Below are 107,823 nucleotides of genomic sequence, written 5' to 3' on the forward strand. Positions count from 1 at the left end.
GACTGCGAGCTGCAGCGCAGGCTCCATGCCCAAACCGAGGCACCTGCCTGCTTCGAAACTGGAGCAGAAACCTCTGCCTTGGCAGGTCTGAGGTTTGAAGTGATTGATATTGCGGATGCCTTGAATCTTTTGCCCAGGTTTCTCAAAGCACACAGATATTTTCTTCAGCCAAAATATATTTTGATTTATACCTCGTATCATAGTTTTTTCCACAGCTGAATTTCCAGGAAGGAGTTTCTCATCTGGAGCAGAGGCAGGATCAGACCATCACTTGGCTCTTTTTGCCACCAAACATGTGACGCCCCAGTATAACAGCCTCTGGCACCTCAGGTTCAAGGCCGATTTTCTCAGGTGTACAAACACAGCCCTGCGCGGTTCCTTTGAACAAGGCTCGTGGCCAGATGCCGCCGTGCGGCTTCCTGGACGCAGTGTTTGCTTTGCTGACTGCTGCCAAAGCGTGCCCTCCTTGGCAGGGAGGAGGCGGGCTGGTTTTTGGCAGCAGGGTTCCTGCAGATCGCAGGTCCTCGGGTATGAATGGCTTCACAGTTAGAAGGCGATGTTATTTTGGGGCTAGCACTGAAAGGATTAATAGAAAATTTCAGCTTGACACGGAAAGCTTGAAAGAAGACAAAAATAGGCTCTTGCCTCTGCTGAGTCATCTCCTGATTTAAAACATGGACCGGGGTGTGTTTAAAGGCTGCTCTGAGACCTGCTGCCTTCCCCGCAGCATCTAGCTCTGGCCAGGGGAAGAGAGCCAAGGCCGTGTTACCAAACCCTCTGAATGGACCATCGCTGGCTTTTATTTACCGATGTCAATGCCCTCTGCTCGCCAAGACACTGCGAGTCAGCAGGGCTGCCTTAAGGACCGACTCTGACAATGAACGTGAAATAACCTCAATGAAAACGAAACCAGCAGCGACCCGTGGTTGCGAGCAGCCTCGCATGAGTGCCCCGCAGCCCAAACAAGCTCCGGCACAGCTCAGCAGCCTTGAGAAACCGTCCTAATAAAAACAAGTTCCACATCTTGTGTCTCTGAAGGTGCAGCTCAGCTGATTATGCTCTGATTTCTGGAGAAACCCTGCACAGGGCACAGGGTAACTCTCGCATGTCAGCGGCTGTAGCCAAGCTGATGACTGCACAGCACAGCTCTGACTCAGAGCCTGCCACAGGAATCGCAGCACATGCAGACTGACCAAAGACCACAGCAATCAGCCCTTCCCTCTGTGCTTCTCAGGGAAGTCAAAGACATCTGAGAAACCTGGCAAGTCCAAGCACACTTGTTGGAGGTGCTAATGGTTCTGTCTCCATTGCGCAAGGACTGATTAACCCCTGAGTGTGCCCATGAGGGACAGGGCACCCCAGCGCCAAGGTCCCAGACACAGCTCGATTCCCCCCTGCTCTGCAAGAAACAAGAAATATCACATATGGCGAATGCAGGGATACAGAAATACCCAGAACTTGGCAGCTCTGCTTAAGAAACTGCATTTGCCTCCTCTTTTTTTGAGTAGCATTGAGCTTTGCTCTGAAAACATCAGACTTCGCATAAAGAAACTCCTCTCTCTGGCTCCTCTCCTGTATGCCGATGTTCCTGTGATGCCCCTTGGGCAAGAGGGGGGAAATGGCAATCCGGCTGCCACGTGAAGGAAAAAGAAAAGCAGCTACGAAAGGACAGACAAGCCAACGTGTGTGGATGTTAGCTGAGACCCGAGCCCCTGCAACGTCCTGCTGCCACCACAGCCCTCAGCCACCCCAGCAAGGCCAGGCTGGGGCAGCACCGGTGTGTACTGGGGCTCTTCTCAGGTGACATCAGGCAGGCACTTTAGCTATGCAGTTTCTCCTTCTTTAGATCTCCTCCAGCGTAACACACACCAGCTGCCTGCAGCGGTCAGAGGGAAGGTCCCGCTGGGAAGATCCCGCTGGGAAGATCCCGCTCCCCACCACGATGACGCTGGCTCGGCCCCGGGCGGTCTGTGGGGTTCGTGTGTGCACAGCGTGCCTTTTGACATCAACGATTGCACAACCCTGCCCGTGCAAACGGCTGTGCGCTGTTACGGGGTGATGTTCGCTAGGAGGGCGTGGTGCAGTGCCGCGGGTCCCCGGGGAGGACGGGGGATCTCCAGTCTCGGACATTTGCAGCCACAGCTGACCCAGCTGACCCATCACTTCTGTGCGTGCCCGGCAGCGCCTGCTGACAGCCCGTGCGGGGCTCAGCGCCTTGCTGGGCCACAGCAGCAACGCAAAGCGACAAAAAACAAATGACAACAGCTGAGTTTTAACTCGGTCCCTCTGTATTTAAAGCACAGGCAGGCCGCAGAGGCACAGCAGCCCCTCACCATGTTTATTTTGTGTGGTTCAACGCACAGAAAGTTGGTTGCTTTGGCTCTTTCACCAGGCGCCTGCTCGCCTTTTCTCCTGCTTGGGTGTGGGGGACACGGGGCCAGGCTGAGCAGCCCCAGAGCGGGCCCCAAGGCAGAGGCCGCCACGGCAGGCCCACAGCGGCCTCAGACCCCAGGCCTGACTCCAGCGCAAGAGGGGAAACACAGGCTCCATTCTACAGATGACGTCATCACTTGACATCACCGCGTGACGTCACACACATGGGAGGCCGGGAGGGGGGTGTTGGGGTGCGGGTGAGGGGGGCGGAGGGAGGCCTCGTCCACCCCAACGCCTCGCCCGCCGCGATGCATGCCGGGATGGCAGCCCCGCGCAGTGCGCAGGCGCAGGGCCGTACCACGGCGGGCGGCGGGGGGGGTGTGTGCCGGCGCGGGGAGGCCCACACAAAGACGGCGCGGGGGGGAGCGGTGCGCATGCGCTGTGTGTGTCTCGCCGGCAGGCAGGCGGGTCCCGGCCGGGCGGAGGCCGCGGCGGAGCCGGGGGCTCGCGTAGATGTGCAGCCCGGGGCGGGCGCCGCCTGGGCCGGCCCCGGCGGGGGACCTGCCGCCCGAGTGGGAGACGGACGACGAACGCATGGCATTCCTTTTCTCGGCCTTCAAGCAGAGCCGCGAGGTGAACAGCACCGAGTGGGACAGCAAGATGGCCTTCTGGGTCGGGCTGGTGCTGGCCCGCGGCCGCCGCCGCGGTGCCGTGCGGACCTGCCTGCGGGACCTGCAGCACAGCTTCGAGCGGCGCGGCAGCCTCCCGCTCGGCCTCGGCACCGTCCTCCGGGAGCTCCTCAGGTACCGCTGGCGGCGGGCGGGGGGGCCTGGGCCTGGCAGCCCTCCCGCTGCGGGGGCTGGAGGGCAGGGAAGGCCGCAGGGGGATCTCTGTGAGGGCAGGGCCCAGCCAGCAGGGAGGGGAGGCCTGAGGAGGGGGGGTGGCAGAAGGAGGGGGTGTGAGGCAGCTTTGCGCCGTGGATGCGAGGAAGGAGAACTCCGGGTGGTGGAAGATGCCCGCTGTGTGCATGGCAGAGAGAGCGCTGCAGGGTGCTGGATAAATGGAGGGGGGCATGAGGGAAGGCTTGGTGCTGTTCTGGGAGGAGTGGTGGTGGTGCTGCGAGTGGGAGAGCAGGAGGGGGTTTTGTTGCTGTGCTGGGGCCTGCAAAGGAGAGGAGAGCATAGAGGGATCCAAGGGAATATGGGGTTGTGTTGTGTGGGGGGAATTTGGGAGCCATGTGCGAGGTAAAGCATGGACAGGGAGTCAGAGGAGCTCGTCTTGGGGCTCGTAGGACGGCAGTGTGCCATGGGGAGCGCAGGGGATCCCTGGGGAATACTGTGCTGGGAGAGCTCCTGTGTAGGGGGAGCTTTGGGTTAAATTGTGTTGTTCCTGGAAACGGTTGTTGTGATGACCCAGCTGTGAATGGTATGTGATAGTCCACGGGCATGTGGTGACCTGATGTGCTGGTGTTTGCAACCAGGTGTTCTGTGTTGTGAAACTAGAGTCTGGGACTGATCAACTGAGAAGATTCAAGAACAGCAGGAGCTAGCTGAGTCTGGGTCTGGAACATAACAAAATCTCTAGATCTGAGGAAAGTTAGGTTTGCAATTTAATGTGCAAGTGAAGCATCCTGAAATGTTCAGCTGGCTTCTCTGAAAACTGACCCTCCCTGTTGGTTTACTTGTTAGATATCTCATCGGTTTCAAGTCAGAAACCTGGGAGAAACTTGCAAAACAAACTGGAAATACAGTAAACAAAAGACCCCTGTGTCCAGAGGAAGCCCGGAGGAGTGGAGACCTCTGTGCACTTTCATACCCAGTAGTAACATGTCAAACTTTAGCTAGAAACTGGTGTTAGAAAATGCCACTACGCCTGTGGCTGTACAAAGCGTAGAGCAACGTTTCCATTAATAATTCTCCATGCTGGCCCTCTTGCTTGCTGCCAGTGGAAGGGTTTAGGACTGACTGTATTCAGTTCTGCATGCGTGTCTTTTCTCTAGACGTGGCAAGCTGCAGAGGGAGTCAGACTTCATGGCCAGTGTAGACAGCAGCTGGATCTCCTGGGGTGTGGGGGTCTTCATCCTGAAGCCCCTGAAGTGGACTCTCTCCAGTGTGCTGGGTGACAGTAAAATACCTGAGGAAGAGGAAGTTCTGATTTATGTGGAGCTGCTTCAGGTGAGTGTTGTTGAGGACTTTCTCAAGATTATGCATCTCCAAAAAAATTATGAGTCATTTTTTGTGCTAGCAAGGAAAGATCAGGATGGAATAGACCTTCATTTGTACTCCCTAGGTGTTTAAAAATCTGTAGAGAGATGGATGGAATAACTTGGGGATAAGAAATAGTTTATATCTACAGATGTTCCTTGAAACTAATGTAATGACTTTCACTGACTTCCAAGAAATGGAGGGGCAGGCTTGTTTCCTTGTCTAGGAAGGCAAATAGTATGCTGTGAGACTGCTGCAAATCTCAGGTTTGAGTTCATGCGAGTGTAGTACACGAGAGAAACTTGCAGATTGAGTGCCATCTGTTGTAGGGAGGAACGGGTGACGTAGAAGCCGCTGGCTGTCAGTGCAGTGTATCGTCAAGCTGAACTCGCTTGTGCGTTATTAAGGGCTGGTTTCACTTCAGAGCGTGTGCTTTCAGCGTGCCTTTTCGGACGTGATTAGAACTGCCCCTGGATCCTGTCAAAGACCCTTTTCTTCGGCACATTGTTAGTGGTAGACCTGTGGGTTGCATTGTGAATTCACGTAACTCGTTGTTGCTCGGTCTGACTTGGCCGGAGCAGTGCTGACAGTCGAGACCTTGGGTCCCTCTCTGTGTTAATCAGTGACTATTAAAATTAGCACCAAGACTTGGATGCAAGTGGCATCTAAATGACTGAGACTAGCAGAAATGCAAGAGCTCTGTAGATGTGTTCCTTTATTTGTAGTTACTCTGATAGCAGACGGTGTCTTCCCTCTGCAGTGGGTATTCCACAGCCCTTTCAGAGTGTGTGAACACAAAAGAGAAACCTTTTAAAAGCATGCCTGGAAAACCACAGGCCTTGATGTGGAATCGGTGGTGGATGGAAAGAGTTGTTTCTGTAGTCTTAAGCAGACCATAACTCTCACTTGAAATGGGGAAAGCTTTTCTTTTTCCTCTGCCTGCATACAAATGATGAGTACAGTGACAGTGTGGATTAAAGAAAAGGTTTTATTGATCTAAACATGGGGTGGGGGGCGGACTTCAAGAAGTGCAGAGGAGGCCAGCTTGCTGCCTGTGTGGTTCATATATTGTTCCATGGCATTTGCACAGGGAATGTGGATACTGTAGTTTTGGTTCTGCTAGAAAACTGGACTGTTTTTCATTCCATTAACGGTGATATTTTTAAAGCATTGTAATGGCTTTTGAATGTTTGTGTACAACTCATTCTGAAAGTCTATCTGGCCCAAAACATGATGTGTCTAACTTTTCACCCTCAGTGTGTGGGAGGAAGCAGGTGTGGACTAGGCAGTTGTTGTGAGAGAAGTAAGAGTCCTGTGTAAACTAATGGACAGCTCTTGTCGCTTCCTTTCAGGAGAAGGCAGAGGAAGTTTATCGCCTTTATCAGAACTCTGCGCTTTCTTCTCACCCTGTTGTTGCCCTCTCAGAGCTGCGTTCCCTCTGTGCCAGTGTTTGTCCAGATGAAAGGACGTTCTACTTGTTGCTGCTCCAGCTGCAAAAGGAAAAAAGGGTCACGATCCTGGAACAGAATGGAGAGAAGGTACAGGGTAAAGGTGACTGCTTTTGGGTGGTATAATCCCTGTCTTGCATTTCATCTGGCTGGAAAAAAATACTTTATTGGGTAAATATAGGTGTTTTTTGATTGGAAAAGTCAATTCTGTGTACTCCAACATCGTAGGCTGGCTATAGATGAGACTAAATCCTCATTCTTCCGTGCCACTGCACTGTACAGTTCAGTACTGAAGTACTTGGAAGCGTGGCATTGCCATACACTGCTCAGAGCACCAGGGCAGCTTTACTTACATCTTCAGGGTGTTCCATTAAGGCTTTCTGCTTTCACACTGATGTCACCTGATCCTGTCCAGTTTAATATTAGATGATATGGTGACTGGGATGTCCTCATCACTCTGTTACAAGGCTTAAACTGGGGGTGTAAAAGCATCTTTTCCTTCCATCAGAGTGAAAGTATTTCTAGTGCAGGCACAGATTCTGGAGACAAGTGGCTCGAGCACGTGGTTCTCTTTCTTTAGATAGTGAAGTTTGCCCGAGGTCTTCATGCCAAAGTCTCCCCAATGAATGATGTGGACATCGGAGTGTACCAGTTGATGCAAAGTGAACAGCTGCTGTCACAGAAGGTGGAGTCCCTTTCCCAGGAAGCAGAGAAGTAATTTGGGGAAGGGTGGTGGGAAGAACGTCCGTGTGCTGTAGAACTTTGTATTCCTGAGCCATAGTTAGAACGAAGCTGCTTTCTGAAAGTGCAAGTCATTCTTTCCTGTTCAGTAAACATGATAGCCACAGTCATGTGGTAGGGCAGGTTTTCCAGTCTTTGTTCCCTATCCCCATGAAAACAACATGCAGTGAGTGGATGTCAAAAGTTTTTGCAAAGATTTGGAGTGCATTCAAGGACTACTGAGAAGCAACAATGGCTTGAGGGTGGTTGTATCCAAAATGCATTGTTACTCGGTCACCTCTGGATCAGAGCAAGGTAGTGAGGGTGGTTGCTGATTTGTAACATAACTACTGCTTGCAAAGGAATAAGCTTCTCTTCCTTGTTGCATCTGTACAGATGTAAAGAGGATGCCCGGAGTGCCTGTAAAGCTGGGAAAAAGCAATTGGTAAGTACTGTTCTACTTGAGAGGAACTAGAAGTGTCTTGGAGCTGACCCCTAACTGCAGATAATGACCAGGGTTAGACATTGTGTGCTTAATCTTCGTTGTGTTGAAGTGGTGTTTCTGAGGCCAAAGGTCTCCTTGAGGTAAAGGTAAGAGTATATTTGTCCGTAGTGATGTGGTGAAGAGAAATGGAAATATCTAGCTCTTAATATCTAGCTCTGTGCCTTGCTGCACAGGGATTGCTGTTTTTTTTTTTTCACACTTCCTTTGGGTGCTGCCTGGTTTGTGATCCAAATCTGTGTATCTAATGTCTCCAGGCGCTGAGATGTCTGAAATCCAAACGAAGGACGGAAAGGCGCATTGAAGAGCTTCATTCCAAGCTGGATGCAGTGCAGGGGATCTTGGATCGTATATACGCCTCCCAGACTGATCAGATGGTAACGTGTTTTGTCTTGTGCTTCTCACTTTAGCCCCACTCTTCTCACTTGTGCTGCTTTACCTCGTCAGAGTTCGTGTCTGAGGGGTGTAAGCTGGTTGGTGAGACTTTATTCTCTGCTCTGATGTTGGGGTATTGCTCTTAATAAACCTGCTTTTGGCTCTGTTTTCTTCTTGTGTGCTGTATTTCTCTGAGGATCCTGCTTGGATAACAGGTCTTGAGAGAAGCTGACACTGCCTGTTGTTCATTCTTAGCATTGTGCATCTTTTTCCCTTTTTTAAGGTATTTAATGCCTATCAGGCTGGTGTGGGAGCTCTGAAGCTGTCTATGAAGGATGTTACTGTGGAGAAGGCAGAGAACCTGGTGGATCAGATACAAGAGGTACTGAAATAAGAGCACATCTAAATAAACAAGCAAGTGGTGTGTAGATGTACACAGCAAGCTGGGTACATATCTTCTGCACTTCAGTAAGGGAAAGGAGGCGAGTTTATTCTGAATGAATTGAAATGAAGAGAGCAATCTGTCTGCATAAGCTGGTGTAAGAAACAGAAAAGGATTACTTTTTTAGCAACTTCAGCTCCATGTACTTAAATAGTGACTTCAACTACTGAGCTGAGGAGCTATCTGTAAAATTTCATAGCTGAGATGTATTAGTCTTTAGCTTCCTTATTGTGTTAGCCTAAGCTGCAATATAAGCTCGTTACTTATGTGAAAAAGCCAAAATCAGGGGGATTTTTTTTTTAACTATGAAATTATGTTTCAGGTTTGATCCTCAAACATGCTACTTGGTCTTGTAGCAGTTTATTTAATAATCTTCCATGTTACTACTTTCACTAGTGAAAAAACAGTCATGTTGGAAGTCTCTTTTGCACTAATACTTGCTGCCTTTAAATCAATGTTTGGCTTTTTTTTGTTCTTTCTACTATTGACATAGGTGGCTACAGTAAGACATAAGATTAGTTTATATTCTATATCAAATGCTGTGTGTTCTTCCTCAGCTTTGTGATACTCAAGATGAAGTAGCCCAGACTCTGGCTGGAGTGGGGATCAATGGTCTAGGTACGTTTTGGGGTTTTCATGCTTTGCTTATTTTCTCTTGCCACTGCTGGCCCTTTGTGCTGCCATCTCTTCCCTGCTCCATCCCTGCATTTGTCTAGTCCTCCTTCCTGGGAGGATAAGCACTTGCTGAAATACCAAGGCTGTTACTACTGGTGCCTTGAGAGAGAATGAGGGCTGACAAGGAGTCCTCTTCTCCGACAGTGGGTTGCAGGGGAATCATCATTTGTGCATCTCCAAATCCTTGCAGCCCGGTGCTGGTGGATTCCAGTTCAGAGTTGTGTAATGTTGATTTAAATCTATTTTTAGAGTGGCCGCCGCTTTGTTTTTTAAGTGATTATCTTTTTCCTCTGGCCTGTGTGTTGCTGCAGCTTGTTTGTCTTGGCTGAAATGTTTTATTGCCCTTAGAGGCCTCAGCACAAAGGCTTCTAAAGGAATAGCTTCTCCCTGAGATCAGGACTGAATTTTCACCTTTAGAAGAAGCACAGGGAGTTCATTATTATATGAGTAATGATGGATGGGAGTAATAATACCTCTTTTAAACTTGGACTTCAGCTTGGAACTGAATGTTTTCTTTAATCAGCAGAGATGGACACTGAGGAACTTGAGAAGGAGCTGGACAGTCTCCTCCAGGACTCAACTAAGGAGCCTGTAGATCTGCCTCCTGTTCCCCAGAAGATGCTGAATCCACCCATTTCTGATGCTGAGCTTGAAGCTGAATTGGAAAAGCTCTCTGTTTCTGATGGAGGTATGGATGTCAGCAATTTGTGTTAGCTAGCTGCTGTTAGGATCTATGACAGCCTTGCAAAAAGAAAGATGTCCAGCAGAACTGAAGTCTGAGCCAGAATCTTTCCCACTTCCAGTTACAGGGTTCAAAGCCAGCTCTCCTGGTATCCCTGCCAGGTGCTCAGTGGCATTGACTTTCACTGCCTGACTCAGTCTTGAGAGAACTGCCCTCTTTGCTAGAAATTCTGCCTGGACTTTTTGCCATGTGGTGTAGGGAAAGTTGAAGGCCCTATGAGGGAGCTAGTGTTTGGACTAATTATTTTTTGTCACCGTTTAATAAAGCCTGTACAAAGCCAGGCAGTGGTTTTTGTACATTCTGTGAACAGTGATAAAGTAGACCAGCATTTTCATGCCTGTTGCTGCCAAGCACACAGCATCTTCTCTGTCCTAGAATGCTTACTATGTCTTATGTGTTACAGGTATGATGTCTGCTTAAACTAGTACTAAACTAGTCTTTATTTAGTAACAGTGAGCAACCAGAGCTCACATGGGCTTGAACTGCGTGCTGGGCTTTCCCTAGACCTGTCTTGGACAGGGGTAAATAGACTTTAATTTTCCTTTCAGGAATCTGTTAATGAACAATTACACAGTACTGTCCATATAGTTTTCTTCCTATTTGGGCAGCTGATATTCTCAAGTTTCAGAGCAGAAGAATGCTCAGCATCCCATATCAAACATGAAGCATGGATTTCCAAGAGAATGCAGTTGAATATTGAAGCACTGAGGTGCTCTGAAATTGTATTTGTTAGTTATGGACGTGGTTGATCTAGTCCCTCTTACTGATGAAAACTGATCTCTTTCTGTTGCAATTTTCTTTGTAGATTTGGCACAAAAGACTCCCTCTGCTTCCTCTGAACCCCAAACAGCTCTGGGACTGAATCTCTAAAGACCCAACAGTACCCTGTTGCTGCAGTTTGAGAAGTTGTCTTAAGGTTCCTTAACTAATGACTAGAACTTCTGGGGAGAGGGGTAACGCTCCCTTGTTCTTCATGGATATCACTTTGCTCAGCAACAGGATCTCCTGCCATGACAATCCACTCTGGAACTGGCCCCAGCTGGTGTTTGTCATCTCTGTGCCAACATCTGCACTGGTCTCAATTTGACTTGTGATCCCAAGTCACTCTGCGACATCCAGTCTTCCCTTCTGGGAGTGCAATTCACTATTCTGCCCAGTGAAGATAAACTCTTCTATGTCCATAACAGTGCTCATTTATTTTTTTTTTTCTTTGCTGTAGCTGATGGTGAGAACCTGAGTTGCAGCAGTCTTGCAGTTGCTCAACATTTGGCTGTTTGTGTGGTTGTTTAAAACACTTGGCACATAAGTACTGTCCTTGACATAAGTTACCTGCAACAAGCTTAAACACCTGTTGATAGTTCTACCCCTCCCTGTCTGTATTTTGCACGGTCGTGGACAGCTAGACACTGTAACTGTTAAACTGTAGGAGATGATGTTGCTCTAGGGGGCAGCAATTGCAAGCACAAGACAAAAATAATTCCTCTTTCCATAATGACACTAAGGCCTTAAAAGGGAGACCTGCAAAAGATTTTAAATGAAGGAGTTTGTTAGGCTGCCTGTTGTGATGAAGGCTTGCAGTCACTATAATACAATTTTCTGCTTGCTCTTACTTGAAATTTGAGCTGTTTACTATTTTTGTATCTTCCCTGTTTGCAAAACTTCTCGGGAGCTGCAGTATGATCTGTTGTGAGCTCTTAAATTGAGTGATTTGGGGTGGGAGGAGAAGGAATGCGTCGCTTTCTTAGAGGACGGTTTCATGTAACAGCCTCGACTTTGCCTTCAGTCTTCATGTTGCAATTCCACAAGATGATGGGTTACCAGAAAGCCCCAAAACAAAACCCTGTAAATGTTTCTAATGGGGAAAAAAAAAAAAGAAAAAGCACAGCAACTGAAGATGTTCTTTAGAGGCTGTCTTTACCCATCAGCAGTGAAATCGTCATCTTTTGCAGGTCCCTTTTTTATTATGCGTATGCATGTGGAAGAGCAGAAAGCCTGATACCTAATAGGAATAAATGAATTCTTTCAGGAGGGGAATTTGCTATTAACTGGGCTTTCTGCACACAGAGCCTGTGCATGGCAGGGGAGCGACTACCTACGTGTTAATGTATAACCAGTCCTCTTCTCTCTGCACCTCTCCCTGACTCGGAATGTATTCCCATCACCATTCATTTCTACCCTGCCTCCTGTACCAAGCTCATAGCTGGAGCCACGTGGATGGCAGCTTGGGTGAGCGGTAAACTAGGGCTGGAGCTCCCGTGGCCTGTTAATTATTGACAACCCAGCTTTAGCCCCAGAGGACAGGGGAAGAAATTACAGTGTCACCAGGGTGCTGCATTGGCTCTGCCTTCTTTGTCGCTTTGTTCAGGAGGGTGAACTGCCAGAGAAGGTGTGCTGTAGCCAGCTAGCAGTTTACCCAGGCTGCACACGGAATTATGTGAAATGACTTGAAGCTCTGTATTCCTTTCCTTTGTAAGTAAACGGGAGGAAAACCACTGTGTTTTCTGCCTACGTGTAATAAAGGGGAGGGGAGGAACCAGAGTCCCTTGTGGTGCCTCCTTTTCTTTTCTCTGTGCCACAGATCACTGCCATATTAGTGCTGTTCCAGCTCTGCTTCTGCATCTATAAAACTTGTCTGCTGAAAGTAAATAGGCAGATTCCTGGGCTGCTTTGTCAAAAAACAAATGGAAAAACTGCTGTCCCAGACACTGCTTTCCCTGAGTCTTTTCTCTGTGTTTCAAAAACCGCAACAGTTACTCTGTTTAACTTTAAAAAGTTGTCTGTTTGTACCAAGCAGCCTGTGCTGGTTTTTGGGTTGTACAGCCTTAATTTTATGAGTATCCTTTTGGAAAGGCTTGCTTCTTTTTCTTCGCTTCACCATGTCTTATCTCTCCATTTCTTTATCATTGTGCATCTCACCAATGTGCAATTTCAAGGCTCACCCAGAACACAGCCCTTTGCCTAAGCCCCCTTGCTGTGGCCACGGAAGAAACTGCTGTGCCAGGAGGTCAGTTCTGCTGATTGACCCCTTGGTTTTGTACTAAACAATACATAAGCCTTATTCTGGGACAGGTTTTTGTCCAGCTCCTTGTTCCGATTGTAATTAAGCAGTGCAGCCGAGGAGACTGGAGTGTTTTTCCTCTGTCTAAAGACAATGAGTCTGAGTAACCTGCTGTATAAATGACTCAAATTACTCCTACTTCCCTCTGATATGAAGATGCCTGAAGTAAGCTTTGAATTTGCAGGCAGTCAAGCCTGTTTCCTCTGGCAAAGGATTTGCTTTGGCCTGGCATGCTGGTCCCTGGAGAGCTACTGTGGTTTTCCGCAGGGACGGGCAGGGAGGAGGAAGTTTCTTGTTCCTCTGCTTATCTTCTGCTGTCTACAGTGCAGCTCTGGGAAGGCTCAGGTCTTGCCAACCCCAGCATCACTAGATCTTTTTTTAAAGGATCTGATTACCCCTTGTTTCTCTCCTGCTATCAGAACTTGTATCTTCTCTGGAAGTGCAAAGTGATTCCCGCAGGAATAAACACTCTCCTGAGTGCATCTGACAGACAGCCATTCTGGAAGAGGCATTTAAGAGTTAAACCCAAGCAGCTGCTGCTTTATTTGAAGTGGCTTGTAATTTTCTCCCTTTGATGCAAAGTGGGGAATGTAATCAAGATGGCTGAATAGAGAATTTTAAGTATATTTTGGTGAGACAGCAGGGAAGGGAAATAGAGGGCAGCTTCTTGCTGGGTGAGGAAATTAAATATAAAAACCTAGAGCTGAATTGCCACCAAACTGGAGTCTTATCATATTTGAGTGCTGTTTAAAATAGTACTTAATGTGATTCTCAGGAAAAAATAGCAGCTGCTTATGTGAGGAAATGTAGCAACTGTTTAGTGATACAATGTAGCAGAACAGTTTTCTCAGTAGAGAAGACTGCATCCAGCAGGCAGGAGGAGTTAATCTGTGAACACGAGTGACTGTGTTTTGTTTCAGTAACTGTATTTTGTTTGCCTATGACAGCAGAGTTAATGGTCCTGTCTTCATTAGGTGTATTCTGAGATGCACAGAAGCTGGGTTATGTATTGGATCCCTTTGCACCCCGTTTTCCCCCTGCTAACCCAGCGTTGAATGTCTGCTTCAGTACAAGCAGCGTGCAGGGGCGAGATCCTTTCTTAGATGTTTTTAAGCTCGTAAGGAGGAGGAAGGCTTCCGTGTATCTCGAGGAATGATTTCCTGGAATGCCTTCTGGCTTAGCATGTGCGACCTAAGTGTACCGTGAGCTCCCACCCCGAGCCTCTGTGTGACTTAATGCTGTGTGACAGATCACCTGCCATCGCTGCTCTCTTGAAGAGCAGTGAAAGCATCCTGTTGTTTGAGTCTTGCAACTCAGATCTCGAAAATCTTTGTGCCCAGTATAGGGAATATAAGAAAAAATGCCCTTTAGGGCACAGAGGACAGTGCATCTGCATGCAGCCTTGTGTGAGTTAGTGCATTGCCAGGGTCCTGTGGTGTGTGGGCAATTAGGTGGCCCTCCTTTGATGAGGTTCTGGTAAGGAGGAAGGCAGCTGGCCTGACACCACAGACCCGAGGGGGAGTGCTGAGCCATGAGCCGGCTGTTGGTGCCATCTAGCCGCTCTTCCTGGCATTGGCACTTGGCAGGAGCAGGCTGCAGACGGTGGAACTAATGAGGCTTAATTAAACAAAGCCTTCAGAAGTAAATGCTGTGACATGCTGGCAACAAGTTTCTTTAACCTGTCACAAAGCAGAGCGTGCCGTTTGCTTTAGGAGTAAGCTTCTTGGTGCTGTAACTTCAAGAGAATAATTGCACTCTTGTTTCAAAGTTGTTCTTGGGCAGTTCCTGCTCTGTCTGGGTTTATGCAAAGCCTGGGTCAAATTAATTAAAATCTCAGCGCCGCTGAGCTGACTCTGTACAGATTGGCTGCTGCTTTCTTCAGAAGTGGTGTGTGTGACAGGCAAAGGCAGAGGTCATGGTGATACACTACAGCAACTATCAGTGTAATGAGTGAATTAATGCTGAACTGCCTGGTGGTTTTTTCAGTTTGCTTTGGAAAGCTTTTGCTGCTCTTTCCCACCTTGGCCGGTTCACCAGCAAGGCTTCTCTCAAAAGCAGGTCCCCATTGAAGCAGCCGTTACGGAGCTGGCTCTCAAGGAAACTGGCCTCCTGAAGGATTTTTCTGACATTTCTTTGATCAGAGGAGCCCTTTACAGGGTGGCTTTAGTTACCAAGTGATGGATGAGATCTTCTTCCTTCCAAGGCTAAACCGTGCCTTAGTAGGTGAAACCTGGTTCGTAATTCTGTGGTGCTTTTCCCCTCAACGTAAGAGGGGAGAGTCTTGCAGAGCTGTTTGCTTGTCAGTCCAGAGTGAGAGCTTTATGAGGTAGGAAGAGGAATAGTTTTAGGGGGGATACCCCTGCTCATTCCTCCACAGCTGCCCCCAGTTCTGTAGGACCACGATGCTTGTGGTTGCTGCCGTTCAGTCCCAGCAGACTGCCAGGCTGTCTGGCTCTGCAGAGCCCTTGTGCTTTCAGAGGAAGGGGTGGTAGGGGTAGCAAGGAGATCTTCTGGGGTGACCACTGTGGGCTGACAGGGCTAGTACTGTGCTGGAAAGACATCTTGATTTTTCTGGTTAATGTTTTCAGTTGCTGAGGTGATAGCTAATGTGGAGCTACTTAGGAATTAAATTTAAAGAAAGAATGATGAACTTGAAAGAGAAGCTACTTTATATCACTTTACTGAAAATACCCATGTTTATTCAGGATAAAAAAATTTATCAAAGTGATATTCAGCATCATCTTTGGTCCTACATGTAACCTGTACTGAAAGAAACACTGAAAACTCTGCTTTGTCTGATACTTCCAGAAAGAAAAAGCTTTTAGATTTGCATGGGGGGGTGATGTGTTTTTTCTTTTTTTTTTTTTCCTGTTGACTTGAAGGAGTTTTGTAGTAGAAAGTAAATGCCAGTTTTGCACCACTTGCAGCTGGGCAGCTCGGGGCAGGGGGGAGTAACTGGTTTGGGGTCATATATCTGAGCTGTGACTCTGCCTGTGCAGCGAATTTAGGCGTCTTTTTTTTTTTCCTGAGATCAAGCACACCAAATTTCCATCCTGATTTGCATTGAAGACCCTCAAATCCCACTTGAATGTTTGTTATTTTACCCCTTCAATCCTATCACTTAATTCCCAAGCAACTTACCCTGTCAGCTGCGGACTCCCAATGCCATGTTCTTCTTAGCTCACAGATGACCGACCTGGTAGGTAGGGGACCTTAGCGTGAAATCCGGAGACAATTAGCAACAGAGGGAAGAGCAGACAGCAGAGCAGCCTCTTTTATGAGCAGAGAAGGTCCGTCTGCAAGAGCAGAGAGAGCTCAGATTCCCTCTTGCGTCCGGCAGCAAGTCCCAGCCTGGCCAGTGCAGAAGGGATTGACTGGGATTCTGTAGCAGGCACCAGATCACCAACGGATGAGGAGCTGCTGAGAGGAGAGGGAGGAAGGCTTGCAGCAAAGCGCTACCAGCTTGCTCAAGTGCTGGAGGTGAGTGGTGGCTCTCTGTGAGCAGCAGGCTGCAAAGGAAGAGAAGTGGGATGGGAGGCAAGAGGGGAAAAACCAAAGGCCACGCTGTCAGCAGGAGATTTGGAAAGGAGTGAGAGCTTCGGGCGCTTTTCCTTGTGCCGGGTCGTCTGGCTGGGCGTGAGAGCTGGGAGGATTGGAGTTGGTGCTTCTGAGATGTCAGCGGAGCAGTAAAAAGGGGTTTTGGATGCTGGTGGGACTTGAACAGCTGTGAAACCTCTGAAGAGACTGGAATAAAGGGGAACCCATGGATGGTTTTCACTCCTCCGCAGAAGGGGATGGGCAGGATGTGATCAACGACACCAGCAGCAGGAAGAGCTGGGCAGAGGAAGGCAACTCCGAGTTGTCCTTCCGTGTGGTGGCAGCTGCCTTACTCTTCCTTCTCATCCTCTCCACACTCCTGGGCAACACCCTGGTGTGTGTGGCTGTGGTCAAGTTCAGACACTTGCGTTCTAAGGTCACCAATTTCTTTGTTATCTCCTTGGCAGTCTCGGACCTCTTTGTGGCTGTCCTGGTGATGCCCTGGAAGGCTGCCACCGAGGTGGCGGGGTTCTGGCCCTTTGGGGCTTTCTGTGATGTTTGGGTGGCTTTTGATATCATGTGTTCCACAGCCTCTATCCTCAATTTGTGCATCATCAGCGTGGACCGTTACTGGGCCATTTCCAACCCCTTCCGCTATGAGAGGAAGATGACGCAGCATGTGGCTTTCATCATGATTGGAGTGGCTTGGCTACTATCTGTCTTGATTTCCTTCATCCCTGTGCAGCTGAAGTGGCACAAGGATCGTGAGCTCCTTGGCCAACAGAAGCCAGGTTTTAACGTCACAGAGGAGGAGGAGAACTGTGATTCCAGCCTCAACAGGACTTACGCCATCTCATCTTCTCTCATTAGCTTCTACATCCCTGTTACCATCATGATTGTGACGTACACCCGCATCTTCCGCATTGCCCAGCGGCAGATCTGCAGGATCTCCTCCCTGGAGAGGGCGGTGGAACATGCCCAAAACTGCAACAGCAGCGACTGCCCTCATGAGGCCTCCCTGAAGAACTCCTTCAAGAAGGAGACCAAGGTCCTCAAGACCCTCTCCATCATCATGGGCGTCTTTGTCTTCTGCTGGCTGCCCTTCTTTGTGCTCAACTGCATGGTGCCCTTCTGTAATCTTGACCTACGTGAGCCAGGAGAGCTACCTTGCGTCAGCGAGACTGTCTTCAACATCTTTGTCTGGTTCGGGTGGGCCAACTCTGCCCTCAATCCCCTCATCTACGCCTTCAATGCAGACTTCCGGAGAGCTTTTGCAACCATCTTGGGCTGTGGCTGCCTTTGCCTCAGCAGTGCAGTGGAGACGGTGAACTTCAGCAACGAACTGGTCTCCTACCACCATGACACCACGTATCAGAAGGAAGTTGTGACCCTCAGCTACCCCCAGCTTCTCCCCCACGCTGCTCTGCAGGTGGAAAACAGCGAGGTGTCCTTTGACAAGGCTTCTCAGGTCTCCGAGCCCTCTCACACCGCCTGCCCTGCGGCTGCCTTGCCTGCGGCGATGCAAGTGGAGTGCGAAATGGCTGTCTCGCTGGAGAAGATCACACCTTTCACCAGCAACGCGTTCGATTGAGGCGGGGTTGGGGACAGGGTGGTGGGATGGTCTCGGAGAGATGGAAGCAGGGACACTACTGCAGTTGCCTGTTTTATGAGGAGTTTGAGGATAACATGGATATTGTACTCTCCGTCTGGGCAGGAGTTTGCATTAAGCAGCGTGGAATAGCCAGAGTGATTTTTCCAGATGGCTCAAGGGGTTCAGATACGTGTTTTTTGTAACTCACCACTTCAGATCCAGCCCAGGTGGGCAGTAGAGATCTGTGGTGCTGCTCTCTCTAGTTGACCCATGGGAAAATGCTTTCTCAGCATTTGCCTGGTGGGCTGTGCAGGAAGGAGGTGATGGCCTCGCTAGGAGAACTCTTGGGTTCACCTCTGACTGTTGCTCAGGCAAGTTATCCTGCGAGCCTGGACAGGTACACAGCCACCTCTCCTGGAGCCCCAAGGCTGTTCTTAGTAGCAGCTTGTCTGGAGCGTGTTGCAGGGAAGGATTTGGCTTGCTAAAGGTCTGCTCTGGCCTGTGGAACAAGAGCCAGCCTCCCTAAGATGGGACATCTGAAGGCAGACTAGGATGAACACAAACTGTTTTAGCCCCAGGATGCTGGACCGTTCGCTTGGAGCCTTTGGGAATGAGTTTGTCTGAGCCCTTCAGACTCTGAGGGTTGGGGAGAAAATCAGATGTTAAAGCAAGAACATTGTTGGTTTGGTTTCTGTGCCTCCACCACATCTCCCTCCTCCTTTTCCTAGACTGTTTCTTCCCCTTTTTGCTTTGTTCTCCCTCTAATTCCCTTCCTCCCGCATTTCATTAAGGATCCTTCTGCACTGCCTCCCTTGCTGTCTCATTTAAATAATAATGGCTTCTTAAGCAGCATTTCTCCCTCACCTGGACTCTAATCAGCCTCTCCTGTGCGCATGGGAGCTTGTGTCTGGTTAGCTGGGGGTAGAAACAGCAAGTGAACAGCCCCCAGCATCTCACTGCCGGCTGTGACATGAGTGACTTGAGCGAGGTGTTTCCGTGCCTGGTTAAACACCGCTGCAGCGAGCGGCACATCCATGTCGCCTCGAATCGGAGACATCTTTAGCTCTCTGGCGCAGCAGAAGAGCCTCTCCCCCTCCCCAGCAAACGTTAACAAAGAGAAAAATCAAAGTGATAATTACAGAGTAACGGTAATTATTAAATAGAGCCCAATTATAGTCAAGTTACAGCATAATCAGCGTGGGAGGGGAGCAGAGCTCACCGTATCTCTGAGGCTGATGCTTGGAAGCACTGATAAGACTCAACTTCATTTATAACCATCTCCCTGTGCAGCAGTGGTGGCTATCTGTCAAACCTGAGACAGTCTTGGGGCTGTTGGGCTCTGGGAGGACAGTACAGCCTAACCTAGAGAAGCAGCAGTTGTTCTGAGGTGAGGACGATCATCTGGTGTGTTTCTAGGAGGCCCAACACGACTGACTTCATTTGAAGGTTGCTGCAATATATATAACGATTTCCCACGCTAAAAGCAGGGTGTTGTAGCACGTGTGGCTGTGCTTTACTTTGGGACTCCTGGCTCGGTGGCAAGAGGGAGTGAGGACACCCAGCTCTTTTCAGCGCAGAACTGTCCTGGCCTCCCTGGGTTTGAAGAGTTTACTGATAACTCATCTTGTGGTGAAGTTCTGGGGCTTCATCCACGACTGTTTGTAAAGAGGTTGGAGAAGAGCAAGTAGCTCAATGTGTCACTGATATCTACGATAAGTTGCAGGGTGAATCTGCAGAAGACAGACAGTGGAGAGGGTGATGTGATCCTTTCTTTTGTGCAGTCATTGTGTTTAACTTGTGCTGGGGAAAACTGTGTAGACCCCAGCCCCAAAGCGCTGGGGCTCTCCAGGCTGTGAGGATGACTTATTCCATGCAATCACGAAATCCCCTGTGTGGGGCAGGGGATGGATGTTGCCCCTGAAGTGATTTTTTTCTTTTTTTTAGATTTAGAAGGAATGGATTTAATAAAGGAGGAGATAGGAGAGAGGAATGGGATGTGGCTCGTGTAGGTCGCTGTTGTGCCTGACTTTGCTTTCAAATTGGAAACATCAGCTGCTCCTCTCCTCAGGCCCAGGCCAGGGCTGGTCTCCAAGGAAAGCAGCTCCAGACAGGGGTGAAGGCTGGAGGAGGGTCTCTGGGTGCTTGGAGGAGCCTGGCAGTAGCTCTTGTGAAATCACAGGCCTGGCTTTCTCAATCTATATGGTAATTTCGAGCAATCAGTCAGCTAAGGGGACAGAGGCAGGAGAGATTAACCCTGCCTTTTCTGCTCCTGCAAGAGAAATAAGGAGGGTCATTAGTTACCTTTGAGCATATCGCTAATGAACAGTGCAGTTCGTTTTCATCAGCCTTGCTCCCACGCTGGTGATTTCTCATCTGGGAGCAGCTCAGGCCCACGTTGTGACCGTCTCTGCTCGTGCTGAGGAGCAACCGCGACGCTGGCACCGAGCTGGGGACAGATGACACCCTGCGAAAGCAGTCGGTCAATGTGATGCTGCCCTTGTTGTTTTGTGTGACGTTTTCAATTCTTGAGACCCTCACTCTGCCAGAAACTGTCACCTGGAGCAAAGTGCCCCCCAGGATTTCTTCATTAACTCATTAAGTGAGGAATGTGAAACTAGGGGCATACCTAGAAGTGCCAGCACCTATAAGTCTCATTGGCTTCACCTGGAGCTCCTGCAACAGGCTCAAAGCTCCAGTTACTCAGCCCAAAACTGGGGCTCTCAGCATCAGAGGCCACTTCTGACTGCTTTGTGCCACGGTCTCCCCGAGAGAGAAGACAAGATGGCTAAAACCTCGGGGACTTGTGGCTGAAGGAACCTGTGTGGTTATGGAAAAGCCTTGGTGTTTATTTCTAGCTGGTTTTAGGAAAAGAGTAGGATTATAGGAAAACTGAGCTAAGGAAAATGAGCAAGGAGAAGATGGTCCCAGCTTTAAAGCTCTTCTAGGTGGTACCTGCTCCCGTGAGCTCCCACCTCCACGGCCCGGGGTGAGTTTAGCACCAACGCGGGGGAAGATTTGGGCACGATTTGGTGTCTCGAGGCCACGCTGTGGGTGGACGCGGGACCAGACCCGGCGTCGGCGACCCGCACCCCTGCCCTGGTCCTGCCCGGGTGCCCGGGGAGCCGCCCCCGCTCCCCCCGCGCCGGTGCGGGGCTGGGGCGGTGCTGCCCGGCGGGAGGAGCCGGGGCCGGGCGCAGGCGCCGCACCGGGAACCGCCGCTCGCCGGGGCCTGGCGGTGAGGGCGGCCGGGGGAGGCCCGGGGGGGTGGGTAACGGGGTGCTGGGGGTGAGAGGAGATGGGGAATGGGGTGGGAGAAGCAGCGTGTGGTGCTGGGGGGGCAGAGGGAAAAGGGGGGGCAGCAGGGCACGTGGCGCTGGGGGTGTGCGGGGAGGGGGGCAACGGGGTGTGGAGGGGTCACACGGGGTGCGGGGGGTGCAGGGGAGGGAGTAGGGTGCACAGGGTGCTGGGGGTGCATAAGGAGGGGGGTAACGGTGCAAAAAGCAGTGCAGGGCGCTGGGGGTGCACAGGGGAGGGGGTAACGGGGTGCAGAGGGGTTTTGAGGGGTGCAAGGGGTCACACGGGGTGCTGGGGGTGCATAGGAAAGGGGGTAATGGTGCAAAAAGCAGTGCAGGGTGCTGGGGGTGCACAGGGGAGGAAGTAACAGGGTGCAGAGGGGTTTTGAGGGGTGCAAGGGGTCACACGGGGTGCTGGGGGTGCCCAGGGAAGGGGATAACGGGGTGCGCAGAGCAGCATGTGGTGCTGGGGCTGCACAGGGGAGTCAAGGGGTGCCCAGGGAAAGGCGTGGGGTGCAGCAGGGCGCCCAGAGCAGCGCATGGTGCTGAAGAGGGCACAGGCTGCCCAGGGGCCTTGGCTCAGGGCTGCAGGTGGGTGGGTCAGGTTTGCGGGGGGTGCCAGGCACCCCCAGGGGCTGGGGAGCTTGTGTCTGGCTCTCCATGTGGCCCCGTCCCTCCGCAGGCCTCCTGTGCGCTGCCACCCTGGCGCTGCGCTGCATGGACGGCGTTTTCCTGTCGCCCAACGAGGATGAGTTCGTGGGCAGGATCACGGAGGAGCTGGAGCACTTCATGCTGCAGGGGCAGCACCACAGGTGGGTGCCCTGCCAGGGCAGCGAGCAGCCGGGTGCGGAGGGGGCTTGGCACGGGGTGACCCACTCCCCGCTGGTGCCTGCAGTCCCTGGGTGCTGGCATATGCTGGCACGTTGTGACTCTTGCCTCTGTTTTGCATCGGTTCTCTGGGGTGAAAACACGGCCTGGGTTTGAGTGGCAGCGTTTGGAGCCTGGCTGCGAGGTCTGGCTCGCTGCAGAGCTCCAGCCTGGCTCGGAGCGTCCCCGTGGGCCAGGGGTCAGCGTGGTGTGTCTGCCGTGCGCCCTTCTCCGTTCGCACTCCTTCAAGCAGAGGTGTTTGTGACGCTGGTGGCTTTTGCACCGGCCCCAGCCTGGCCTAGCTCACTAGTCAGCCCGGCGAGTTATAATGAATAGTTTCGTAATCAAACTGTTTCATTTCCCCTCTCTGCTGAGGCTTCCTGCACGCTGGATCCTCCTCCACGGCGGCAGACTCTGTCGCCTTGGATTGCTGCACCATTTTTCTTTGGCCAGGCTGGATTTAAGTGGACCTAGTCCCTGATCCAGTGACCTTTGAAGCCCTTGAGGTGGCTAGAAAGAGAGAGTCAGACAGGAGCAGGGGTGGGTTTGCTTAGTTCAGCTTCCTGCCAGCCTGTAACGACCTTAAATATTTGTTTCATTGTTTTTTAAAAAACGTTTGGCAGAGAAAGTACCCACGCAATTGTAAAAGGCTCAGGAACAAAACCGGAATTGTAAAAATGCCGTGAAAGCGAATGTGGGGTTTATTCATCCGTTCCTATTCTTTTAGCTGCCGTTTTCTGGAGCGCGCTCGGACTGGGAGGAAGGGGACCAGCAGCAGCTTCTGCTGGTGCTTTCCAGCCATTCCCAGCGCGGATACAGGCAGGAATGAGAGTCCCAGCCAACAGCCCGGGGACCCGGCAGTCCCAGCCGCCCTGTGCTACGTGCAAAGTGAGCGTGTCTGACCAGGCATCTAGGATGGAGAAGAGGTTTTGGCTCTTTAATACCAGAAACCCTGCTTGGCTTTTGGGCTTGGATTTAAACCCTACACTGGGAATGACCCGGGGAAGAGAGGTTAATCAGTTCTTGCTATGTCCCCGTCCTTTTCCTTCCTGCAAGTCGCTGATGCCCCCGACCCCTCTCTTTCCAGAGTGCTCCTGTTCCCCCCTCTGTCCAGTCGCCTCCGGTACCTGATCCATCGGACCGTGGACAACGTGGATTTGCTGAGCAGCTTTTCTGTGGGAGAAGGATGGAGAAGGAGGACGGTCATCTGTCACTCGGCCGTAAGGTACGGTGTGGTACATGTGACAGTGGTTCCTTTTCTATGGCCGTAGGGCTTTTGTTTAAGCTTATGAGCGTGAAGTTTGCACGGTGCTTCTTTTGCAAACGTCACGTTACGTGGGTTCCTCTGCTCCCCACTCACGCCTTGCCGTTCTCTTGGTCCCAGGCTGCCCAGCGAGACTAGTGACCAAAAACCCAGCAGCAACCCCCCGAGACCACAGCGACCTCCGCAGCCGTGGGGCCGGGGCGGCCGAGGCGGCAGGCTGCGGCACGGCGGGGAGCTGCACGGTGACAACTCTCGGGCCAGCGTGGGGTCTGGCAGGATAAAAAGGCCACCCTGGAAGAAACCAGATAAAGCCCTGTATGTCCCCAAGGCGATGCGCAAGAAGGCAGAATGGGGGGAGCAGGAGAGCCCGGTGGCGGCTGGCACCGAGTCAGGGGGAGATGTGGCACGAGGAGGAAAGATCTGCCCTAAAGCTTCAGTTGGGGATGCCCAGGAGGAGCTGGGGAAGTCTGAAGGCAGCCCCAGTGATGTCTCCTTGGCCCTTGGCAAACAACAGGAGCCTGGCGAAGAGCATGTTTCAGGAAACCATAACGGAGACCCAAAGGATGGATGTTCTCCGTGCTGTATGGAGGTCCTGTTGTTACAGAATAGCAATGATTTCTCTGGGCAGCAAAGTCAGGAGAAAGACTGTTCAGATTCCCTTTCTTCTGTACACAATGAAAACCCAACTGAAGAAGAGCAAGATCAGAGCTGCGACAACACTGTTATACCAGAAGGTAGCAAAATCCTGCGCCAACTGCAAGCTGAAGACCAAGACAGCCGGGATGTTGGTGTCGTGGAGTGCAGCAAAAGCTCCTCCCTATCAGAAAGTCACAGCAATAACTGCTGCCCGGACCCGGCTGCGGCGGAGCCGAGGGCGACGACGCTGGTGCTGAAAAACCAAGATAAGAGCTGTATCGCTGCCAAGAGCCTGGAGAGCAGCGGAAACGTGGCACTGCCTGAAGAACAGGGCAAGGACTTTGTGAGAGGCAAGAGTTCCTCCAGACTGGAAGGCCAAGACCAAGAGTGCCCCAGCGTTGCCCAAGTGGAAAGTAACCAGAACCCCCCAGAAGCCCAAAACAAGCCTCTGGCCGCACCTGAGCCGGTCCATGGTGCCAACCCATCGGCTCCTGAGGGCCAGGACGAGCGCTGGGTGGATGCTGCCGTGCAGAACCGCAGGGAGAAGGTGCCCGTGGCAGAAGAGGGGGACAAGGAGCGTGCGGGCTTGGCCGACGTGCTGTGGCGTGAGCTGCGTTTGCCTGCGGGTGACAAGGAGAGCGCAGCCGTCTGCAGGCAGAGCGGCCTCGAGGACGACTGCACCGCAGAGCTCTTCGCAGAGGTAGTGTTTTGCCGTGGGTATCGCTGTGGGGAGCGACTTTGGGGAGAGGAGGGTGGCTCAGGAGTCGGCCGGAGGGGAAGGCATTAGTCTGTGGGAGGAGAGTCCCTGTGCCGGGCGGCTGCTGGACCTGTTGGCAGGTGTGTGGCTGCAGAAGTGGTTTGTGGGGACCGAGGTGGGGCCCTGGGGCATCGCTCTGAGGTGAAACCTTGTCTGTTTTTTTTAAAATTATTATTATTTTTTATATTCTCAGATTGTGGGTTATTTAACCGTGAAGGACATAAGCATTGAGAAGATCAGCTGTGATTATTCCAGCTACGGAGATGCACAGCTCAGCGAGGGGGATTTTGGCCACGTAACTGAAATCTATGACTTCTCCCCATCGCTGAAAACAGAGGACCTGGTAGAAGTGTTCTCAGATTTCCAGTGAGTACCTCTGAGAGCCTGAGCACGTCAGGGGCGAGAAGGGAGCAGTATTCAGACTTAAATTAAAAAGCATGATTTACATTTTAAATAAGCTACTGTCTATTGTGTGTGTTGCCTCTAATGTATTTTTTCCACTTGCTGTGAGAGTGAAACTGAGCTGAAAATTGATGGATCTAATCTGAGCAGTTGATTGTATTTGTATTTCCTGTGCTGCAGGAAAATCTTTGAACTCCTGCTCCCAAACTCACATTTCCCACTGATGCTTGATCAGATTTTCACATTGGTCTCTTCCCCCTAAGCTTTGTAAAACACTTTTATAAATCACTTGCTTTTTCTTATTGATGTCTGAGCAATCGGTGTTTGTAAAGCCCTATGGAAATGACAATATTTTTGTGTTACAAAACAATCCCTGAAATTGACGTTAATTTTGGCCAAGGGTTTCTTCAGAGAGTCCTTGGGGGCAGCTGATGGAATTGTACATCGTGGCCTTGAAAGGGGCATGGCTCATGTTCTTCTGGTCCTTCCTGTCCTCCTCTTTCCCCTCATGTAAAATGGGTATAAAGCCTTGAAAAGCAGCAGCAGCCTCCATGAAACCACTAATTACTCTTGATAACTCAAGGTGGCAGATGGGGTTTATTGTGGGTTTTTTTCTTTCTTATTAATGAATATTATTCTATTGTCTTTTCATTTTAGTGAGAGTGGTTTCAAAATCCAGTGGGTGGACGATACGCACGCCCTGGGAATCTTCTCCAGCCCGTCTACAGGTAGAGTGACTCGATTTGTGGCTGTGAGTGAGGCACCTGCAGAGCTGCTGGGGTTCCTCTGCTCGTGCACAGTGACCCTGTGCTTTGCTTGCGCTCGGGCTGAGCCGTTGCCAAAGGTAGTGATGGTTCAGCACATCTTTCTTCCTGCGTGCTTCAGACTTGAAAGGCTTTTAAGGCTTGAGAAGGTGGAATTACTGTGGTGGTGTGTGGAAACTCTGCAAGAACAGCAGGTTTTTAATTGGCTTGGGTAATAACCAGGCACCTTCTGGCTACTGAGCGCCTCACGCTGCATTTCTAGAAATTAATCTTCAGGTTTTTGTTTTTTTCTGTTGTAACTAGACAAAATTCCTGCACGGGTACAATAACCTCCCGGGGCCCTTACGCGTGCGATGGCACGTGGGTCACACCAAGCCTCCTGGCAAGCTGACCTTCTCGGGGACAAACACCCCAAGCGCAGGTCAGAGCCATCCCAAGAGAAGTTTCCATCCAGCAGCACATCTAGTCCAAAAGTTTATACTTTTTTCATGGGGTTTAGTCTAATAATGACAGAGTTGTCTTTTAAAAACATGTCTATGTTTTCTTGGGACTCTCTTTCTGTGTGAGAAACATGTGATGTGAGCCTGAGGTGACCAGAATGAGCTCACCTCTTCTAGAGATAACGCACCAGCTGCTGAAGCTCAAATTATTCAGTGTTATTATACCAGGTACTGATTTTTATGATTAAAGCCACCAAAATTCAGCCTGCTCATTTCAGCAATCTTTGTTCTTTGAAGCATCTCAAGCCCTGGGGCGCCGTTACCCTTCTTTAAAGATCCGACCCTTGATCCATGCAACAAAGCAGTCCAAGACCAAGGCACTTCAGCGACCAAGTAAGACAATCTCTTTTAAAATTATTATTAGTCTCATTTCTTGCTTTACCAGCCTTCTATATCCAGTGTGCTCATGCTGACAAGTTAAATGGGGAAATATATATTAAGGACCAGTATTTCTTTTTTGTTTTTTATAGCTTTATTGGCATTGCAGGACAGCGAGCTGATTGTAGAGCCTGCAGATGCTTTTTTTGGTTTTTAAGTGTTTTCAGCCAACCTGTATCACAGTTGTGTTAAAACTTACTGCATCAGTAATGCTGGGTTCTGCCTGTTTGCAGCAGGCAGGAGCAGTTCACCCAGTAGTAGGTTATATCCTACTTAGAGGAAGATACCTACAGCTGTTACCTGTGCTCAAGTTCTCAGTCCCACTTTCTCCCTTCTAGGTGAGGACTGAATAAAAAAAATGATCAAATCCTGTTGCTTTTTGTTACCCTCCAGCTCAGTGGTTTGCTGAAGTTCAGGCTTAGTGCTCCTTGTGTGAATTTCTTTGCTTGTGTAAAGGTGTAAGAGAACAGTTGTGTTGTGCAGGAGCCAGGTAGGGCTGGAGCAGTGACCCCAGAGCCCAGCAAAGGCCCTGCCCCTGCGCTGGAAGGTTCTCTGAGCAGTTCCAGACAATAGATGAGACAAAACCGAGAGCACTTGCATTGTGTGGTTGGTGTAATTTTATTCAGCATCAGGTGAAGGAAAAAATTGTTAAGCTTAGCCATTAACATTGTTTTATTTATTTTATTGCCTTTTAGAAAATCATATTGTAATCAGTTATACTTGCCACAGTAAAGAGATGCCATGAATCTTGTAGCAGTAGAGACTTTGTGGAACGTACAACTACGCTGTTATTTCTACAGTGCCTTGCAGTTGAAACCAATCTCAGTATTAATGCTTTAAAGGGACACTGTCACAGAAGTTCCTGAGTTTTAAAGACTGCTGGATTTAAATTAAATGTCAAAGAATTGGATTTGGTTTTGCATTCTCCCCTTCATCTGTTTTCAGAAGAAGAATCATCTGATTCTTGTTCCTGTAGCCTCGCAGCACACTTCTGAATCAGGTTATAAACTCCTTCTGGGGAACATTATATATAACTCTTTTAGACTGAGTACAAAGTAGCAATTTTTTGTCCAAGTACAAATTTGGATCTTATTTAGCTGACAGTGTCTCTTTTTCTTTTGAGCTTTGTCAAGAAAGAGTGGCAGGTTTTTTTTCCAAGCTGTGGCTGCTTTGAGTCTGCCCCTTTTTCTTTAAGCTGCTGCTGGGCTGCCTTTATTCATAAAACTCCTGAAAAAGCAAGCAAAGCCCCTTGCTAACTGGATAATAAATTTGCAAACAGTTGCTGAGAAGTGATTAGGTAATTGCCAAATCCAGACTACTGTGGACTTGGTAAACTTTTGGTGTATTCATTTCTTGTAAGATAAAATTGTAGCAAGCCAGGTGTCTACCAGAAAAGGGAGGTTACTGGCCAAAGGGCTTTCCCAAAGCATCTGATATTTAGCTATTTTTTTTAAAATGAGTATTTTTTTTCCTTACTGCTTTCTGAGGGTGTAGACTGCTCATTTTGACTAGTGTAACTTGAGATCAAACTTTCCTGTGCACAGATAAATTGGTTGGACTGTGTGTGCCTTCATTTTGTTCTCGGGGGTGTGACTTGCTGAATTTTGCCAGGATGCTGTTCCTGAAAGCAAATGGGAAACAATTCTCTCTACCTCTGCTGAAGAGGCCTGGAGTGTAATCACAGCCAAATAGCTTTTGAACTGTCAGTGAAAAATCTTAAGTACAAATCTGGAGGCACATCTTTCCAAAAGAAAAGGCAATTTACTGGATAGAGATAGAATGATTTGCTCATGCTCCTGGGCTCATTCTGTAAAGGAACTAAGAAAATAGAAAAAAACAGCCCTTCTCTGCTGGTCCTGTGGTTTAGCTACAAGACTGTTCTTGAACAAGCACTAACTTATGGATTTTCACCCATTTTTAACCTAGAGCTCCTCCACCTTGCAAAAGAAAGACCCCAGACCGACACTGCAGTGGCGAAGAGGCTGGTGACCCGGGCCTTGGGGTTGAAGCACAAGCAGCAGGGAGGCTCAGGCACTGAAGTGCTCCTGCCAGAAGGCTTGGACCAGGAGGAATAAACCATCTCAGATGAAAAAAGATGTATAGATGAGTATGGCTGTGATATTAAACTGCATGCAGAACAGCGAGTTGCCACAGGGATGTTTCTCTTATTGATTAGCACCATCTTTTCATTCTAAAGTTGGGAAGGGTGAAAGTTTACTCTTAATGAGATGTTGGGCTCAGGAGCCAAGCCCTGCAAGGTTTGCTGCTCTTCATTACAGAGAGCATCTTGCCCTACTCTGTTTCAAAGCATCTGTTACTGGGGCACTTGCAGAAAGTAAGGCTGCTTACAGAGAAGCCTGCTCTATGAATTAAAAAAATGCATTAGAGTAAAGGAATTGTATCTTCTTGGCCAAAATTCAGCTGTAAGCAAGAGCAGAGCATCTGCAGGCATCAAAAAATCTGTTTAATATTTACTTTGTTGTAATGTTATTGTTAAAATATCCCACAAAACTGACAAGCATTGAATGCGAGTGAGTTTCAGGGTTTTCCCTTATTTACACAGAGTTTAAAGAGCCTGAGGTGCTTTGTTGCACTGTTAGCAAGGAAAGTCGGCACCCACTGATTCAGAAAAGAAAACCAAAACTTGCCCATTCTGATGCTGCGAGAAGATGTTGTGGCAGCAGCAATAGAGCATCCAGCACATCTCAGACTCTGCTTTTGCTACACAGTCCAGCACCTTGAGAACAAAATGGAGTTTTCCAGCTTACAGTAGGCTAAACCCCTTTGCTCGATGCCACCATCTGGGCCACTGGATAAACGACAGAAATACACTGACAGGCATTAGCCAAAGACTTCTGCATTCTTTAAGCCTCACAACACCCCTGTGAGGTAGGTTATGGAGAGCACAAGTTAGATGCAGCCAGTTTCAATCCCCCTGTGGATTGAAATGATCAGCTCTAAGTGTTCGGTTAACTTTAGCTGCTTGTAGAAGTCTTCTGTACAAACACAGAGGGAGAAAAAACTTCAGTACCAGGAACTGGGAACAAGGCCCTAAACTTTCATGGAGTAGAAATACACAAATGGCATATAAACGTTTTTCTGGGTAAAACATTTTTATTCAAGTAGCTGTGTCTGAGAATCTGTAGCAATGTGTGTCCTCAAACAAACAGAGGAACACACTTAGCACCATTATGAATTTACCAAGTGTAAAAATCCTTTTAAAGACAACTTACACGGGTGGGTCTGTGACAGCACGGGTCCAGATCCCTGATGATGAAAGCCACGAAGTTACCTCTGTAAGGTACAGTGATGATACAATGCCTTAACTAATTCTTTAAAGAAAAGACAGAGTGAATATCCAGCTTAAAAGGTGATATTTGGATGTACATAGAATCTGTTGGGTGTAGAGCTTACTGTGGAATGGAAAGTCACAGTCCAGCGGACTCATCATCAGGAGATCTGCAAAGTCTTCTCGCTGTTACAAGGGAGGTGAAGCTTCGTGGAGCCCTGATGCACTTGTACAAATCAGTTCTGCATTAGCTGCTCCACTTAAGAGATCGTGTTGGGAGTTGATTGTTGAATAAAAGTTTCACTGCAGTGTTAAATTATGCTTGATACTGTTCTGCTGAAGAAAAGCAGCTCCATTTTTTTTTCCTGTATTTCTTTGCTAAAATGGAGTAATGCCATGGCAGTGCTGAGGAGTAGCTGTGTTCAAGAAGCAGTGTCACAAGTGGAGGCGTTTGCATCAATGGTGCATTCAAGCTTGAGTCAAAGAGCTTAAAGATACCAAGATTAATGCCTTGAAGAAAATGAATGGTAAAGACATATTTAGGTTGTTGGTACCCAAAGGCAAATTGTGCTTGCTGCAGCCTGGACCTACGTCTGTGAGTAAAGATGGTGCTGCAGAGTGGAGGGAGAAATCTTTCTGGAGAGGGTTGGAATGGTGAAGATACGGAGCCAAGTAGAGTTTAAAAGCCTGCTCCTAACTACCTCGGTAGTTACAAGGTGGTCTGAGCACCTAAACTGGGAAGGAAGGCATCTTTAGAAAATAATTTACCTCGCTAATTTAGAGTTTGATTGTTTGCTTGATTTTCTTTGTTGTGCAGTGGTTAGGGAAATCACCGAAGCAGGAAACCTCGCTTCTTTAAATAGTGGGGTGGGAGGCGACGCCGGTCTATCGGGTGGACACCTTGTTATTTGTGAGTCCGCTGAAGTGATCGAACTTCTGTTCCGTCTCCTCGCTGAAAGAGCCACCTGGGGAGAGCACAGAGAGAGCACAGGGTTGAGCAGGAGGTAGCACAGGCAGGCTGCAACACAAGGCAGAGAACATTCTGGGGGGTTGTGTCATCTGCAAAAGATGCTGTGAAAATGAAGGGCTCAAAGCGAGTACTAGAAGAGCAAAGACTTTCCTGGGCTAATCAATTTAAGCATTAATTAAATCTTGCCATACCTGGAACAGCCCAGGAGTACTGGATCTAGTCTTTTATGTCTTTGGAAGACTGGACTACAAACTACCCTCCATTTCACTGCTAACTGGTGGTGCTTAAAAAAATTAAATGGTGACTAGCAGGACCTGTGAGGTCTCCTCCTTGAGGCTGATGGTGAGTGGGTTCTGTTTACCCCTCTTAAGTAGGACCATGCCCTTACTTTTTGCTAGTTGAGAGACAATGAAAGCCAAATACATTTATTTTTAAATAGAAATCTTTTCAAGCTCAGCTGGAGAGCCCATCCACCACTTAAGTGCCTGTTCATCCAAATGAAGTGGGTCTGGCTTTTCTGAACTAGGTCACAATCTGAAGCATGACACACAGGATAAGTATTTTCTTAAAAAACCCAACAAATTAATGAGAAAAATCAGCGGTTACATGGATTTTTTTTCGGGAAAAACACTCCTTGGAGAACTTCAGCCAGCTCTGGAAACTGTCTTCACCGCTGGTTTTATTTGGAGGTTGGCAGGCTATTGCTGTTAAATTATTTTCTGTGTTAAAAACAGTCTATTTTATAAGCCTCCAACTTAATTCCATTTTAAAATGGTCTTGACAATTGACTGTTAATGCAAATTTAAACTAGTTTGGCTTTGATATTTCTAAGATCAAAAAAAATTCCAAATTATAATGTTGCACATGTATTCAAGAAAATGCAGAGTTTTCCCTCACATTCAAGGGACAGCAGAGCATTTTCATTTCTGGCTTGAGCAGAGGGCTCTTCTCCACTGCTCTGCTTCCCACATCACTGTTTTGTTTACTTTTTCAAGAAAAGAGAAGCTTTGGGGTCTGAAGAGGTCAGTCCCAGGTGGGTAATAATTTGGGTCTGGGAAGAAGGTGTAGTTGTTTGCCTGGACCTACTCAGGCACTCTAAACAAGTTCTCAGATTCCACCAGAGCTTTCCTTATGCCTGATAGTCTTGGGAGGGAAAAATGCTCATTTCCTTGTAGAGGAGATAGAGCAGGAACATCTGTTATCCCTGTTCTACCAAGCCTGAGGGGTTTCTTTTGGTTTTGGATCTTGTGCTGTGCTTGCTGCTCCAGTAATAACGCAGCACTGAGTAACGAACTGTCCCACCCTCATCTTTGCAACCTGTAGCAGCTTGGTCCTGTAACAGCGACACTTTGGGGTCTGCCTTTGACCAGTCTATGGCAAATCGCACCAGTGTGCAGCCTGGGCTCAGCACCTCACCTCTCCAAAGTTACAAACAGCACGTGAGCACGTTGCAGCAGAAGCAGAGCAGGGTCCTAGTGAGGTCAGTGATGCTGTCATTAAACTGTCCCCTGCAGGAGTCACTCACCTATGTGGCAGTTGTACATCCAGATGCGCTGCCCATCGTACCGGCTCCTGCATTTCATCACGTTATTTGAATAGTCAGATTCAGCAACTTCATAGTTTGGGTTGATGACAACCTGGGGAGTGATGGAGAGACACAGCATGAAGTTATTTAAAGGTGGACTGGATATGACACTTACTGAGACAGAATCAGCTTTTTCATTACACAGTAATGCTTTTTTTTTTTAAACAGAAAAAGTCTAACTTAATTTGCAAGCAGCCAGAAACTACTTGATTAAAGCCAGATCAAGGTCACACCTTCCCCTGTGCACCCAGATGTAACCTCAAACACCTCTAGAGTTCACACAATAGCAGTGCAGACGAAAATAACTCCTCTTCCCTTCGCTCCTCTCCAGTTTGTGGCTGTTTTTAGACCCAAAGAATTCCCCCCACTCCACCCACTTGCACAAAACAGACTGTAGGCACAGTCTGAACTCCCCATGCAAACACCACAAGAACAGCACTACTTAAGACTGTCCTCTCAGCTGTGGTTAGTGGTCCTCATTTTTCACTTGGGGAAGTATGTGATCTGGTAACACTTCGTTGTCCTGTTAGATAATTATTTATCTTTCAGGTATACTGGGAATATCATTTCTTTGTAGCAGATGTACACGTAAACCAGTTAGTTCCATTCCTGACAGCCCTAATGGATGAGATCAAAGCAACAGCAGTGTCTCAAACCCTCTTTTTCTCCTGTACCTGGAAGAGGTAATCTCCTGGTGGGACATCAGTAATATCGATCCACTGGCAGTCGATGTCGTGCCGGTACACGTCCCAGCATCCAACTGTGATCCCTTGCTCACCAAAATTGGCACATTCGTACTGTTTTTGCACATCTAAATGAGAAGAGTTACAGGCACAAAGCGTTAGGTTCACAGCAAGTCAGGCTGGGAGCGTCCCACCCTCGGACACATCAGAGGAAGGGCTGGTTGTTCTCCAACTCCCACAGACAACGATAAGCTACAGGCACAGGATTTTGGAGGAGATTTAATACAACAGTGTCTTGCTCAATGGCTTGTAATACACACACTGCTCAGCTGCACGGGAGGAGCTGCCACCTTCCACACCCCAGCACCTAGAGGCACATTCTGGAATTTCTCACTTTACAGGAATCAGAAAATGCACACGTAGGTTTTCAGAGCGAGGATGTAAGGAGCTGAGGGGCCTTTGGGGCTTCTCTTGTACCTGTATCGTGCACTCTTGTACATACATAACCTCAGGACTGGTTTCTGGCTCCTGCCAGGCCACATTCTAGCCCTGCTCAGGACTTTGACAGCATCTTTGAAGCCAGTATGGGGACAGCAATAAATTCCCAGCACAAAGGGCTCTGGGCAACATACCTGTTTCACATTCAGTGTCTTCCAGACAGAAGCTGGCTTTGTGTCCTTCAGCCACCTTGGTTCCATTGAGGTTCAGTAGATCATAGTGGGTAAAAACCTCCATGCTGTGGTAGTGCCTGCAAGGCACAGACAGGGAGAATTATCTCTAGGGAAAACAGACACCCCTTTAATTACCAGGTCTAAAGGGCTGCACAGTCTGCCCCAGCAGGGATGGGCCAGTGGCTAGGGCATGACAACTTGGATGGGAGCAGCCCAGACTCAACTCTTCGTGCTGTTGCATCCCTTGGGCCAGGCATTTCACCTCCCAGCCCCATCCCCACGGGGGTAAATACATGACAAGTGAAGTGCTATGGACCAAGCAGTGCTACAGGAGAAACCACAGCCAGGAAACATTCCCCTGGGCATAATCCTACGTGGCACTGTCACCCATGCTGCCTTCATGCTGGCTCCTGGCCCAGACACTTGTTTATGTATCAAGTGCTAAAGCTGTTCCAGGGGAGGGCCTTGCCCCAGCCTTTGTAGGATCACACTGTTTTATAATGGCAAGGAAGGGGGAACAAGAAATATTTCACCTGCTCCCTAACACCAGGCTGCAAACGGGGCTGGATGCACCCAGACCAGCCACCTGGCTATTGCTATTTATTTATTTTTTAAGAAGCAAAATGTAAATTTATTGGCAGAAAACTAACAACAGATGGAACCAGCTTCTCTCAGCACTCGCTCCACTCAGATCTAAACAACCCGACAGCTGGGTTCACACATTATACATTTCATAATTTGAAACAGGGAAGTGTTAGTGTCAACTCACCGGGGCTGGGCTGCTATGGGGACGCTCCAGCACTGCTGGGTGCAGCAACAGTTGGGAGAGAGCACCCCATCTGTGCTGTAGACCCCTAACTAGGAAAGTCAGACCACAGCAGGGTCTGGGTGATGTTGAACTCAGCAACGATGACCTTTCCTATGCCACACACTGCTGCTTTGGCAAAAAATTAAGCGTGTGCTTCAGTCCAGTTGAAGTCCACGGGACTTGTAGGGCAGGAAGCAGATGGAAATACCTGATTAAAACACAGCCGTGTGCTCCACGTGGTCAGGGCTGGGCGTGTAAATGCGATCACACTGATGCAACACATTGGATTTGATCCCAGCCTTGGCATCGGGAGCAAACCCACAGCACGAGCACGATGTGGGGAACAGGAGAGCAACTGTGGGTGCTGAGAGCGGAGGGGTCCTTAGATCACTGCGTGTCTACCCCAACTCTAGGTACACTGCGCTGAGACACAGCAGAGCCCATCTGCATAGCCCGACTCTGCACAGACAGGCCCTAATTCAAAAGCCATTGCTTAAGAGTTTAAAAAAAAAAGTGCAGAAATCCCCTCCTTTCTGGCTGTAAAAATAATCATGTCTTAAAAACTTCCAACCACCATTATTGCAGCATCACTGCACACGTATTTACAGATAAAGGAGGAGAAAGGAAGGAAGGAAGGGAGGAAATTTTTCCTCTAGAGAGGGTTTCTTCTTGCCACCTCCTGCCTTTCCCCTAACCAAAAAAAAAAAAGAAACTGCCACCTGCCAGAAGTTAATCACTTTTCACTCCCTGCTACAGGTCTTTCCCATTTTTGTTCGACTTCCACATCCAAAGCCAACTAAACAGAAGCTCCCAGTGAGGGAGTGAGGCAGCGAGGAAAGGAGAAGCATTCTGCAGCGGCTGAGCTGTTGACTTGAGGCTGTCTAATTTGGCTGCCTCTGATAAAAGTTTGAGGTTCTCAAGTCTGACTCAGTTTCTGAACTATGTCTGAATCATTCAGAGAGGTGTTTACATTCTGGTGTTTACAGACTGGAAAGATTGAAGAGGAATTGAGTTCATCCTCCTCCGTATAAACAGAATCCAGTTTAAAGCACACAGATGGCTCTTGGCCTCGTCCTGATCCTTTCCCAGTCTCACCTCACTTACGCAGACCCTCCCCAAAGAGCTCCAAGCACCCTTTTTAACCAGCCTGCGACGTGCTCAGAGCCTTGTGGTACCCACGTGCTCCCCCAGCCCCTTCCCAACCAGGCCAGAAAGGCAGACACGCTGCCCTGGGCTGGGTTTCCTCCTCCCCTAAGCACACCATCGCCTATTTACCTTCGTTTCTGTGCTGCTGAGGTTTTAGCTCTGCTTGTGCCTCCGACTGCAAACATCACAAACCAACCTGTCTGCAGGGGAAGCGGCCAACGTTCGCCCCACACCACGATCTGAAGCTTCAGGCTGCAGCGTTGCGACACTAACGCGGTGCTACCTACACGTCTCACCTCGCTCACACTGTAACACACTGTTAGATTGGAGAATTTACTGCTCTAATGTTTTCACAAAGCAGAAGTCTTACGACAGTGGCAAGACCAGAGCTGTGCACGGTGAGTTACTTAACACCCTTTTACCCCCAAATCAACCTTGTAACAAGCCATCATTTCAGAAGCAAAGCATCTGGATGGCTTGGTTCCAGCTCCCTTTCCTCCCCCTGGTTTGCTCTGGCTGAAGCTGTCAGCTTCCCCCTGAAAAATGATGCTTTTATAGGGGTGAATTTACTGTTTGTCAAAAATAAGCACAAAACAATCTCGCAGCTGTACGCAGTTTCAGTGGAGTCGAGGTGCATTGAAAAAAAATGCAGAATTACAGCGTGTTCTTGAGTCCTTTCCCAGGGGAGGGAAGTAGCTCAGATGGCTGCACCTTTCTACGTCCAGTGGGTACAAAGGCACACTTCTGTCTGCTCACACACATACTCCCATGGATATACTGCCCTGGCACATACAGCTCTCCCAACGAGAGCTCCCCATCTGTCTTGTTCACATTACAGAATCACAGAATCAATGAGGTTGGAAGAGCCCTCTGGGCTCATCGAGTCCAACCATTGCCCTGACACCACCATGGCAACTAGACCAGGGCACTAAGTGCCATGTCCAGGCTTTCCTTAAACCCCTCCAGAGATGGTGACTCCACCACCTCCCTGGGCAGCCCCTTCCAATGGCTAATGACCCTTGCTGAGAAGAAATGCTTCCTAATGTCCAACCTGAACCTCCCCTGGCCAAGCTTGAGGCTGTGTCCTCTTGTCCTATCGCTGGTTGCCTGGGAGAAGAGGCCGACTCCCACCCCACTACAACCTCCCTTCAGGTAGTTGTAGACTGCACTAAGGTCACCTCTGAGCCTCCTCTTCTCCAGGCTAAACAGAAGCTGGTTTCCCTGCTGTCAGAGGATGATGGCTGCCCTAACGCACGTCACAGCTCTGCAGCCGTGGCTCTGTTTCAGCCCTGTGCTCCCATAGCAAAACAGCCCCCCCTGGGCAGCAGGAAGGGATGGATGGAGGCACCGACCGTCTTCGCGGCACTCACCGGTGACAGTCGTGCCAGACCCAGGCGTGGCGGCCGTTCTTGGGGCGGAAGTCGGACTGCCCGTTGTTGTGGATCTGGGAGGAGAAGCGCAGCAGGCGCCGGTACCCAGAGGTGAGGGAGGTGTTGACGGCCGAGCTGGCCAGGCAGTTCTCCTCGAGCGCACACTGCAGCATGAACATGGGGCGGTCCTCCAGGTAGGCCGTCTGCTGCACCAGGTCGGCGTTGAGCACCAGGTCAGGGGCAGCTGGCAGGCAGGCAGGAAGGTTTGAAATTAACTGAGGGCTACTAAAAAAACCCCACAAGCGTTTGCCAGAGATGGAGGCCAGCCCCTTCCTTGCACTGTGTTTCTCAGCAGTAATTTGCTGAGTTTTGACACATCCCACTGGCCACACCATTTCTCCTGCACATCTCAGGGCAAACACTTATGCCAAAATGAAATAAAACCCGAGTTACTCACTCTCCGAGCAGGACACACCAGCACCAAAACGACCACCTCCTCTGGGACAGGAGACATCGGCTCCGTCGTGACGACAGTGGGACAGGGACATCTCTGTCCCCGAACACTTGACACCGCTCATGACTACGTTGTCAGCACTAACATCTCCATGCCAGTACCAGGTTTCCTGGGCAGAAGAGGAGAAAAAGGCATTTCACACACTCCTCAGTGTTTAGGGGACTGCTGGGGGAGTGTTCACCCCCGTGTAACATGCGTTCTCCCTCCAGGGAAGAGCAATGCAAGAGCCAACAGTACCAAGGAGACAGATGGTGCCAAAGGATGCTGGAGCAGAGGAGAAGAATAAGTCGGGGAATGAGCCCAAGTCTGTTTAAGCAGAAGGCTGGTCAGCCTGGCTTTTAATCCCAGTCCCATGTTCCCTGCCCTGAACATCTGACCAGTGTTAATCAAATCTCTCTCCTTGTTTCTAAGCTGGTTTAAATCTTTACTTGTTTTTAATCCAGCTGTAAACTCACTTTTCCACCCTGCTCTGCCCATCCAGCTGATTAAATCATCCTTGGGCTGTTTTAAGTCATCTAGGCTGTGCCTTTGGGAGAGATGCCCGGCAATTAAACCACATCTGTCTTGTGACATCGTGCACTTGGGAGGGCCACAAGTAAAGGCAGAGCGCCTGCTTGCACAAGGAGGGGAGGCAGAATTAACAGCCATGCTGGAAGTGCCAGTGGAAACAAGGCATTTGAGGAGTACCAGGACTAATGGGGTCTGCTCACCCTGGGTCTGCATCGCTTGGTTCTCAGGGGGGATTCACAGATGTTCAGACCCTGCTCACTACTCATCTTCATCACCCAGTTTTACAAAACTTGTGGGAGTGACAGAAAATCAACTCACAACATAACACCACTCAGAAAAGCAAGTGCACTAAACTCTGATGAAGCTGCAACTGCAAAGCTTGGAGAAGGGGAGGGAAGAAAGAAGAAAAACACAACAAAAAACCCCCAGATCTGTTAGTGTCAAAACCAGGAGCACGTTTCCAGGAAAAGAAAACCCATCTGTACCAGTGCTTCCATTGCAACAGGCTGTTTGCTAACCCTGTTAGCAACCCTCTGCACACACACACACAGGGCTGCCCTGTTCTACACAGTGTAGCTTTATGCTCAGGTAGCTGGTGCAGCCGGGATACGCATAAGGGCCTTTTCTGTCCTAAATACCAGAAGTCTCAGCTAAAGGAAAAAAATGTCTTGTTTCTTGCTGGACTCTCTGGGCTATGTCAACAGAGCCAGGCAGCTGGAAAGGCCAGCGTTCAAGGGACGTGGCTATCCTCAGCTCTTGCACCCTGCTTGGCAGCTACGCAAGCAAATCAGCTGGAGGAATCAGCTTGCACAGGGGGATTGCTACAACAGCAGTGCAGGCAGCTCCAACCTTCTCTTAGGCATCCGACTCCAGCATGTCCCTTGGGGACCTGCAGATCCCCTCCCTTGCCATGGATAACAGTTAAATTGGTTGGAATCCACCTGCCCATGAGCCCAGCGTGTCCTCCTGGACCCGAGCTTGGTCACTCCTTAAAGACAAACTCATTGCAGGACTGTGCTCTCCAGGCAGAGTTTTAATTGTCCGCTTCTGCCTACTACTTACACCTGATGCCATTCATCCATGTGGGAACTGGGTGGGAAGCTGTTGCCCTTCCTCTTTCCAGCTCTTATGGTTGCTGCTTGCTTTCCTCCAGCCAGCACAGCAGGCTGCCATTCACTGTGCCAAAGAGCTTCGCTGGGAAAGAACACTTTATTCCTTTGTGGTTATATCCCAGGCTTGTTAGTCGGTAGCTTTTATCCCTTTATTAAGTGCCATTCTTAATCATGTGCAAGCAGGGAGGGTTTAGGGCATTTGTCATTAGAGGAGTAAGAAATACAAACAGCTTGGGGAGCTAGCATACAGCTCCGCTGCACAGGAGTGTACACACTGCACTCAGAAGTAACTACAGGAGCAAAATCAAATTGTTTTCAAGTGATTTGACACCAGGTTAAACTTGGCTTCCACACTTCAGTCAGCCTGAGGAGTCCAACTCCCCACTGACTCGGGGAGGGACAAGAAACTGCATGTAACCACCAGGCCAGCCAGGGCTGAGGCAGTCAGGCTGCCCAGGAAATCTGAGCCCTGAGCAGTATGAAAACAGCAGCTTTGCCCAGAGCTGCAAGAGCTCCTTCTGCTCTGAATTTCCCCCAATGGCTGTTGTGCGTCGAGGTTTAACTTTCAGGGTCTCTCCAGCTAATGCTTTGAAGCTGAACGCTGTGGTTTGTCCTTTTTTTAACAAGCCTTCCTCCTCCCCCAGTAGCCTTTACCCAACCACACGCATGCCACCACATCTGAAACACATGCCCGGGAGGGCCCAAGGGCTCACCTGGAAGGCATGGCTGGCAAAGCCCAGGCCCAGCTGCCGACATACCACCATGGCCTCCACGGTGCTCCAGTTCTCGCTGCAGACAGTGCCCCACTTCAGAGTGCCGTTGCGCTCCGCCAGCACCTCCACCCGGCCCTCGTAGGGGTTGCGGCCACCGCTCAGACGCAGCTACAGGGCATAAAAACTTGCGTGTCAATAAACGTCATAGCAAACTTTATAGGGAAGATGCAACAGTTGGGCAAGCAACACTCAGGGGCTTTTCAAGGCTTGTGGTTAGTGAGCCCAGAAACCTCAGCTCAGCTGCCAGCAGGCCGGTCAATGCAGTTGGGTTCCTCTCCCACCACGGACAGGAGGCAGTCCAGTCAAGCCCAGCAGCTGAAAGCAGCCTGTACCAGCTGCAAGAGAGTAACATTCCCTACGAAAGCTTCCCCCCTCCACTCCCCGAGGAATCTGTGCCTGCTTTCTGCAGTTTTAAGCCCCACGTGGCAAAGGTGACAGCAGTACCTACGCCAGCAGCTACCCAAGTACCAGTGTCATGAGACCCAAGCAAGACCCCATCACAACAGGGACATGCACCAGCTTTACAGGGCCACTGGCCTGCACAGGTTGCAGCTGAAGTGGCACTTCACTCATTTATAAGCTCCATTATACTGGGAGGAGCTCAAAGCTCAGTACAAAAAAGGGAGCATCATCATCTTTATTTGCCCTCCTGTCTAGTACAATGCAGACACTAAAATCTAAATTGAATAGGCACAGCTTAGGTGAAATTATTCCTGCCCAGACTCACTGCACTGCATAGCAAGGGAGGGCAGACGATGCTCCAGGATGAAAACACCTTGCCTCACTCACTCGCATCCAGATCTCACTTGGCTTCTCACCTGATTCTGGAAACCCATCGCTGGAACGTTGCATCTCACAGCAGCATCTTCTTCATGGTTACAGCCCTGCGACTCGGTGTTGAACTTGCAGTCCGTGACTGACTTTTCAAAGCCCGTGCAGTCGATTTCGTTCAGATGAATTGGACCCATGCCTTGGGGAAAAGTAGTAAAGAGAGTCCTTACTTTCTGCCCATGCTGCTGTGTGGTGAAGAAATATCCAATAACAGTTTATTAATACGCTGCAGAGATCACACTGGCCTCTAGCACACTCACAACACTAATGCTGAAAAAATTCCAGTGATTTCTTGTAAAAACAAAACAAAAAGCTGCAAGATTATTATTAATAATTTTACTGGTAAATTCTTTCCAGTAGTCTCTGGGACTCAAACATGCAAGAACCACAGAAAAAGCTAAGTTTCCGCTGTTACATAATTTACAATCTTCAGCTGGAAGAATTTGCAAATTATGACCTTTTGGCCAGGTCTGTATGCTGGAGTCTGCTCCCAATCAAGCCCTGACATTTAAATGGGACATAGACACATTTTCTGGAACAACAAAACATAACACCACAGGGATGTGCAAGAACACTGATGGAAACAAGAGGGCGAACATCATTTCGTGCTGCAGAGAATGGTCTCAAGGTGTTGGGAGCCAAGTTGAATAATTTGGTTCCTCCCTGGACAAGTGGCAGCAATTGTCCTTTCTACCGAAGGGACACAGCAAAGGAGACAGACACATAAGAGAAGGCAACAATCCTGCCTGGAGAGCTTTCTAGTCCCGTTTCCAAACTGAGCCCAAACCTGACTAGAAAGAAGTTTTGCAGGGGGGATGAATCGGAGGTTCCAGCAGATGATCTTCATCACAGAAGAACAACTGGAGTCTTTCTTGGAGTCCATACAATCCACGAGTAATTACCAATGGAAACACACCAGATAGTTTTGACAGGAGATCCTTGCAAGTAGCAGATGCAGAACCTCTGGTCTCCAGCAGTTTCTAGGAAGCTTTCAGAGAGGGGAGACTGGGAATAAAAGACACTCCTGACCTTTGCAATCAACGTGCTCTCTCCAGACTTGGCATGATGAAAACGCTGGCGGACGCTGTGCTGTGACCCACAGTGGCTTGCTTCACTGCAGCCCTTGGCCGGGCACTCGTGGCTGAGCCGCAGGTGCACCCGTTTCTGATCAGCAGCCAGGAGCAGCATGATGATGGTGGTGATGCAAGGCAAAAGCCACAGAAGAAGTTTCCAAGAAAGCAGCATCCACCCACCGATACCCTTCACCAGCTGGAAGAGGTTGACCAACACCAGATGTAGGTGGTCAGACTGGAGCTCCCCGTGTCGGTATGCAGAGCGCAGAGGGGTAGGCTGCCGGAGGCCAGGCTGGCCCAGCTGGGTAATGGAGGTAGAAGAGCAACTGTTTTCTGACCATTTCTGACAGTGACTGTTGCTTCTTCATTCCTGCAACACTATTCTTGTCACAGCACAAGTGATGAGGGCTCCGCAGAGCCAGAGCTGTACCTGTCTCAAAGCATTCAGATCAGTAGAGAACAGACCATGGAAATGACATCCTGGCTGCTGGCTCCGTTTCTTCATCTGCACCCAGAGGTGACACAAATTGCCCAAAGTTAGACAGCAGCAGAACTGCCAACTGGGCTCTCACCAACAGTCTCACCACGAACCCACCGGAAAGGAAAATTCTACCCAACTTCAAGCCTGCTCTTTTTAGTTCAAAGCAAAGGGCTGACTCTGGAAGGCAGGAAAATGTAATTGATTTATTAATGGTAGGTGGGATCCTTTTGCTTAAAAGCCTCTTCCCACTGCCATCTGGAGCCTTTCTAACTCTGTGTGGCAGCCAGCACACCTGTGACTCAGAGACCTAACCACAGGTGACAGTCTAATGATCTGTCTGGTGAACCCCTCACCTCCTCAGACTTCTGCTGAGACACTGGGAAAACAGAAAAAAAGCAGCTTTCTAGCATATTTCCACAATTGTGTGGTGGAATGAGTCAGGATGCACCCTGGAGCCACCTTCTGACAATAGCAGTAAGGACAACAAAGGCAGAGATGTAAACATTTGGGTGCAATCTCATCCACAGAATTAATTTGGCTCTGGCCACCTTTTGCACCTTCAGCCAGCCCTGTACCCACCCATCCCACAAGATCTATCTGACGTGGGAGCAGACTCCTAGCTGAGGCCACTGGAGAATGTTCATCTAGCCTTTTTTGCTTCTCTCTTATTAAAATCCTGTTTGTGGTCTCCATCTGGAAATGGTGACACTGCCCTAGTCATTTTGTAAGCCACTGAACGGTTCGAGTAGGAGGAATGCCTTGATGCTGACCAGAATTGGAGGGTGATGCACCAAGAATGCAGGATGGATCCAGGCTGACATTCTCCACTGAAAGAGCCCGACAAAGTCATACCAATGAAATGACAAAGCAAGAGGGCAGGGCCACCGCGCTGATCCATGTAACCCTGGCACATTTGCTCTTCTCAGGGAAATTCTTTTATGGCACATGGGAGCAGCAAGTGCTGCTGTCCTGGGCATTGAAATGTAGCCAGAATGCATTGCTGTATGTGCTGAAATATGGTGATAAAAATTGTATGTCACAGAATCAATGAGGTTGGAAGAGACCTCTGGGATCATCGAGTCCAACCATTGCCCTGACACCATCATGATGTCCTCCCATGCCATTCCCTTTCACAGAAGAACAGGATTAGGACTGTACATCCAACATATACGTGTCACCTACTGCTTGAGGTTTTTGCTATGTTCTGTCTCCAAGGACAGTGGACAACACATTCAGGAGATCTGTGCTCAGTATCTTCCTTTCAACGCTCTTGTGTGAATAAAGGTAAATTATTTAATCTGGGTGTCAGTGGCCAATTTATAAAAGGGGGGATTAATCATCCTCTCTATACCCTGAACTCTTCATGGTAAGCACATCTCCCACAGGTCCCTTTATCTCAACTGGGACTTCTAGACAGCGCACACTGATTTAACGTGTAGTCCGTCTTTATGTGTTTTACCCTGTGAAATTAAATCTCCAACACAGCAATGATGAGACTGGTCCTTCAAATTACTCTTTGAACACACAAATTCACCAAGATGCAGCTGTAACAAAGCAAAGTGTCAACACACACATGGACACGGAGCTTAACAGCTGTGAGACTCCCCTGTGCAACGGGAGTGTGGAGGTGAGTTTGGGCCAAAAGAGCTCCTTTTCCTACCACAACGTGATGGGCCGGCTGCTGAAAGGAGTTACCGAGCACTTGCCATCCCAGAGGACAGTTTCGACAGGGTGCACTGATTGATGGCCAGTATTTAACATCAACAGAAAAAGAAAACGTGTGGGAATCGGTAGCCGCTGCTAAGAGTTTCCAGACCGCGTCTGCGGGAGACGGCAGGGAACAGCGTGTTCTCCTCCCTTACGTGGCAGCTGCTTCCCCTCCCCGTGATGGTTATGCTGTTTCCTAGATGCAGCTAAACACATCAGCAGCTCCTGCATCCCACCACAAGATTTTTTTGGCAAATCCAATAGACAGGTCACTTTTTAAAGCTTTCCAGATAGTGGACACCACCACTGCGCTTTAAATGTGTTGTTACTTTCCCCTCCCCTTCTCCAGGCCATGCTGGGCTGAAGAAATTTCACTAAATTTCATTTAGTCTCACAATAAAGAGTTTGGTTTGGTGTAATTTTCTTTAGGGTTTACACTATGGGCGCAAGGCATGTGAATCAGAAGGTGGTTTGAGAGGGTGTATGTTAGGCTTTGAGTTGCTGTTTACCACATTTTGGGATTTAAACCAACTCCCAAATACAGGAAATCCAAACCCAAACCTGGCTCTGAACTGTTCAAATGCCCTTCTATTTATAATGGGCTAAATTAATATTCTGGTCTTAAATTGGAAAGAGTTTGAAGTCTAGATCCAGGACCCATTTTTGCCAGGAACCTTCTAGTAATGCATTACACCACGATGTGGATCTAGAGAACTTCAAAGAGAATTTGAGAGCAGCGGATGTGATAACGAAGAAGTAATTACTAGAACAGCTGTCTGAGGGAAAGGTTAAACTCATCATCACTAGACTTCTTTCAAGGAATCTCAAGATTTTTCTAAGTTCAGCCTCAAGCTCCTGGGCTCAAGAGACTTATAAAGGGTAGGGAATAAATTCCTGGTCCCCAAAACAAACATCCCAGTAAAAATACGGTCTGCCCTGAATCATGAAAGGGTTCTCGGAGGTGGACAAGGCACAAATGGTCCCCGGAGCTCTCACTGCTTTTACCTTGCCCGAGCCTTGCGCCTGTTATTGCTTCCTTGGCGCTCCCAAAGCCCAGCTCTCGGCACACCACGCTCGCCGACACCAGGTTCCAGTTATCATCGCAAACTGTTCCCCACTCCCCGTTTTTCAGCACTTCGACTCGTCCTTCGCCGGTGTTGGCTCCCCCTTTCAGCCTCACCAGGGGCTGCTGGAAGACACAGACAAAAGTGGTGTTACTGCTGGCCTAGGAGTGAAGCATCCTTTCTTTACAGCTCTTATTTACAGCATGGGGCTGCAGGTGAGTTGTGGCCCAAAAAGTATTACCCTGAGGCACCTTAAAACAACCACCACATAATACAACAGGCTAAAAGTGCTGGATGAAAGATCTTTATCTGCTAAGACTTATGGTATGCATAGACATGTGGTTTTCACATCCCTATATGTGGGCAGAGAATAAAAAGAAACATCTTAGTCCTCTGCAGTTTTAGTGAATCACAGAATCACAGAATCAACCAGGTTGGAAGAGACCTCAGGGATCACCAAGTCCAACCGTTGCCCTGACACCACCCTGTCAACTAGATCATGGCACTAAGTGCCATGTCCAGGCTTTTCTTAAACACCTCCAGAGATGGTGACTCCACCACCTCCCTGGGCAGCCCATTCCAATGTCTAAGTGCTTGGATTTAGGAGCCTTTTTCACACAAGCAGCTCTGCAGCAGAAGAGTCCTGCTGCACACAGGAGTGGCTGGACATCAAACAACCCAGTTCTCATACCATATCTCTTAGGAATTGCACCGAGCCAGCTAGAGCATGGCTCTCATCCACTTGCTGTCCATGGTTCAGCCATTAGATGGATTCAGTTGCTGTGCACATCTCCAGAGAGGGGGCCTGGGTTAACCAAGGAGACCAGCGTGGAACTCAACCCTACCTGTCCACTGCAGTTACAACTAGTGGAAGAAATGACCTGGCTGATTGCAGTCGGAAATACACATCTGAGTGGCAGGTCTGGTTCGATTAATTTCTATTCTTATATTTCTATTAGCCACTGACTATACACCACTTACATCTTCCCCCAGCACCAAGCAGAGAGACCCACCAGCTGCTGCACCCAAGAGATGTGTTGTTGCGGTGGGAGCTGTCTTCAGTACAGGAACACCATGTGATTTGTGCAAAGTTCAAGAGCAAAAAAAAAGAAAACCTTAACTTTTAAAACTGGAAGCATATACAGTTCTCCAGGCTGGGGTCACATGAAGGACATCCAAAGCCTACACAAAGGCTTAAGGAATTACTTAGCAGTGCGCATGGCTCAGAAGATTAGTAATGATTTACAAGACCTTTCACCTTCGAGGCCTAGATCCTGCAGGCTCTTGTACAGAGAAGTGCCTGGACTCCAGGCAAGCAAAGCACAGACAGGACTGCACTAGTCCCCCTCCAGCAGTGTCTGGAGGTGTTGCCTGGGGTCTTCTCAGGTGCCAAGAGAAAGCCCACTCCTAAAACCACAGCGGTGTAGGGCTGGGGGGTGCAGGCTACAGCCAAGGGCTATGGGCCAGATCCACAGCACCTAAAGCACCTGGCAAAAAAACCCCTCTAACCTCCAGACCCTGAGAGCACCCCTGTATCCTAAGGCTGCACATACCTTACAGCTGGAAAATTTCCCTTAGCATCAACCTAAACCACGTTTGCTGCAAGTTAGGCTCATCTTTCACATTCAGTTGCCCCACTGACACCGAGAACAACTGACTCCAGGGTCATTTTGTAACAGCCTTTTGCATATCTTAGAATTTTTACACTACGCTCAGCCCTCTCCTTGCTAGACTAAACACACGCAGCTTTTTCAGCCTTTCCTGTAGGCCATGTTTTCCCAGTCTCTCAGGGCATTTCTTTGCAGAAGACATGGGTTACAGCTTGCCAGCTTCTTTCCCTTGTACCTCTACGGGAGGGACAACCCAGCAGCATTTAAGTGACTGTGAAACAGCAAAGCCCAGCAGCAGCAGGGCGTGCATTCAATTGGCTCCAACAGCTCAAACAGAAACGTGACAAATGTATTTTCTTACTACTTGCTCACAGCCTCGCCAGCTGCAGCAGCAGCAAGCCAGTCTCCCACCCTTCTGAGCCTGCAGACAGAGGCAAGGTACTTGTGAGGACAGAAACGCAGCTGGGCTTGTAGCAAGAAAGGAACACAAAGAGGGGACATCTGCATGACAGGTTGGTTTGTGGTTACAGGTTACATGTTTGGGCCCTAGAGCTGATAACTGATGGTGAACAGCTACACCCCGAGGCTTTCCCTACTCCTACTTGACAGGTTGCAGTCATTCCTTGCTCACCTCCTGCCTGAAGGCTTTTCGGAAGCCACTGTGGCTGCTGGGGGCAAAGGCACGCCCGGGGACACAGCTGACTACTGCAGGCATCCCGTTCTCACACGTCGCGTTCTTCTCTGCGTCCACACTGAGGTGCTTGCCCAGTTTGCAGCCGGAGATATGAGCCTCATTCCCACTGCAGTCCATGGAGTAAGCCCAGTAATGCTGCTTCCTTCTGCTGGCAAACATCCTTAAAGGAATAAAAGGGAATAGGAAAATAAAAGTTAGGAATCCATAAAAACTGCACTGATGTAGCTACATTTGGGGAAAAAAAAAGCGCCTTGAAATAAAATGAGGATTGACCAGCATTATTTGAAGGCTGATCCATTCACACACACAATGACTCTCTGTTAAGGTGTCACCTGGGAGTAAATAGGTCATCTGCTTAAGCTGAAGATCAGAGAATGAATCAACAGTGCAGCTAGAGCAACAATTATGCACTCGAAGGAGAGACACGTAATAGAGATCCCTACATTATGGAGGGGTGAGAGACCAGTTAATTCAAAAGGCAGCGTACAAACGGGGCCTGTGCAAACACTGCTGGTGAGCTTGGACTGAACAGGCCCCCAAAAGACCTCTCCTGTAAACGAGCTGTTGTCTTTGCTGGCCATCACCTATCGGCTGTGAGAAGATGGCAGACTGGGGAAAAGCCAGGGCTCTCCAGCTTCCCTCAAAGCTGCAGTGTTAACAACTGTGAGCCTGAAAGCAATTTCCGAGAGCAAGAGCAATTCCCTTGATGACACGTTCACAGCAGAGGAGATTGGCAGCAGTTTCTGCTTCTTGCTCCCAAACTGTAGCGCTTGCCTGGAGCTGCTCCAGGGACTCCTAAGGGGGAAGGGGCGTGTGTGATAAACGAGAAAAGAAAGTAATCCAACTTCATGCTCACTGCATTGTAAGGCTGTCAGACAACTGTATCAGAGCTAAAATAGTCAATGAAACAGAAATATGGGTCAGATCGTTACCAAAAGAGAAATATTAGAAGTTAAAAAGAAGTCAAGGCACAGAGGAGCCAACGCCCTGCTGTGATCTTGACGTGGCTTTGCTAGATCCTGTGCTGCTCCTTATTCCAGGACTAGCTGCCACGCAGCCCCGGTGCTCCAAGGACTGGCTGTGATAAATGGCACAGCAAGGCAGGTGGAACTTGCTGGGAGCACCAATTCTGATTAACTGTAGCACGTCCCTGCAGGACAGAGAGCCTGAACAGGATCTGGGAAAGGAACAAAGAGCCTTTTATAGGTTGTTGGTTTGAAACTAAACTGGACAGGTCAAAGTTTTCTCAGCCGACGCCCTTTGGTGGTCCCATGTGGGCTAATTTGCACAGTCTCGGATGCTTGAGAGGACTATCTTCTCCCCCTCCGCTTGCTAAGCTTTGCTGACAAGCTCAGCAGTTGTCTAGGCTTGTGTGGCTCGTGGTCACTGACTACTCCTTTTTGGAACCAAATTTCTCTGGGTTGAGGTTTGGGGCCAGGAGATAGAGATGCAATTGCATCACGTGATGGGGAATAAACACTCTGCTGGAAAGGACGGAGGATGGGGTAGGGCTGAGGTCTATCCCCTGGGGCAGGAACAAGCCAACATGCCTGTCCTGTGGGTGAAACACCGGCTGTCAAACTCCAAGTCTGTCAAACCAGAGCTGTCAGGGACCCTGCATCAACAGAAAACGAATGGGAAATAGGAAGGGGAGTAAAAATTTAAGAAATAAAAAAGTAAAACCAGGGAGGATGCAGGCAGAAAGTGCCATCAATTAAACTATGCAGGATACTACACGTCTACCAGAAAGCCTCTGCCCTTGGACTGCTAGAGCTCAGCACCAAGGTCCCACTCGAGCAGTAACTGCTCTCTTGGACTGCAGAGTGACGGGGCAGATTCAGGCATACGTTACACACTGGAAAGCATCTGGAGGCGCCTGCGTTCAGTGACACCACTCTATCCTCTCCTAGCAGGAGCCAGCTCTGCTCCACCACTCTTCCAGTCTCTGTGCTCGGTATGGAAGGCAGGACCTGAAGGAGTATTTTCACTGAGGGCCCTCCGCAGACATGTGCACCACAAACTCCAAAGCAGACAAGAAACACAGCCTGTCTTAGAGAAGTAATTACGGGGATGCCTTATAATAGCAAACAATGACCTCATCCTGGAAATTCATGAGGCATTAACATCTGGTTGCTATTAGCAGCCTTTAGTAGGCTGGGGAGAAAGAGCCAGAGAAAGCCCCACCTCAATTCCGCAGACCAAATATATAGAAAAAAGCAGCAAAATACAGATGATCTTTCCAGATAGAAACTCAGGGCATTCTTGTTATTTACTTTTTAACATTGAAAGCGTGCAACCCACCTCTCACTGCCCTCGGTATAAGCCAAAAGCAATGCTGCTCAGATCAGAGGTGCGAGTGAACAGTCATGCTGTGAGATTTTAGCCAATTCTAGGTCAAGTTGAAGCCCAGACCACTTTGGTCAGGAGAGATGGACCTTCACCACATAAGCTTTAAACAAAGACACAGGTTAAGCCCAAGGGCTGTGGGAAGTGGCTGAGGGTTTAGCTAAAGGAACCTTGCTATGTAAGAATGCATCTGAGAGGACTCGGGGAGCAGAAAACAAGTAATTACACACATACATGTCAGGAAAATTCACCCATAACACACTGAACAGAACTGAACTCCTCTTCAGGGGTGTGAGCATAAAGTTTCTACCCTTGAGAAAGTCTTCAGGCATTTACAGAAGTCAATAAGTTAGCTGTCTTCAGCCTCAGGGAGGCAGAAGAGAAGCCAGACCTGCCACCTTCTGCCAAAGCCCTTAATACCCTGGCTTTGCTAGGGAGAACCCAAACCATGAGGATATCTACTACAAGCATAGAAGTGATTAACTGCCCTACACATGTGATCAGATTTATAATGCTATGAGCAGACTGGTTAAACTGGGAGATGCTGTTTGGACTGACATTGAACAAAGTATCCTGGAACTGCTGAGCTCCTCCATCCAATTCTTTGATAAATCACAAAGCTGTAAGGCCTCAAGAAGGCATCAGGTCTATCTCTCTGCCTTAGGTATCTCCAGTCACAAACTTCTACACTTCCCATCAGCAAAATGCGTTTAATTCTATTCTGCTTTCTCAACCAGAGCAGGAGTTGGGAGGAGGAGTTAACAAGTGGTGCCTATATAAAATCACTTTGAAGAATGAACAAGAACATGGAAACAACATTGAGATTTGTTTCATTTCCTACCATAAATCGTGCTGTCAACTGTAGAGTCTAAGTTACATTCAGGAATAAAACCCTGGCACCGGGACAACAATGAACTAAGTTGTTTTCTTTCAAGCATGATCCATCTGCAAATCATTTCACCTCCCACCATTGTGCAGAAGCAGAGCAGAGTATCAGCTAGCTCAGCATGCAAAGCTGTAGTTTGCGGGGAGTGGGACTGGCAGGGATGTGGGAAGGGGGCACTCGGAGCCCTGGCCAGCAGAAACCTGAGTCCAGCCCATCTCCCAGCTGTGGAGCAGGAGTGGGAAATGATCCGCTCTCGGGAGAACGGTATTTACAAATTAGGGAGAGCAAAGCCCAAGAAATGAGAAGAACATTTCTGAGGCTTCACACTCACATGGAGAAAGGGTTTAGTTCAAATCACCAGCCAGAGATGAACTCGTCCCTCCCCAAGAGGGGATGTGACCAGAAAGTGTGTGGGACAAAGCACAGAGCAGTGCTCTCATGTGAGGTGAGCCAGTTCCAGTGGTTGTCATTCCAGTACCTCGATCACGACGCAAAGATCACTTGTGAAGTTCCCCCCACAGAACTGGGAGGTTTCCCTCACCAGCAAGGCTACCAGCAATGCTGGGTGTACGAGATGTATCTGCCAGTAACTCAAAATGACATCCCACCTTCTTCCAACCTGGGATAATAATTCAGTATATTTTCCAAAATATCTTTCTGGGGTGCAGGAGCCCAGCAGGCTTGCCAAAAACAAGCAAAGGTGAGGGAGGTATTAGGGCACTGAGGCTACTCAAGCAATGTGTCTGGCTCGGTAGCAGCGATCTCCAAGCCTGGTATTTGTAAGCACTGCATATTCATAACTCCAGTTCTGGGAAATGGGATTTTCAGCATCGCTGAATATTATGTTGAACAACTGCGCTTCAGTATTTCCATCTCTATGTGCACTATTGCAAGAGACAGGACAATTACCAAGCACCCTTTTATTTAAGGCAGATGGCTCCAGCTGCTCAAGTTAATGCTTTTCTTGGAAACACCACAACTGAGAAGCAGGAAAAAATCTACTTTGTCTTACTAGAGGTAATTTATTCTGCCCTCCTGCTCTGATGCAGGGGATGGGAATCTCAGAGCTGAGTTTGAGGCAGACATGCTGCACTGAAGGGAGCAAACACTCCTCTAACTGGTGTCCAGGACAAAACATGAGACCTCCTGGTAGCAATTCACTGCTCATCTCCCTGGGAAGCCTGAAAACAGAATTCCACTTGGGTTATTTGTTTTGTATTCTTTGTGCTGCTCTGTGGCTTTACGCTATTGCAACCCAAGGACCTCTTCAATTGATCACAATCTTGCTAACGAAAGGAATGAAGCGTGGCCAGCCAGTTCCAGAGGGAGCTTTCAGAAATAGCAATTGCGCAGGCCAAAAGGAGCAAGCAGGAAAACCACAACTCCTGCCTGGAGAATTCAGTTCTCCCCCTAAAGTTGATGCTTTCCCACTCCATAGGTCACAGTGTAGGAAAGAAATGACAGAATTTCACTTAAATGATTTTGCATCTGCTTTAGGGTGTTATTTCTAGGGAACAGTGTAGGAAGAAACAAGTCCATGATGAAGGCTGCTAACAAAATGCAAGCTGAAGCAATGACAACAAAGAAGACCAGAGCTCCTGGCTGTCAAGAAACAGGAAACACAACCTGAACTGATCAGCCTGCAGCTCTGAAATACACAACATTCTCCCTATGGATCACTGTTTTCTTCCCTCATTTTAGAGCAATCCACAATTATATGAAGAAGAAGCAGCACCAAAATCACAACTGCCCCAAACCGCATCCTTCTACAAGCACCATCTCAGAAGCAACGTTGGGAGCAGCAGCATGGATGCACTAAGGACATTTTTAGCTCAGCACTCAGCTCAGAGCAGGCTTTAGCAGACAGAACTAGTCATACAGTTGGAGGTGGCTGGCAGCTCTTCCAGTGTGGGACCCTGAGGAATTCACCCATGCCAAAGGAGCTGAACTGGGGTTAACAACACTGGGAGATTTACTGGGAAATATTGCCCTGGCCAGACTGCTCCTTTGTGGGTGATTTGGCAGCTAGACACCCACGAACCACGGACGGTGAGCCTCTGTGAGAGCCAGGGCAGCTGGTAAATGCTGAGAGGTGTGAGACCAGGAATTGCAGGATGGAGGAACCTGGGCATCGAAGCACAACAAAGCTCTGTTTTATTCCAAGATTATTCGGTTAGAGCTTTCAGCACACACCAGGTCTGACCCTACAGCTGGCTTTCTGCAAAGGGATGGGTAAGCACTTAGATTTTCTTGGGGCTGATGGGTTTACTGGGAGATTGTGATCACTTTGTTCACATCCATCCATCCCCTGCACACAACACAGAACCTAAACTTATCACTGGTGAAGGAAATAACTATTCTATAAAAGTTGGAAACAAAAAAAGATTTCTTGGGCTGACTGTCCACATCTCCTACTATAGGACCTATCAAATACTAAAACTGATACTGCACTAGGTCTTCAGCCAGAAGGGTGAGGGTCAAACGATTCCCCTGTCTGCACAAGGAAATGCTTGACATTTCAAATATTTACACAGAAGGAAAATCTGATCTGAAGGAATGAAGCAGTTGGAGGTTTTCTACCTCAAGGTCTCCAGTGTCATTTGACAATTTGCATTTTTGAACAAGGCCCCAAGTGTTCAAAGAAACATGCTTGTGTCTCATACAAAGCGCTGCTCTTACTTGTAGACGTTGGTGTTGTATTTCCTCTCGCTTGGGAATCCAAACATGCCACAGACAACTCGGGAATTTTTCATGGTCCAGTGCTTGTCGCAGATCTGCTTCCAGGTCCCTTCGTCTTTCACCTCCACGTAACCCTCAGTGACAGGCACCCGCTTGCGGTAGGTGGCGAGGATGGCACGGATCCTTATGTCCTCCACCTGGATGTTCATGTTCTGTAAGCATAAAAGAAACACGAATGATGCTGGCTTGCAAGGAAACTGGTTGTGTAGCTTCGAGGTGCAGAAGAAAAACCAATTCTGTTCAGGGTTATGGCTGAACAGAAGGAGGCAGAAAGGAAGAGCTGTTTATGAAAAGACAACAGGGGAGCAAACCAACCTTTCCACCTTGTGCAAATCCATCCTGCAAAAGAATACTTTTTCTCATTAAAAAAACCCAACCAAACAAACATTATTTTACAAATGGCTCTGTAACAAATCTCCTTTGTTACTTAAATTCATTGAAGTGCTTGTTTCAGCTGCACAGTGACCTTGATTTAGTCTCAGCTGCTATGGAAGTGAACTGAGCTCAGCTCTGCTAGGGCCACCTTAATGCTGGCAGGGTGCAGGGAAGTGGGAGCCCTGGCAGGGCAGGACATCAGGGCTCTCATCAAGCCACAGGGCATCCCCTTCCCCACCAGGCCTGGGCAGGCACTGGGAAAGCTGGGATCCTGATGTGGTGACACCAGCATTTTACTGCTTCCCCAAGCCGGGTTCCTCCTCCAGCTGAAGCATGACTTGGGACAGCAAATGAGTCATGAAGGTTGAATGGATTTCACATTTGGAGCCTACGTGAGAACACTGCACAAACCAACCTTGCAGGGACCCAAAGCAGAGGCTGACTGGAAAATATCCGCTGTGGCAAGCAATTACAAAAGAGCTACTGAAAATTTTATAACTTGCTTCCAGGAGACTTTTTCTTGTCAAAAAATGTATAAAACCACGTGGTTCTGCTAACAGTTACATCAGAACTGAGGAATGCTCCCCTCCTCTCACTCAAATTCAATCACTTGGAACAGAAAAATGCCCAGAGCTTTAAAGAGACACAGGCCTCTGGTTACCAATCAGCGGCACACACAGGTATTGAAGTCAGGGAGGTCACAGTAGGACGTGCAGAGTCCTGCAAATTCCACGTGGTGCATCCATTCTCCAGATGCTTCCACTGACACTGATGCAACTAACAGACCCGGGGCAAATGGAAACCAACTGCAGAGAAACAGCCTGCTGGGGCAGGGCAAGGGGCAGGCGTCTCCTCCTCACCCACAGCTCTGCTACTGCTCTGCCTTCGTCACCCTGGGCAAGTCACTTGAGGCTTCCCCCCCTCTTTTCTTCCCCCCCCTTTTTTTATTGCCTACTTTTACCACCCAGATCGCTGATTCCTCCTTTCACCTTCAGCTGCAGGAATTCAGTCCTCCAGCAACTCAGCTGAAGCATCCACGAGACACTCCCAGCAACCCAGGGAAATAGGACCTTGTGATTTACCCAGGAGGATAGTGCTACTCACACAGGGTTCAGAGTTTGGGCTTAGGTTTTGAAAGCTCTTGCAGCCCTCAAGAAGAAAAAATAACCACAACAATATCCAAGTTTGTTACATCTGAGACACTTTAAGGTGCTCAAAGCATCTGATGCAAGAGCAAACTTGTACACCTCCTGTGTAGTCTGGAAAATCCATTTGCAACACAAAGAGTTTCCCTTAAATTTGGCAGATGCTGTCGGGAAAGTATCAGAGCCTCTGTGCATTGAAGGCATAGCTTTTGGCTACGTGCTGTCAGGAAAGTATCAGAGCCTCTGTGCATTGAAGGCATAGCTTTTGGCTACATGCTGTCAGGAAAGTATCAGAGCCTTTGTGCGTTGAAGGCCTCCCCAGGCTGGTTTCCAAACCCTGAAACTCACTTTTCCCCTGGTGCAGTTTATGAAATGTTTCCAGCTCTTCACTTGATGGAGAAAGCATGTTTACCTGGAGCTACAGGCCAGTGCTGCCTGAGAGAGCACCTTGTTTCTCCACTCCCTCTACCTTGCCTTTGTAGTTTCTTCACTAGGAAACAAGATGTAATCAAAGTCTTAAATCCATTTGGAAATAGCTTTGACTGCTGAAGATCTAAAAGTGTGTTTAATAAAAGCTTATTAAAAGGATGAACCCAAAGGAGAGAAAGCCAAAGCTTAAAATTGCACTGGAAAAGCACATGAAAAGATAGTAACTAAGGAGGAAATTTGCATTGCCAGCTGAGAAAGGGGGTGAGACAGCCTGAGGGAGTTTTTCTGTCTGTGACTGCAGGATATATCCACCCTATATAAAGCCCTAAGTATGTTTGCTACACGTAGTTACGTCAGTATCAGCCCTGCTGCATATTAAAGTAACTGAAATGGAACATTTTCCCTGACTAGACCTGACATCAGCAACGTGCTAAAATCCACTCGTGGTGTTCAGTTGACAGCCACTTCCATTTTGCTTGAATTTAGACAGCCTGAAGGCTGCAGCCTGTCCTCGGCATGATGGAGAGGGGGAATGTTCAGAACAAAGTGTGATTTCACATGCAGGAACCGTGTTCAAGATGCCTGTGTTTTGTGAGGAAGCGGCATGACAGCAGTTGCTAGCCTCCTTTGAATCATGCAGAGTGCCATTCCAGATGTTAAACATCTGCCTGATGCTTCCACCGCAAAGCGGCACAATCGTTATTCCCACGTCGCACCTATTAGTCATCGTTAATACATCGCTGTTCTCAGTACTGCACCATCAGAGGTCTTCACAGAGGTGGAAGGCGGTGACAAATCTGAAAAGCCTCCAAGGCAAACAGAGCACTCCAAGGATGGGAGAAAAGGATGATTCTGAGCCTCCTTTGGCAGATTGAGAAATAAGGTGCGGAGAGAGCAAACGGCTCCTCCAAAGACCACGAGGGCAGGAAATCACATCAGTGCCCTGAGGCCCAACTCTAACCTCCACGTGAAGATCCCTCCTGCAGCAGGGAACACCAGCTAAACCTCCAGCACTGGAGCACTCACGTTCTGACCAATTGTTTTGTTTTTTTTTCCTCCTTCCCACTCCACCAGCCTAGCAGGAGCCGTGTTGCACAAAAAAACAAAGACATCCAGCCTGTCTCCGACAGCTGCCAATAACAGATGCTGAGGAAAGAGCATCTGAACAGGGCAACATGCAGCAATTCTTCCCTGCTGTATTCCTGCAGCTTCCAAGCATCTGTATCTCTCAGACTTTCCAAGCCAGAGGGTATATTTTAATGTTCAAAAACCCTGGATGGATTTTAGAATCCCTTACTGGGATTTATGATATCAGAGCAACAGGCAAAGAAAGAAACCAGCCCACCGATTCAGAGAAGGGGAGAGAGGAGTCACAGAGTTGCAAAAAATAAAAACTCTTCAAAAAAAAGGAAAGCTTGGGAATGCTGTTAGATACTTTATGATTTGCCTGTTATTTTTGCAATTAGTTCAGCAGCTTGGCAAATAAAAACAAGTTGTTACATCTGTTTCCAACAGAGCTCTGGCTACTGCAGGGGTGGGGATGCTGGGGTCCCTGTAAAGGATCCTGGGGTGCCCTGACCCAGTGCAGTACCCGTGACCCAGTCCCGGGCTCGAGGTGCCTGCATTCCCTATTTCCAGGCTGTGACTTTGGGCATGGCTTTTCCACTGACTGACTGGACTTGATTGTCCTTGCTGGTCATTTCACAGAGGGGAAAAATAAGGTGCAAACTTGAATGGCTTGCTCTTGGACTTGAGAAAACGCTGTCAGAGCCAGCAGGATACCTCAGGCACTGCAGGCTCCAGTTCAAAGGTCCCTCGACACGTCTCCTCCCTCAGAGATGCTGACACACACACAAAAAGAAATCCTGCTCTGACCTGGGACTCTGTTTTAGTGAATCCAACTCCTTTGTCATTTTTTTTTTGCCTGTATTTGCCAAGTAAGAAAAAAAAAAGTGAGCAAACTAGTGAGAAATAAGCCATCATTTCATTCCCTCAAGAGTATTTCAGTCTCCAGATAGCTATAGCAGACCGGCACACAATGACATTTTCATGATCTGTCTGAGAGCAAAACCAATTCCCATCCATTCCCCTTTCCGCTCACCGAGAGGAGGTTTAGAGCAGAGAATTATTGATATAGCAACTGAAGGGTTTGCACTGAGACTGAACAAACAGCAAAACGTCTGAGAGAAGAATTCAGAGTGTTGGAGACCTCAGCTTTATATTGGAAGATTAAAGAACAAAGGATCAAAATAAGTATAGTGTAGGTTCCTCAAGGAGAAAGGACTGCCAAGAGCTTTCTCCTGATAACTCTTTACAGATTTCAATGGTTTCCTTTCATTGCAGAGTTTTTGTTACACTGGGAGTATTCAATAATGCAAACACAGGCAGACTTACATTTTATCTTCCAACACCAACGTGTAGAGCAGCTGGGCTAATGGTGAAAACAGATTCCACATAAAAATCAGAAGTAAACAATACTTAATAGCTAGAGCAGACCTTTTAAAATCACCCTCTCCATACTTTATGTACACGTGGAGACAAACGCCTACAACAAGCTGTCATATCAACAAGGAAACCTCATCTCTGGGAGCTTTATTTCTGCTCACATTATAGCCATACCCTGCAGCTACAAGGCAGATCTGGTGAATCCTCTGAAGGATATTTCAGGATCACAAAGCAAGTATCTGCAACCAACTCGGAACCTGAATGCACATCTGCCAAGCTCCCACCTCAGGTATCAACCATAAAGTATGGCCTTCCACAACATTTCAGGAGCCAAACAGCCCTTCACCAAAGAGCAATACTGCCTCTAGGAAAGTAAAACTGGGTTGACTGCACCCCACATTATAGGAAGGAAAACAGAGGTCCAAGCCCCACAGCCAATAGGACATGGCTTGCTCAGTCTAAGGCTGAGGAACACAAAACAGGGAGGGAGAAAACCATGCACAAACCCACAGCTCAGCTCCCTCAGTACAAGGGGAAAATGCTGCTGAGGATTTCTACCCAGAAAACAAGAGACCAAACCCAGAAAGAGTTAACTCTCATGGCTCCTCCATGACATCCTCCCCTTCTCAGCTAGCTTTGCGCAATTTCCACCTATTTAGGCCAACAGCTGTGGAGATGTATGTGCCAGCCCTTCTCTTTTTTTTCCTCCCCCTGAACTCCAAATCCTGGAATTCAGCTACCAGCATAATTCAGACCTGGATCTCCAACCTCTCCTTTGCTTATGAAACAATCCCACCCACATACTTGAGGTTGAATCAGCTCTTGCCTTTGCTTTCTGCTCTCCAGAAGGCTGCTTGTTCACAGGATGGCTTGTCTCACATTGCTGACCCCATGTGTGGAGTTTGCAGGTCTGATCCATCGCTACTGGCCTCGTTTGTCAAGCTGCAGCTTTGCTTTCCTCACAGACATCCATTCTGGCACAGACAAGCTCAATTTAGGGGGTAGGCACACAAGCAACAAGAAATCCTAAGGCATTTTTCTCCTGCTTAAGCCTCCTTAGCCTTGAAAGGTGCGAATAAACAGAAGGCAAGATAAAGCTGGGCATGGAGGGCAGGGGAGGGAAGTGTAGTATGTCTATTCATAGATTCAACACTGGCTTCCACATCAACCTGCTTTTCACTGGAGCCACTTGACTGCATATAGCGATATAAAAATCAGACTGAAGCTAAAATAACTCTGTGGTCTGAGGCTGAAGAGATCCTGCTCAGCTCTGCCACAGATCTCCTGGGTGATTTCAACCACACGAACTCACTTCCCCACCTCCTCACTGTTACCTCTGGCCTCTTGCTCACAATTCCTCAGCTCTTCTGGAAAGGGAAGACAACACAGCCCGTCTTACCGGCTCTGAATCACAAAGCCTCTGCAGCAAGGGCTTCACATCTGTATTTGCCCAAAGCAAACACGTGTGACTACGATACAAATTAGTACAAAACCAAGGAAAAAAGTGTCAAACTATTCTGGGTTGGGCCATATCCCCTCCATCCCACTCCTTTCCTCACCAAGAGCCACGTCAACACCCGCACTGCTGCTCCTCTTCAGTCCCGGACACAAAAGCCCACCCCAAGCCAACATGCTGTGCTCAGTTACAAAACCAATGAACCTCAGCTTCAGAAAGCCAGGGCCTGCCCAGAGACAGCAAAAAGAAAGGGGTTGTTTTTGAGCTTTCACAAAAGGATTCCTGGCTCGCAAAGTTTTCACATGAGCCTCAGCTGCTTTTGTTTCCACTCTCTGAACCAAATGCTTCCCCATGGCTTCGGATCCAATTGCAAAAACTGACACAACTTCCATAACGTTTTCTTTCACCTTTTACCATCTCTTTGGTGTTGGCAAAACAATTATGCCCAGGACAGCACGCTTGTGTCCTCCTCCACCGACCACGTTCATGATACCTTCTTCTTGCAACAGCCCTGAGGATGCGCAGTAATCGATAAGGGAGGAGAACCCATTCCTAGAAACCTCATAGCTACTTCGCAGAGTGCAGACACTGCCCTGGTTCTGAATCACCATCTCCTGGCTGGAAGCAAACCACAGAAGCTGGGATTTCAGAGGGGCTTTTAGAAAAGCATCTCAACACTCACTTTAAACTCACACCCGCACGCTCCATGATGACACTAAGAAACCAGCCAGAGAACTGCATCGGGCAGGCAGGTCTGAACAGCTATGGCTTCCCAAACACCAAGACATGAAGGCTGCAATTTGGACAAGAAATGAATTGATTTTTTTTTTCAATTAAGAACATAACACAAAGTCTTTCCACATAGACTTTGTTCATCCCAGAGGCATCTTCTCTCCTGCATTTAAACCTTTCACTTATTTCCACTGAAGTCTCAGCTACCAAGTCTTTTCCCCTCAAGATGACTTTTTAGAAAGCTGTCTCTTCACATACATAGGAATGGGCGGAATCTGGTTTGATTTAAACATCTGGAGCAGTGCCTCTGAGTCACTAACAAGGTCCCAGCTGTTAAATAAACATGGTGAAATAGATGCTGCAAGACAAAGATGGGTTGCCTACGGGGGACAACAGTCCCCTGGGAACGTTGTGCTGTATCGGACTACAAGCACTTTTTGTTCTGGGTTTGTGCAGTACAAAAGGGTAAGGGATGGGAGTGCAATTCAGGATTAGGGTCCAGGAGCAAATACAGTGCAGATTATAAATGACAAAAGCCGAGGCCTTTGCTAAGCCATGAAACGCTTCAGCGGCAGCCTCATAGTTGCCAACACAAAGCAGGCTAATGAAAAGCACTAGGGAAAAGAAATGTTGGTGACAGAAGTGAGTGAGAGAAGGCAGAAGCACTGAACCCTGGAGATCCTTTGGCATGGGTGGGCGGCTCAGCTTCGGATAGGATGCTGCTCTGTTCTGGGCGCATCTTGGCCCCAGGGTTTCATGATGAGCAAAGCTTTTACATTCTCCATTTCCTTTCTACAGAGCTATTTTAAAGACAATCTGGATCAGACACTTTAAGCTAGCCAAATTTATTACCTGACCTCCACACTGCAAAACAGAACGAGATCATAGTCTCTTCTCAGGCTCAGTTCAATATTGTCCTGTGTAACAGAGAAATAGTATCGCATCCAGCACGATGGCTGTCAGCTACTCAGGCCCTGGATACAGTCAGTGCAAGGAGACAAACAGGTTAACTCTGTTCCCCAAGGAACTGCAGCAAACCAATGCCAGCCTTGGTGCTTTCTCAGCCCCACCAGCTCCATAGCTCACACCTCCTGCTAGATGACAAGCACTAGCTCTCTGCCCAGCAAACACAGCACCCTGACATGCCACAAGCCATCACAAAGACACCATTGAGGCAAGTAGTTAGAAACTATCTCACACACACACACACTCTTTAAAATTATAGCACTGAAGAAACACAGTGGTTTACCCCAACAGCAGCTTAATTAATATTTGTCTGGAGTTAGCTCCAGAAGAGATACTGAGACCCCTTCTAGACACACAAAGCATCAGCGTTTGTGTTACACATGGGGTTATGTTTAGAGAAGTAAACATTTACACCAAGGGGAAAGAAATTAAAACACTGTTGTCATAACAAACAGGCAAATAAACCTTTTATTGTCAAACATTCTTGAGAACTGGACAGTCAAGACATAGAGCTGAAGTCTCAGATGGTGGTGACCTAAGTTGCAACTCCCATGGTATGGAGAGAGCCTCCACTGCGTGGCAAGAAGCTAGAGAAGAGGAAGATTTATCTGTGTGCCAAGCCACCAACAATGTCCCCATCCTGCTCCCTTCCTTGCACCTTCCAGTCAGCAGTAGCTCAGCGTACAGGAGCATTTTATATGGTCTCATCCACAGAGCCCAATTTAACTGAAAGCTCTTGAGCAGCACTTAGCAATGCCCTTTCCCACTGGTTAAGAAACATGGAGAACATAGTTCAACCCACTTTTAACCTGGCAAAACCAGAGCCTTTGAGCCACTGGGCTTTGAAGCGAGATTTTTTTATATTTCACACACACCCAGAAGGGAAAAGAAAGACAGAAATAGCAGCACAGCCTGGTATGTTTAGCTAGACCTTGTCTGCCCACCGTCTGGCCAAAGCTACGGTCTAGTCTCAGGTACCAGATCTATTTGTGAACTTAGAATGGCTGCAGCAATTTGATATATTTAGAGTATGTCCTATTTGAAGCCTGCGTGTGTGCACGCAGAGGAAGAGGGCGGACAACAAATATTTTGTTAAGGATGTTTTGGGGGATAGGTTAAAAAAAAATACCTATCGTGCATTTATTTAAGAAATATATTAAGTGTAGGAGTTAGTTACTGTGGTCTTAAAATTGCTGGTCAACCTAGCAAGGCAGTTGCAGGTGGGCCTGTGCTGGGACAGCACGAAGTGTCTACATGTACTGTTTGAAAAATCAGGGCCTGCATTCCCTGCTCATGGTTTTGTGAACACACATTAAATCATTTTGATTTCAGAGCTTCTGGCATCCCGCAAAGACTTGGGAAAACATTTGAGACTGTGCACACATTTAAACCACAGGCTTGGGCACCATATAAAGGAACCTTAAAGCAGGTCCACGCTACCCATCCGACCACTTTCAGACACTTGTGAACTACAAGACAAGAAACAACTGACAGTTGTACTGGCCCTTCTGCAGCGATTTTATCCTCATCTTTGTACCTTTTGCCATGACATCTCAGTGGAAGGAGGAGCGCAGTTCACGACAGTCTAGATGCACAGGTTCAGCCCCCAGCTCTTTTCCTCCCCTTCGCTGTGCTTTCAGGCACACTCAGCTCCTAGAACCTTTACCTGGCCCTTACCCTTGCGGGCTCCCTCTGCCCCACCTGCAGAACAGATTCAGGGCTTACCTGGGGCAAAGAGACAACACACAACCCCATGTGCTCAGAGAGCTTTGGCTAAAGCAGCAGATTCCACTGTTATATTTCACACAGCTTGAATTATTGCAGTTCAGTGTATATATTTATAGCACTTACTGTCTGTCCCTCCCAAACCCCATCAGAGAGTCAGCAAGCAGTTTCTGCATTCTCAGACATGCTTTGAGCACTTAAACTCAAAGAGATTAAACTTTCCTTTTCCTTTGAGCTCCCAGGACACCATTCACAACGTGCCTGCCACGCTGCAATGCCTACAAGAGTGACCATTATGAATAAAGCGGGCAATGTGCTCTGCCATCGTGGTTAGACCCAAGTTGTACATCAAGCCACTAATGTGAATTAGAGTACACAAAACAGAGCTTTTACTCCAGGCTGTGGCTAAAAAAGAAGGAATGCAAGCAAAAATCAAACTCCGAGTTAAACAATGGTGTTACTTTAACAACTTTGGCCCCATCATACTGGATGCACAGATGCCTCAGTGGAGGATTGAAGCACCAGTCCAGAGTTCCCAACCATTGACAGGGCTGTGGGCAGCCTCTACATTCACATACAATTACTAGGTTAAGCCATGCTCAGCCACACACTTGCAGCACTTCCAAGTACAGCTGCTGCTTTTCTTTTTTTAACCCTTTCAGGGTGTGCAGCTTACTCTCTCAGAGCTGGGGTCTGGAAGAAGAGAGAGAGGACGTGATAGCAGCAGGATATGTACCTGCTTTTCCTCCTAATGCTCCCAGAGGCAAACAGGTAAGAACAGACAAAGCCAAAACACAAGCTCTGCTCTTTCCATTCACGAGAGACTGTCTGCGTGCTCAGTCTACATACTTTAAGAGGAGGGGGAAAGGCCCCTGCGTAAAATGCATTCAATGTCATCAAGCTCACGTCAGCATCAAACAAACACTGCTCTCCCAGCTTTGAAAAGGTGAGCAATGTTCAGTGTTTCCGCAGCTTCTGAGCTAAAGGGATATCAGGCTAATTCTGACCAGCCAGCAGCCCATGAGAGGGCTGTCCTGCCATGCACATTCATCACCCTCTGAGAAATAATCCTTTGAACAAGTCCCAAGGCTAAAAGCTGCAGTGGCTGTGGAAAATGTCAAGCAAAAATGATGGAAGTTTCTCTGCCCTTTAGCAAGAGACTGATGGATTTCAGACCTGCCCAACCTTGGTCCTGTTAGAAGAGTTAACCTCTTCCTGCCTGTCTCCCATCTTCTTATCACAGATCTTCCATCACTCACCCTAGACTGAAACATTTCACGTTGGCCTGTGACCGGCAACTCATCTCATAGAAACAAGGGTCAGGCACTGCCCCTTCCCAACAGGGCAGGGAATGGAAAGGCTCAAGGACAGGAAGAGATATGACATAACCCTCAAAATATGAGCTGTGACGGGAAAAGATCTGTCTGAGCATATATATATAAGCCAAGTGGTTTGTGGTGATGGAAAATTTCATCCTATACTACTTATCTGCAGCATTTCCAAACTGGGAAATGGAGGCATGTATGTTGTCCAATAAAAATAAACTCTGTTCAAGGGCTATCGTGTTGCTTTTAAAAGAGTGTGAACTCTGCCTGTCAGATTTTAGGAAGCAAGGCCAGATTTGAGCAAATGTCAACTTGCACAGCGCCTCCGAGCTGGAGCCCCATCAAAATGAAGTCAGATGTTGTCTTATACCTGCTGGCTTTCCACGTTAAATCTTCGCAGCACTTAGCAGCCCCAGAGAACTTAGCACTAAAGGGTCTTTAAGACACTTTCTAAATGATGCGTTTAAGATGGTCTGACCCTGGCAGTGGGAACACAGAGCTCCCTATTACAAGGGAAATCCAAGTGCGATGGCACACGTTTGGTGATGGGTTAACCAGGCTGCACAAGGCACATATTTCCCCTGAATGCTTGCAACAGGAAAGCAGAACAAAGCTGCTGCTTCTACCCCATTGCAGCTTACACCTTGACACGTGAAGGGACACAAAGTCAGTGCTTGCTCCTGATAATCTGCTGGCTGTAAAAACATCAGTTTGCAAACAGTCAGATCCTTTTGGGAATCATTACAGTTGTTACTAACTAGTGTGGGAAAGCAACATTGGAAAGTGCAATTGAATACCTAAGCTCTGTGCATCATCTTAAATCAGGCCTAGTTTGAGTAAAGTCTGGTTTTAAAAGCAGCCTAAGGGCAAACTGAAATATCTTCCATTGAAAATCTCAGTGGGAAATTTGTACTGGTTTAGCTCAGTCAGTGCAACAGCAGAAGCCAGTGGGACTGGTGGAGAGACTTGACCACAGCATTGCTGCTCAGTAGAAAATTCCAGGCTCCTCAACCCCTGATCTCATTCCAAAGAGAAAACATCACTTGGGCAAGCTTTGGGCTACAGACTAAAGAACCCAGCGGCTTACAAAACGATGATGTTTCCTCTGATGAATGTGAGGTATGATATGCAGAATTCCCAGGCATGTTGGAGAGGGCAAAGACTTTCAACTTGCATTCACACAAGCCTTTTGACCTCCCTGTTTTGGAGTTTATGACCCTATGAGTAACCCTGCTCATCATCTTTGACTCAAACTATGTCACGCCAGTTGCTAATGAGATAAAGCAAAGATTAAGAAGAGGAGGAAAGCTGAGAGAGGGAGAGAGAGTTTAAACATTTGACAGCTAACTGTGACTGAAAAGTACTTCCACAACGGCATCTTAAAAATTTATAGCACATCACCTCTAGCCTTAATCCTGCTGCAATGAAACCAGCAGAAAAAGAACCCTTCAGCTGCCAGTGATTTTATAGGGATATAAGAAAAATCAGCTTGGTTTTGCAGACTAGAAGCAACAGTATGGTACTAAGTTGTTCACAAAATTCAGGCAGCAATAGGGAGGGGAGAAGCACGCACACACAGACACGTAGAGCCAGGGGTGACAGCAGCCACTGCCCAGAAAATGCTACACTATATTCTACCACTGGGACAAAGTCACAGGGTGACAGCTCTCAGCTTAGTGCAGGTACTTAAAAACAAAGCTATTCTGCATCCCTGGATGGCAGACGTCCCATCCCTGGAAACATTCAAGGTCAGGTTGGATGGGGCTCTGAGGAACCTGATCTAGTTGAAGATGTCCCTGCTCACTCCAGGGGGCTTGGACTAGGTGACCTTTAAATGTCCCTTTCAACCCAAACTATTCTATGATTCTATTTTACTTTTCCCCCACCACCAGTTCAGTGTCTTTAGTCACCAGTGCCCCTTAGCAATTGCTGGGAATGCTGTTACTTGCCACATCAGTGGATGCCTTCATCCATACAAAGCTCCCAAGAGCTGCCAGGACATGGGGAATGAGACTTCTCTCACACCTATTTCTCCTGAGTGATCCTGTTGATGAGTCAGACTTCTGCTGCATGAACTGCTTCAATCTCATGATTCATTTTACTTATATGTGAAGTTTAAGCACCCACACAGCATCAGCACAAGCTAGCCCTCAATTACCCAATGTGTTCAACTCATTAGTCAAACTCCAGTGCTTAGCTAATGGAAAAGCAGAGCCCTGCAAAGCTTTTATGATTAATATCTGAAGCATCTCAGAGTCTAGACTAAAGCATCTTTTCTTCCATGCCGGTTTTGAGGATTCACTGTGGCTTTGGGGACGTATGCATCTGCCAAAGCCATCACTGATGTTCCATGATCTCGCCTCATTCCCCACACAACAACAGTGCCATTGATGGAGGCAGCTTGGGATCCCTCTGGAGAGCCTCCTTTCCCTCCTTAGCCAAGTGAAGCAAGGTCAAGGCAAGGAACACAATTTCAGCTCTCATATCCTATATATCTGCACCCTTGCACAAGAGCCCTCCATGGAAGTGCTGAATGCTGCCTGCTCACCCGTACAATGTTCTTCTTGAAGCCTCAGCAGGGCAGTGAAAGGTTTGAGTGAGCATGTTATCTCCCCTTGTCAAATATGCTGCACTGCCTTAACCTCCAACAGAAAAATCTAGTAGAAGAAAATGCTGGGAGACCCTTTCTAAATCAGTGGCTATGAAGTAACTGCTAGAATAATTTTGTTTTAAAGCTATAAAAAAGGCTGTATCCATTGTTTCAGATCATGAACAAAGCCAAGATTCAGCCATGGAAACCACGCTGTGGTATGCAATACATCCTGAATTCCCTGTCTGCTTAAAATAACGTTTGACTGTGGTTACTTGATAGGCTCTTTCGATAAATTTTGACCAAGGGCAACCACTGAATTCGCATACTGAAACACCAGAGCATCCAAAACAAGGGAGATGTTAGCCAAGTCACCACAAATACCTTCCAACCTGAAAAGCTGAAGGAAAAAAAAACCCCATTTTATTTCTTTGAAGAGCTCAGCTCAACTTCTCTCCAGCCCAGCATTCCCCCAGCTCTTTCCTCTGCAGAAATCTAACAAGTCCACTGGAAGGTGATTCAAGCATTTTGCTGGTCATTTCCACAAGAGTCTCAGCCTCAGCCTAGCAGTCTAATCCAGTCACAATCCAGAACTTTTCCCCCAGCGACCAGCCCACATTTTCCTCTCTGCAATTCCTTTCATCACTTCCAGTACCAATCCCCCATTCCCACAAATATTTCCATACAGTTATCATGGTTACTGCGTCATTGCTTAGCCAAACTGCACAAATCTCCTTATATCTCTCCTTATAAATCCACCCATTTCAAGCCATGGTTGTGAGCCCTATTCACCTCCAAATCCAAGCCTACCTGCTGACCCCCCCACTGTTGTATCAGAGACCTCCAAATTGCTCCCAGTACTGAAAGGGATGCATCAGGGGAAAGAAAACTCAGTAATTTAGTACCCAGGTGTAAGGTCTAGGAGTACTTATATCCTGTCTCTCCAAATACATTATTCAAAATATAATAACCCAGTTCTCAGTTCTGAAAATTGATTGCAGAACAGGAGTAATATATTTTCTCCTTACTTATGCTATTAAAAAACTTTCAAATTCTTATTATACATATAATGCTCTGAACAGCTGAAATTCAAAACTGAAAGTTGCATCTTTAGCCAGCAGCTAGAAGCACTATCAAGAGTTTGCTTTAACCATGGTGTGCAACTGGGATAACCTATAATGAGTAGTAGCAGACATCCCTGTCCGCAGAAGGCTCTTGATCAGCAGCTTTAAGTGTGTTTACCTCTATTTGGTTAAGCAATGAGTTGTCAAACTTGAAGCCAGGGATTCTCTTTTCACTGCAGACCACTCCCACGTCTTCGGTGTGTTTGCAGTCAGTTACTCCCCAGCCATTTGAAGTGCATGCTGCCAGAGTGGTCTCCTTGCCATTACAGTGGACATTGTCCATCCAAATTTTCCCTGAAGGGGAAAGAAAATAGAACTGAGACTCTCAAAGAGGATAAATCTAGATTGTGCTGATAGGAAAGCAAGTAGGGCTGCTGTGCTCTTACTATGTCAGGGGAAGAGATTACTGCTAAAATAAGCTTGAATCAACAGCTAAGGAACATCAGTGATCCACCTCAAACACTTCCTAACTGCAAACAGCTCTGCCCCACAGCTTTCCCTTTCACTTATCTGCATGGTAATAAAAAAAGATACTACCAGCCTGAAGCAGATCTCTGCTGCAATCCTGCTCACAGTGGCAAATGACCTCCTCTGATGACAACCACTTCAGGGCACGCAGTGTCACCGGGTCCCCTTGATTGGGCTGATTAGACCCTGCCCTCCAATCATACTCACCAAATCATTCCTTCTGTATTTAAGGCTTCTCTTTACATCACTTCTTGTTTATCAAATCCTCATTAAATCTTTTGTAGGAGACAGCTCCAAATTGACTAAATGCCCTAACATTTTAAAAGCAGATTTTCACAAAAGCTTTAACAAACCACTATTGACTGGAACCTCCATTATTTGGGTGATCTTTGAAAACCAGTTGCCAGACCTACCAGCCCTCTCCGCACTCCCCAAACAGGAGAGCAGAAAGAGCTCCTGCAAAGCCTGGCTCTAGGGTTGGAGGAAGGCACGACTCCCCCTGCCCAGGCTCCCTGCATCAGGATTTACCAAGCACTATTCTGCATTGCAGAGAACACTCACTCCTGTTAAATCACATGGCAATCAGTTTCTGGTTTGTTTTCAAATGGCATGGCCTTTTTCTCACTCGGAAATCTCCTGCTCTACCCCAAGAGCCAAAATCCACAGCTTGGGACAACATTCAAGGTTTCACATTTCAGTCAAGTCACCATTAAGGCCTGCTTGCTCTTATGGGCAAGTTTATAGGTGTGAGCACTAACGAGTGGTGCTAAGTAACAGACATACAGCACATTTATCCCTGCTGCAGTGGAACTAATCTGTCTGTGGGTTACATCAACAGCGTGCCAGGTTTTAGTGTTTGCAGAAAAAATTCTCTGTAACTAACAGCATATCAAAAGATGGCAATTAAATCTGTTGAGTTATATACTATTACAGAGCTATTCTCTCTCAAGCATTGTAATTTTAATAATTCATTGCTACAACACACAAACATTGACCTTTCCAAGTCTTTGTTCAGCACATGTTTGGGAATGAGGTGCGATAAGGTGCAATCTGCAATTACCCACACATCCATCACATACAATTTCAAAGAGCAAGAAAGGTGGTACAGTTTGGGGTGAGGGCAAATAGCTTTTCCCCACCAGGAGCAGCCTGAGAGTGTCCAAGAGGATTATTATAAATATAGTCCTATATAAGACACGATGTGTGTGTGTTCCTCTGGAGTTTTATAGGCTAGCCTGCATTGCAGAATATGATGCAAGTGTTTCTAGAGAGGCTAAAAGGGCAGAAGAAAGATTTGTGTAGCATCGCATAGGCAGTCTGTTTAGAGCCTTAACAGTTCAGAGAGAAAAAAAGAACAAGGGGAAGGAGTGTTTAGAGGCCCTATTTGACTTACTGCAAGGCAGTGGAAGTGTGAGTAGGGAAACGGACCTTCTCTACATCACACTTGTGGATGCAGCTTCCCTTTTGACTAGCCATACTGGCTACTGAAAAGCCTCCCAGCCTTATCCACCACCAGCTGCTCCCAAGCATCCCCTGCCATAGTTCACACACGCTGTGATCTCGTCCTTCAGCTCTTTATCTCATCATTCCTTAACTTGTTTCAGTCAAAACAAGAAAACACCTATTATTTAAACTGTTTAATCTAATGGGACCCTGATTTAAAGAAGCACTGCTTCACCTGGAAGCTATTTCAGTTACATTTGTAGGAAATATCACTACATCTTAAATTTGACTCACAGGTCAAGAATTATCGGGGATTGGAGAGACAGCTAGTACAATACCACTGCTCTGGAGTCACCTTACCTTCTCCTTTTCCATACTTCGAGCTCGGTAGCCAAGACACTGCCTCCACATAGCCCAGCTCCCTGCAGACCACGTGTGCAGCATGGATGGAGAAGTCATCGTCACACACCGTGCCCCACTCGCCGCTGTAGAACACCTCCACTCTGCCTTCGTTGTGTTTTCTCTTCTGCCCTGCGAGCCGCAGCTGGATCTTGGGAACATTTGCGGGTCTCTGAGGGGGCTGGTACACTTGTGGGGGTGGCTCAGGGTAACCGGGGAGGTAGGGCCAGTGTTCATATTGGGCAAGGCCCAGCGGGCTCAGGGAGATGAAGAACAGCATGATGAAACAGTGGTTACGGGTAAACCCCAGGAATCTTTCCATTTTCAGTGCTCACAGTTCTCAGAGCCAAGTCCTCTGCTAGCAGCTGCCAATCAGTGCAGGTAGGTACTGTGTGGCTGTCCTGAAATGAAAGGAAAGTTTAAGTAAAGCTTGGTAACAACGTGGACTTTATATCTCTTGCTTCAGCAGCAGATAAAGCTATGGAAAAGACTATGTACAATGCCACCTGTAAAAACCAAAGTCAAGTAAATTATTTCTCGTGGGGTGGAAGAACAAAACTGAAAAAAAAAACCCCATGAAAACCATTTCTAAGTTTAGGCCAACCTGCTAAATAGTTTTAGCTGGAAAATATTTCTTCCAGGGCAAAATTCTACAGGTCACAAGTGCTAGCAATTGATTTTCCTATTTCTCTGTAAAGCCAGTAGTTCAGTGGCTCTAGCAAGCTACAGCCAACCTTAGTTGAAAACCAGAACAGAACTGAACCATTTTTCTCCCATACTTTCTTCAATTAAGAAGCCAAAACCATCACTTAAACAGTGGAAAAACTAGCAGGATAATGAAATGTATTATAACATGGTCAGAAGTGACATAATATATTGAAGTCTGTTTCCCCATATGATGATAGGAGACTTAATTCTGTCACTGCACATCCAGTTTCATTTGTAGAAAATCAACATCTGTTACTGTGCACAGACACTTTGCAGAAGTCTTGACTAACCTTGTCTGTCTGATGCAGTAGTGGCTAATGGTCTCCAGTTTTTGGTTGCTAACTCTGGATAGGGACTTACTTGTCATACAACTGCTATATCCTTACCTAAACTAGTCCTTTAAAGGTATGAACCAGCAACTTTTTGACTCATTAGAGGAATTTCATCCAGGTGCTGCACAGAGTTTGAATCCTGGTCCTTTTCTGCCCACTTCCCACTCATGTACTCCCCAGCCTTCATTCAGGCACCCAGCACATGGAGTGGTCAAGCAGCACACGTGGGGGTTGAGGACTGAATAGTTTCCAAATGAAGCAATGCCAGAGAGTAGTGGGGAAAAAGCTTCCCAGCCCTTTAAAGCTCCATTATTTCCTGGCAACCACCAAAGGGGAGGGAGAAGGGGAAAGATTTGGCTTCAAAACCAGATGTCTAGAAGCTAGCATCCTCCAGTAGTTCTGCTAGGTCTGAGCAATCCCTAAAAAATGACCAGAAGATCACATACGTGTATGAAGACACAGTGAAATGCATTAACCAGCCTTTCAAGCTGCTTAATGAGGAGAGATATCAGAAATCCCAGGCAAATAGCCTGAAATTTGAGAGACATCAATTCAAACCTCAGCTCTGACACTAATCTGCTGTGTGACCTCAGGCAGGTCACTTCCAGGACTGTGCCTCAGTTTCCCCTTGTGTTAAACAGGGCTGGTGATCGTGAGCTTCCTACTGAAGTGCTTTGAGACCTGGGGATGAAAGGCATTTGCCTAAGGGATAGGCAAACGAAAGAGAAGCACGTGGGTTAGAAGTCCAGCATTGGACATCAGGGGAACAAACAGGAAAAGCAAGGGGAGACTTTACAGCAGGTCTAACCAAATCAGGGCTGGGTGGGAATATGCAGCAAAAAAATCTTGAAAAATAAACATTTGGTTTCAAGGAGCCACGTACTTTCACACTGATTTCACAAGATTGAGATTTGTACATTTTCATCAGGCATTCAGAGAAATATTGCTATGGAAACAAGGTATTTTGCAGGTCAGGAGGTGAAGCTGAGAGAGGGGAAAAAATTAAGGCTGCCCCACATCAGAGAGAGTTGGAGGGGAAGAAAGGAAGGAAGCACAACTGCTTTCACAAGGCTGCTGCCCTCCAGCAGCAAACTAAGGGGATTTCCCAAAGCAAATGCAGTCGCCAGGGCAGGATACATGTGTTCTGCAAAAATAAAAGCCTCCTGAGTCAAGGCACATTAGTACTAGTCAGACATGCCTGACTTCAATACCCACTAGCACTGGTTTCTTTTGAAACCTCTTACAATGTTTTTCATGGATACAAGATGGTTTTTAGCCCAGAGGATAAACACACGGGCAGAGCAATTGTCGTGAACAGCATAAAAAAAATTGAGTAATTTAGTCAGATCATAACACAGAAGAATAACATATCTTAGTTATAAGTAAAGATACCAAAGAGGGGGTGTCTAACCTCAAGCCCAGCAGAATCACAAGCCTAGTGGTCTGCAGAAAAATCTGGTTTTCAGTTTTAATCTTCTTTAAATATCTGTTTTGACCTACCTCATTTTTTGTGGCTGTTGTTTCTTGCTACTGCACAAATTGGGTTTTAAAAGCCTCAGCAAATACTAATCAAAAACTAAGTTAGACTGAACCAATCTCTCTCCAAAAACTAAGACGAGGAGTAGCAGGGCCCTGACCTTAGCTGAAAGCTACAGTTGGCTTTCTCAAGAAGTCATTCCAGCTTTCCCATGGCTGTCCCCCACGCACAAGAACGCAGTGCTCTGTTTATATATTGCTGGAACCTTCTGAAGCGCCCGGATGGTCTTGCTGCATAGCAGGCAGCCACACAACGGCTACTCGAGAAGGCAAAGGCAGATAACGGGTGGTGAGTAGCCTTACAGTCAAGTCCTGAAGGACCTCTAGCTCTCAAGAAGGCACGTCAGCGTCATTAACAGAATATGCCAAATTCCCCTCTAGGTTATAGTTTTGTTTTACGATACTCCAGAAAGCTCAACAGTAAACTAAATAAGAATATTTTACAGGAGAAAAGGATGGACAGACAGCACGTAACCAGCAGGTCAGCATGTTTCACTCGTCCCTCTCGTGCCAAGGCAAACACTGACCAGCGGTCAGCTCTGCACTCGGGTTCACAGGGGTCTTTCGTGATCAGAGGCCAAGGAATAGCTAAAAGCTGTGCAACTCCAGTTGCCAGGACTGCTTTCTATGCAAACCGAAGCTCTTGAGTCATTTTACTGAAGGACTTCAGCCAAAAGACACAACAATTTGGGGAAACCATTCAGAGGCAGGATGTAATAGTTACCAGCTGAGAGCAGCACTCCCTGAAGCGTTAATTAATAAAGCAGACAGACCACTGCAAGATGCCAGAGCCTTTCAAATAGTCACAGCACCGGGAGACCTCATGGGCCATGAGCAGCTGTAGGGGACAGGAGGGACACAACAGACTTCCAGGGGACTTTAATTGATACCAAGATTAGTCAAGGAGATATTAATTTAGATTATAGTAAATACAGTAGGTGTGATTTTCACTCTTGGCAAAGCCTTGCTGATTCAGACACCCCAGGAGCGCCACTCCAAAGGCAATTGCAGGCAGGTTTGCTTTTGTTCCCCAAAGGCTTCGAGACTTTTAGAGTCAGGCGAGACTAAGAAAAACCACCATTTACCACAGAACTGAAGAAAACCTGGCGAGGGAGGATAAGGTTGCCTGAGAGCCCCCTGCTCTGCAGAGTGAAGTTTGACTAGCAAAAAGGAATTTTAACCAGCCTGTATGAACACAATCCCGAACCTTCACTAAGGAAAATGACCCAGGGCACACACGATTTGTGCTCAGGTCATAGAGCATCGTATCTCATCTTTGTCAGGATCCTGTGAGGATCAGGAGGGGCTCCTCGAGGGGAAGGTACTGGAAAAACATTCCGAAATCTCCCTTCTAGTCCCATTCCACCTGCAGAAATGAATCCTGGAGGAATCCTCCATAAGATCAGAACACCAGCAATCCTACATGCTCCAGGAGACAACACTGCAGTGTGTATTAGCAACCACAGTCTGCTTTTCCTTCAGGTCGTATTACCATCCGCTTCAAAATAGTTACACATTCAAACATTAAGAAACAAAGCTTTCACAGTATTTGCATCGCCCCAGAAATAAAACCTTCCATACCCAGAGGTCTTGTTCATTGAGGCGCTTAAGAGAAACTATTCAGACTAAGTCACGATGTCAGGAAAGGCAAATCCAGTGGAATTTGAACACATGCATATTTTAGTATTTCCACAAGAAACAGCAGCCCAGGTACGAGGGGGAAACTTCAGGAGCCCAGTGTGCCCAGCAGCATCCAGGGAAGCCACCCAGCACTGCAATACTGAAGAGGGCTCTTGGCTTTCTGTCTCCTATCAAGATCGGTCAGGAGGGACAACAGGGAGTTATGGCACTGGAGAGGCTCAGGGATCTTCTGGTGGAGACATCCATCCATACCATCCGGGTCAGCTCTCGTTGGGAAGCAAGACAAGCAGTAAGACAGGACTGGTCTAGAGGATTAAAGCAGCACAGAAAATTTTACACCACTACTTTCACTCCACAGCACAACAACCATGCAAGTCCTGGATTTATTCTTTCCTGCCTCCTCCTGAAACCTCTCTCCTTAGCTATGTTAGTTGTACTCCATCGATATCAAAGAAAACTATCACTGCTCTTCAATGAGCACCCAACAACTCAGTGACAGACTCACTTAAGAGCATTTAAAGAAACAAACATGGACAGTATCAGACAGGAGGTAACTACACACACACACACATTTATGGCAGCATTATTATAAGCCACAAAACCAAAATTTAATAAGGAAAATATTTAAGGAAACCCACTCATCTGCTGCTGTGACCAGGATTTGAACACATTTTTTCCTCAAGCCTCGAAGAAAGCTGCACAGGCTGAAGTCCCTTAGAACAAATCTAGGCTTAGATTTGCAAGACATTTGGGTTGCGCTGGCTATTCCCTTTATCGTAGGGCTGATTCCTCCCCTCTCACCCTCTCTTTAATAGCCTCCAGACTCATTAGTAATGACATAATCCTAGAAGTATATATTTTGGTCTTCCCATTCAAAGGAATCCAAGACAGAAGATTAAAAACCTATTGAATAAAGTCAGTGGAGAAGCCAGGAAAATACTCCAGGTCTCCTGGCTCTCCATCCTGTACTTCAGGCCATAAGACGAATCTCCATCATCACATTAATATGTAATTTAAGGCTCTAAGGCATGCTCCTGCTAGCTGCTGACTCAGCCCTTTTCAGGACTCCAGTCTTAAGTCTTGAAAGGAACAGATGGACACAGGCTTACAAGGAAACGTGCAACAGTGTCATTTCAAAATAATATTGAGCTTTTACTTCTTCAGAGACTGCACCAGGCAAAACTAACAGGCTATTCATCCCCCTCCAAATGAAAAGTTTGCTCCCACCAGCAAGGATCCCTTTTTTAATTTCACCAAATCATCCAAACAATAGATCAGCTCAGACAAAACCAGAAACACCAGCTTTCCTGCTCCCATCCTTATCCAGACAACAAAAGGAAATTTTCGAGTGGTTGATTTGAGCCCTTTGTGACTGGAGATCCAGCAATGCTCCATTTGGCTTGGCATCCACCAGGAGGAAGAGACAATTAGCACTCTGACCGCTGCTGGCAGGTCTGGGGCTCAGCCAGGAGCACCAAACAGTTGGTATTCAGCCACTCGAAACAGTATGCCCAAATCGTACGCCCTGCGTTTCCAACTCCACGCCCTGCCGCCCAAAGTGCATTCCTCAGGCACGCTCACACGCCCGCAGCAGGCACGGCCACGGGACAGGAACAGGATTTCCCACTACCACAGGAGCAGTTCTCCAGCCAACACGAGGGCAATTCACACTGGGACCCTCTCCAGTACTATTAAAGCGAATAGAAACGCTACCACTCGCTCGGGCAAGAGCTCAGATACATTCTCCCATTGCTCCAGGAGACCCAGCCCTACCACAGGCACTAGGGCTAATGCTTTTGTAGATTAAATCCCTATTGATTATAACCCCAGCACAGGCCACAGATGAAAGCCCTCTCATTCACACTCTGAAAACACCAAGACATACAGATCACTGGCAGGGCCAGATACACCAAGCAATGGCAATAAATCCAAATTGACAGACAGCGCTTTAAACAGACAACCAAAAAAGATGTGTATAGCCCAGGAGTGTGTGTTGCTTGCCATCCCTTGCTATTGAAGCTAGACATGAGAAGAGAAGCTCTGATGGACAAACATGCTAGTTAGGAGAGTAGGAAAGAAAATGCACTTTGCTTGTGTTTTTTAAAAGACAGCTACAGGTCTAACAACAGAAAACTCAGTGTTTGTGGAAGCTGCCTAACCAAAGCCCTTTGCTTCGTTATTTGATTAGATCTAAGAGATCCAAATGTTTAGAAGTATGCTGCTCTCCAAAGCTGCACAGACACAGCAGTTCTTGCAGGGCCAAACACCTGCATCCACGGTCAACAGGTTTCATGGAAGAGCTCAGCTGAATGCTTCTTACAGCTCCCAAATCCAGGCTGCGATCTCTTCTCAGACCTGCTTCTTCAACTGAAGCAATTCACCTTTGCTTTCAGTTTTAGCCCCTCGATGCATTCATTTATCTTAGAAGGCAAAAAAACTTGCCTGAGGATCAGATGGACACATGCAGCATCTTCTCTCCATGTCATGGTTGCAATTCAAATATGCTTCACTTTGGGAAGTTCTTTATTTTCCTTATCTCTTCCCTTTGCCTGGTGTCAGAGAACGAAGACGAAGAGATGGGAATCATGACAACTCTCAGGCTCCTGGCCAGCACCAGCTGGCTGTTCCACAGACCTTGTGCTGTACTCTTAATAGGAAACAGAACTTACTCCCAAACATACTTCCAAGATAATTAAACAAAAAAGTGATTTTTTTTGAACCTAGTAGTATAAATTCTTTAATTTGATGCCATTATGATGACCAAGTTTGTACTTAGCAAAAGCAGCAGTGGCAATTATAATTCAACTCCTCTTTTCATGAAACCTACATAATTAGTTCGTGACATACACAATTAGTTTATAAAGACTCTACAAAGAGGTACCATATAAAAATCCACAGCTGACACACATGCTCACAAAGCCAGATATGTGCATGACCTAAGATTGAAGAGCATTAGTAAATACTAGATATCCTCCAAGAAGGAGATCCCACTCATATGCCTGCATAATGCTGCCTTAATTAATACAGCCTAACCCATCAGCAGTGCATACGCAGGACAGGTTGACTTCAGAACAGCATGTTGTTATCCCTATGTCTGCACTCTGATTTTATCATCCCTTGAAATAACAAACTTCCATCAGCATTACTACAGATTAGGAGTAGGACTTCTCCTCCTCAGTGTGTATACTTGCAGACATCCATAGTAAACACGTGTCTGCACACATACGCACTCTCAGAGCATTTCTGGTTGATCTGCTAAATCATTCCATCCACTGGAGCTGCCCTCTCTAAGAAAGGACATCACTGTGTTTTTAAACAGCACTAAAGATGTTCTGAAACAGTTCAGGAGGAGAAAGAATAAAAGGTTAAAATAAACATGAAAGCAAGAAACAGAAAAAAACAGAAGGGAAGTTAGTGGTACAGGAAGGTAAAGACAATGAACTTGGGAGTCAAACTATTGAACAAAAACCCAGAGAACACTACCAGGCATGCATTTTGGGGTCTCTGCTTAACAAGCAAAAGGATAGTAGCACTTCCAGCAAAATGCATGGTGTCTCTATTAAATCACCCTGCTGAAGACAAAGTCATTGTCTTCTACTACATCATCAACACTCCTGTCAATCTTGGTGGCTTTTCCAAGCTGCTAAAACTTTCTTGAAAGTTTTTCTAAAGCCCCAGCACTCACAAAACACCACACTGGATTTGACTGGAAAGCAGACAATCTTAGAGTTACCTTGAGCCTCGTCACCACCTGACTGAAGTATTAAACTTCATATTAGCAACCAATTTCTGGGGGTGCTTTCCAACATCATCCTGCACTTAGAACTAAGATCACGTGAAATTCACTCCTGCAGCAACAAGCATCCAGCATGCTACGTTCGATATGTGGGTCCTCCCTATATGCTTTGCTATTACACTAGTTCATGCTAAAACTGCTCTCTAGCTTCCAACCAAGGAAATTCCTTGGGTGGTTCAATACAGATGAAATGAAACTGGCAAGTAAGAACCCTAAACCAATTTTTTTTCAGCCCCTATTTAGTACAGATTTGAAAGCACTGCAATGTCATCTTTACGAGCTGATTATAGAGATGCTAAATAGTTTTCCTACTACGTTCCCAGGTAGCTAAACTAGGATCTTTCTCTATAGCCTTCTAAACTATCTTGGTCTTTAGATTTTTTTTACCTCCACACAGTAACATGTTTAAAATAAACAATAAAAATTAATCTAAAAGAAGGCAAAGTTATTTGTGTGCATATTGAAGAACCAGAACTCAACTTGGGCTGTGTTAATTCCAGACAGAAATATCCCATGTTTCTGTGCTGCAACTTTTCAGGTGGATACCACTGCATATCCTGGAGTAATCCTGAAAACTACTGTGATTACTGCATGATAAAACAGCCTGAAGAAAGTTGCTGGTAGGCTGAGAGCTGCTTTGCAAGGGGCTGTGAATCCCAAGCAATGACAACAGAAAAGATTCTTAACTAGGGATATAACTATTTTGCACTTTCTGCCAATGGGAAACATCTGCACTGAAGCCTTTCCCTCTGAAAGAGCACTGAAATTTAGAGAGAAGTTAAACTGCTTCTGAAGTTTCACTGGTAACATTTACACAATGTCGATGGCATGTACTGTAGCTTTCTGGTCTAAATCAAGCATATTTTAATAATATTACAGAATATGCATTGCTTGAACTTGTAGACAGTTTGCAACTTGTCTTTTTTATTTCATCTGTGCATGCCTGTGAGCAAGCAAGGGGAGAAAATCCTTAACTTGGTCACAATATCTTTGCAAAGTGACACTGAATATCTGTGTCATCCCACCCCTGCCAAATCAAGTCTCAGGGGACAGGAATTAGAAGAAACATCTACTTTCTTCCCAGCCTGTTATGTCTAAACATCATACTTTATAACAAACTGATGGGAGAGAAAGAAAACACGTTCAAAGAGAAAAGGGAAGAAGTTAAACTTTCAGCCCTGAAGCACGAGAGGGTTAGAAATGTTTAAACTACCTCATCAGCCCCTTCATCTCTAGCACTAATGCCACTCTTCTGGCTTGCAGTCTCGGCAGGACCGCGTTTACCTTGGAGTTAGTGGTAGGCTGTGCTGGGGGTGACCTCTGTCTTGTCGTGCTTCATGAAGTTCTTTCTTCTGGACTGAGCGCGCCGTCTGAGTGGTCCCCTCTGCGCTGGAAAATATCCTGCAGCCAGAGAAATATGCTGCAAGAAGCTGCTGCTTCCTGGCAAATTTCACTAGAGTTAGTCAAGTAAACCCCTCCCAAGACCCAGCCCCTTTAGCCTCAGCTCATAGCGGGTGATATCATGGGCTTGTCGTGTAATCTGAGCAGAAGGACTGCACGCAGAAAAGAAATGGGGGGGGAAATCTAGCCAGAGTTGCAAGGAAGGAGGTGGATTAGGAACACAAATGCTTTCTCGGGACATTCCTAGAGAACAAATATTGAGAATCATATCAATACCAGTGTTAAATAATAGTGTGATCCCAGCAGTTTTTAAGTACTCCAGTTTGATTCGGAGCCTCAGTGCTAAGCACTCTACAAACACAGAGGGGTGCATGGTCTTACAGTACAGCATCTTCAAACTTACACCCCTTTCTATAGTTTGTAGAGTTTGCAGCATGCCGTCCCCCCAGCTATTCGGGTATCACCCACCTTAACCCTTCAGCATCCAGCAACTGCTTTTCCAGCAGCTCAGTATTCTTAAAGCTCATAACTACAGCAGCTCAAACCAAGGCATACTTAAAAGCCATTTAGATCTGGGGCAAGAGTTAGTCCATATTCCTTGATGTCCTGAGGACTAACCAGATACTAAAAGCAATTCTTCATAAAAAAACCCAACAGACCAATCAAAAAACCCAGCCTCTGCTGTGTCAGAAAATTCAGAGCATCTGTGGTGTGAACAGCTAGCAGTGAAATAGTAACACTGGTCTGAGCTAGTTGAAGCAGTTCTATCAACAAGCAGCAGCTAAACCAATTAGACATTATTCTGAGGCAACTGTAAACTTCTGCAATCTTCAACTAGAAGGGGGGATTGTGCACTTTTAAAACTGTTTTTTTTTTCATGTAGGCTTTTAATGCATCATAACAATTCTATTCACTTCTATTTTCTGTAACCATGAAAATAACAAGAAAGCAGTGGCTTTCAAATGTCTATTACAGAGATTTTGTCTTCTGACCCAATTTAGACAGCAACACATTCTGAAGTGTCAGCATTTCCCAAAGAATGGAAATTTATTTTCTCACCAGCTTTGGCCTTGGGTATATAAATCTACATTCAATGGGTTTTTCAAACAACTGATAGGCACAGACAGAACAGCAGGTATTCCCAAAGGCTGACTTTCGAAGGAATGTCCCCATTTATTTCAGTATATTTGTATTTGTAAAGGACTTTCTAGCAAGCCCTTCCGTAGCACAGGACTGCTGCCTATAGCATACTCTTCCAGCTTACTCCTGCATCATCTCACATCAATTCTCAAATTAATTCTATTAATTATTTTGAAAGCTCAAGTGCTTAATCCACATCTCTGGATACATTTCCAGCAATGTAACATCAAACCCTACAAGAACATGTCTGTCATCAAACTTCTCCCTTTTCCCAGGCTTTTCATCACTCCCTAACAAGTATGCCCGGTTCCTGCTCAGAGCACAACTCCATTTTCTCAACCCCAACCACAGGAAAAGCAGCATTTGTCCTTAGTCCCTGCTGCTCCGGCACCGATGTGCAGAACTTTCTCACTGATGCCACCTTTTATTGGAAAGGGATATTGCACTGAACTGGGTACCAACATTAGAGGAATCTGAAACATGCTGGCCGCACAAAGGAAGCTAGTTTGGACGTGTAATGCAGCCCTGCGTAATTTAAGCAAGGTCATAGCTCTTCACTGACTCAACCGACAATACCAGAGAAGCTCAACCTTGCTTACAAGAGACCACAAGGTGTTCAGCACAAAGTCTCCCTTGCTTTCTGTTTCACAGGCTCTGGACGTGGAGTAGTCTGGTCCAGAACTGAGGGTTCAGCCCAACACAGGAATGGTCCCCATTACTCACGGGCACAGCAGGCTTCTGAGATGATATCCACCCAGAGCAGACTACACCAGCTGAGAATATTGGTAGGAACACAACAACCACATGTTAAAGGAGGGGGAAAAAATAGAAAGATGACAGTTATTTAGTGGTGTGATATAGAGAATATTAATATGTCAGGGCTTAAACCCAGGATGCCACTGAAACAGAGCTTGGCTCTTCTTCCCAGGGAAGCCAGCATGAGTGGTCAGCAGCAGCAGGTTTTGCATGCTAGTCCACAGTGCCCTAATCCTCCTGTACCAGGAGGATGTACCCTCATGCTGTGAGGGTATGTACCAGGGATGCTCATGAAAGAGGTAAAATGCTGCAAATTGCAATTAGCATCATGGCTATCAACAGAGCACCACCTGGTGAGTCAAGCCTGGCTGGACCCCCCTCACTCAGGGACATCAGGGGAAAAACGTGTCACAGCAGAAGCTCCACAAAGCAGAGCTATTTCAGACTGGCAGGAAGCTGGAAGCAGTTTGGCTAGAGGAAGGAATGTGTGAGCGTCTGCTGATCAGGGCATGGAGAAACATGACAGCCTGCAGGAGGAATGTTTGCTGAATGCCCAGGTCGGGTAAGGATACAAGCAGCAAATGCCATGCAGGCTTCCAGCTGATGGAAGAGCTTGGTGGTTGCATAAAGCAAAACATTCAGCGGGAACGCAGCAAAGCTCTTCAAGGTAACATGTTGGATTCAGGGAATTTGCTGCCCCCTTCATACTGCAGCTGGTTAAGACCAAAAGCACATAGCAAAAAAAAAAAAAAATTTAGAAAACTTCTCAAAATCTACAGTCTACAGAAAAAAATGCTGCTCAGACTGAATTTGCGTCATCTGATCATGCAAACAGGTGAGCAGGGAAACCACTTGCCAGGCCCACGGGCCATCCTAACACCTCTACAGCCTGTTTAACTGTCACCTGTGGGCTGTGGAGTTTGCTGCACTTCACCAGGAGGGAAGCACAGATCTACCACCCCGTATCTTACCCTCTCCCCAGCAGTAATCTTTCAGCTTCTTCCAACAAAGGGGCAAAGATGCACCCTTGTGGGCAGCCATACCATAACTAACAGGACACCGATTTTCTGCATTCAGTGACTCCACACATAATGGATGTTTTCAAGCAAAATACTTGTACAAGTACCAGCTACAGCTGAATCTCTTGGCCGTACACACAGCCACCATTTCAGGTCCACATCCCTTGCCCACGTGTTTTCTTCTGCATCTGCCTGAAGGACACGCCTTGCCACATGGACAAGTGAAGACTGGTTTTGGCCAAGTAGTCACAGTCATGGTCCATGCTCCCAAAAATTAGGTACACACTATTAGGTTCTATAATCTCTCTTCTCCAATTTTCAGTTCTTTTTAAAAGGGAAGGCTCATTGCCTCCCCAAACCTTGTGGTTTCACCCTGTAGACTCTCTGGAGCCGCAGGTTGACTTGACCTTTCAAATTCATGGAGCAGATACATTGAGCTCCGTAAAGGTTGCTCTGCACAGAGATGTTCTAGGCGATACCTGAAGAACTGAAGGACCTGACTGCTCTGTAAGAGTGTTAATAACACGTGGCAATTTTCACACCAATTGGCCCTAGTGGAAAGTTCTTGCAACGTGTAATTGGAGAGCTAAATCCCTGCTTTTGAGCTCGTAGGATGGCTAACAAACACCAGCAATTCTGGAGAAGTACATCTATGAATCCCTCAAAAGATCCACTTCAATTTCCATGCTTTGCAGAGTCACCCCCTCAAATCTGCAGGCCTTGTAACTTCTCAATCTTACAATTCATATTAGCTCGCTAAAGGCACAGCTGACCTCAACGCTCTACAAAAACATTCCAAAACAAGGTCTCTGCTGAAGTCCAGACTCTTCACAAATGGCCCAGCCGAACAGAAGAGCAGATCAGCTTCAGGAGATCTGTGATAGACCCACGTCTTCCAGCTCTCAGTGTGATGCATCATCTAGAGAGTAACACACCTTCAACATCCACTAACTACACCCGTCTCTGAGCAAATGAAAGGCTCATACATTAAGGTGGGTAAAAACCTGAAGCTCCATGAAATACTTGCAGCAGAGTATTTCTGTAGCAGGCACAGGGGCTCAGAGATGATGTCTGTTCCTGTGGATGACAGCAGCTGTTCCTTCTCAGTCCCAGGCTTTTTGAGCAGCACATACTCAGAGAAAGCACATACATGTTTCCTGTATTTCTCTCCTTAACCTTTCAAGAAAGCAGTGGGGGGAGGCCAGTTAGTCCTGAAATCTCCCAACTGGAATGTGAGCTTCTGGTTTTCCTAGGCCAAGAAAGACTCAAGCACAAGGCACTTTGCAAGTACTTTTCATTCTCTATCTGTAAAAGCAATTACTCAGGGATCCAAGCTGTCTTTGAGCACTGATTCAAGGAGTCAGCTGTTGAAAGGCAACTTCCCCCAAGCAATCTCTGACAGAACACAGGCAGCATACAGTATCTGACCAGCATGCACCAACATCCTTCCCCACACATACAGGTTTCTGATAGATTCCCTCTGTGCAACTCAGCCAACCAGGACATGAGTATAAAAGTTTTGCCCCTAGAAAATGTGAAAAGAGCATGATTTCTAGAAAACAAAAGAGTTTGAGAAATCCAGCTTCACCGATTCAAGGCAGTGGCAACACTGTGGGAAAACAGTGGGAGCTAATCCCACTTGTGCAGTGAAATGACTCACCCTAAAAGTCTTGGAAGGAGGGTTGCATTTTGTCTTCTCATCCTGAGGGATGACAGAGGTCCTGGAGGCTTACCATCCCCTCCCACTAGATGGCAAGAGTCCCCCTCCTAACAGCAGAGCCTCTGCAAGCACACACTTTGTGCCCAGGGGTCAAGAGCAGAGAAGGGACTTCTGGCCCTGAAGAGCACTGAGCAGATAGAACTGGCCTCCCATCCAGTCAGCCAGAATTTATTTTGCTGTGATTGGAAAGCTATACCCAGGAGAAAGGGAGAAGAGGGGAGGAACTGAACAGAATAAGGCCATTTCGTTGTAAAAGGGGGAAGATGCTCAAGAACACAGTGTACTGCTCTTCATTACTCCCAGGCAAATGCAGCAAATTCCTCCTCATCCTTAAAAGGCGTTATGGAAACATCTGTTTTAACATCTTTTGTGCTGATTCACTGTGACAGGCCAAAGAACATGTCCTAACAAGGACAGTCTCTACTAGCGGTTCTGTTCTGATGCAGAAACTTGAACAATCAGTTCAAGGACAGACTCCAGTTGCTGAATTTGCAAGAGAGCTCACTGCAAGGGCAGGACATGGGATGCAGAAGGGAACAGCGATGTAGGAGATGCATTACACACCCTTGCATCTGATCCCACCATTTCATTAACACCTTTCGTGTCTATATTATCACTTAGGAGCTAAGGACTCAGCTTTCATGGCAGTCAATGTCCTAAGAGTTACCTGAGATTACTTCCTTCTGCTATTTATTACTGCCTGCCAAAATTCAGCCATGGCAACCTAGAGAGCCCACCTAATGGGGAAAAAACCTGGCACTGTTGGAATCTTGTTTCCAAGCCACCACTGGAGTTATCAGCAGAAGAGAAATGCTGGTAAAGTGCCATACACATGAGACCTAGGAACAGAAAACATCAGCAATCTGTAGATTCGAATCCTGCCCTGCTCTGCACATTATTTGTAGCAGAGAATGTAGAGCTACTAACTTCCAGGACCCTGGAAAGCATTTGGAGTTCAGGAAAACCTGGACATCACATCTGTGTCTTCAGTGCATTTGTATGCTGCCTAGTACAAGTGTGCTGAGCACTCCCTTTTGAAGATGAGGGCTCTAAAAAGTATCTCCAGCAACACAAACCACTCATCATCTAAGAAGACACTGCTAAGCCAGTCCCAAGCAATCTTCCAGCACCACTTCCTACCAATCCAAAGACCTTCAAACACAAGCAGGTGAGAAAGTCATTGTCGTTCTCCCGTTCTTTAAACAAAGAGGGTGACCTGAAAAACAACTGTCAGGACCAGGTCCTCTGAGCACTACACACATGGGGGCTGGAGCCCAGGGAGAGGGACACAAGTCCTCACGAGGCTCATTTCGGCTTTCAATGAGCTTCATGCGTTATTTAGTAGCAACAATGGCAGAAACAATGGGACAAGAAAGAACAAGGTGCCCCTGGTCAGGCATGCCACCAAGTCACTGCTATTGACCGTCCCCTTCACTAAGTGCTGCAGGGACAGAAAACCCTTTTGTTTCCACAGGCTGCAGAGCTGGTGTTCCTGGAGGAGCCATGTGCTTCCTTCCCTTCCCCACCCTCTCCATCATACCCTGCCTTTCTCATGGGTATACTTTCATCTCCCAACCACTTCTTCCATTAGGGGCCACCGTTTGGCCTTATTTGCTTTGGACATTTTCCATACACAAAAACACAACAACAAAAAGAAGAGTGATGCATTTAAGAGGCCATGAAGCCAAAAGCTTCAGTATCATTTGCCTGTCCATTCCAGGTCACTAGGAAAGGTCAAAGAGCAGTGCCCTTGCCTCCCCTCTGCGCTTTTCTGCATGCCTTACCTGTCCTTAATGGACCTGGAGAAAGGACAAGGTGAATAGGAGAAGCAGAAGAAAGAAAATAAAGCATGTTAATGCAGAAACAGACACAAACAGATAAACATTACCATTGTGACTTGGGAATCTGAGCCCAGGAACAGGCACCGAGTGAAAACAGGTATCGCTAAGTCTCTTAAAGGAATCAGGTTTCCCCTGATGTTGTTGCTTAGTGTAGTCTCTTTGGAGCAAGCTTGTCCAGGGTGGGATAGAAAGGCTTCCTTCTTTTTTTCCCCCCTTCATCTGGAGCTGCAAGAATAATATGGTTTTAGTCTCCTCCTCAGGAGATGTCACAAATTTCCTCCTCTTCCAGAGCCCCTGCCCCATCCTGCAAACCCCAGGGGGGGCAGGAAAGGAAAAAAAAAAATACAAAAAACCACCACACACACACTGTAATTCTAGTTATTGGGACATTATAGCCAAATTTTCAAAGAAGCTAAGGGCTGAATTTACAAACACTTGCCACAGGATAGTTCAAGCACTAAAAAGCACTGCAGTCTTGTAAATCCAGGCATTTAGGTTTGGCACTTAGCTGGATTGTTTCTGAAAGTCTGTGCCTCCTCCCCGTGCCTTGTGGGCTTTAAGCTCTTAAAGTAATTAAAGGCACCCGCCTGTCTGTCAGCCTCAATATAGCAAACACTAACATGCCACGAACTCCCACAAAGCCCTCAAGGAAGGGCCTCACACAGCCCCTGTGCTGAGAGCTTGGGCTGCATTACACAGGATGGTGCATGGCTCAAGCTCCCCGTGGCACTGGGGGCTGGACTGCTAAAGCCTCTTTACCCATTAATCAGCAGCACTTAGAGCTGTTTGTTCCCCAGTCCTACCCCACAGGCCATCCCATTGGCCTCACGGACACCCCAGCAGCAAGGCTCTGCAAGCAGGGTGATCTGCAGGGTGCTCCAGTTGCCTCCTCACAGACACATTCTAAGCACACAACAAACCTGTACATATGTATATAAACACACGCTCAGCACCATTTTGTTGCCCTACACGGCCCTGATGGCCAGGCTGGTACTTAAAGCTCGTTTTTAATGTCCTTTCTAAAACACTTTGCCAGGACAAAAACCCTACTCTCTTCCATACCCCACCCACATCCCAGTTACAGCATTAAAACCACCTCCTGAAAGAAGCAAAAGCCAGAGGCTCCAGGTCACTGGTGCTCTACTCTTCACAAACGTACAGACCAAGGACCATTAACCTTTTTAGATCCACAGCCTAAGAATCTGCTGAAATTCCCCTCAACACACTTACTTCTCTCCAAGCAACAGCATTCTACCCCAGGACTGCTGCTAAAACAATCCAAAACCACCAGTGAGTTTTAGGCTTGGTTTTCCACTTACGTTCCCCTTACCACAAACCCCTCTGCGCCCTTTGCTCCCCTCCATAGCATCCTACCACACTTTTACTGCACCTTCCCCATGGTTCCACAGCAATGAAAAACACAATCCCCTCCCTTCTCCAACAGGACCAAAAAACTTCACTTTAAAGCTAGAATACCTCAGATAAGCAGAAATGTTGCCAGAAAACACCAGGCAAGAGCACAGCACCTTCTGTTCTCCCTTAGCCCTACCTTCTCCCAGCCCTTATAGGCTTTTGCTTCTAATGAGGATGATGGCTTTCTCCTGTGCACCTTTAGGATACTTAATTAATTCAGCTGCCTCTTGCTGTGCCCCTACACCTGTATGAGATCAAGGGGCTTAACTCCCAGCTTGCTGGAAGTAAACAGGTTCCCAGTGCTGCTTTTGCACAACGTTCTCAACTCCCTGAAGCTCACTGTACTCCTCCCAGGGTGTGTGACATATTGGTCATAGATGGAACGACAGAGGCAAGGTTTAAAGAAACTCAGCCCCTTCCCCTCAAATCTTTTAGTTATCATTACAACTGCAAAGACATAATGCAGCAGAAAACCTGCACAAAGAAATACAAACCCAAGAAGCAGCTGGGGGAAACAGTTTATTGGAAGAAAAAAATAAAGCTGTGAAAGTGAGGATCAATGACTGGCATTACCATGACAAATTGACCCTTCTGAGCATCTAATGAGATTTCTTAAAGACCTTAAAGAAGTTAGGAAAGCAAGGCTCCAAGCAGATAATAGCCAGCTGGTTTTAGTTTTCAAGATGGTGTCTGAAGCACCTTGACACCTGCTCACCTTATCAAGCAGTTTACCACCTGATAGATGAATGAGGGGGGAAAAAATGTAGATATAAAACATGCCTCTTGCACTATTTTGCATGAATGAAGAAAGCTTGTTTAAATTTCTAAGCCTTAGACTTGTTTGAATCTGGTTTTTCATGTACTGCTTAGTTTTTTAATGAACAGTAGCTGCTCTCACAACCAATCTCTGCTGGCAGTATCTTTTTACCATTACAGGAGGAAATTTTGTATTGAGTCATCTTTATTCTGCCCTTCCTGAACCAAGTCACTAGAAAAAGCAGGACAATACTGCTAGGATCCTGGAGCAGGAAAAAGTCAAGGAAAAAACAAAAAAGACACTGTATGCTGCAGAGCAGTCCCTGGTACATGGGAAGCTTCCTGCCCATTCATGCCCCATTTTCCTGATCACTTTCTCACCACCACCACCAGTCATCTTATCTTTCTTCACATTCCAAACACTCCTGCTTCATCTCTTCATTCCCCAGTGTGGTGCTTTCAAAAATGAGTGTGGAAACCCTGAAGCAGGCACATGACACTTCATGTAAGCACAAGACCAGTCTGTCTCCCTTATCCCAATGCTGTACCTGTCCCTACTGTATTCACCAAGCTTGCGAGCTGCAGCTTGTTCTACCAAAATCTTCTTAAGCTCTGGGGGCCATAAAACACACACTTCCTTGTGCACAGCCATAGTTTGTCCATCCTACAAGATAAGAAAGCAACGTCGAAATCCTGCACTTGGTTCAATCAGGAGATATTACATAACTTCACACAATTGTTTTTCCTTTCACAAATGTTTATACCACCTTAGTTAAGGCCACAATAGGGTTTTTTTTCCATTACTGTCCATTATTTAACAAAAATGAGCTTCTGATTCTCTTAAAGAATCAATTTTAAAGTTATACATTAAGATGATTTTTATTTTTGCATTCTCTTACATGTTAAGAACTTTGCTAAAAGACAACGCTGCAGCATTTAAAAGGAAATTCTATTTTAGGTCTGAAACATTCTTCCTTCAACTTTTTCATGTTTTTATGATCTTCATAAGTTTTTTTATTGGCATTTTTTGGGTTGAGGTTTTTTTTTTTTGCTTGCTGCATTTGAGACACTATCTCTTCTGCTAAGAGATGTTTGGCATCTGCCTGGATTTTGCCAAGTCACACACTGATACTTCCTCTCCACTTTACCACCACCATCAGCCCTTGTCCAAAGCGGGCTGCTTTATCTGCACATGCAATTAGAGGCTCTGTACTCTAGTTTTAGGCATCTCAGAAACAGGAAGCCCAGGCTCTGTAACAATTGGCAGTGTCAGTTTTCTGATAATTCTTATCAGCCTACAAGTGCAACAAGTTTGTACCACAGTTGTAGGCATCATAAGTGAGAGGTGTATTATCTAAGCATTCACTCAGATGGTGCTCAAAAAATAGCAAAATGCAAACCAGACCCTCAGCTGGTGAAGTGCTTAGAGTTGTCAGGTGCAAAAAATCCTTTATAAAAGGAAGATACTGTTTGTTACTTCTGAACATTCAGTTAAAGATTCCATTGACATTTCAAAATTCCACCACATATCGTTAATTCTTACGACTGCAACACAGCCATCTACCAGAGACTGGATGGAAGGAGCAGGAAGTTTAGCACCTGAATTTAGCTGCAGTTCAGCAGATCAAGCCTAAATTTCCAATAGAGTCAAAGGCAAAAGCAAGCATTTCAAAAGGAGACAATAAAACAATTCAAAGTATCTAGATTTTTAGATGAATAAACTGCACCTTAAGTATGACAAAAATGGTATCAACATGTCTAGTTCTCCAATACTGAAAACAGCATCCAGTTTTCCAGCATATTCACACCTACTAGAAGAGAAGAACGTTTTGCCAGTTGGATACAAACAGTGAGAACAGAAGTGATACTATGCAATAAAATAGCCATACACCACAAGTTCATATAAATCCCGCTTTTAATCATGGACAAATTTACTTTCAAGTAAAATCAACAGTTTTAAATAAAATATAAATTAACAAATCAGAGTACTCAAAAACAAGAAAAAGACACTGTGCACATCTACTCTAGCAGAAACAAAAGCCCAGGCATGTTCCAGTTCTCTTCACCTTACTGGAGTTTCAGGGAGATCTCTGAAAGACTATGAAACAGAAATAAAGGATTAAAAAGTAGTGACTTCTGCCACTATGAGGCTATAGCTTCCAAGACAAAAGGGGAAACTGTCACAACTAAACAAAACTGATTTAAGCAGTTTTGTGGAAGCACAGCATTGGGTGCAATAGATTTTTCTTCTCCATCACAGTACTTATCCCAGAATATAAAATCAGATTAAGCTGTCCTAAAAGAGTGTTTTCTTACTGCTTTTGAAAACCCTGTACTTCCTTTTCTTTCACTGAGGAGACTCAGAATTGAGAATTCAAGTGATATCAATCCTGGCATCTGGAAAAGAAAATAAGAACAGTCCGCACTCATCCTAGCTAACAGGTTTTCACAACCTCACCCAAAGGATGAGAAGTCACACTCATTCTCTTACCATACATAGCTCAAGCTGCTGCTGCTCATTTACTGGCGAGTCTTTGCTCACCCCATTACACACAAAAGTGCAATATTAAAAAAAAAATAAGTAATTTTTGGCAGATACTGTCTAATGAGACTAAGCCAAGTTGACCCCATTTTCCCAAAGCCCAGCTGTATTACACACTCCAGGCAATCTGCTTCTTCAATGGTTTAAAGGGACAAAATGGAGGAACCCTGAGGCAAAAATGGCTTTTTGAGGAGCAAGTCCAATAAAAGCTCTCCATCACAGCGTCTCATAAGGGTCCTGCGATCTTCTGTGGTGGGAGACCTTCCTCTATCCATAGGGAAGTAGACGAGCTGTTACGCAACATTCGCCTGTGGATCCGTCGGAGCCTGAGCAGGTAAAGCAGGATGGAGAGCAGCACAACCAGAAAACAGACAAAAAACAAATAGTGATTGTAAACAAAGGAGAAGCTCCTCCAGTGGGAGTGATTTCCACGAAAGTTTTCTTGCTGGATGTCTCTGAAAAGAACCAAAGGGATAACAGACATAAGCTGCAAATCAAACTTGTCTCCAAACTATCTCATCACAGGAAACAGAGCCCATTTTAGTAGAATAGTCTTTATAAAGCACTACTTGAGCTACCTGAAACACATACTGAGGTTATATATAATGCAGTAGAAACATCATCTTGTCTCCCCCTGTCTGTCAGCTGCTTTGCCATACTTCTCCCCTTCATATAACCCCCACACCTTCCCCCAAACGCTCTTTCCAGACATTTGAGAAAACAACTGGTACCTTAAAGGTAAAAACCGTGTTCGGTAAAGAATGGCTCCCAAGGTCCACTGCACCTCTTTATCATAAACCTGCAGAGCTGTTTTCAAATTGCTGTAACTCACAGGAAAAGAGAAGCCACTGTGAAATACTTCATACATCCAGGCAGACTTAAAACACTGGTACCTATAGAAAGAGTGGCATAAGGTCAGGCCAGCAGTTACAGAGCCCCAGAGGACTCTGGAGCACATTTAGACACATAATTACAAGTACTTTTTTAAGGCTGATGCAATATTTAAGGTTATATTCACACTTCCAATGATTTCATTAAATGGATCAATTGGACATGACCTCTCCCTGGCAACTCTGCAAGAATGAATTTGCTGTACAAACACAAATACTTACTTCAATCTGTGGAGATCAGCATGTGATGCATAAAGACCACGGTCAAAACGTTCCCGTAGGACAGACCACTTAGTGGCACAATAATCCTTCAAGAAAAAAAAAGAAAAAAAAAAAAAAAGAAAAACTTTAACATTGCTTCTGCCTTGAGAAGAAAAAAAAAATGCCACTAGATAAGATGCTCTGTAAATACCAAAAGCTAGAAAGCTCAAAAATAATGGCTTCCCTTCTACTGCTATTAAGTCAGATCACAAATTTCATGGTATTTTCTGTAACATTTTGATCCATACTTTGCATTTCTGGTTGAATTAATATTCAGTAGCACTTAAAACTCTTTAGTCATGTACTCAGAGATGAAAAATAGACAACCTGTTTTTAGGGCATTGACAAAGCAGGTCATATACCTCTACTTTATGTTGTAGCCTTATTTTAAACTGTCCCCAACAGATTGATCCCTGTTAGGAGTAACACCCAGGAAACTGGTACAAAACGTATAAAGCAAGAGGAAAAGGAATTTTTTTTCTTAACAACTAAGCTATTCCTAAGAAGCAAGGGGTGGAAGCAGCATGGATTTCCCCATTAACAATAGTTCTGCTGGAACTTGACTACCATGAGCCCCATTCCCTCTACAATTTTACAACTGTGCCTTAAAACAAGCATTCTAAAAAAAAAAAAATGCAATGAGAAGAAGAGATGCATCGTGATAGTTCATTGGAGGGCAAAAGGATTTTGGATCTTTACAGGAAGAGTTTTGTTTCAAGACTTTCAGAACAAAATGCTTCTAGAGAGTAGTTGTTTTGAATTAGAAAAAGTTTATCTCAAGAACACTTTACCTTTGCAGCTTTAATAAATCTAGCAGCATTGTAATCTCCTCCCATGCGTAACACATCCTCGGTGCAGTAGTAGAACTCTGAGAAACCATAGAATTCACTGTTCTGAAAGTGCACAGCGGGCTGATACACACCATTAAGAGATGTCTGCGTTTCATTAGTCTTATTCATGAACGGTTGAATAATTTCACGACACAGATTAAAATCTCCTGTTCCCCGCAAATACATTATCTGTCCTTTCTGCTGGATCTCATCCTGAGCATCCAGGGGCAGGCAAGGATCTAGGTAGGGTGAATCAGAAGTCACACCAGTCTGTTTGCCCAGTAGTCTGTATAGAAGACCAAGCACAGTAACAACTGCATATCAGAAACGTCAAGCTCTGAGACACAACAGCATCAAAACAAAGCATCCTCATTCAAAGAAATTTCAGCATTGCACATGGCACACTGCAGAAATTAAGTTCTACGTCAGGACACTTTATAAATACATTCAAGTTAGGGGGTTACTGAACCTAGTGATGCACAGAACCCATAACCCCAAGCGACTGCAGCCAGCTACCTGTTTTTAAGCACTGTACTGGTAAATAGACTGTCTTCATATCTCTGGCGTGCTGCATTTCCTCCAAAGCCAAGGAACGTTGCAACGTAGACTCTATACACATGCTCAGTTTGATGAGCATCACAGCCCAAGTTGAATTCTGCAAGTAAGTTTTTGGCTACTTCCTCCTGTAGGAACACAAGCACCAAGATTAGGTATAAACAATATGAACCAAAACCTAAAGGTGAGTTCTTCGGACAACTGGATGCCCTTGACATCTCTAAACTTCACTCCTTACCCATCTATTTTGCTTTTTGCAGGTCCATGTTACCTTCTACTTCATAGGGACAGCAAAGCATATTGATTGCAGAGAACTGCATTAATGACTACTTATACTCAAGGAACTGTAAAGGCCAGAACTGCTACTATGGATGCTGAAGTATTTTTTCCTGTGAAAAAGTATGTGCTGTGGCTATTAATCTCAATGCTACCATTTCTGACCAAGTCCCCATACTACCAATTGCTTGGCTAGGTGGATTTATGGTCTGCCCAACAGGGCTGTTCTTCATTTTCCAATCTGGAGTTCAAGCTTTTCAGGAGACCTGTCACTCACTCAGCTCTCTTCACATACCATACACCAGTCACTTGCAGTAGCTTTTCAGATATTCAGACTCACTTCATGTAGAATATGCTCAGAAATGTAGCATAACATTGCATGGTTTCCAACTGACGTTGTAAATGAAAAACAGCAGGAGGATTGTAAGCATCAGTCAGTTGTTTGACTCTCTTATTCTCTGTCTGGGAACCTGGACAGGTTCCATGACCACAATACCTATTTTATATCAGCTTATGTTCAGATAGAGCCATACAACAGTCATCATCAATTGTCTGCAACACTTCCTATTTCCAGTTCCTATTTGGGGCAATCTGCTCTGAATCTAAACGCCCATACTTTCGTTTAACAGCCCAAACTATTTGTTACACCATCTGTCTGAAAGGCAGTGGAGTTATTAAAACCCATAATAATGAAACCCCATCACTTCACAGGAAGATTTAAAAAAAATAAATATATACATCATTATAACAGTGCCTCAAGAGTCAAAACATAGGGCTTTTATGCTATTCTTACTTTAGATAATTTCTCAATGAAGTTAATGGCAGGTTATCCAGCTTCAAAAATTCAGGAGTTACTCTAGAACTCAGTGGATTGATGTTAGAGCGATTTATGTATCATTTAAGGCTTGTAACAAAGAAATTTGCTTCCTACAACAGATAAACTGTGCTGAGGATGCAGGTGATATTTAAACAAACTGTACTGTTACCCCCATGTCCTGTTAATTCAGTTTCCACCAACCCAACTGAAAGGAAAAAGTTGTATCTCATAAGTTCTTGTATAAAAACCACACAACTTTTGGTTTCTGAACACCAGATTACAATCTCTTAAGTATAACACAAATTTTAAAATTGTACATAAATACATGCACACACACAAAGAATGCACATCCACTTAAAAATTAGTGGCAAATAATACTAATTGAAATAAAGTTGCTGAATGAACAAAACACAAATGAATTGCTTAGCTGATGAAGGACTTGTATTTGCCATCTTCTCTTGCCTTGGTTTTGGAATGTGATGTAATGAAGAATAGGACTCAAAACAAAGAAAACAAAACAACAAATATGCATTAAAATAAACCAAAAGGAAAAGAAGAAAGTTGCACAGATAATAACCTGCTGCGAAGAGGCAAAGCTTACAGTTTTAGGGACTTCGTATGCTATCTGAGTCGACACTCCGCCCATGTCAAGAATACCCACTGTCCTCTTACGAAAGATGGCCTCTTTGTTTTCACTGCCTGGGACATGCACCTCCACAATTGCTTCATCCTCTGGATAAACCAACGAAAAGGCAGTGAGAAATACAACCAGGGTGGGCCTAAAGCGGCGCTATTCTATCTAGTTAACTTCTTTTTCGTAGCAATGCAGATCATTGAAATCTCACACACAAATTAAGCCAATATTAGCATCTGCACACACTCACTGACATCTCTGTCTAAAAACATACCACCAACAGTGAAAGCACAGGGATGTACCTGAAGTCCTTCCTAAAATCCAATTCACAATTAAGATACTTACCATCATCTGTATGTTCAAATCTTCCAAGAACAAAGTTGATGCCAATCCATGCATATACTCCTACATGCAGAAGAAAACATATTTCAGGAATACATGGTATATATAACCTTAAAAACAAAGAGGGATTTTTTGCATACGAGTTAAGATATACCACTGCTCGTATTTTATTACGTAAAATACTTAGAAGTTAAACACTCCTGACATTCTATTCCTTCTGTTCCAAGTCAAGGCTATGATAAAAATCCTAATTTAATATATTAAAGGCAGTCTGATGTGTAAATTTCTGAAAAAGTAAGGACATTAGCTTCTAAAGTGTTTTTAACCCTCCAGTGAGCTGATCACATCAAAACATCGTTCCTTTAGAAACCATTTTTCCCTGCAAAGTTTCTTCCATCAAGAATGTTGTGCCTTATCCTTACCCCTTCCTCCCCAAAGCCAGAGAAAATGGACTAAAATCCCTGCTAAACACAGGTAAGTTATTTTCACTGCTAATTAGAAAACATTTAGACAAGTTAGAAGATCACAGCAGATGATCATCTCCACGCTCCATATGTTGCTACTGAGGAACAAGGTCTCTCAACCAAAGCAGAATTTTAAAAAGCAACAAAAAAAATTATCCAAGTTGTACCATGAAAGTAATAAATACTTCAAAGATAATTTTTCCAGCGTTAACCTACCTTCCTGTTTCCCTGAAATAACCTCTGCATGCGAGTCCGAAAACAGAAAATCAAAATGCACGGGAATATCAGTGAGCAAATCTTCAAGTATTGCCTTCTGCTGGCTGCAAAATTAGATTTTGAACAGTTAAAAATAGTCACACACACCAGGATCGCTATTCTAAATGCTAAAAATAAAACAGCCAATAACCTTTCTGGCAGAATCCTCATTCCTGCAGTACACAGAATATAAAGAGGAGTCTCTTTGTGTTTTGCACGTGGCACATGTTCTGCAGCAAAGCTCAGAAGTGGAGAAATATAATCACTGACCTTTTCAGGAGAGCTGGCAAACTCCGAAATGCCTAGAGAAAGAGAAATGCGAGAGTGAAGCAACTCAAGCTTTGGGCATTTCCTGGAAAATCTTCATAACCAACACACAGAAACCAACAACCCAAAGCCAAACCCAGGAAATCAACTACAGAAAAAAGAAAATAAGAATGAAGCTAACACTTAATCATCCTCTAAACAATAAACAAACCCCTGTATTAGATATATTACCTATTTATATAATTGGTTCAAACAGCTTTACTGAAAGCCAATTATTTATTCACTAAATAAACAGAACCAAGTTAACTGACAACTGAACCAGCAACTGTCTTAGTCCACAGAGAAACCTCTCCTGCCTGCCCGTCAGTGTCATGTTTCAAGCTTTAAAGCCAAACAAAGCTCTCTGCAACCCAAACCCAAAGGAATCTGGAGGAGTGCCATGCTGGCAACTCGCAAGCATCCTTTACCCAGACACTTTAAGTATGGGGTTTGAAAAAGCACAGTTAGGATAGGCAATTATCTAGAAAATCACATCTAAAATTAATTTCTTTCCAGTACCTGGTTTAATTTTCATAACCACTGGTTTTCTGTTTTTGTCCCTCATCTGTTTGATGTCCAACAGATCATGGGGATTACCGTTGTGCCTTGGCCAACAATACACAAAAATCCTAGAGCCGCTGCTGCCACAGTCCACAACGATTCCATAGTTCAGATTAGGGTTGTTTGTATCTGTAGCTTCAGTGTCAGTTACTCGGGCAAGATATCTAGAAGAAAACTAAGCATTACTACGTGGCAATTAAGTTCCATATGGAAGTTTTTCTCAACATCAGACTCAAAACAGGACAACAGTTTCCATCGTAGAAATCACAGTTTTCACTACTGTCCTGTTGCTAAAGAAAAAAAAGTGAAGTGCCACCCACAAGAATCAAATTCCCAGAATAAATACCAAAAGTTATTTCCAAAATAATTTATTACACAATATTTTTGCACCTATAGTTTTGCTGAGCTGCTACAGATACATAAAATATTAGAAAGCTGAATTATTGATAAATTAAAATCAACTTAGATAAGGAAAGCTTCGTCAAAAAAGCAGGAAGTTTTACTTTTTGCCCCCCATTCATGTATTTTACAGACACACCCTGTCAGTGTTTTGTCTTTCACACCAAAACTACATTTCATTCCTTTCCACAAAAGCCTTTTCAGCTCTCACCTGTGGAATCTTTTGTCCCTGTACGCACGCCCATACTTATTGCGGATGACTACTAGAGAGTAGTAAAGCAAAGAGACAGCAGCAGCGAGTATTCCTATCACAACGACCTGTCGCAACGTGGTGTTGAGAATCCGGGGACATCCCACCGGAGAGATGCTGAAGTGCCAAGAAGCAGGAAGCAAACATGAGATGCTGATCCTAAAATTCAAAGATGATAATCTGCTTTAAAAATGGACTTTATTACCAAAAAGCAGCACAATGTATCCTGAAACAAGCCAAGGACAAACAGATTCTTCATAAAACTTTTTACTTTGCTCTGCTCTAGCTCTGCTTTGCTCATGCTCTGGCTTTAGTGTAGTCAAGACTATTCCCACCTTTGAATTCATCATTAGCCATGAACTCGTTATTATGTTCCCCATCCTTCACTCAAGACATCACAATTTAATTTGACAGTTCCTTTGGGATTCTTACCTCCCCATTTTGGGATACGACTGGCAGAGAGAAAGACCAGCTGGTATTCCAACATCAGCCAGTCACCTCAGACTGACACGGCACATCAACCACTCTCAAAGCCATTGCTCTTCTGTTCCTGAATTAAAAAGAAAACACAGATGATGTTCTAGACAGCACTATGAAGAGCATTGCCAGCAGGCCGAGGGAGGCGATCCTTCCCCTCCACTGGTGAAGCTGCATTTGGAGTGCCGGGTCCAGTTTGGGGCTCCCCAGGACAAGAAATACATAGAGCAAGTTCAGTGTAGGGCCACAAAGACGATGAAGGTACTGAAGCATCTCTCACATGATGAAAGGCTGAGAAAACTGGGCCTGTTTTATGTGGAGAGGAGACAGCTCTCATGAATGCATATAAATGTCTGACTGGAGAATGCAAAGACAAATGCAGACTCTCCTCAGTGCTGCCCAGTGACCGGTCAAGAAGCAATAAGCACAAACAAAAACACAGGAAATTCCACCTGAACATAACAAAAAACTGTGAGGGGGGTGGGACACTGGAACAGGTTGCTTGGAGAGGTTATGCAGTCTCCATCCTCAGAGACGTTCAAAGCCTGTCTGGACACAGACCTGGGCAACCTGCTCTAGCTGACCCTGGCTGGAGCACGGCTGTTCACTGCTCTGCTCAGGGAGCAGAAAGAAAGGCAGACACACACAGCAGCGCACCTGCTACACAGGGTCTTTATAAACAGAGTATCTTCAGCTCTGCTACCACATGCAAAGCCAGTCCCCGAAACATAAAAACTCCAGACATAATAAAATATCAGCAACATTTTAAAAAAAATACCACACAAATGCCGGCACTTCAGCACAGGTCTGGGCTGTCATTCTTTTTCCAGCCCCTCAGCTGCTTTTACAGCCCTTCCACACACGCCCCGTCCTTGCGAAAGCACCTGCCCGAGGTGCCACTGAGTCCCTGCGCGGGTGCCAAACCGCAGCCGCCCACTCCCGCTCTGAGCGGCATCCACAAACCCTCACCGGGAGGGAGGGAGGGGAACGGGCAGGGGAACAGGAGCGCAGGGCAGCACGGCGGGCTATGGAGGGCCCCCGGCCCTTCCTCCCGGCCCCAGCAGCGGGCAGGCCCCACGGCCCGGCCCGGCCTCACCCCCCGCCCCGCTCCCTAGAAACCCCGCGGCAGCCCCAGCGGCCGAGGCCCCTCCGGGAGCTCCGAGGCGCTCCCCTCGCCCCGGAGGGACCCTCCGCGCTGCCGCCCGTTCCCGCACTCCCTCAGCCGGGGGCCCGGGCAGCCAACGCCGCGCTCACCTCCCGCCCCGCCGCATTGCAACGGGCCGCCGCGCCACTTCCGGGTCCCACCGCCGGACGTGACGCACGCACGCACACACGTGGCGCTGGGGTTCGCGGGCTGGGAAGGGATTCCCCCGGGGGCGTGACCACGCAGGGGGGCGTGGCCACAGGGGGAGGGGGCGTGGCCACAGGGGAGGGGCGTGGCCATGGGGAGGGGGCGTGGCCAGGGAGGTGGCTATGGGTTAATATTAATTAATAGCGCAGCCGTAATGCCCAGCGCTGGGGGCAACCGCTGCAGGGCAGTGCAGGCTGTGTGTTACACGCTGATACAAACAAATATAAACATACCAACGGTATATAAACATAGAAATAGGAATTTATAAATATAAATGTATAAATATTTGCATTTATATTACAAATACACAATGGTATTGTAGCACCTGCAGTGAACATGTAAATATTTATGATGTAAGTAATAAATAAATTAATCTAGTTTAAAAAAAAACAACAAGCAAAGAGCCTCTCCTTGCCTGGAAGGGGCTGAAAAGCTGCCAGCAAAGCCAGGAACCCTCCTGCGCGTTGCCACTGAGCGGCAGCACAGCTTGAGATCCCTTCGGACAACTGGAGAGAAAAAGTTTCTCCTGGCAACTCGAGTGTATTAATAACAGGAATAACCTGGCGGAAAGGCTGGGGAGCTTCGCTGGGGCCTCACCTGCTGTTTGTCCGTCCGTCTGTCCATCACACGCCTCTAGCTGCTCAGATGCAATGCTGTATCCTGGATGTCCCGGCTTGAAACACCCCATCGAGGCTTTGCCTTCGGACAGCGCGAAGCCCGTCAGCGAAGGAGCATCGAGCCTCTGCCATGTGTTTGGGCTTGATGACCTTAAAGGTCTTTTCCAACCAAAACGATTCTATGATTCTATTTCATGGGGTCCATCCAGGGCTACTCCTGGCTTTTGAAAGCCACGGTCACTTTGGGAACAGAGAAGCCAAATCTGGCCCAGGGTGAAGAAGCAGAGCCAGGATTGTCTGTCTGGTCCCCTTATGAGAAGCAGATGTGACCGAGGAGCCGCATTGCTCTGAGCAGGATCCTCCGCAGGGCTTCTCCGGCTGGAGGGGAACATGGAAGGCTGCGGCTTTTCACACGAGTTCATTTTCTGCTGCATTTCCTCTTCCTCTTTCTCTGCTCACACGAGAAACTTTCATCTTTGCCTCTCGAGCTGCTGTCGGCGCTTCTCAAAAACCCTTTGGCTTTCGCTTCCCCACTCGGCACAGAGCCACCAGTGCACCCAGCTGTCCCCGGGGAGACCCGCCGGGCCCACACGCTGGGTTTCGCATCTGGCTTTTATGGGCTGGATGTTGCACGATGGCTTTTGCACACCAGGTATTACACACCGGGTTTTACACACCAGGTTTTACACACCAGGTTTTACACACGGTTTTACACACCAGGTTTTACACACCAGGTACACACGGTTTTACACACCAGGTTTTATGCACCGGGTTTTACACACCAGGTTTTACACACCAGGTTTTACACATGGTTTTACACACCAGGTTTTATGCACCGGGTTTTACACACCGGGTTTTACACACCAGGTTTTACACACTAGGTTTTACACATGGTTTTACACACCAGGTACACACGGTTTTACACACCAGGTTTTACGCACCGGGTTTTACACACCAGGTTTTACACACTGGGTTTTATACACCGGGTTTTACACACCAGGTTTTGCATGTTGGGTTTTGCACACTGGATTTTGCAGCTGGATTTTGCATGCCAGGTTTTACACACCAGGTTTTACACACCAGTTTTTACAGATGAGGTTTTATACACGAGGTTTTGCACACTGGATTTAAGCATTGCAAACCATGCCCGTGGGTATATACCCCTCGTTAGTTTGGATCAAAGCAGAGCAGACAGTCTTGAACTTGCAAGAAAGCTGTGCTGGGTGTGCAACCCACCCCCAGCATGGCTGGATGTGGCCCTGGGCAAGAAAGCAGGTGCTTTGGGATGGCAAAGCCCCTTCAGAACTTCCCTGTCCCCGCTCAGCACGGTGGACGTTCAGCCATCGGGGTGGTGGGACCCATCCTGGCATTGCACAGGCTCCCACCCACGCGGCTAAAAACCCACCCGCTCCGGGCAGCCCCGCGGTCCCTTTCCAAGCTTAATTCCACCCAAAAGCAGATGCTGCAACTCATGACTCTGGGGGGGGAACGGCTGCAGGGCAGCTGGTTCCCGATGCTGCCGTCATCTACAGAGACGAAGGCACAAGTAGGAGCATGTCAGCGGCGGTGAAGGCTTTGTGGAGGGGAAAAAAAAGGAAAAAAGCCAGCGCTGCCGTCAAGCCACGCAAAGAAAAAAGCTGCACTGGGGGGTGGTTTGCTGGGGGCTGAGCGTGGTTTCTGCGTCACCAGCAAGCTTTGGCCTGGGGTTGGCCTGGGCCGGAATGGGTGTTAGAAATACTGAAAAATACGCCGAAATTGAGAGCTGCCGGTAAACCCGTTGTTGCCAGAGTCTGCGGGCGGCACAAAATGGAGGCCTAGGAGGAATGTGCAAGTTGGTTTTGTGCATGCTAATTATTTCCAGATGTATGCTCCTTGCAGCGACGGAGAAAACATCAGTTGTTTGTGGATATATTTCATTCCACCGCTAACAGTATCAGCAGCGGGAGTAAAACCTTCCGCGCTGGCTGTTACTCGTGCTGGTGAAGCGAGCCTGGATCCTGCAGATCTCCCAGCATTTCTCATGGCAGGAAGGTTTCCTCCGAGCACCAGGTCCTGCTTGGTTCCCCTCGTGCAATTCGGAGGAAATCTGGGATAAAGCCACCCTGCTAAAATCATCGGGCTCGCTCTGAACTGGGTGCCTGGAGAAAGCAGCTTGATGGAGACCTGGAGAGGGCATCACCCAAAGGTGGAACCACCTCTAGGACGTGCGTGGGTCAACCCCAAGAGCCCAAGAAAGGTGTGTGCGGGGTGCCCGGCCCCTATCTCGGGGCAGCACATCACCCACCCTGCCGCACCCTCCTGAATATCAGCCCGCAGCGCGCACCGGGGCGAGCAGATACGGGAGGAGCCAGGGCGACGGCGGCTCTCGGTGCTGATCAAGGTGGAGCACCTGGTTTTTTTGGCCGGTGGGGCTGCGAAGGGCGAGGAAGGGCTGAGCTGTGGCTTCCAGCTGGACTTTTTTTCTTGAATTTTTTTGTTTATTTTTTATAAAGCTCTTCTACCTGTTTCAAAGCCGGAGAGGCTTCCCTGCAGCCCAGCCTCCCCAGACGCACTGGCTGAGCTCGCTCTGGGGTGATAATGCTGATTTTTTATTTGCTGGACTGCCCGCCAGCCACGGCCCCATTTGCAGAGCCCTCATCTCTTCCTTTTTTGCTCATCATCTTTTAATCACACAAAAAGATTACCCAGAAGAGGTGGTGATCACCCAGAAGAGATGGTGAAGCCCATCAGAATTCAATGACTTGACCAAGGCCATGTGAGGAGTCGGTGGCAGAGCAGGATCATTTCCCCAGCTTTAAACACATCCCCTGAACAACAAGCCAGGATTTTCTCCCTCCTTTCTGGATCTAATTTTGCTAAATGCTAGGAAAAAAAAAAAAAAGAGAGCTGTACCCAAACCCAGCAAACCCCGTGGGATCCTTTCAGCCTCCTCTGCCCAGTGCCACCAGTCAATCCCGAAAGCACCACCGGCATGTGCTGCGCCTTTCCCATTGTTTCCCCAGGGCTTCAAACCAGAAAGGCAAGTTGATGAAAAAATTTGGTCCAGGAAGTAATACAAAAGGCAGGCTTAATTATACACATCGGGTATTGCCTCTCCCTGTTCCATTAATCCATGGAGCCAGGTAATGGTAAATTAGGCCAGATTATGTGAGCGCTGAAATAAAACCCACAGGCCAAATTCCTCGGATCCACACCTCCTTCACCTCTGAGGTTGCGTAAACGTTAATGGCCGCTGGACCTGTCTGCATCGCTTCGGCGGAGCCACAGTGCTGAGTTTTCAGATTTTGGCTCTTTTGGCATAGGAATAACGCCACAGCACCATCAGGGCTCAATTCTCTCTAATTTATTTTGCATTCATGTTCATGGCCCTCGCTGGCAACGACCTAATACACTGTGGTTGATGTGTTATGTATAAACCTGTTATGCATGCACTGGCCATGAAACGAATGCCTTGGTAATCTGGAGTGATGCTCTGGTGAATGCAGGCAAACAGAGATGCTCTGAGTTTGTACCGGAGCAGGGATTGATGCTCTGAGCTTCTACTGGAGCAGGGATTGATGCTCTGAGTTTGTACCAGAGCAGGGATTGATGCTCTGAGCTTCTACTGGAGCAAGGATTGATGCTCTGAGTTTGTATCAGAGCAGGGACTGATGCTCTGGGTGCCTGATTTTCCAGTACTGATCTACCTACTGGCACCTCAGTGAGCTCAGAGGGCTTAAAACCTTGCGCTGTTCAAATAAGTGGGTCAGCCCACCCCGAAGACAAAACAACACTGTTTGCTTATTTTTATGGTGTTTGCTAATAGATAAAAAATAACTGGAACGCATCAGGTTTCCTAGGGGCTGATATATCCCCGCGGCCGCCTCTTCCCAGGAGCATCGCAAAATTCACCCTGGGTGGGCAGGAAAACCCCGGCTGGTGTCAGAGAGATCCTTTTCCAGGGCATCTTCTGAGGCTGACGCTGCCTTTGACCTAAGGACGGTTCTGGGGAGTGAGGTCCAGACTCGCTGTTTAAAATTTATTTTGAGGCTTTGAACATTTCTAAGCAGTGACGGGGCTGATGGGGCTGGTGGTGGCCAAGTGCTGCTGTGCTGGGAAGGGGCTGTATCCACGCCATGCGGGATGGGGAATCGGTGTTCTGGGGTGTGCTGCTCACTGAGCACGGGCAATTCCCGCATGAAAACCATCCTTCCTCCAGCGTAAGCATCTGGCAACACAAGCTAGCAAAAAAAAAAAAAGGCTGTGGGGACTTAAAGTTCAGGCTGGTTGTACTGCAAATAAGGTTGCAAACATATGCCCTCAACGACATACATTTGCTCTGATCCCTCTTCTAAAGTGAACGCTTTACACCATGCCACAGGGGTACCTTTTCCTTTTGATGATTAAAAACGATGCTGCTGAACACCTGAATTTAACAAAACACCCTGTCATTTGCTGCTACGTGGCATCGTGCTGCTGGAGGTGAAGTAGCATTTCCCCTCCTCACCTCCAATTCAGCACCCACAGCTCCCCACCCCATGATGGTGGTGGCAGGCCGTGAAAAGGATAAAAGCCACCCTAAAACAAGGTGTTGCTCAGCTGTTAGAGAGCTTGTAGATTTAGAAGGTGAAAAAAACCCCATATATATCCCACTGGATCTCATAGATAAGCCACAATTTCTGTGGTTCGCAGAAGGTGTCCGCCTCCCAGCAGGACACTCCTGCCTTATCGGCGTGGGTGCAGCCGTGGTGTCCTGCACCTCCTGCCCGGCGAGTGGCCACGATAAGCAAAACTGGGTCCTCCTAATCAGCTGCAGAGCACCAGGCAGATGGCCTGGGGGCTGTGGGCACCTTCTTTGGGCAGGGCCTCTTGAAACCCGGGGGCATTTCACTTTGTTTTGCCCATTGTTTCTCATTTCTCATTACGTTTCTGGTGGTGTGTTGTATTTTGGCTGTTTAAAAGCTGTCCTACGGTGCAGACGCCCCATAAAGAAGGTTACGTACCAACGAGGGCTCAGATCTGGGTCTGATTCATCATTTCATTTAGCTGCCCGCAGTGATGCAATGCGCGTGCAGAATGCGGCGGCGTATTTCGCATCGACTTGTCGGTGTATAAATGAATGTTCTCGGTGCAGCCTGCAGCCAAACTGGGCTTTTAACGGCGCAGGTAGCTTTGCCCTTTGCTGCTTCTCTGCTGTGGTGGAGTTTGGGGCTCATGGAGCACCTGAGGGACCTGCAAACCCCAGGGGAGCTCCGGCACCGGGACGGGATGCACCGAGCAGCGGTTGTGCCCTGGGAGGCAGCAAGGGAATCATTGCACAAGAACAACTTGTTTCGAAGGAAGGTTTTGTAAATAGAGTTGAGTACGTTTTGTTGATGACCTGCGAGGGATGACTCTTCTTTGCCATGCCAGGCAGGGATGGCAGCAAACCATCCAAGAGACACAGGCTGTTCCTTTTTCTGCCGGTGGGACGTGTGACACAACAAAACCACAAGCCAGACCAGACTCCCTGCCCCATTTTCCCTCCACAAATGATGAATAATTTTGTCCCTTCTTCATGAACATGGGGAAAAGCCTCAGTCCGTGCATCTCTGCTTTGGCACCTCTGGCCGCAGCTGCTCCCTGCGCCCCGGGGTGGCCCCTGGCACGGGCACGGGGCACGGGGCAGGAGCAGAAAGGATTCCGATTCCTCATGTCAGTGCTCCTCGGGGTTAAAATATAACCTGTTCCTACCTGGAAACAGCACTGTATTTCAGACTGATTCATACTATTTCTTATCAGGGAGCAAGACCTAAGACTGTAGGGGAAAGGGCTCATTAAGGTAAGTGGCACTGTAATTTCCCCACCCTCCTCTGCCCTGCCAAAAGCACTGGAGGGAGATTAGCTGCTGTTGACTGTTGTTTATGGAGTAGAAAACCTAGATAAACTACATGGAGCAATACTGGAAAGTGTTCCTCTTCGAGTTTTAATTCAGGCATTTCCTTGAATAAGGCTGCTTACAAAAAGGAAGTTCTCGTGCCTGTGTTTGATTTACGTCCTGCAGACACGGGGGATCATCGGGGAGCGCTGTCTGCTGGAATTACAGGCATGCACGTGGCTCTACAGCTCTGAAATGTCATTTAAGCTGGAGAACACAGTGTCAAACCACCTGTCAACAACATATATTAGGTTTAGTCTCTTTTGGAGGAAACAAAGCTGTGATAATCCAGTGGCTTCTGCCAGGGAGCAAGATTAGGGGGGGAAAGGAAGGAGAGATTTAGCAATTGCTGTGTTAAATCGCATGTTGTTGAAGGACTTGTTGTAGTCTCTGCTTTCTAGAGTTATTGGGATGCCTGGTCTCATGGGACAGTGTGATGGCTTGGACGTGCCAGGACGGTGGCCAGGTCTCGCCTCCAGCAAGCACTGCTGCAGGTACAGAAAACACTGCCAGGTCCCCCAAATCAATCAGGAGTGAATCACGTGTGTGACACTCTTATTATTGTCATTTTTTCCAGCGGCGCCTTATTCCCACGGAGAACGGAGGCTTCCCAGCACCAACACGGGGCCACCTGAGCGCCGGAGGGAGGAGCAGAGTACGTGCCAGCACCGGCCCCAGTGCTGCTCTGCCGCAGCCCCTCTCTGGGTACCCAGACGGGAGGCGAGGATGAGAACAGACCAGGCTTTTCCCCCATCGTGTGTATTCATTTCATGATTAACAGGAAAACCAAGCGCTTTATTTTTCTGCTTTTTTGGGCCCTCGGAGGATGGTTTTCTTACTTGCTTCCCCAAGGCTCAAGCAGCAATAAATTGCTTTGCATTCTCATGGTGCTTCATGCAAATGGTTAACCTTGATTTCAGCACACGCTACACGACGCCACCTTCCCAGCAAGGTCGAATTCCAAATAATCCTTCAAGGAGGAATGAAATAAAGTCGGTGCCGTTCCCAGCACCCTGCGCCACGAAGACTTCCCCTCCATCTCTTTAGAGAGCGTCAAATTTAATTGGTTTGGGCTGATTGTGTGGTGGAACAGAGAGATCATACAGGGGAAGAGGAGTGTTATACAGGGGCATGGGGTGAGCTCGTTCCTCCCGCAGACAGGCCAGGATTAATGGCTCTGTGGTGGAGCGGGAGCTGCAGTGAGGGACAGTGGATGCTGCGGATCCCATCTTCCCAAAAAGCCTTTGCAGGGAAGGGCAGAAAGCTCTCCTAAGCCCTTCCACGAGCTTTTCTTCCCCACGCCGAGGCTCAAGCCCATGCAGGGGAACTGATGTGACGCCTCGTCCTGCCAGGGTGACAGGAGGTGGCACTGGGCTCTGTGCGAGCTGAGGCACCCGGAAACCCCGAGAGCCCAACCAAAACTAAACCCTATCGCAGGCAAAACTCCGCCGAGACACAGCGGCAGCAGCGCAAGACCCGAGCTGGCCCCGCGGCCTCGCTCGTGCTTTGGGGAGCGTTTGGGGCTGTCTGGGGACGTGGGACGCCCACGTGCCGAGGGCTGCTTCGCTCCCAGAAAAATACCACCTTTGCTCGTGTAATGCCCACGGTTTCCCCTTTCCCTCCCTCCCTCCCTCCCTCCCCGGCCTCGCCCCACGGCACCCCACGGTGCAGCCGGGGCTGCCCCCCCCGGAAAGCCCCCCCGGGGCCCCGGAGCCTGCACCCACCCTGGCCGCGCACACGGGGCGCGCCCTGTGCCGCGGGGCACCGCTCTGCGCCCCGACACGCCGGCGAGCGCTGGGCCGGCTGCTGCCGGGGGCCACCGGTCCTGGGGCACCCCGAGCCACCTCTCGCCCGTACCGGTGCTTGCACGGCGCGGGGCGGGGGGGGGAAGCGCTTGCACCGGCCGCGCTTGGGCTTGTGCGAGGGGCACACGGTCCCGGGCGGGGGGCGCTGGCACGGGGGGCGCTGGCACCGGGGGGCGCTGGCACCGGGGGGCGCTGGCGCGGGGGGCGCGCGCGCGCACGAGCCG

The 107,823-nt window shown here is 47.3% G+C and overlaps 5 protein-coding genes across 7 annotated transcripts; 3 read left to right on the top strand and 2 right to left on the bottom strand.

The window, feature by feature from the left end:
• Positions 1-2,834: 2,834 nt before the first annotated feature.
• Positions 2,835-12,020, top strand: CHMP7 (charged multivesicular body protein 7). The gene is made up of 10 exons (XM_068421546.1): positions 2,835-3,176; positions 4,373-4,547; positions 5,930-6,115; positions 6,606-6,739; positions 7,142-7,190; positions 7,505-7,624; positions 7,906-8,004; positions 8,622-8,682; positions 9,266-9,427; positions 10,287-12,020. Exons 1-10 carry the CDS (start codon positions 2,887-2,889, stop codon positions 10,349-10,351), a joined length of 1,341 nt encoding a protein of 446 aa, XP_068277647.1. The 5' UTR covers positions 2,835-2,886; the 3' UTR covers positions 10,352-12,020.
• A 4,236-nt stretch (positions 12,021-16,256) lies between these two features.
• On the top strand, positions 16,257-17,667 carry LOC137675420 (D(1) dopamine receptor-like). Its single transcript, XM_068421504.1, has one exon. The coding sequence runs from the start codon at positions 16,303-16,305 to the stop codon at positions 17,665-17,667; it is 1,365 nt and encodes a 454-aa protein (XP_068277605.1). The 5' UTR covers positions 16,257-16,302.
• Positions 17,668-20,846: 3,179 nt separating this feature from the next.
• On the top strand, positions 20,847-30,133 carry R3HCC1 (R3H domain and coiled-coil containing 1). 2 transcript variants are annotated; one of them, XM_068421368.1, is made up of 8 exons: positions 20,847-20,902; positions 21,643-21,772; positions 22,915-23,052; positions 23,212-24,427; positions 24,678-24,850; positions 25,544-25,614; positions 26,388-26,483; positions 28,455-30,133. In XM_068421368.1, exons 2-8 carry the CDS (start codon positions 21,678-21,680, stop codon positions 28,601-28,603), a joined length of 1,938 nt encoding a protein of 645 aa, XP_068277469.1. In that variant the 5' UTR covers positions 20,847-20,902; positions 21,643-21,677; the 3' UTR covers positions 28,604-30,133. The 2 variants fall into 2 exon arrangements, with proteins under 2 accessions (XP_068277469.1, XP_068277470.1); XM_068421369.1 differs by having other exon boundaries at positions 20,848-20,931.
• Positions 27,147-79,422, bottom strand: LOXL2 (lysyl oxidase like 2). The gene is made up of 14 exons (XM_068421367.1): positions 79,310-79,422; positions 69,974-70,413; positions 67,821-67,996; positions 53,331-53,542; positions 47,357-47,579; positions 45,057-45,240; positions 40,778-40,929; positions 39,900-40,067; positions 37,508-37,673; positions 37,051-37,294; positions 33,688-33,803; positions 33,047-33,183; positions 32,313-32,424; positions 27,147-30,782 (listed from the first exon to the last, which is right to left on the bottom strand). The coding sequence occupies exons 2-14, from the start codon at positions 70,332-70,334 to the stop codon at positions 30,703-30,705; spliced, it is 2,331 nt and encodes a 776-aa protein (XP_068277468.1). The 5' UTR covers positions 70,335-70,413; positions 79,310-79,422; the 3' UTR covers positions 27,147-30,702.
• Positions 79,423-89,968: 10,546 nt separating this feature from the next.
• Positions 89,969-99,265, bottom strand: ENTPD4 (ectonucleoside triphosphate diphosphohydrolase 4). 2 transcript variants are annotated; one of them, XM_068421364.1, is made up of 13 exons: positions 99,185-99,265; positions 97,886-98,003; positions 97,415-97,612; positions 96,763-96,968; positions 96,089-96,239; positions 95,899-96,002; positions 95,222-95,281; positions 94,844-94,974; positions 93,111-93,277; positions 92,556-92,880; positions 91,726-91,811; positions 91,345-91,506; positions 89,969-91,068 (listed from the first exon to the last, which is right to left on the bottom strand). In XM_068421364.1, the coding sequence occupies exons 2-13, from the start codon at positions 97,891-97,893 to the stop codon at positions 90,840-90,842; spliced, it is 1,827 nt and encodes a 608-aa protein (XP_068277465.1). In that variant the 5' UTR covers positions 97,894-98,003; positions 99,185-99,265; the 3' UTR covers positions 89,969-90,839. The 2 variants fall into 2 exon arrangements, with proteins under 2 accessions (XP_068277465.1, XP_068277464.1); XM_068421363.1 differs by having other exon boundaries at positions 94,820-94,974.
• Positions 99,266-107,823: the final 8,558 nt, after the last annotated feature.

The sequence above is a fragment of the Nyctibius grandis genome, chromosome 33 (assembly GCF_013368605.1).
Source record: "Nyctibius grandis isolate bNycGra1 chromosome 33, bNycGra1.pri, whole genome shotgun sequence".
Lineage (NCBI taxonomy): Eukaryota > Metazoa > Chordata > Aves > Nyctibiiformes > Nyctibiidae > Nyctibius > Nyctibius grandis.

What these genes read in the sequence shown, in the direction of transcription:
- LOXL2 (XM_068421367.1), bottom strand. Translation starts at nt 70,334, where the DNA reads ATGGAAAGATTCCTGGGGTTTACCCGTAACCACTGTTTCATCATGCTG. An exon ending in CATTGCTTAACCAAATAGAG is followed by an intron (nt 53,543 to 67,820) that starts GTAAACACACTT and finishes TTATGCTTACAG; the next exon opens with AACATGAACATCCAGGTGGA. An exon ending in TGGTGTGTCCTGCTCGGAGA is followed by an intron (nt 37,295 to 37,507) that starts GTGAGTAACTCG and finishes CCTGCCTGCCAG; the next exon opens with CTGCCCCTGACCTGGTGCTC.
- LOC137675420 (XM_068421504.1), top strand. Translation starts at nt 16,303, where the DNA reads ATGGATGGTTTTCACTCCTCCGCAGAAGGGGATGGGCAGGATGTGATC.
- ENTPD4 (XM_068421363.1), bottom strand. An exon ending in ATGAGGATTCTGCCAGAAAG is followed by an intron (nt 96,003 to 96,088) that starts GTTATTGGCTGT and finishes CTAATTTTGCAG; the next exon opens with CCAGCAGAAGGCAATACTTG. An exon ending in GCTGATCTCCACAGATTGAA is followed by an intron (nt 91,507 to 91,725) that starts GTAAGTATTTGT and finishes CTCTTTCTATAG; the next exon opens with GTACCAGTGTTTTAAGTCTG.
- CHMP7 (XM_068421546.1), top strand. Translation starts at nt 2,887, where the DNA reads ATGTGCAGCCCGGGGCGGGCGCCGCCTGGGCCGGCCCCGGCGGGGGAC. An exon ending in TTTATGTGGAGCTGCTTCAG is followed by an intron (nt 4,548 to 5,929) that starts GTGAGTGTTGTT and finishes GCTTCCTTTCAG; the next exon opens with GAGAAGGCAGAGGAAGTTTA. An exon ending in GCTCTCTGTTTCTGATGGAG is followed by an intron (nt 9,428 to 10,286) that starts GTATGGATGTCA and finishes TTTTCTTTGTAG; the next exon opens with ATTTGGCACAAAAGACTCCC.
- R3HCC1 (XM_068421368.1), top strand. Translation starts at nt 21,678, where the DNA reads ATGGACGGCGTTTTCCTGTCGCCCAACGAGGATGAGTTCGTGGGCAGG. An exon ending in CCGCAGAGCTCTTCGCAGAG is followed by an intron (nt 24,428 to 24,677) that starts GTAGTGTTTTGC and finishes TTATATTCTCAG; the next exon opens with ATTGTGGGTTATTTAACCGT. An exon ending in CAAGGCACTTCAGCGACCAA is followed by an intron (nt 26,484 to 28,454) that starts GTAAGACAATCT and finishes TTTTTAACCTAG; the next exon opens with AGCTCCTCCACCTTGCAAAA.